We start from the raw sequence: 144,179 nt of genomic DNA, 5'->3' as shown, positions 1-144,179 counted from the left end.
GCGGCATCTGCAAACAACCTACGACTGCTACTAAAAAAAAATGGCTCTGAGCACTATGGGACTCAACTGCTGAGGTAATTAGTCCCCTAGAACTTAGAACTAGTTAAACCTAACTAACCTAAGGACATCACAAACATCCATGCCCGAGGCAGGATTCGAACCTGCGACCGTAGCGGTCTTGCGGTTCCAGACTGCAGCGCCTTTAACCGCACGGCCACTTCGGCCGGCGACTGCTACTCAGATTGTCTCCCAAATCGTTTGTATAGATAAGGAACAGAAAAGGCCTATAACAATACATAGGGGAACGTCAGAAATCACTTCCGTTTCACTCGTTCACTTTCCGTCAATCACTACGAACTGTGACCTCTCTGAGAGGAAATCACAAATACAGTGACATAACTGAGACGATGTTCCATAAGCATGAAATTTCACTACAAGCCGCTTGTGTGGTACAGTGTAAAAAGCCTTCCGGATTTCCAGAAATATGGAATAAATGTGTAATCCCTTGTCAATAGCACTCAACATTTCATGCGAGTGAAGAGCTATTTATATTTCACAAGAACGATATTTTTTAAATCCATGTTGACTGCGTGTCAATAGACCGTTTTCTTCTAGGTAATTCATAATGTTCGACACATTATGTGTTCCTAAACACTGCTGCATATCAACGTTAATGATACAGGCCTGTAATTTAGGGAATTATTCCTACAACCTTTCTTGAATATTGGTATGAGCTGTGCTACTTGTCAGTCTTTGGGGACGGATCTTTCGTCAAGCAAACGGTTGCATATGATTATTAAATATGGAACTATTGCATCAGCATACTCTGAAACGAATCTAGCTGGTGTACAGTCTGGGCCAGAAGACTGGCTTTTATTAACTGATTTAAGTTACAACGGACAAGTTGCCTACAAGCTTCCTCTGTAAAGCTACAAAAGCCTGGAGCCCTGCTGCGTCATCCTTGGGCTCTACGACCCTTGAAACAGCAAGGTGTCGACACATGTGAAAAAATGACAGAGTTCAGAATTTCGTGTGGGGAGTAAACTGGGTTAATGATGTTGGGACCAAATTTCACCACAACTCTTCCCAACGCCAGGGTGCACGTGTCACTCCATAGGAAGGTACTCACTCATGGGGCTGTACTTCACTCTGTGAAGCCCCCCTTACCTACATTTCACCCCTTATTTTGACACCTCTGTGATGGAGGTGAGAACCGCGACGCCGAGCATTGAAATCACACGGTTTTCTAACGGGTGACCGAGGAAAATATTTCAGACACCCCGCCATTCGGAGCTGAAACGTAAGGCCTCAAGGTGTATCATAAAGGGTGTTCATGAAACTTTTGTAAATCCTGGTCCTCAGTTTTGTAAAAGCCTCGTCGCTACTGCTGCGCAGGCCGAGTTTCCACTATTGTTAACTGTAGGCCGAGTTTGTGAGATCGTGAAACGGCTTCTTGTGCAGTACACCGCTAAGACAATTTCTCCCTGCCACTACTACCCAGCTAACGCCCCAGAGTCAGGTAACAGGATAGGAGAACGAAGTTTCCAGAACATTCCAACAAATTAGTCTTTGTGACTAGTTGAATAATGAAGTCTGCAACACTGCAGGTAATATAATACCAAAAAGGCCTAAATGGCTAGGTGAAAATAATCGTAGGTGAATTTCACAGTACATAGGAAATGCAATTTACAACAGTCTGTTCACTTCTAAGAGCTGACTAAACGACGTTCCCTGTGTAAGTCAGCCCTGGAGGATGATCTTTAACCAAGTGGGCGATGTGGTGTCACCGCCAGACACCACACTTGCTAGGTGGTAGCTTAAATCGGCCGCGGTCCATTTGGTACATGTCGGACCCGCGTGTCCTACTGTGTGATCGCAGACCTAGCGCCACCACAAGGCAGGTCTCGAGAGACGGACGATCACTCGCCCCAGTTGTACGGACGACATTGCTAGCGACAATACGGACGAAGCCTTCCTCTCATTTGCCGAGAGTCAGTTAGAATAGCCTTCTGCCAAGTCCATGGCTACGACCTAGCAAGGCGCCAATTGTAACAGTGCATGTATCTTACGAGTCTCATTTGTATAGTCAAGAGAGATGTATCACAAGGAGTGAATAAAGTTAAGTATATTCCAAAGCTACGTATTTTCTTGATAGCAGTCATAACGTATCTTGTTCCAGACTTGACGCCAGTCGGCGTGTGCGTACGCGTGCCTTTCTTTCGGCTCCCTTTCCAGTGTGGCGTAGCAAGCTTGTTACGCCACAACAGGCGAGAGTTGCTCTTCTATTTTCCGAGTAGGCTTCTGTGCGTTGTCGTCCGCTCGTTGGCGGATTGTACTCGGCCGGCAATTTTCCGAGGCGAAGTCGACATCTTTATCCTCCGCCCGCCCGTGGCTCTGGCAGAACTGGACCAAGTAGCGAGTCTATAAGTCACTGGCACCAGCTCGCATTTATGCACCTCTGACGCTTTTTCCCTGGCTGAGTCGTGTTCGGAAGACACAGCAGCAATCACGCTTTTTCTTGGGACGTTGATTCCCACACCTTCCGCTTTCGACCACGACAGTTCGTAGTGTGATGAGGAGCACGAAGACATCCTTGACAACTTATGACGTCACTGACACCTTCGGACCTGCAGCCCCTCTCTATGGACTTTGTGAGGTTGCAAAACAATTGAACATCATCTCACCCCTTCGCAGCGCAGCGTAATTTTTTCTCAAGTGTACACGGTGGAACCACTAGAGACCACTGAAACTGATTCGACAGAATTTGAACGTTCTCTGAAGCCGCACATGCCCACCAGTAGAGAGAACTTTAAAAACGTGCCTTTACAGAAAAAACCTGCGAAGTGCCTGTAGGGAGGCCTGGCCTCGATGGCGCATGAACTGGTTCCCTACCTGCAGGTACCTCACAGCTTTTCTCTTTGAAAGTACCCTCCTCAGTTGATGTGGATGGGTGCCACCGAGGGTTGTGCGTAACTGGGGGGTCTTAGGGGGTCCTTTTGCCGTTTTACTCTCGCAAATGTCAATGACGCACCCCTCCATGGTCACACCACAGTAAGACGTGGAACAGAGACAAGGAAAAATCATAAGGACCCTTAGCTGCTTCGGATCATGATGGAATAACGTGGAATAGTTTCGAACGGTCCCTAGAGGTTCCATCCTGCACACAACTGCGGTCGTACTGCACTCCAAACGGGTGAGACGACGTTAAATAAGGTTCACGACTGTTATCAATATGGTCGAGTTAAAACGTCCTGGGGAATTACCGACGTCAAACATTGTCAACTACGTCTTCCCGTTTCTCACCGCACAACGGACTGTCGTTTTCTATCGCGAAATGTGTGGGAATCAACGTCCCAAGGAATGGGGTGGTTTCTCTGACTCCCTTTATGGCACCCCCTAAGGCCTTTTCATTTCGATTGTGAGCGGCAGTGTGTCGAGAATATTTCATTCTGACTTTCATAAGAAAACCGAATGATATCAACGCAAGTCGTCTCGCCGGCCGGGGTGGCCGAGCGATTCTAGGCGCTACAGTCTGGAACCGCGCGACCGCTGCGGTCGCTAGTTCGAATCGTGCCTAGGGCATGGATGTGTATGATGTCCCTATGTTAGTTAGGTTTAAGTAGTTCTAAGTTCTAGGGGACTGATGACCTCAGATGTTAAGTCCCATAGTGCTCAGAGCCATTTGAGCTGGTCGTCTCGGTTCTGACCTCCCTCGCAGAGGCGTCAAAAGAAGGGGTGAAATATGGGTAAGAGCGGCTGAGACTATCTTCCTATCGTGTGACACGCGCATGGTGGCACTAGGATCAATTTTGGTGAAGTTTGGTGCGAATGTGACATCGTTAACACATTTCAGACATCACATGAACTTCTGAGCTCTGACCTTTCTTGCCCACGTGTCGACACCTTGCTGGGTGAAGCGTCATCGAGCCTGAGGGTGATGTCGCACACTTTTGAGCGAACGTTCGAACTTATCCCTCGGAAATGGAAACATTAACGGAGTTACGATGAAGCGGTTCATTAATCCTTATGTGCAGTGTTTGTTAAAGTTCAAAGTGATCTGTTACTATGGTATCCAGTGTGGATACGGAATGGGTGATCGATTTTCCCTATGTAACAAACATTGTTATAAATGTAAATCAAGAAAGGAACTATGAAGGAATAAGTAAGGGGATGGAGGTGTCTGCAGGTATCGAAATTTTCAATCATTCCATAAATGAAACGGGTGTTTGTTGCTCTAAGTTCTCAGATGATGGTGACTGAAAAGTATACGACAGTGTTGTGGCAACTTACCCTTACTGTAACAATATTATAACAAAAAACTGAGTGTGTACGTCATTTGCAGGAGGGCGTCGGCACCACCAGGATGTGGAAGTTGAAAGAAAGTTTGAGAAACAAAAAATCTTTCTGATGGTAAAGCAATAACGGGTAGACTGGCAGACAAAATTAATGATGAACTACGGTGCCATGGGATAGCCTTTAGAAATAAAGCTGATAATTTGTTCAGAATGAGACAAGCAGTATGGACTGCCTTCTTCCACAATCTGTCAACGTACCAGATCCACGAAGCAAGTAATGCAACACCCAATACTCAAACCACTCACACAGCCGAAGTATTCCATTCCACAAGCAGTCATGGAAGTCTTAGAGCCCTTTTACAGAGCTTTGGCAGACCATCACTGGTTGAAAAAGTGTCTTTTAACGTGCATGACAGATTGACATACTTATCGTGTGTAGTCTGGAACATGAAATGTCAACCAGTTTTCTCGCTTCGCTTGTAAACACCTTGCAGCCAATGTTAACTCTACACTTTGTGTTGTGGCAACAACGTGATTTTATCTAGAGTTATAGTTGTTCGTAAAGAGGATCTGTCAGTTTCGTCCAAACAAAATCCAATTTCGTCAGTGCATACACCAAGCCCCCGATGACAGATTGACATACTTATCGTGTGTAGTCTGGAACATGAAATGTCAACCAGTTTTCTCGCTTCGCTTGTAAACACCTTGCAGCCAAGGTTAACTCTACGCTTTGTGTTGTGGCAACAACGTGATTTTATCTAGAGTTATAGTTGTTCGTAAAGAGGATCTGTCAGTTTCGTCCGAACAAAATCCAATTTCGTCAATGCATACACCAAGCCCCCGATGACAGATTGACATACTTATCGTGTATAGTCTGGAACATGAAATGTCAACCAGTTTTCTCGCTTCGCTTGTAAACACCTTGCAGCCAAGGTTAACTCTACACTTTGTGTTGTGGCAACAACGTGATTTTATCTAGAGTTATAGTTGTTCGTAAAGAGGATCTGTCAGTTTCGTCCGAACAAAATGCAATTTCGTCAGTGCATACACCAAGCCGCAGAAGCCCCGCGAGCTTGCGATGTGCTGCATACAGAACTTTAGGCGTACTTGTGGACTACGAGATGTAATGATTAAATCGGTTGTAGCCAGCACATTTGTTTACAATAGCTCAACAAATTCCTCAGTTTTACCTAAAGGAGCAACAACATTTACAGATCTTACTTATACTTTCTCTCTGTTGTTATTAAATGGGTTTACCACGTATTCTTCTTCTCTACAGGCTCGGTCATCCACAGCTGTCCAGAACGTATTACATAAATATCTCTAATCTCGCTATACGAAACGTTTCCTTAAATAAGAATTTTAAAAATCTTCTCTATTTCTTTTTTTTATCCTCTCTTTTTCTTCACTTTCACTTATTCGTAACCCTTGTAGTATGGGCTTCCTTTCTTTTCCAGAGTTTCGAAGTTTCAGTTGCTTACAAGTACCTAAGTATGCTCAAGCAATATTTACCGGCATTCGCTTGAATGAGTAAGAAATGTGACGACTTGAGACCTTAACTTTTCCCGGCGAATCGAATGTTCCAATAACTTACGGGTTTACTGCCGGGTGACGTCGTCGAACACCACCGATATTTCGGCAGGAGCACACCCTGCCATTCTCAAGGCACAAATTAAAGGATGAAAAAATGTGCAAGCAAATTTAATATCTCGGTTCACAGAGGACAAACAAAGAAGACACCATACACAGAACAAGTGTCAACACAACCAAAAGTAACCAACATCAGAAATATCGACAGTTACTATTAATCAACAGGTGAGGTAGCACTAATTCTGTCCCTCTGTTATTTGATGAGAGACAGAGCCAGATTCCAAGCGGCATTTAAAAAAAATCCACCATCTCTGTTAATAAGGTTGCTTGATATCAACAGCTTCCTTAATAACACTATCCCAATAGCTGGACGTGCAAGCCAGAATCTCCGTGTTGTTGTATTCCATAGGATGACCGGTGTCAAGGCAATCTTCGGCAATAGCGGATCTGCACGGCTGTTGTAAGCGTATGTTCAATACACCGGTCTTCCACAGTCCTGATTGTGTGGCCGATATATGACATGCCACAACTGCAAGGAATACGATAGACACCAGCCTTACACAAACCAAGCTCATCTTTTACGGACGCCAATAGGGCCTTAATCTTAGAAGGTGGTCGAAAAACACATTTCACATCATATTTCCGCAAAATACAGCCAATCCTGTTGGAAATGCTTCCTATGTAAGGCAAGGAGGAAGTAGACTTAGGTGCCACTTCGTTGCTATCGTCACTCACCCGTTGCACAGAAGGCTGATGGCGCAACGCACGTTTGATCTGCCTCTCACTATAACCATTCTGACGAAAGGTGACTTCGAGATGTGCTAGCTCAGCTGCCAAACTTTCGGGGTCTGAGATAACGTGGACCCTGTGAACCAAGGTGCGAAGTACCCCTTCACGCTGAGCTGGATGGTGACAACTATCAGCTCGCTGATACAAGTCAGTGTGAGTGGGCTTCCTATAAACGGAATGTCCCAACGTACCATCAGTCTTCCTTTTGACCAACACATCAAGGAAGGGAAGGCATCCATTCTTTTCCACCTCCTTAGTGAACTCCTTGGTTCACAGGGCCCACGTTATCTCAGACCCTGAAAGTTTGGCAGCTGAGCTAGCACATCTCGAAGTCACCTTTCGTCAGAATGGTTATAGTGAGAGGCAGATCAAACGTGCGTTGCGCCATCAGCCTTCTGTGAAACGGGTGAGCGACGATAGCAACGAAGTGGCACCTAAGTCTACTTCCTCTATGCCTTACGTAGGAAGCATTTCCAACAGGATTGGCTGTATTTTGCGGAAATATGATGTGAAATGTGTTTTTCGACCACCTTCTAAGATTAAGGCCCTGTTGGCATCCGTAAAAGTTGAGCCTGGTTTGCGTAAGGCTGGGGTCTATCGTATTCCTTGCAGTTGTGGCATGTCATATATCGGTCAGACAATCAGGACTGTGGAAGACCGGTGTATTGAACATACCTTACAACAGCCGCGCAGATCCGCTATTGCAGAAGATTGCCTTGACACCGGTAATCCTATGGAATACAACAACACGGAGATTCTGGCTTGCACGTCCAGCTATTGGGATAGTGTTATTAAGGAAGCTGTTAACATCAAGCAACCTTATTAACAGAGATGGTAGATTTTGTTTAAATGCTGCTTGGAATCCGGCTCTGTCTCTCATCAAAAAACAGAGGGACAGAATTAGTGCTACCTCACCTGTTGATTAATAGTAACTATCGATATTTCTGATGTTGGTTGCCTTTGGTTGTGTTGACGCTTGTTCTGTGTATGGAGTCTTCCTTGTTTGTCCTCTGTGAACCGAGATATTAAATTTGCTTGCACATTTTTTCTTCCTTGCATTTGTGCCTTGAGAATGTCAGGGTGTGCTCCTGCCGAAATATCGGCGGTGTTCGACGACGTCACCCGGCAGTAAACCCGTAAGTTATTTTAATGTGACGAGTGAATAACAATGTTCTTACGTCACCTAAAATCTCGGCAGATATTTGTTCTACCTATACTATGTGCGAATAACTTGATGGAGAAGAAGTTTAATATTGTTAACATTGAGTAATAAGTGACTAGTATCAATGTACGCAGCTGTACCTGGCTCATCAGCGTCCACAGCACATGTAATGGCAACAACAAGCGTGGCTCCTCGGCTCCTGAAACAGAAAGCAACAAGTAGAAATTAGTCGATGTTCCTCGTTCCTTCTGAGATCCCTTATGAGAAATAGTGCAAAAAATTTCGGGAGTACGTTTGGCTAGGTAACATATTTACCTTTTTATGGACTTGCATTACAAAAACTTGTCTCCGTTGGAAGGATGAAACTAAAATGGGGGACAAGTGATGCCGTTATTGCTTTTGTTGTATGCAGCTTCATACACAGCGGAAAGGAGAGGTGCGCTACAGAGTGGCGCGGTAGCTGTCGTCATAGGCAAGCTGGACATGAGTAGAAATGATTAGCGAACAAGTTAACGCAAGAAACAGAAGTGCTACTTGTTGTTGTTGTTGTGGCCTTCAGTCGTGAGACTGGTTTGATGCAGCTTTCCATGCTACTCTATCCTGTGCAAGTTTCTTCATCTCCCAGTACCTACTGCAACCTACATCTTTCTAAATCTGCTTAGTGTATTCAGCTCTTGGTCTCCCTCTACGATTTTTACCCTCCACGCTGCCCTCTATTACTAAATTGGTGATCCCTTGATGCCTCAGAACATGTCCTACCAACCGATCCCTTCTTCTGGTCAAGTTGTGCCACAAGCTTCTCTTCTCTCCAATCCTATTCAATACTTCCTCATTAGTTATGTGATCTACCCATCTAATCTTCAGCATTCTTCTGTAGCACCACATTTAGAAAGCTTCTGTTCTCTTCTTGGCCAAACTATTTATCGTCCATGTTTCACTTCCATACATGGCTACACTCCATACAAATACTTTCAGAAATGACTTCCTGACACTTAAATCTATACTCGATGTTAACAAATTTCTCTTCCTCAGAAACGCTTTCCTTGCCATTGCCAGTCTACATTTTATATCCTCTCAACTTCGACCATCATCAATTATTTTGCTCCCCAAATAGCAAAACTCCTTTACTACTTTAAGTGTCTCATTTCCTAATCTAATTTCCTCAGCATCACCCGACTTAATTCGACTACATTCCATTATCCTCGTTTTGCTTTTGTTGATGTTCATCTTATATCGTCCTTTCAAGACACTGGCCATTCCATTCAACTGCTCTTCCAAGTCCTTTGCTGTCTATGACAGAATTACAATGTCATCGGCGAACCTCAAAGTTTTTATTTCTTCTCCATGGATTTTAATACCTACTCCGAATTTTTCTTTTGTTTCCTTTACTGCTTGCTCAATATACAGATTGAATAACATCGGGGAGAGGCTACAAACCTGTCTTACTCCCTTCTCAACCACTGCTTCCCTTTCGTGTCCCTCGACTCTTATAACAGCCATCTGCTACTTAACTTGCATATTTCCAAGCGAAAGAAGAATCTTACAAATAAGAAACAATAGAGTCCAGCCTATACAACTGCAACTACCATGAGGCTCGCTGTCCAAAGCACGGATGAAGGTGTCGTTTCGTAGTGGTTCCACGTGCAAATGGGCAGAGCGGCTGCTGCCGGCCGTCCTATTTCGCGGTGGCAGAGGGCGCTCGTAGCATATAGCTACTGGAGGTGTGGCTCAGCGGGCGCGCACACTGGGTCCGCCGGATTCCACGTGACATCTGTCGGCATTAGACGGAAAATTAACATCCGTGCAAAAATGGTTCAAATGGCTCTAAGCACTATTGGACTTAACATCTGAGGTTATTAGTCCCCTACACTTAGAACTACTTACACGTAACTAACCTAACGACATCATACACACCCATGCCCAAGGTAGGATTCAAACCTGCTACCGCAGCAGCAGCGCGGTTTCACATCTGTCACCAGGCTTGATATGCCATGGGGGTTGGGGGGAGAGAATCGATGTATGATACCACAGTTTGTATCGATGGAAACTATGTTAGGATGAAAGTGTTACAGCATATGGGGCCTACTCCAGGAGTAAAGTGCATCAGAGAACTTCAACGGATGCACAAGACTTACATCGATAGAGCGCGGTACGTAGTCGAATTGGCCAATAGATGAAGCACACTATATAGCAGACATGGTCACTAAAGAGTCTAGAAAAGAGATCGTGGAAAATGATCAAGAGCATGATGCACAATATGGTGCAGAGTGCTGTAAAATGAGTAAATTAAAAAACTGAAACATGTATTAAATAATTTTCAATCATTTAAAACTGTTTCTGAAAAATTAATTTTTCTGTTGCATTTCTCCCTAATCCTCTACAACTGTTTGGAGTAAAGAATTCAAATGTTCAGGAAGTTGCAAGATACACAGACTGAGTTTGCCGAACTAAAATAATTATGTTAACAATAATTAAAACTATTTACGAGAAAGTACAAAAAGTTTAAAAAGATGTAGACGTATAGTTAAGAAATTCTGTTGCGCAAACCATGAGGTCAAATGCAGTTAGCCGGCCGGAGTGGCTGAGCGATTCTAGGCGCTTCAGTCTGGAACCGCGCGACCACTACGTTCGCAGGTTCGAATCCTGCCTGGGACACGGATGTGTGTCTCGTCCTTAGCTTAGTTAGGTTTAAGTAGTTCTAAGTTCTAGGGGACTGATGTCCTCAGACGTTAAGTCCCATAGTGCTCAGAGCCAATTGCAGTTGCTTTAGTGCAGTACACTAAGATTACAGTGCGTAATGTCGAGCAGAAGTTTTATGTCAGCTGTTATCATGTTTCCTAAAACACAGCGAAGCCACGTAACAAAATATAATATTTTTTGCCATAGGGCGTTCCAGGTCCCCTTAAGTGGTATTCACTCTTCATGGGTTTACACCGTTTCTTTTGTGTGCATTTATAACCAAAAGTTAATTGTCTTCTTGTTGCGACCTTTCGCCCGAATTAATGCAATCCATATCCACTTGAACCCGGTTGCTGTAGTCGAATCTAAGTCCCCTCTAAGATTTACGTCTCACCATACCACCCTCCACTAAAAAGTTAACTATTCTTTTATGCCTCACGATGTGTCATATCAAACGACTTGACCTTATTTTAGTCATGTTCCTTCATAAATTCCCCTTTTATCCCCATTTTTGTGTCTCACCTCTTTACTAGTTACTCCATGTAATTATATGACCGTATTTCCGACGCACCATGTATCTAAAAGTTTCTATTCTCTTTTTGTCTGAATCGTTTATTGTTCATGTTGGAAGTCCATACATGCTACACTCGAAACGTATTTTCAGAGAAGTGTTGCTCACGCTCAAATAGCATTTCATATCCACAACTTCATTTTTTCGGAGTCACTTTCCTTTCTGAGTGCCACATCGCATTTTATATTCACACTATTTCGACAATCCTCAATTACATTACTTCCCAAACACAAAATGTCATCTACTACACTGCGCAAAAAATTAAAGGATCATGGTTTCGAAACCACGTTCTTGTCTCCCAATGCGATGCCCAAGTTTGAAATTTTGCTGAAAAGCACCTACAAACTTCCTGTTTGTTGGTGCAAGAGCATGGTGCCCTGCTGAGCCACCCCAGGGTTCGGCGACCCTTCACACAGCAAGTTGTTGATGCATGCGAAAAGAAAAGGCCCCAGCTCAGAAGCTCATGCGAGTTGTAAGATGCGTCAGTTATGACACATTGGCACTAAATTTCACGGCAATTCCGCCCAATGCCTTCGTGGACGTGGTACACAACAGGAAAGTCGTATCACCCCTCCCCCCCCCCCCTTACCCACATTGCAACCCTTCGTTTGATGCCTCTGCAGTGGAGGTCAAGAACGAGACACTCAGTGTCGAAATCACGCGGTTTACTGATGGATGGCCGAGGGAAATATTTCAGACACACCGCTGCTCAGAATAAGCACGAAGATCTCTTAGAATGTGGCATAAAGGGAGGCAATGAAATCACCCCTTCCCGTGGGGCATTGGTTCCCACATATTACGTGGCTGAAAACTCTAGTTCGCAATGTGATGAGTAACAGGACGAATTTTTGGACAATGTCCGACGTTGCTGACATACTTCGATGATTCAACCCGCGTGGTCACAACCTCACTGAATGCTGTCTCACCCCTTTCAAGTGTTGTCCCCCCGTAGTTTTTGCTTAGGTACACAGTGTAGAAAGACAAGATACCGTTCACAACAATTCGAGGAAATCTGAACGTGATACAAAGTAGCAAAGGGGATTTTTGCATTTATAGGAGTCCTGTTTTGCACCCTCCTTTGCTGTGAAGATTTGACCAAAGGAGGCTGCAACATCGACGCATGTGTGAATAAAGTGGCAAACGGTCGCTCTAAGGCCCCAAGATCGGCAACATCCACACCTTCGTTGGGCATGTCAAAAATGTACCTCTGAGATCCTTGGAGACCCATTTAAGGCCTGGCCAGACAGAATGCGGCCTGGCCGTCGAGCCTGTGGCCTTGAACCGCAGCCGGCAGGCCGCACTGTTGAATCGCTCGTTGTTGTATGGCGGCAGTCGCACACAGTGCGGCTTTGACGCACCGGCATACGACCTGCCGCACCGGCCGCCGCCGGGTTGTCACAGACTACAGATTCGCCGCAAGCCGGAGCGGCTGCTTGGCTCTGTTGGCGCACTCAACTGCTCTGTGGTCACACTGGAAGCAGCGGCGTGGGCGGTTTTTGTCTCGCAGCTCGTAGTGCGTGCATCATGGACACAGAAAGACTTATAGAGGAGGTGAGACAATACAACTTTTTGCATGATACACGCGAACCTGATTTGGAGGTAGAATACTTTTGGCCTCGATATACTCCTGATAGAAAGCTGAATTCTCAGAAATAGTGTTGTCACTGTGACGTCCATAACTTCCAATATCAGCTACTGAAAACTCGTAGTATGGATCAACGATCTCCAGGAGAGCCAGCGAAAAGAACTGTTTGTAACAGAAGAACTGGGATCCACTATCATTCGGGCATTTTAACCTGATATGCTTTTCGTCTATGCTTCCAAGGCAGTTCGGAAACCCCCAAAGTTCTAGAAATCCTTCTTCAGATTTCTTCCACACCTCTGTTATAGGAATAGGTAAATACTTGGGTTGTAGAACAGTCCATATTGCCTGGGACACTTGTTTCACAATTACTTAGACCGTTGAATGTCCTAACCGAAAAGAAAAAGCTACGGCCTGTAGTCAAGTATCTGGAAAAGATTAAAATATATTATGCCTATAGAACGAATAGATAAGTTAACAACCAAAGATATGTTTGTTTAAATTCAATGACAATGTTATGAATACAATTAAACAAAACAATCTATTAAGTAGAAAGTTCTCTCTAAAGGAACTAGATGTTACTATCGTTTGCTGTATTCGTAAACACTGCAGATAAGTTTATCACTGCACTCGTAACTACGTTGTGGGATAGCACTTTCTTCCGCCGAACCTTTCATATCATACAGCAAAACTGAAATGGAATAAATTATATGACTTCTGTTTGAAGCACAAAGAGGCCACAAATGGTAAAACTTACCTCAAACAAATGGCTAGTCTGTGCCTTGTATCAACTGGCTTTCTTCAGTTCGTCGTGCACTTCTCGGTGCCACCTTTTTATCGGGCGACGCAGTTCCTCGAAACATTCTCGCGATGTACGAAAATATTTGAAGAACCCATCTTCGTCAGACTCTAGATCAATACACAGACGATGGTATTCTCCTAAGCTTTCTCTCTTGCAATTAATGTCGTGCATCCAACATCTCCTCTCCTTCGTGCCATTTCGTATCGCTAGTGCGAGTTACTCATTTCCTCGCACAAAGATAACGTGTTCCGCGTGAATCTTCCAAATCGTCTAACGCCAGGACAATCGCGCTACGCATGCAAGCTTAATAATGGGGTTCGGCCCTTTCCACAGTGTAACAGCTGACGCATCAACAGTCGCTGCCTGTGTGGCGTCCCTGGCCGCTGACTGGCCCGGCCTCCCGCTGCGCCGTCCGTCTCAGCGGCAGGCCGGATTCTGTCTGGCCAGGCCTTTAGTCCAGTGGTGGCCCACAACTGCCCTACTGTTCAAAGGTGTGAATTCCGAAGGGACCAAACTGCATAGGTTATCGGTCCCTAGACTTACACACTACTTAAACTAACTTATGCTAAGAATAAAACACACACCCATACCCGAGGCCGGACTCGAACCTCCGGCGGGAGGGGCCTCACAGTCCGTGACATGATGCCTCAAACCCCACGGACACTCCGCGTGGCGCTCTAATGCCTGAGGACACCACACAGTAGAATGAGTCTCCAAGGCTTTAACAGGCGCATTGTTAACATGTTCAACAACGGTACGTGGGTGCTATCGGTAGCCTTAGGCAGTGTTGTTATGAAATTTTGTGCCAGTGGGACCTTACGTCTCACATGAACTTCTGAGCTGTGGAATTCCTTTCCGAATGTGACGACACCATGCTGTTTGAGACGTTACCGAGCCCGAGAGGCATGTCGCAGGATGCCAAGCGTTCGCAGCATTACAAATGCAGGTTGTCGGCACTTTTGAGCAAAACTTCAAGTCTCTGCGTCGCAATGGGAGACAATTTCAGGGCTTCGAAAAACTGATCTCTAAATTGTGTTGTACAGATTAGTTCCAGTTAAACTTCCCCTTAGAAAAACTAATGAATTACTGTGCCCATGAAGCCCTTACGTTATTTGATTTTCAAACAGCCGAGCAAAACTGAATAGATAAGTTAACAACTCTTTACTTATTCTGATCTTCACTAAACTGAAACACAATATTTTTAGCGCAACGCAATCTGACTTTCAATAATCCCTACAAAAGAATGGCCCTGACTAACAATAACCTATACCTTTCATGAATCACTTACATCACAAAAATCTTTGTTTCTCGAACTACTGCAATACAGCGAGCGCCAATACTGCCAGCTAAATAAAAGATTCTAACTACTGATAGGCATACTTAACAAATGAAAGATTTTGATAGAGTACAAATAATGTATTTACCTTAATAATATTCAAAACTCATATTTATATATAATGATATACAGTATTACAAATTTATTCTGATGGACACACGTCCAGATCATCCGCTCTCAAAACTCCGCCATCTCACTCCCCACATCCACCACTGCTGGCGGCTCACCTGCAACTGCGCAACGCTACGCGCTGTTCACATCCAGCTGCCTAACACTACAATGGCGAACATCCCAACAATGAGTCCAACCAGCCACAGACTGCACACAGCACAGCCAGTGATTTTCATACAGAGCGCTACGTGGCGTTACCAATATAAAAACCTAAACAGCCTACTTGCACAGTTTCTGATTTCCTGGCCTAATTTTATCATCATCACCTGACATAATGTGACTACACTCCACTATCTTTGTTTCTATTGTCGAAGTTCATCTCATAACCTCTTTTCAAAACACTATCCATTCCCTTGCACTGCTCGTTCAAGTTCTTGACCGCCTATGAGAGAATGGCTTCCCTATAACAGTTCTCACATATCCGTTCCATTTCATATTGCTTTGCAACGTTACGCCCAGATGTTTAAACGAATTGTCAGTGTCAGGCAGGACGCTGGTAATATTGGATCCCAATATTACAGTACTTGTCGATGACTGTTTACATAGTATGTTAAGTACTTGAAACTTTCCACACTGCATGAGATAAAAGGGGCCTCTGTTGCAGTTCTCATTTATACATGCACCTGCTAAGTTTAATATCTGAATAGTGAATTTCTTCGTTATTTGGCTGGAATACGCTGATTGACATTCTGAGTGTGGTTCTGATATCTCTTACTGTATAAGAAACTTAATAACATTGATTCACTTTGTTCAATAGGATTTTTTTATATTCCTTGATAGGAAACAGGAAACTATTGAGTTAGCTTTGTGACTTGAGTTGGTACTCATTACATTTTGATTTTGTTTTGTTTACGAATGAAAGTCCCTTGAAAATGATCCAGTCCTTCTCGATAAACCAGAACGGTTAGAAGACTGCGGAACATGCGGTTTCAAGAATCCGATGAACATCGTGAGACGACAGTTGCTGCAGCTTGAGGTCGTCAGGCTTTAACTTGCTCTTTGAAAACTTCCGAGAGTGAGGCACGCCGTATCTCTCATCGAGCTTATCTCACTCCTGAGAACCTCTCACTCAAAGAGAAAATTGCCGACATTGTCAGCGTGTCCGAACCGCTGCTTCACAGTTTCTCTCTTTTTAGTGAGGCAAACAAACTCTTTGTTGACGTCTCCAGTCATGCTAGTTCAAATTTTGTGTACAAAGAATCTTTACAAGTCAAAAATGAATTGCAGACATTCGGAGTCACAGGCACCGCTATAAATAAATCTACAGAAAATGCTGGGTTTCTCAACTAGTTTGAAATATGGCCATGATAGCGAATAGAAGATTTTACAAAATGTAAGATGGAAAAACCTGCAAAATGGCTCTGAGCACTATGCGACTCAACTTCGGAGGTCATCAGTCGCCTAGAACTTAGAACTAATTAAACCTAACTAACCTAAGGACGTCACACACATCCATGCCCGAGGCAGGATTCGAACCTGCGACCGTAACGGTCGCTCGGCTCCAGACTGTAGCGCCCAGAACCGCACGGCCACTCCGGCCGGCGGATGAAACAGCAAATTACCAAGCTCGCTGTGTGGTATAAGACTTCAGGGTGATTCTTCATATGGATATTAAACTTGGCACGAAAGTATCTTCAACTTTTATAATAGAATAGACTGTGCAACAGACACTGTGTTTCAAACGTGTATTAGAATTACTACAAAGTTGTAATAAACTATGTTGCAATTAAATGTTATAAACAAGCCATTCACAGATTAAATCGTTATTTTAGAGGTTAACATAGTTCATACAATACTAGAAGTGTGTTGTCAAAACCAGGTTAACAATGAGTTCATCAAGTTGACGAACAATGAATTTGCGCTCCAGTTTTACTGATGCTTCAGAGAAGGTCGAAGAGCTACCCGGGTGATACGATTCACAAATAATGACTAGAAAAAAAAACCACAAGCACTTATCGTGAAAGCAGTATACACACATATCGATATACCTTTTGCACGTTTACCATAACGTTACGAAATTCTGAAAATATTTGACCAATAGCCCTTAAGCCAATGTTTGTAAGTTGCAATTTTCAGTTTACAGAAAAGAAAACGCAGCAATTGCTACACACAAATCTTAGTGCCACTGAAATCCGAGACTAACAATAATTCAAAAGAACTGTAGGGTAGAATGAACAAACAAACTGAAAAGCTACGCGGTGAAACTCATATCCTCTTTTGCAGACGAAGTTGAAATGCAGGCCCAGCTTACTCCGCCACTGCGTGGTACAAAAGTGTTCAAGGGAACAGACGATCACAGCAACATAAATCTCTTAGGAGTTAAATAAGTGGAAAGTGCACGGCAGCCAGTGCCAAATGGCTGAATGAAAAATATGAATAAATCCAAAAGAAAATGAACGTCCTGATGACTGTCTCAACATAAAGAAAGGTCAAAACAACCTCCGCTGAAATTAAAAGTTGGGGTGGTAATGGTACGAACACAATATGAATTGCAGTGATAACATGACACAGCCAAAACATTCATAAATAGCTTTTCAGAATCCAGCTGCCATCTTGTAGGAGCCTGCAGCAATACAGATATTGATGTACACGTACATCTCTTTGAATGGAGCTCATCAGTATTTATAAATGTTTCATATAAGTTGACGTTTAGCATCCCGTACTGGTCTACATATAGATCCATCTTGAACATTCATATGAGAAATGAAATGACAATTTACTGCATGGCATCACAGAGTAAAATGGGTAAAAAAGCAACCGTTTAGAGGTGGTACCATAAAAGTGCTTTACGCAGTGATCCCTTAAAATCAGTATGACAGTATTCCAGAATCATCAGTCGCATGGCGAGTAGTACCAAAAACGATATAGTCATTCATTGTAAGCGAAAAATCTTGATAAAAATGGCACGCTGTCCATGAGAATAAGTCACTAACACCGAAATAAAAGAAATTGTAGGTATTATCCCTTAGACATCCGTAAACACACTTAAAGTTACATACTGCAAGATATTCACAGCTAGGTTAACAGATCAAGCTGGTTGTTTCAGGCTCAAAAAATAGAACAACCCGCTGTGGCGAAATCATGTGCGAAGTTGATCACAGTGTTTTCTTTTCTGACTGTGAAGATACACCTTGAGACATGTAGCAGAAATGAAATAATTTTATTTCGATTCAAAAGAATTGGCTACAAAATCTGATTATACTGATTATAAACACAGTAATTCAAAATGTTTCCGTTTGTTAGTCAGTTAGTTGGTTGTATGTTCCACTGATCAGTGCATGATACGGTAGCCATTATGATGTGGAACGTGTCAAGTGCACAAGAAATGCACAGCTAAGGATTAATATTTCTTTTATTTACCCCATTCCCTTAAATGGGACAAAATGCATACACTATATTTATAGATTTATTTATTCCTATTCAAGAATTCATCTATGGTATAGAAGGAGCTGTCAAGGAGATATGATCTGAATTTTTTTTGGAGCTGTTACTGCTGCCTGTCAGAAATTTTACTTTATCTGGTAATTTGTCGAAAATTTTTATATCAGCATATTGTACCTCTTTCTGTGCCATTGATAGATTGAGTAAAGGATAGTGTAAATCTTTCTTTTTTCTGGTATTATTATCATGAATGTCACTGTTGTTTTTAAACTGCTCCATCTAATTGAGAACAAATTTCATTTGTGAGTAAATGTACTGTGAGGCTGTTGTAAGAATTCCCAATCTTTTAAAAAGATGCTTACAAGATGTGCGACCATGAACCCCACACATTATTCTAACAACTTCTTTTGAGCAGTGAATACTTTTTGTCTAAATGTTGAGGTACCCCAAAATATTATTCTGTATGACATCAGAGAGTGAAAGTATGTAAAGTAAGTTAGCTTACTAATTTCTATATCCTCAAAATTGGCAATTATTCCGATTGCAAATGTTGCTGAACCTAGTTGCTTTAGAAGATCCAAAATATGAATTTTCCATTTAAGATTCTCACCCAAAAACTTAGTATGCTCTACCCTGTCTACTGACTTCTGTTGATGTGTTATATTTATTGAAGGAACTGTACTTTTGGAAGCAGAAAATTGGATGTACTGTGTTTTTTCAAGGTTTAGAGTAAGCCCATTTGCAGAAAACCAATTAATGACTTTTCCAAAGATGTTATTTGTATCATTTTCAATTGGAGTTTCTTTTACTGGATTAATAATGATGCTTGTATCATCAGCAAACAGTGTCAATGCAGCTTCCTGTTTCAGATAGGAAGGGAGGTCATTCACATTTTTCATAAACAGAAGGGGACCCATTATGGAACCCTGTGGAACACCTAATGTAATTTCACCCCAGTTAGATAAAGTGGCAAACTTATTTAAATCACTTGACCCATATAAAGAAACTTTTGCTTCATGTTCTGTAGGTATGACTTAAACCACTCATATGCTATTCCATTTATACCATAGAACTGTAATTTTTGTAACATAATTTCATGGTTCACACAATCAAATGGTTTGGACGAGTCACAGAAAATTTGTATTGGTGACATTTTACTGTTTAAAGACTCTATTATGTGGACAGTGAAATTGTATAAAGCTATCTCAGTGGAATAGCATTTTTAAAATCCGAACTGTAATTTACTATGTATCCCATTAGCGTTGAAATGGCTAACCACTCTAGAGTACATTAATTTCTCGAAGATTTTTGAAAATGCTGTAAGCAAGGATACTGGCCGACAGTTATTGACATCTGTGGTGTCCCCCTTTTTGTAGAGCAGCCTGACAATGGCATATTTTAACCTGTCGGAAAATACCTTGAGTTAGTGATGCATTACATATGTTGTAAGTAGGCTGTTTATGTTTTCTCTATGTAAGTAGGCTGTTTATGTTTTCTTATTGGCAACGTTACGTAGCGCTCAATATGAAAATCACTGGCTGTGCTGTGTGCAGTCTGTGGCTGCTTTGCATTGTTGTAATTCTCGCCATTGTAGTGTTAGGCAGCTGGATGTGAACAGCGCGTAGCGTTGCGCAGTTGGAGGTGAGCCGCCAGCAGTGGTGGATGTGGGGAGAGAGATGGCGGAGTTTTGTAATTTGTCATGAACTGCTATATTTATATATGATGATATCAAGGTAAATACATTGTTTGTTCTCTATTAATATCTTTCATTTGCTAACTATCCCTATCAGTAGTTAGTGCCTTCCATAGTTTGAATCTTTTATTTAGCTGGCAGTAGTGGCGCTCGCTGTATTGCAGTAGCTTGAGCAGCGAAGATTTTTGTGAGGTAAGTGATTTGTGAAACGTATAGGTTAATGTTAGTCAGGGCCATTCTTTTGTAGGGATTTTTGAAAGTCAGACTGCGTTGCGCTAACAAAATATTGTGTGTCAGGTTAAGCACAGCCATATATAATTTTCTTTTCAAGTACATGGTAATATTTCTTTTTACAATCAGTTGTTGTGGTGCACCACTTTAATTACTTAGACATTAAGATGTGATTATACATTTGCCTTATCTGCATTGTTATCTTTAGTGTACTATTTTTTCTGCTTGAGCTATGTCATGTTTAGATATAAGCTGCTGTTTGCCAGGCATAGTGCTACTGAACTTTAATTTGTGTTACTCTGCTAAGCCAGATTTATTTTTTGTTTGCTGCATTGCCTCATATTAGTTGTAATGTTGAATTGCTTGGTAATTTAGATTTACTGTAGCTTGCTTTGCGATTTTCCATTTTTTTTATTGCTGTTTATACTAATTGTTTTATGTGCTGCTGCATTGCCTCGTTCCTTAGTTTAGTATCTGACCTCAGTAGATTTAAGTTAGCTTAAGAGGGGGTAGACTATATAAGAACCTAACTATGGAGAATAGGGAAAGAATGCTTTGAAAGTTATATGAAAACGATTTGGGCCTAAATGAGTATTGCACAATGAGCCATATTTCTTTTGAAAGAAATATGGTTAGAATACAGAAAACAGGTTTAGGTAGGATTTTCTTGGAAATAAATGTTGAGGTGAGAAATGTGTGAACATATAAATACAGAAAGCATGCTTAGATAGAATTTTTTTGGTGGAAACAAAGGATGAAATAAGAGGAAAGATATATGAAGTTTTGGGTTGGACTGCAGTACCAAATGTGACACTGAAAACGAACCCTGTCCTTTCCTATTGGTGTTATCCCACTATGTGTTTGTGTACCCTTGTGTATTTGTTTTCTTCCTGTCTCTATGTAGTTTCATAGAATTTTTTCTTCTTTTAATATTAAGCTACATTCACTATGATGAGGAATACTGTTATCCTCGAATATAATTGGCATTAATAATACGTTATTTACTTTGTAAAGATGTTAGACATTATTAATTCTGTTCTGTTCAATGCTCATGTGTGAAGTTGATGTTTCAAAAGTTATTGTGATCCTTTATGTATGTACTCATGTCATAATTCCACTGATGTATATGTTTATTTCTATTTTTTTGTAAAGCCTGTGTTACTACAAATGTTATCTGTATTGTTATGTTCTTTAATGATGTATTTTGTACCTTTGTAATTGTATTTTCATGTTGTAAATTTATAATTGTACAGACACCAGTTCTTCCAATTAAGTTACATTTCACTGCACACGTTTCTGTTGGTCATAGTATATGGACAATATGTGAGAAGTAGGGACTGTTAGTGTTTGCACGTGTGTTAATAATTCAGCAAGGGACTGGATAACAGCATTGCTGGTTCTAAGGACAATTCCAAAAACTTTGTGAGTGCACAAGTGGTGGTTTATGGACTTGCTATATTCTCCGCAAGACTCTTTGATGGTGAGTGTGCACCTGCACAATCGCAACAGATGGCTGCTGGCCATCTCTACAAGGACTACAGTGGGTCTGCATCTTTGATGGCCCACCATTACCATTATCTCTACAAGGACTACAGTGGGTCTGCACCTCTGGTGGCCCACCAATACCGTAATCTCTACCAGGACTACAGTGGGTCTGCTCTGTGATGACCTACCTACCAATATTCTTCCAAACTTCGAATGACTCTGCTGTGGGTTTGCTCTGTTGTGGCCCATTACCTGTATGCATGTCAAGAGTCAGCACTGTCTTTCCGTTGGAAGGACAACACTACTTCTTCAAGACTGCATGGAAATCCACTACTTCTGTGTGCAATTTCTTTTACTAATGAGACTTTGTAAAAAAAACCTGTAATTACTGTTATGATGAATGATCAGGACTATCTTTATGGACTGTGAGAAAATTTTAGCTTTTGACCAACATTGTATCAATAAGTGTGTGCATTTGATTTCTTTGTTATTGTAATTATGAAAAATTTTATCAAATCATTATTGGCCACTGCCCAAAAAAAATTTGTAAAATTTTTTTTGGGGAGCATGGGGGCTATGTAAGTAGGCTGTTTATGTTTTCTCTATGTAAGTAGGCTGTTTATGTTTTCTTATTGGCAACGTTACGTAGCGCTCAATATGAAAATCACTGGCTGTGCTGTGTGCAGTCTGTGGCTGCTTTGCATTGTTGTAATTCTCGCCATTGTAGTGTTAGGCAGCTGGATGTGAACAGCGCATAGCGTTGCGCAGTTGGAGGTGAGCCGCCAGCAGTGGTGGATGTGGGGAGAGAGATGGCGGAGTTTTGTAATTTGTCATGAACTGCTATATTTATATATGATGATATCAAGGTAAATACATTGTTTGTTCTCTATTAATATCTTTCATTTGCTAACTATCCCTATCAGTAGTTAGTGCCTTCCATAGTTTGAATCTTTTATTTAGCTGGCAATAGTGGCGCTCGCTGTATTGCAGTAGCTTGAGCAGCGAAGATTTTTGTGAGGTAAGTGATTTGTGAAACGTATAGGTTAATGTTAGTCAGGGCCATTCTTTTGTAGGGATTTTTGAAAGTCAGATTGCGTTGCGCTAACAAAATATTGTGTGTCAGGTTAAGCACAGCCATATATAAATTGTTCAAAGGGGACGTTTCAATGTGTCTCAGAACATCAGCTGTAATTGCTCCACATTGTTTTAATATCTTATTACAGATGCCATCTACTCCAAAAGAACATTTATTTTTCAAAGATTTAATATTTTACTTATTTCATAAAAGGTTGTTAGGTGAAACTCAATATGTCTAATTTTTTTTTCAGAACAGAGTCTCAAATGACGGCTCCAATTCCTAATCCTGTTTAGAGTATGTAGACAGTAGCGCCAATGATATGCAACAAAATTGGCTCTGCAGTTACTGCAGAGCAGATGATTAGCGTCTTTATGGTCTGCCACCATTATTTTCCCACGTCTCTCATGTCAATAATTCGATCTTTCTCAAAGAACGGAGATGGCGATAAGACGGACGTGCACATCGTGTTGTCATGCTGTTTGCCATCTCCGACGGAAGACTTCCATTCGAAAAATGAAACTGAATGAACGCACCACGTTACGTCAAACATGCTATCTCCATTGTGCGCTATATTTCCTTGCCTTTCGCTACAAGCTTCTCCCATACACACACTGCAGTTCCGTCTTCACTTCAACTATTTACAAGACTGCTCACTAACTCACCTTAAATACTGTTAACTAAATTGTGAATAAGTTTTGCTTCTGAATATGTGTTAAAGCGCCGGGATTAGTGTAATTTTGGTGGGCAACGTGTAGACTGTAAATAGGCCACTTAACGGAGAACTTTAGTTGCCAAAATGTGTCAAACTGCGTTAAGACGATGAGTTGAAGATAGGTTTAGCATCCTGCGGCCTGTTGTGAAGTCACCAAGCGGAAGAGTATGTATTGGTGAGAATACTACAGAGTCCGTTCTCTGCCAAGAAATCCTATACATAAGACGAGGCCCTCTCGAGTCCAGAAATAAGGCTGTCTGTTTCTTTCTACTGCCGCATGACCGTGTTTGACGACAAGTATTGCTTGGGTTGTACAAGATTGCCTCCATCAGCAGTAGATTTTCGACACATTATTGTTGATGGAAAGACAATTGTGCTCGAAGGATTTTTAATTCTGCACCAGCGTGAAGGTGGATTTATAAATCCAAAGCTTTAGAGATTCACACACATGCAGGACAGAGAGCTTTACGCCTCACCTGGGCACGTCAACATCGACATTGGTTTGTTGGTGACTGGAAACAATTTGCCAGGTCGGACGTGTCTCGTTTCAAATCGTAACAAGCGAATGGACGTGTACAGGTATGGAGACAACCTCATGAATCCATGGACCTTGCATGTAAGCAGGGGACTGCTCAAGCTAGTGGAAGCTCGGTAATGGTGTGGGGCGTGTGCAGCTGGAGTGATATGGGACCACAGATACGTCTAGATACTCTGACGGGTGACATATACATAAGTGACATATACGTAAGCAACTTATCTGATCACCTGCATGCATTCATGTGCATTGTGGGTTCCGACGGACTTCGGAAATTTCTGAAGGACAATGCAACACTCCACACGTCCAGTATTGCTAGAGAGTGGTTCCAGGAACACTCTTCTGAGCTTAAACACTTCCGCTGGCCACCAAACTCTCCAGACGTGAACATTATGGAGCATATCTGGGAGGACTTGCAACGTCCTGTTCAGAAGGGATCTGCACCCCTTCCTACTCTTACGAATTTATGGACAGCCCTGCAGGATTTAGGATTCATGGAGTCAATTCCCTCCAGCACTACTTCAGACACTGGTCGAGTCCATGCCACGTCGTGCTGCGGCACTCCTGAATGCTCGCAGGGGCTCTACACGATATTAGGCAGGTGTATCAGTTTCTTTGGCTCTTCAGTGCATAAAACACTGTTCCAATAAGATGCTCAAGTTCGCTGACAGTCACTGGAGAGCTTTGGCTGGATTCTTCTGAAGGGTATCGCAGTTCGACTGTTGAGTAATATGTTCCAGAAAATGACTGTGAAAAAAATGCCTGAAATACTCAACAGGTACCTTGATTGTTACCCATGCCGTTCATTCCCTTCTTGAAAATAACAGTACATTTGGTTTCTAAGTATAGTATGAAACCCACCACAAGTATTTGAAAATATACTGCCACAGAGCGTCATGGTGTTCGAAAACTCATATGAAACCGATCACAATGATCTGAATTCGTATTGGCAGAGACTGTCTCAGCGACGTCTCTATAATCAATATTCTTTCCAAGTGTGCCATTTGAATGGAGTCGGGGAGTCGTCATTTTTTAAGTGTAAAGCTTTTTGTGAATATCGGTCTTAGTATGCCTATTTGAAAAAGTTACAACCTGAGAAACGACCAACCCTTCCACTACTGCTCCAACACATAGCACCACTTTCTTGCTGTAAAGTGACTTACCTGGTGCTGTATAAAATGTATGGAAATAATAGCGCTAATAATGAAAAAAATTCCTGCAGTGGGTATAAGGAGGTCATAGCTGACTTAGGGAAGTCGGAGACATGGCACTTCCAATTTTGTACTACCTCCTAACAGTCTTGAACACGCCTTTTCGAGTCCCTTGGCACTGAAAAGCGTCTATAGGCTGTGTCCTAGCCTGGGGGTAGTTGTCGTAACACAGTACTTAATAACATAGGTGATATGTACAGGGTTATTACAAATGATTGAAGCGATTTCACAGCTCTACAATAACTTTATTATTTGAGATATTTTCACAATGCTTTGCACACACATACAAAAACTCAAAAAGTTTTTTTAGGCATTCACAAATGTTCGATATGTGCCCCTTTAGTGATTCGGCAGACATCAAGCCAATAATCAAGTTCCTCCCACACTCGGCGCAGCATGTCCCCATCAATGAGTTCGAAAGCATCGTTGATGCGAGCTCGCAGTTCTGGCACGTTTCTTGGTAGAGGAGGTTTAAACACTGAATCTTTCACATAACCCCACAGAAAGAAATCGCATGGGGTTAAGTCGGGAGAGCGTGGAGGCCATGACATGAATTGCTGATCATCATCTCCACCACGACCGATCCATCGGTTTTCCAATCTCCTGTTTAAGAATTGCCGAACATTATGATGGAAGTGCGGTGGAGCACCATCCTGTTGAAAGATGAAGTCGTCGCTGTCGGTCTCCAATTGTGGCATGACCCAATTTTCCAGCATGTCCAGATACACGTGTCCTGTAACGTTTTTTTTCGCAGAAGAAAAAGGGGCCGTAAACTTTAAACCGTGAGATTGCACAAAACACTTTAACTTTTGGTGAATTGCGAATTTGCTGCACGAATGCGTGAGGATTTTCTACCGCCAAGATTCCGCACATTGTGTCTGTTCACTTCACCATTAAGAAAAAATGTTGCTTCATCACTGAAAACAAGTTTCGCACTGAACGCACCCTCTTCCATGAGCTGTTGCAACCGCGCCGAAAATTCAAAGCGTTTGACTTTGTCATCGGATGTCAGGGTTTGTAGCAATTGTAAACGGTAAGGCTTCTGCTTTAGCCTTTTCCGTAAGATTTTCCAAACCGTCGGCTGCAGTACGTTTAGCTCCCTGCTTGCTTTATTCGTCGACTTCCGCGGGCTACGCGTGAAACTTGCCCGCACGCGTTCAACCGTTTCTTCGCTCACTGCAGGCCGACCCGTTGATTTTCCCTTACAGAGGCATCCAGAAGCTTTAAACTGCGCATACCGTCGCCGAATGGAGTTAGCAGTTGGTGGATCTTTGTTGAACTTCGTCCTGAAGTGTCGTTGCACTGTTATGACTGACTGATGTGAGTGCATTTCAAGCACGACATACGCTGTCTCGGCTCCTGTCGCCATTTTGTCTCACTGCGCTCTCGAGCGCTCTGGCGGCAGAAACCTGAAGTGCGGCTTCAGCCGAACAAAACTTTATGAGTTTTTCTACGTATCTGTAGTGTGTCGTGACCATTTGTCAATGACTGGAGCTACAGTGAACTTATGAAATCGCTTCAATCATTTGTAATAGCCCTGTACTTAAAGGAAAAGAAAGAAAAACTGAAACACAGACAATGAAATTCATTCTGCTGCAGAAACAAAGGCACATTGGCAGGTATGAAATAATACCACACAATCACTTCTAATGCCATCACCATAACCAGTACAGAATGCAGACATGAATCACAATTGCTTAGTTAGTTGCATGGTCAATACATCTTCTGAAAAGTTCTTTTATAAAAATGATGTGGTAAATTTACAGAAATGTATGCATTAACTATTTCAATATTAGTTAACACTTTATTTTCTAGTCGTGCAACTACACTTAAAAACAAGTTTTTTATACTGCCTACCAGTTTTAAAGCAGAAATTGGCCAACCGAATAGAAGAAGTAGTCCCAGATAAATGGTTTTATGTTAGATTTAAAACATGTTTTTCTACCTGTCAGACATTTTATGTTGCTGGAAAAGCTTCCGTTGCTGCATATTGATCTCCTTTCTGAGACATTGACACAATTACTCATGGGTAAAGTACAGGAGGGCGGCAGGGACCAGGGACTGTGACATTCTCCGGAACTGCGAGCAGCTATGCGGCGCAAGATGCGACACATTGACGATCAGCGACTGGGAGGGTGCGGCTGAGTTCCAGCTGAGCGACCTTGCAGGTGGCAGCAGTGATGTTGGCATGACAGGAGCTCCTGAGCCGGCTGGACTCGCAGAACAGCACTGTGGGCGGCACGCCGACACTGTGCTGCTCTCATCACAGTACTCTGAAGGATGTGAATGAGGAAACGCTTCCAAATACCGCTGCATCACTGGATGTATAAATTTAGCAATCTCTATTGAGCAAACCTTCTGGAATCCAAACTGTGATACGCCAAGTAAATTGTTTCCACTTATGTGTGAGACTAATTAGAGTATATTACTTTCTCGAATATTTCGGAAAAAGAAGTCAGCAAAGAAACCGAATGATAATTATTGAAGGTTGTCTTATCACTGTATATTTTAACCAGTGTGGAATAATTCTCTGTGTCAGTTATGCATTGTGTATATCACAAAGCACATTGCTTATTAGATAGCAACAATTTTTCAGAATTCTGTCTGCAGTTCCATTGACACAATGTGAGCTATTGTTTCTGAGTATTTGTATAATTCTGCTAATCTCAGTGAAGAATGTTGATACTATTTGCTAGTTGCTTAATATTATGTGAAATGATATTTTTTATGCTTTCTCTTGCCTCTTCAACTGAACCACTAAATCCTAGTTTTGCTGCTATAGTTAGAAAGAGATTGTTAAATGTACTTGCAGCTTCTGAAGCATCAGTCACAAATTGTCATATAATTGAATGTTATGATATCTTGTACATTGACCAGCTAACCTATCTTCCAATTGAGAACATTGTTTTGATCTTCTTATAGACATTATTTGTTTGATTCAAGATGTGAAGATATTTGAAGAATATTTGCTACCGACAGCGCCCGACAACGTGTGTCAGCGCATTGTCAATGCATTGTCAATGCATGTGCGAACACTATGGAAGGTATAACGATATGTTTACGTAATTTGTATACATAAACATACAGTTATAAATGTCCCCGTTAGTAGTCGCTAATTATAACAATATGTTTAAATTTGTGCTGTATCTTACAGCTACAATCAGCAGTGGAAATATATTTGCGAACGCCGACCGTGTGCGGCTGTTTCTTGTTGGATCGATTGATCAGTCGGAAGTTGCATTGCAGAGGAGAGTAAATGCCTATTCAAAATATAATTATCTTCGGATAGCTCAACATGAATTTCCTAAGGGACCGTAGTTTATCATGCATTTACCAGTAGAATATGGCGCGGAGAAAATATTTCGCCGCATGCAACTTTCGTACGGTCTCGACGAAAGAATTCGTGACTGTGAACTCTCTATTTGGCAGAAACATAAAGAAAATTAAATAACTTCATAAAGGAGTGAGACATAGATTCTATAATAAACAAATAGTCGATGCACCATTTCCCTTTAACTCTGAATTTATGGCAATTAAAAGATGAACTTACACTGCAATGAAGGATTTAACATGGATGGCGTTTTGACTGGCACTTCTCGTAATGAAAATAATTCCTTTGACGTTTTCACATACACATCGCACAATAAATCTAATGCTATGCAGTATTGCACTTTTAGCATTGCACTTTTACTTTACACTAAAATAATGTTATTTTTAACAATAATAACAAGCGGCAAGACATGCGCGCCCTACACAGGTTACAAGAGACAAGAGAGAAAAATGAGTAACTGTTCATCGAGAATATCTCGTACATAAAAAAAAAAATGTGTAAAAGGGTTCTTCTTCTGTCCGTTTTTCTCACCGCGGGTTTCAAAGTCAATAACTCACTGCATCTCTGACGGCGCTTCGACAATAAACAAGTTACGTCACGGGTCGTTCACCTTTTACATTCTCGCAACATTATTAGCTAACTGTAGCTGTTGTCGAGCGACTGCTCGATTAGTGAACGATTTAAAATGATAAGGCAATCACATAATGTTACAAAGGCGAGCTACTCACTGTTGAGAGGAATGTCGTTATACGTATTGCCAAATGCATTGCGGTTGATGGACATCATTTTGAGCATTTATAGCATTAGTGTGGTATTTACAGGTAATCACGCTGTAACAGCATGCGTTCTCAGAAATGATAAGTCTACAAAGGTACATATATCACATTGTAACAACCGAAATAAAATGTTCAAACATACCTATGTTCTGTATTTTAATTTAAAAAACCTTCCTGTTACCAACAGTTGGTCTAAAATTGTGAGACACATGTTTGTGACTATTACAGCGCCATCTGTCACAAAGCGAAAAAAGTGGTCCAACTAAAACATTGATATTTCTTTATGTACTACACGAATATCTAATAAAAAATGGGGATTCCTATATAAAGAAACGCAGTTGATATCCGTTTGACCTGTGGCAGCGCCATCTAGCGGGCCAACCATAGCGCCATCTGATGTCCCCCTTCAAGCTAGACAAGGTTCGTTCATTGTAGGTTTTCTCGTTTGACGCTTATTTCGGGAGATATTTGGCCCGGTCACGATCAATACACCACCCTGTATTACTGGAGGAAGCATCGCAGAAAAGACTTTATATAGTGACTGAAATAGACACGGTGTCATCTGCTGAAAATTGACTATTGACTGACAAGAGACTTAGATAAATAGTGCGACATTAAAAAAAAAAAAGTTGGAAAATATTGTTTTATGCAACGAAACCAGTGGACATTGGAGCGTTGTTTTTAATGACACGTAAAGGTTGAGATACTAGCGCCACCATAACTGCTCTGCCAAATTTAACAGAAGACGTCGAGGTTGTCAGACACACCATTGAAACGTGAAACACACTACAAGCAATGTAAGGCCCGTAGAAGATTGAAATGTCCCTGGACAAGAATCATGAGCAAATTAAATGTATGGTGTAAATAAATTTAAATTTTTGTTAGTTTCAAGAGCCAATATACTATTGTTCCTGCCTTCAGTTATTTTATGACCCACAACAAAAAAATTTACCAATCACCTGTGCTTGCATCAGTGAAATATAAAATGCAAGAAAGAAAAAAAGTGCCGAGTAACACTGGGTAAGACTCTTTACCTTGCGGCAGCTTTGCTGTGGACGTTTTAGTAAAGGGTTGGTAGAGCGTATCTGGGCACTCCTTCTTTAGGCCACAAGTGGCCCATCGGGACCATCCGACCGCCGTATCATCCTCAGTTGAGGATGCGGATGGGAGGGGCGTGTGGTCAGCACACCGCTGTCCCGGTCGTTATGATGGCTTTCTTTGACCGTAGCCGGTACTGTTCGGTCGAGCAGCTCCTCAACTGGCATCACGAGACTGAGTGCACCCCGAAAATTGGCAACAGCGCATGGCGACCTGGATGGTCACCCATCCAAGTGCCAGCAACGCCCGACAGCGCTCAACTTCCGTGATCTCATAGGAACAGGCGTATCCACTGCGGGAAAGCCATTGCCGAAATCTTATCTGAGGTAACCGATTTTTTCCATTACGTATACTAGGCGTCCAGGTCTCAGAAGACTCCTCACACTTACACAGAAATACAACCCCCTCCCCTCCATCGCTTCCAAGATCCTGGTTTCGTTTGTCCACATCATGATGCGCTCTTCGAATATAGCTTTAGAAAACCAGGTGACAAGATAATATCCGTCTTTAATATCCAACCAAATTGATTTCACTGTAGGTGTTCCCATATATTGAAGTTTCGCTTGTACAGCCTCATGTGTAGAAGCGGTCAACGTACTGTTATTTTGAGGCATGTATTGCAAACAAGTCGTCGCTCATTCCGACTGTATTTCTAAAGCTAAACTACAGTGTGCTGTCCCATTAGTGTGACCACCTATCCAGTGTCTGATTAATCACCTCTTGCAGTGCGGACCACTGCGAAAAGTGGTGACGTGGAGGAATAGGGTCGGTGACGTTTTGGAAGGTACCCACAGGGATATGGAGCTGTGTCGACTCCAATGCGTCGACTCAACTGCGCCAGGCTTTTTCGGTTAAGGATCCATGAACAGGGCAGACCGATCATGATCGTCGCACTGATTCTCGACTAGGTTTTAAATCCGGGTAATTTAGTGGGTGAATGAGTTCGGTGAACTCATTCTGTTGCTCTTAGAACCAATCACGTAAACCGCGAGCTGTGTGAGACGCTACATTATCCTCCTGGTACATGCCATCGTGCCGAAAAGAAAAAAAAACTGGCTACAGGGGTGGACATGACCCTCAACGATAGACGCGTGCTTGTGTTGGCTCACTGTGCCGCCCAGAATGTATGATCACCCTTGTTATGCCACTGAAACATTTACCAGACCATACGGTTCCCTCCTGCGACTAGGACGCTTCCGACGATTCTTACAGGATGTTTGTTTCCAAACGCATCACGTCATTTGGAGAGACGTCTACAGACGTTAAAGTAACCTCTGGCGTGCCGCAGGGGAGTGTTACGGGACCATTGCTTTTCACAATATATATAAATGACCTAGTAGATAGTGTCGGAAGTTCCATGCGGCTTTTCGCGGATGATGCTGTAGTGTACAGAGAAGTTGCAGCATTAGAAAATTGTAGCGAAATGCAGGAAGATCTGCAGCGGATAGGCACTTGGTGCAGGGAGTGGCAACTGTCCCTTAACATAGACAAATGTAATGTATTGCGAATACATAGAAAGAAGGATCCTTTATTGTATGATTATATGATAGCGGAACAAACACTGGTAGCAGTTACTTCTGTAAAATATCTGGGAGTATGCGTGCGGAACGATTTGAAGTGGAATGATCATATAAAATTAATTGTTGGTAAGGCGGGTACCAGTTTGAGATTCAATAGGAGAGTGCTTTGAAAATGTAGTCCATCAACAAAGGAGGTGGCTTACAAAACACTCGTTCGACCTATACTTGAGTATTGCTCATCAGTGTGGGATCCGTACCAGATCGGTTTGACGGAGGCGATAGAGAAGATCCAAAGAAGAGCGGCGCGTTTCGTCACAGGGTTATTTGGTAACCGTGATAGCGTTACGGAGATGTTTAATAAACTCAAGTGGCAGACTCTGCAAGAGAGGCGCTCTGCATCGCGGTGTAGATTGCTCGCCAGGTTTCGAGAGGGTGCGTTTCTGGATGAGGTATCGAATATATTGCTTCCCCCCTACTTATACCTCCCGAGGAGATCACGAATGTAAAATTAGAGAGATCAGAGCGCGCACGGAGGCTTTCAGACAGTCGTTCTTCCTGCGAACCATACGCGACTGGAACAGGAAAGGGAGGTAATGACAGTGGCACGTAAAGTGCCCTCCGCCACACACCGTTGGGTGGCTTGCGGAGTATAAATGTAGATGTAGATGTAGATTTGTTCGTTGGAGTATAAAATGTGATTCACCTGAAAAGTCACCTGACGCCACTCAGTTGACGTCCAGATGCGGTACTGCCGCGCAAACCTGAGCCTTCGCCGCCGATGAACCGCGGGCAGCATGTGTGACGAACCAGGCGCCTGTTGTGGAGCCCCACGCGCAGCTATGTTCGCTGAACGCTCTTTGGTACGTCTGGGCGGTCAGTCGCTAAACTGCTGCACGCCTATTCGCCCATACACCACGCAGCAGTTGTCTTTAACCCCTATCGTCCATGGCCTACGGATCTATGGCGCGGTATGCTTCGACCACGACAGCACGTGAACGGTTTACAGACTTAACTGTTTCATAAATACTTCCCTATTTATCCAGAAAGTCAATGATTGTGCCACTTTGACGTCAGACAAATCGCTCCCTTTCCGCATGACGTAACGGCTACACTATTTTCCGCGTCCGTAGCCCCCTCCGCCCACCCCTCTGCCCGCCACCGAATACACTTTACATACCCACAAGTGCTAGTAAAGAGAATTTACATACCCTCAAGTGCTAGTAAAGAGTATTTACATACCCTCAAGTGCTAGTAAAGAGTAAATACATACCCTCAAGTGCTAGTAAAGAGTATTTACATACCCTCAAATGCTAGTAAAGAGTATTTACATACCCTCAAGTGCTAGTAAAGAGTATTTACATATGCTCAATAGCTAGTAAGGAGTATTTACATACCCTCAAGTGCTAGTTAAGAGTATTTACATACCCTCAAGTGCTAGTAAAGAGTATTTACATACCCTCAAGTGCTAGTTTCTGAAGAAGAGAAATTTGTTAACATCGCGTGTAGATTTAAGTGTCCTGAAGTCGTTTCTGAAACTATTTGTATGGAGTGTAGCCATCTATGGAAGTGGAACATGGACGATTAATAGTTTGGACAAGAAGAGAATAGAAGCTTTCGTAATGAGGTGCTACAGAAGAATGTTGAAGATTAGTGAACGCATTATTGTGGCCAAGATAGACACGATTCCCATGCCTACTACAGTAGTACAAGTTTATATGCCAACTAGCTCTGCAGATGATGAAGAAATTGATGAAATGTATGATGAGATAAAATAAATTATTCAGGTAGTGAAGGGAGAGGAAAATTTAATAGTCATGGGTGATTGGAATTCGAGAGTAGGATAAGGGAGAGAAGGAAACGTAGTGGATGAATATGGACTGGGGGAGAGAAATGAAAAAGGAATCCGTCTGGTTGAATTTTGCACAGAGCATAACTTAATCATAACTAACACCTGGTTTAAGAATCATAAAAGAAGGTTGTATACATGGAAGAATCCTGGAGATACTAGAAGGTATCAGATAGATTATATAATGGCAAGACAGAGATTTAGGAACCAGGTTTCAAATTGTAAGACATTTACAGGGACAGATGTGAGCTTTGATCACAATCTATTGGCTATGAACTGTGGATTAAAACTGAAGAAACTGCAAAAAGATAGGAATTTAACGAGATGGGACCTGGATAAACTGACTAAACCAGAGGTTGTACAGAGATTCAGGGAGAACATAAGGGAACAATTGACAGGAATGGGGGAAAGGAATACAGTAGAAGAAGAATGGGAAGCTCTGTGGGATGAAGTAGTGAAGGCAGCACAGGATCAAGTAGGTAAAAAGACGAGGGCTAGTTGAATTCCTTGGGTAACAGAAGTAATATTGAATTTAATTGATGAAAGGAGAAAATATAAAAATGCAGTAAATGAAGCAGGCAGAAAGGAATACAAACGTCTCAAAAATGAGATCTACAGGAAGTGTAAAATGGCTAAGCAGGGATGGCTAGAGGACAAATGTAAGGATGTAGAGGCTTATCTCTCTAGGGGTAAGATAGATGCTGCCTACAGGAAAATTAAAGAGACCTTTGGAGAAGAGAGAACCACTTGTATGAATATCAAGAGCTCAGATGGAAACCCATTTCTAAGTAAAGAAGGGAAAGCAGAAAGGTGGAATGAGTATATAGAGGGTCTATACAAGGGTGATGTACTTAACGACAACATTATGGAAATGGAAGAGGATGTAGATAAAGTAGAATGGGAGATACGATACTGCGTGAAGAATTTGACAGAGCACTGAAAGACCTGAGTCGAAACAAGGCCCCGGGAGTAGACAACATTCCATTGGAACTACTGACGGCCTTGGGAGAACTATCAGTTTAATAAGTCACAGCTACAAAATACTAACGCGAATTCTTTACAGACGAATGGAAAAACTGGTAGAAGCCGACCTCGGCGAAGATTACTTTGGATTCCGCAGAAATGTTGGAGCACGTGAGGCAATACTGACCCTACGACTTATCTTAGAAAATAGATAAAGGAAAGGAAAACCTACATTTCTAGCATTTGTAGACTCAGAGAAAGCTTTTGACAATGTTGACTGGAATACTCTAAAGGTGGCAGGGGTAAAATACATGGAGCGAAAGGCTATTTACAATTTGTACAGAAACCAGGTGGTAGTTATAAGAGTCGAGGGGCATGAAAAGGAAGCAGCGGTTGGGAAGGGAGTGAGACCTGGTTGTAGCCTCTCCCCGATGTTATTCAATCTGTATATTGAGCTAGCAGTAAAGGAAAGAAAAGAAAAATTCGGAGAAGGTATTATAGTCGTTGGAGAAAAAATAAAAATGTTGAGGTTCGCCGATGACATTGTAATTCTATCAGAGACAGCAAAGAACTTGGAAGAGCATTTGAACGGAATGGACAGTGTCTTGAAAGGAGGATATAAGATGAACATCAACAAAAGCAGAACGAGGATTATGGAATGTAGTCGAATTAAGTCGGGTGATGCTGAGGGAATTAGATTAGGAAATGAGACACTTAAAGTAGTAAAGGAGTTTTGCTATTTGGGGAGAAAAATAACTGATGATGGTCGAAGTAGAGAAGATATAAAATGTAGACTGGCAATGGCAAGGAAAGCGTTTGTGAAGAAGAGAAATTAGTTAACATCGAGCATAGATTTAAGTGTCAGGAAGTCGTTTCTGAAAGTATTTGTATGGAGTGTAGCCATGTATGGAAGGACGATAAATACTTTGGACAAGAAGGGAGTAGAAGCTTTCGAAATGTGGTGCTGCAGAAGAATGCTGAAGATTAGATGGGTAGATCGTATAACTAATGAGGAGGTATTGAATAGAATTGGGGAGAAGAGAAGTTTGTGGCACAACTTGACAAGAAGAAGGGACCGTTTGGTAGGACATGTTCTGAGGCATCAAGGGATCACAAAGTTAGCATTGGAGGGCAGCGTGGAGGGAAAAAATCGTAGAGGGAGACCAAGAGATGAATACCCTAAGCAGATTCAGAAGGATATAGGTTGCAGTGAGTACTGGGAGATGAAGAAGCTTGCACAGGATAGAGTAGCATGGAGAGCTGCATCATACAGTCTCAGGACTGAAGACAACAACAACAACAACAACAACCGCTTCCAGGTTCAGCATGAAACTTTTTCCGACAGGTTTATCAACATGAATTTGTCCATTCTGCAGGTATGCTGCACATCCTAAAGAAACAGTTACAGATGGGAGATTTTATTAAAATATGGCTGGCGGCTGTGACTGAGCGGTTCTAGGCCCTTCAGTCCGGAACCGCGCTGCTGCTGCGGTCGCAGGTTCGATTCCTGCCTCTGGCGTGGATGCATGTGATGTCCTTAGGTTGGTTAGATTTAAGTAGTTCTATGTCTAGGGGACTGATGTCCTCAGATGTTAAGTCCCATAGTGATTAGAGCCGTTTGAACCATTTGATTAAAATATGCCACAAAATTAGACAGCAAGCAGTACACAGTTTATTTATTTCAAAATATTATAACAGTGTATTTTTGCAGTAAAGGTAGAATACAGAACGATGAATGATACACTGATTGGGACAGACACGGTGTCTTGTGCTTTTGTAGTTGGAGCCAGCACATCAAACGCCGACAGCTGTCCAGAGCAGCCATATGTAGGGTGCACTGTATGCCCGAGATGGCTTGGAGCCGTGACGGGTTGTCAGTCAGCCTATGCTGGGGCTGCCTCCTTGCGTCGCGTCACCCTGAGGTAGATGCCGCCCACGGGCGCCATGACGAATGACAGGGGTGCCAACTTTGGCGGCACAGCCGTCTCGGCGCACGTCTCGAAGCGGAACTTCTGCAGCATCGATGCCAGCCCCACTTTGGTCTGCAGTTGCCCGAATCGCATACCTGCCACAGAACAAAATCCGAAATGTTCAATAATACCTTAAAATATCCCTAGAGAGCGGAAATATCAAAGTCCGCAACCATCACTCAACAGTCGTACCGCTGCTGAGTTAGCTAGTAATGCAAGTAAGTAGACTTAAATCTGTACATCGACGTAAGGACCCAGGTCCTGACGGAGTGCCACAACAAACGGTGACATTTCGATTATATGACTCATCAAATGAAATTTGTGACTGGAATTAGGATTTCTTGATTTTCAGTATTTATCATGTTATATTATATGGAGAGTCACTGGAAGATGCAGAAGTAACTTCAGGCCTGTTTCTAACAGAATTAGCACCCTACTTATTCTTATACATTCCTGGTACCAATATCCCTCTTTTCTTTTACGATGTACTTTTTCTTATTTTATTTTATGTTAGTACTGAAAACACATTAGCAGCGAGCCTCTTGGTCAATGAGTAGCGTATTTGATCAGTAATCAAAACGGTCTCGGTGCTGGGTTATACCCCCTTCACCGCTTCAATTTTGAATAAAAATTTTCAGAAACAGCGGCCGAAGACTTGCGGTACAAGAAATCGTCCTCATTCAGGCTACGGCCTTGTCAAAGAGGCCGGAGGAGCGGATAGACGTTCAGGACACTCTCTTGCCCTTGGGGTGTAAAACTGGCCATAAAGGGGGAAGAATCAACAATGACCAACAGCATGAAGAAGCTGAAGGCAATAGAAACCACTGAAGTAAAGAAACATAATCCGTATCCACAGGACATGATGCCTATAATTGAAAAGGTGTCATGACGGACTCTCCATTGACAAATGATTCCCGAGTAGTCACCCATTCGGATACCCAGGAGGGCACTGCCAATGGGGGGAAGACCATGCGAAAGAGATTGAATAACCAACGAAAGAATAACTCTATACTAGTCGAGGCGTGTAATTTAGTTTCAGCGTGGTAGGGAAGCTTGAAAATCTGAAAAGGGAAATGCAAAGGCTCAGTCTAGATACAATGGGGGTCAGTGAAGTGAAATGGAAGAAAGGCAAGGATTTCTGGTCAAACGAGTGTAGTGTAATATCAACAGTAACAGAAAATGGTATAACGAGAGTAGGATTTGTTATGAACAGGGAGGTAGAGGACAGACTGATTTTCTGTGAACAGCTCAGGCATAGGGTCGTTCTCAACAGGTTCGACAGCAAATGGCTGGGAGACAAGGGAAGATTTAAGTTAGATTACGTCATGGTCAGTCAGAGAATCCGGAATCATATATTGGATTGGAAGGCATACCCAGGAGCATGTGTAGACCCAGATCACAATGTAGTAATGATGAAAGTAGATTGAAGTTTAATAGACTAGTCAGGAAGAATCAGTGCGCAAATAATTGGAAGTACTAAGAGAATGAACAAATACGACTGAAGTTCTCTGGTGCTCTAGACACTACCATATTGAGTTCTTCAGTTGGCAGTATAGCTGAGGAGGAATGGACATCTCTAAGGAGGGCAGTTGCAGAAATTGGAAAGGAAACCATAGGTACAAGGAAGGGCACTGCAATGAAACCATGGATAACAGATAAAATATTTCAGCTGATAGACGAAAGAAGGAAGTACTAAAATGTTCAGAGAAATTAAGGAATATAGAGATACAAGTCAATTAGGAACGACATAAGTAGGAAATTCAGGGAAGCTAAGACGAAATGCCTGCTTCAAAAAAGTCAAGAAATCGAAAAAGAAATGATTAACGGAAGGACGGATTCAGCATACAGGAAAGTCAAAACAACCTTCGGTGAAATTAAAAGCAAGGGCGGTAACATTAAGACGTCAATGGGAATTACACTGTTAAAAGTAGAGGAGAGAGCGGTTGGATGGAAAGAGTACACTGAAGGCCTCTGTGAGAGGAAGACTGCTCTGATGACGTGGTAGAAGAAACAGGAGACGACAGGGATGAGATAGGGGATCCAGAATCAGAATCAGAATTTAACAGAACTTTGGAAGAATTAAGGTCAAATAACGCAGAAGGTAACGCTCCATCGGAATTTCTATAATCATTGGGGCAGTGGCAAGCCGGCCCATGTGGCCGAGCGGTTCTAGGCGCTTCAGTCTGGAACCGCGCGACCACTTCGGTCGCAGGATCGAATCCTGCCTCGGGCATGGATGTGTGTGATGTCCTTAGGTTAGTTAGGTTTAAGTAGTTCTAAGTTCTAGGGGACTGATGACCTTAGATGTTAAGTCCCATAGTGGTCAGAGCCATTTGAACCATTTTTTTTTTTGGGCAGTGGCAACAGAACGATTGTTCGCATTGGTGTAGAACGTAGGAGACTGGCAATACGCTGTACCATCAGACTTTCGGGAAAACATCAACCACGCTATTCAGACGATAGCAAGAGCCGAGAAGAGCGAGAATTATCGAACAATCAACTTAAAAGTTCAATCATCTAAGTTGCTGACAAGAATAATATACACAAGAATGGAAAATAAAATTAAGGATCCATTAGATTATGATCAGTTTGGCTTTAGGAAAGGTAAAGGCACCACAGACAGTTCTGAAATAGCTTTTGATAATGGGTGCAAAAGTGAAGAAATATCGAGACGCGTTCGTATGATTTGTGGGTCTGGAGGAAGCGTTCGATCATGTAAAACGGTGTAAGATATTCGAAATTCTGAGAAAAATCGGGATAAGCTATAGGGAAAGGCGAGTAACGTACAATATATACAAGAACCAGATGGAGCAATAAGACTCGAAGACTAAGAACGAAATGCTCGGATTAAAAAGACTGTAGGAAAGGGATGTAGTCTTTCGACCCTGCTGTTCAGTCTACACATCGAAGAAACAATGACACAAAAATAATTCATAAGTTGGATTGAAATTAAGGATGAAGGAAGGTCAATGATAAGGTGAAAGTGAAGAAGAATTGCGGGATCTGTTCAATGGAACGAACAGTCTAATGAGTGCAGAATATTGACTGAGGGTAAATCGAAGAAAGAGCGAAGTAATGAGAAATAGCAGAAATGAGAACAGCGACGATCTTAACGTTACAATTGGTGATCACGAAGCAGACGAAGTTAAGAAATTCTGCCACCTAGGCGGCAAAATAACCCATGACGGACGGAGAAAGGAGGACATCAAAGATAGACCACTACTCGCGAAAAAGGCATGCCTGCGTAAGAGAAATCTGCTAGTATCTAATATAAGTCTTAACTTGAGAAAGAAATTTCTGAGAATGTACGTTTGGTGAACAACATTGTATGATAGTGAGACGTGGAATGTGGGAAAACCAGAACAGAAGAGTATCAAGGCCTTAGAGATGTGGGGCTACTAAAGAAAGTTGAAATATAGGTAGGGAACGAGGATGTTTTCCGCAGAGTCGGTAAGGAAAGGAATATCTGGGAAACTCTGACAGAAAGAAGTGGCTGAATGATAAGACATCTCTTAAGGGATCAGGCGATAACTTAAATGGTGCTGGAGCGAGCTGTAGAGGGTAAAAACTATAGAGAAAGACGTAGATTGGAATATATCGAGCAAATAATTGAGGATGCAGGGGGCAGCTGCTACTCTGAGAAGACTGATAACTCAGAAGAAAAATCATTAGCGACTAGTTTCTCATGAAAGTGCTATCTGACTAAATTTCAATATTCACAGTATAGTGTCCCGATTGGTGCTGGCAATACTCTCTTCGTTTTGAAAGATTTCATGTAAAGAAATACTCTTAATGTAATATATCTGTGAACCAAGTGCATGTCAAAGTTTCACCCGGCTAAAAATTGTTTGTGTCTGGATCGATGTAACTTATTTGAATGTTTACGTCTCCTCTTTCTCTTTCGAGCAACTGTTTTAATTATTCTGGAAGCATTGCGTTCTTCAAGGTATCGCTTTTAAAATTTTCGTTTTCATAATATTCCTACATTAAAAAGTTAGTCTTACTAAAATTCAGTGCTATAGTTAAGTAACCACGAACGTTCCGTTTGCAAAAATTTGCGTTATTTAAATAAATTGTTCATTTATCAGTTATTCCAATGACAATGATATATTTTCTAGAAATTTCCTGGCGAGCTTTGGGTATCCCCATGAGTATTAAAACTATTCTCCTACAAAAGACTATGTTGACATTTTATAATTACTCAGCTTATAGTTGAACAAATCTACTTCACTGTCTATTGTATCCTTGTATCGTTCATTCATACTATCTTTTATTTTAACTGGCAGCGAAACAGAAGCAAGAAAGTAAATTGTTTATTATTTCAAAAGAAATCGCCATAACTGTTATTCAAGTGTGAGTCAAGTGTGGTCAATGCTTTCATGAAAGAATGTTCAAAGTTGCCTATGGGACCATGATTGTACACAGGCCTGCTCCTCTTCGTCCGATGCAAATCGACGTGCATCAGTGCCTTTCTTCAGGGATCCATAGTTGTGGAAATCGCATGGAGAGAGGGGAGAAAGGTCTGGAGATCGTTTTCACTACGCTGCAGAAGTTTCGCTGGGAAGTCTCGATTTCTCCACATGCCGGTTTTCCTAATTTTCGGAGACCTGAAGTAAGACATTAGTGGCCGTCGATTGGCTTTGGGTGAAGAGGTGCACGCTTGGTTAGAATCTTGTTCCGTAGGCAATCGCAAACATTTTTTCACGAAGTCATTGACCATCTTGCCTCACAGTGGGATAAATGCATTAACAGTCACGACACTTAATTAAAAGTTCACCAAGTTTTTTTTTCCATCAGTGTCGTTTTTACTTGACTGTGTCTTACAATGGACATATATTTCACCGCTTTCTAAAGGCTCTGTTACGCGCAAAGCTCAGGCAATTGTGGATAAACAGTTGAAGTGCATAGTTAAAAAAAAATGGTTCTGAGCACTATGGGACTTAACATCTGTGGTCATCAGTCCCCTAGAACTTAGAACTACTTAAACCTAACTAACCTAAGGACATCACACACACCCATGCCCGAGGCAGGATTCGAACCTGCGACCGTAGCAGTCGCGCGGTTCCGGACTGAGCGCCTAGAACCGCTAGACCACCGCGGCCGGCGAAGTGCATAGTTACTGAGCGCCCGTTAACCGAAATACATAAATCTGTTTAAGTTCTGAACATTACGTGGTCTTCATGGAGCGCTCAGCCAGTGTTCAGTTCATTAGTTTTCAGTCCCGGTGAAGATACGTAGTGTTCAGTTCATTAGTTTTCAGCCCCGGTGAAGATACGTAGTGATCATTTCCACTTGTGAACTTTTCGAATTTCCTGCTAATCTGGGGAGCTTACCGGTCTGTGTAACGTTACTGACGCGCATACATTCTAAACGATGATCGCCTTGCTCACTAAGTTACACGATCCAGGGAAGTGTGTTGATACCCTTGCTGTTCTTGTGCATCAATATTGATGGAGAGGATATTAATGGATAGGCTTAAGTGTACATAGATTTAACTGGAATGAACTACTATCTGAAAATACTTGCGCAAATATTTAGTCAGATGCTGATAAGATTCGAAGGTAGTGTCATACGTTGGCATGTTTTTTCACAACGTTGTGTCATGCACTGGAATGAACACGGAGAGGCCGGATAACGTACGTCCCGGATCCTTGAAGATAGACCTCGATTATACAACGAAAGGCTATTCAAAAAAGTTCAAGGACCAGTATTTTAAACTCAAAACCATCTTAGAATAGCTAGAAATGACAACGACCGAATGAGACTGGGATACCAAAACCGCCCCGCCAATCGTCGTCCAACAGCCCTGTGATTCGCGGAGCACAGGTACAAATGCCGAGACCGCATTTCGCATTTATCTCGCTCTCTCTCTCTCTCGCTAACCAACTCTCTCTCTCCCTCTCTCTCTCTCTCTCTCTCTCTTTGTATATCTCTCCGCACACACACACACACACACACACACACACACACACACACACACACACTTACACACACACACTGGAATACCAGTAGTTAAAATCCGATTCATAATTTTTCCACTACAGTTCCACTCTAATTATTGCTACACAGTCCGTGCGAAATTTTGTACGCGGGACATTGTAACGAATTACGAACTACCAATCTGGACTGTCGTCATCTAGGTGTGACGGAATTTAATTGAAACTGTAATCGGATTTTTGCTGTACTGGCATGAGATATTCGATTCGTTTTGCAGTTGACGCCATCGATATGTAGCTGAGAAAAACTGCCTGACACGGGAAAGGTAGCGATGCTTAAGTCTTAACTGAAACATGGGTAATTTTAAAATGGTCTCAGTTCTAGTAGGTATGCTACGTATTTACGTATGACCGTCAGTTAACTGTGACGTCAGTTTCCTCAAAGTCTTTGCTTCTCCTGGACTTGGTGGTTCCACTGTCATTTATCGTAGAGAGTGGCAGCTACTTAAGCCCCTGATTTTGTTCAATTGTTAAAGTACTCAGTATGGAATATATCATACCGCAGAAGGGCATTGGGATAAATCCTATATAAACGTACGAAAAATATTATAACACTCAGATATAGATGGACCAGAAAGGTAGATAAAGTGTATCTATATCTATATCATCATCTACATGATTACTCTGCGATTCACAATTAAGTGCCTGACAGTGCGTGAATTTCTACACCGTTTCACGCTCTGATCTCTGGTGTACAGATTAGATGCGTGTAATTTCACTTCTAGAAGTAAGAAACTAGTCATTTACTATACAGGGCGTTACAAAAAGGTACGGCCAAACTTTCAGGAAACATTCCTCACACACAAAAAAAGAAAATATGTTATGTGGACATGAGTCCGGAAACGCTTACTTTCCATGTTAGAGCTCATTTTAGTACTTCTCTTCAAATCACATTAATCATGGAATGGAAACACACAGCAACAGAACGTACCAGCGTGACTCCAAACACTTTGTTACAGGAAATCTTCAAAATGTCCTCCGTTAGCGAGGATACATACATCCACCCTCCGTCGCATGGAATCCCTGATGCGCTGATGCTGCCCTGGAGAATGGCGTATTGTATCACAGCCGTCCACAATACGAGCACCAAGAGTCTCTACATTTGGTACCGGGGTTGCGTAGACAAGAACTTTCTAATGCCCCCATAAATGAAATTCAAGAGGGTTGAGGTCAGGAGAGCGTGGAGGCCATGGAATTGGTCAGCCTCTACCAATCCATCGGTCACCGAATCTGTTGTTGAGAAGCGTACGAACACTTCGACTGAAATGTGGAGGAGCTCCATCGTGCATGAACCACATGTTGTGTCGTACTTGTAAAGGCACATGTTCTAGCAGCACAGGTAGAGTATCCCGTATGAAATCATAATAACGTGCTCCGTTGAGTGTAGGTGGAAGAACAAGGGGCCCAATCAAGACATCACCAACAATGCCTGCCCAAACGGTCGCAGAAAATCTGTGTTGGTGACGTGAATGCACAATTGCGTGAGGATTCTTGTCAGCCCACACATGTTGATTGTGAAAATTTACAATTTGATCGTGTTGGAATGAAGCCTTATCCGTAAAGAGAACATTTGCACTGAAACGAGGATTCACACATTGTTGGATGCATCATTCGCAAAAGTGTACCCGTGGAGGCCAGTCAGCTGCTGATAGAGCCTGCACGCGCTGTACATGGTACGGAAACAACTGGTTCTCCCGTAGCACTCTCCATACAGTGACGTGGTCAACGGTACCTATTGCCCCGTGCTAATCCATACATCAAATGGTCATCTGCCAACTCCGCATTTGTAAACATTGCACTGACTGCAAAACCACGTTCGTGATGAACACTAACCTGTTGATGCTACGTACTGATGTGCTTGATGCTAGTACTGTAGAGCAATGAGTCGCATGTCAACACAAGCACCGAAGTCAACGTTACTTTCCTTTAATTGGGCCAACTGGCTGTGAACCGAGGAAGTACAGTACATAATGACGAAAGTAAAATGAGCTCTAACATGGAAATTAAGCGTTTCCGGACACATGTCCGCATAACATCTTTTCTTTATTTGTGTCTGAGGAATGTTTCCTGACAGTTTGGCCGTACCTTTTTGTAACACCCTGTATAACATAGGAATCAGCTTAATTTTTCGAGTAACTCCTGGACAGAATAAAAGGAGTGCGCATCAGGAAACTCTTCAGTCTGGATTTGAAAGCGCGAGGACAACTGCTAAGATTTTTGAATTTTTGTGGTAATTTATTGAAAATGGATGCAGCAGTATACCGCACATCTTTCTGCACAAGAGACAAGGAAGTGAGACGGAATGAAGACTGGATTTCTGCCTAGTACTAACTGAGTGAAAGCTGCTAATTCTTGAGAATAAGCTTATATTGTTAACAAGAAACGACAGTACAGAATATATATATATATATATATATATATATATGTATATTAAGGGGCCAATATCAGAATACCGAGACTAATGAACAGAGGTTGACTAGAGCTTCGCGTAGTTTCACCACTTATTGCCGGAACTGCCCGTTTCTGAGCCAAAAATGCCCTTTGTGAATGGGAAGAGTTACCAAAAACATAATACTATGGACATAAGCTCTAGTCAACTTCAGATACCGTTCGAATAGTAAAAATGGCAGCATTAAGTCTTTGAAGTGTTTCATCACTCACCACACAGTCGGGACATGTCTCCCTCTGTGTTTCATCTCTGCTCACACGAAACGCTGGCTATGAAGGCAACATCTTTACATAGAGAGTGAGCTACAGAGTAGCGTATAGAATTGATGTAATGCACGATTGGAACGTTGGTACAACGCTACGACAAATGTCATAGTAAGAGCGACGAGTATGTGGAGAGCTAGTTGCATCGTCAACTGTTGCAAGTACATTTTTGAGTTTCACCTTGGCTTCCACTTCACAACCCACCGGATCTTCATAAAGAAAGAGCCCTGCTAGATTTTCTTGTTTTTATATTTTCTTCGGTGTTTTCAGCTCTCATTCGTTGCACTCGCAATTTTGTGAAAGCATTTATCGTGATTATTAAGATATCATATTTTCATTTCTCTTGCACAGGGATACTATTGAATGAATTGGGTCAGGAACATGTTCACTATGACGAATAACAGTTCATAGCGCAGCCACAGGTGTCTGAACGTGGTGTCCTTTAAAATTCCAAAACTGTCAAAAGTGGAAACAACGCAGGACGAGCTTTGAGAGCAGGGTATCAAAGTGTAGCACAGTTGCAGTCACAGTCTTACCAATGCAGTTCCTCGGTCCCTCCCCAAAGGGAAGGTAGGCGTTCCGGTTGATGTTGGCCCTGTTCCGCTCGTTGAACCTCTCCGGGTCGAACTTGTCGGGTTGTGGGAAGTACCGGGGGTCGCTGTGGAGGCCGCTCACCGGAATGAAGACCCTGGTGCCGGGTTCGATGACCGCTCCGGACCCCGGCAGCTTGTACGGCACCTCGCACACGCGGTCCAGGAACGGCACCGGCGGGTAGATGCGCAGCGTCTCTGCAACGACGTCGAGGCTTACTGAGAGCTACACAGTAGCTTTACAAGCAGGTAGACATGAACTTACTGATGCAATCACATCGGGACTTTCCATTCCGCTCCTTCGTCACATTTTGTTCACCAGACTGTCACCACCCGTATGTCTAATGGTAAGAGAGAGGTGCAGGAGTGCTCAGCTCTCACCCAACCGTCTTTGTCTCCAGCCGAAAGGAAATTCCTGAGAGGATATAAGGGAATCGCCTGTGAAGAAATACCCAGATTTCCTTGAACCCCTGTTGTTAAGTCACACACGAATACTCAGCCTTTTTTTCCCTTTATTGTATTTCGATTCCCCCCCCCCCCCCCAAAGGGCAAAGGGGACGGGCTGGCAGCAGCTTATTACACTGCTCTGCAGCCTACAGGCTTTTTAAAATGTAAGGAGAAGTTAAGAAACAATAAAAGCAGGCGATAAAACGGGGACTTAAATTGTAAAACGGTGGAAAATTGGGGAAAGTTAAAACATAAATCAAAGGGTTGGCAACGCGAATAAAAATACACAGGATGCAGACAGTTAACATACTAGACAGGCAATTAAAAACATGGCGACAGTCTGGTTTCTGTTCGCAACAGATATAAAATCACACCCAGCGACAGTATGATTTCACAGCACTTCATAAAAGACACACAACACTTAACACTCACTGTAAACACTGAACTAAAATGTCGGCACAAAGAGGACACACCGTAGCCTAGGGCATATGGGGGGGAGTGGACCTGGACAGATGAGGAGGAAAACAAGGAGGGAGGAGAGGAGAAAGGAAAGGGGGGGAACCAAAGGAGGGAGAGGACTCATAAGAGGGGGGTGGGGCAGGGCAGACACGAGAGGGAGTGGAAAAAGGCAGAGGACATAAATGCAAAAGGACTCGTGAGAGAGAAGGGGGGCAGAGAGAGGGTAGGTGGGGAAGAGAAAAAGAAAAAGCGGATGGAAGGGTGGGAGAGGGAGCCCAGGAAAAGGACAAAGGAAAGGAGGGGGAGTGAGGATCAGAGTTGATATGAGGGATAAATGGAGGGAGAGAGGGCATCATCCGGGAGGGGGAGTTGATGGAAGCCACCTTCGGAAAGGAGATGTAGGGTGTAGAGATGGAGGGTAGGGGGGACACAACAGTGAAGACGTGGCAGGGGGCGGGGATGGAAGAGGAGAGGAGCAACCAGGGGGTGAGTGGGATAAAGGCGGCGGGAGGTGTAGAGTATGTAGATATGTTCGAGGAACAGGAGCAGATCGGGGAAAGGAACGACGTCATAGAGGATCCGCGTGGGGGACGGGAGGCATATACGGAAGGTGAGGCGAGGTGCATGACGCTCAAGGATCTGGAGGGACATATAGAATTAGGAGGGGGGGCAGATATCCAGGTGGGACTGGCACAACAGAGGATGGGACGGATTAAGGATTTGTAGGTGTGGAGGATGGTAGAGGGGTGCAACCCACATGTCCGACCAGAGAGGAGTTTGAGGAGTCGGAGGCGGTTGTGGGCTTTGGATTGGATGGAGCGGATATGAGGGATCCAGGTGAGGTGACGGTCAATGGTGAGGCCAAGGTAGGTGAGGGTGGTGGTGGTGTACTAAGCATAAGCTAATGCTAGTACCTGGTCGGCTGAGAAATAAGAGAACTGGCCGTTACTACTGGTATTCTTCCACAGCGAGGCTGCTTTTGAAAGGCTCCCTCACAAGTTAATTTGGAAATATACATGGTGGTCCATTGATCGTGACTGGGCCAAAGGTCTCACGAAATAAGCGTCAAACGAAAAAACTACAAAGAACGAAACTTGTCTAGCTTGAAGGGGCAAACCAGATGGCGCTATTGTTGGCCCACTAGATGGCGCTGCCGTAGGTAAAACGGATATCAACTGCGTTTTTTAAAACACGAACCCCCATTTTTATTACATATTCGTGTAGTACGTAAAGAAATATCAATATTTTAGTTGGACCACTTTTTTCGCTTTGTGATAGATGACGCTGTAATAGTCACAAACATATGGCTCACAATTTTAGACTAACAGTTGGTAGCAGGTATGATTTTTAAATTAAAATACAGAACGTAGGTACGTTTGAACTGTATAACTGTAACGTCTCCTTCTCTACAGATAACAGTTAAAAGAGAAATGTTGTACATTCAGTAGAGATCGCCGGCGATTGGCTTTCCAATTCAGGGGTTTACAAACTAACGTGTAACAACTGTCCTTCATATTATATTGGTCAAACAGGCAGAACTGTGAAAACAAGATATACAGAACACCTATTAGGTAAGAAAGGAGCGAATATACACAATTCTACTTTTGCTGAACTTCTCCTGATAGCCAGTCATACGCCCAAACATTTAGAAGACATTGTTATCCTACACAGAGAAGACAAAGGGCGTAGATTAGATCTGTGGCAAGAGTTACAAATTTTCAAACATCTTGAGCTTAAGGACGGTAATATACTGAACGACCAGTTGAACCTTGCTTGTAGACAATTTTTCAAAGGCGTTAAACCTGTACTGTTTACGGTATAACATTAATGCTGGTAATCTTAGTGGTTTATTTCCTCAGAAAGCTATGATGCACCTTCAGTGCGTTAAGCTTACTAACCTTTATATAATGCTGGCTTTGTCACGATGTATGTTTGCTACTACGTCGGCCGTTATGTGATTTTACCTGGCTCTAAAATTTTTGTTTTTCCTGTGAATGTGTATTTTCAGGATCGTGTACCAGTGTTCGTAATTCTTTCTTGACAAGAGCCATTATTGTCAATTTAATGTTCTGACATGTATACCGTTTGTGGGCTCCACTAATATAATAATGTAATTTTTTTATGTTTTTGGCTGTATATGCCACTGGGTGTAAGTTTCTCGGCGTAAGCGCCACCTGCTTTTTCTTATGTATAACTACATTATTTTGTACCAATGCTCCCATATTGTTATAACGGGAGTGTTAAACGCCTTCCATTTTTTATTGTTACTCTACCTAAGGACGTTATTAATATTGATAATTTACATGTTGCCTTTGTACGCCAATTGGCACATGTTTCTCGGCACGAACGCCACCTGCCCTGTTTCCAGAGTAACTACGCTCGCCGATTACACTCAGTTGGTTGTGAGCTCTGCAAGATCCATGAGCTATTTTATATTAACGTGACAAACCCTAATTCTAGGGCTATATTTTATTTTTGACACATGAATCTATGCCGACAACTGTAAAAACGGCGATGGTACATTAGTCCTTACTAATGTAAAACTGTAAGTACCAGTCGTCCTTCTCATACTTCTGTAACGCAAGAGTTCTCTAATCTGTCTTAAAATTTATTCTTGGCTTATAAGTTTCACACTTTTCTAATGTAAGCTATGATGTTCATTGGCCTTAGGTTACCTTCTGAAGAAGACAAATTTATATTTGTCGAAACCTAAGTAAAGGATTTCTTTATCCATTGCAACTGGTCGGCTGTTTATAATAATATTAAAAAAATTGTGAAAGTGGTAGAAGCCGATCTCCAAGAAGATCAGGTTCTATTCCGGAGAAATGTTGGCACACGCGAGGCAAGACTAACCCTATCATTTATCTAAGAAGCTAGTTAAACGATAGGCAAACGTACGTTTATAGTATTGGTATACTTGAGAAAGATTCTGACAATGTTGAGTGGAGACACTCCTTGATATTCTGAAGGCAGCAGTGGTAAAATATAGGAAGTGAAAGGCTGTTTATAGCATATACGGAAAAAAGACGGCAATTATAAGAGCCGAGGCAAGCAGTGTTTGAGACAGCAGTGAGAGAGTGTTGTAGCTTTTTCCGGATGTTATTCAATCCGTACATGTAACCAGAGGAAACCCAAAATAATTTGGGTCAAGAAATTAAAGCTCAGAGAAAAGACATAAAAATTTAAAGTTTGCCGATGACACTGTATTTCTGCCGCCAACACCAAAGGATTTGGAAGACGAGTTGAATGGAATGGATAGTGTCCTTAAAGGAGGATATAAAACCTCAACAAAAATAAAAGGAAAGAAATGGAATGTTGTGAAATTACATGAGGCGATATTGAGGAAATATGATAAGGGGACGAGACACTGAAAGTAGTAGCTGAGTTTTGGTATTTGGTCAGTAAAATAACTGATGATTGAAGTAGGGAAGATATATAATGCAGATTGTCAGCCGCAAGAAAAGATTTTCCGAAGAAGAGAAATTTATTAACATCGGATATAGACTTACGTGTTGGGACGTCTTTTCTGAAGGTATTTGTGCGAGAGTGTAGCGTTGTATGGAGTGGAACTTGGACGATAAAGAGTTCAGACAAGAAGGGAATAGAAGTGTGGTGCTATAGAAGAATAGTGGAAATTAGATCAAGTAACAAATGTGGAGATAATGAACAGAATTTTCCAGAAAAGTGTGACATAACTTCAGTATAAGAAGGGAATGTTTGATAGTGTACAATCTCGTATATCAAGGGGGTTAGCAACTTAGCGTTGAAGGGGAGTGTGGTGGGTAAAAACTGTAGAGAGAGACCAAGAGATGAACGCAGTAAGCAGGTAAAAAAGGATGTAGGTTGTAATAGTAATAGGGAGATGAAGAGGCTTGCATGTAATACAGCGCTTGTGTGTGTGTGTTCAAAATGGTTCAAATGGCTCTGAGCACTATGGGACTTAACATCTATGGTCATCAGTCCCCTAGAACTTAGAACTAATTAAACCTAACTAACCTAAGGACAGCACACAACACCCAGCCATCACGAGGCAGAGAAAATCCCTGACCCCGCCGGGAATCGAACCCGGGCGTGGGAAGCGAGAACGCTACCGCACGACCACGAGATGCGGGCAGATTGTGTGTGTGTATTTGTGTGTGTATAGAGGATATAAGTCAGGTCTCACTGATTATTCAATGACGTAACTGTTATAGGAAAAAATAAACAGAATAAGTTATTAAAACTTCCTGGCAGATTAAAACTGTGTGCCGGGCCGAGACTCGAACTCGGGACCTTTGCCTTTCGCTGGCAAGTGCTCTACCAACTTTTTTTTTTTTTTTTTAATCTCATTTTGTTCGCTTTTGTTCGTTGCATCTGCTCAGGGCGGACGTCGTAAGACATCCTTTTAACTTCGTTGTTGATCGATTAACTCAGTTTTTTTTATTACAGAGGGCACCTAACCCTGTGATTGAACACGCTGAGCTACCGTGCCGGCACCAACTGAGATACCGAAGCACGACTCACGCCCCGTCCTCACAGCTTTCATATCAGCGCGCACTCCGCTGCAGAGTGAAAATCTCATTCTGGAAACATCCCCCAGGTTGTGGTTAAGCCATGTCTCAGCAAAATCCTTTCTTTCAGGAGTGCTAGTTCCGCAAGGTTTGCAGAAGAGCTGCTGTAAAGTTTGGAAGGTAGGAGACGAGATACTGACAGAAGTAAAGCTGTGAGAACGGGACGTGAGTCGTGCTTGGATAGCTCAGTTGGTAGAGCACTTGCCCGCGAAAGGCAAAGGTCCCGAGCTCGAGTCTCGGCACACAGTTTTAATCCGCCAGGATGTTTCATATCAGCGCACACTCCGCTGCAGAGTGAAAATCTCATTCTAGAATAAGTTATTATTGTTAATTTTCTTTCATTATTGCTTTCTGTAGCTAGACTGAATAGTAATGGGAACAATACTGTAGCGAACACCCAACAGCTACATTACAGCAACACTGTTCAGAGAGATCGTTTCATCTCGAATACTGAGATAGGTTTCCTCAAGTTACACACAACTTTAAGAATGGTCTGGGTCCTTTGTTTGGCTACGAGATGTGAGTTTTGAAGGTCTCTGCAATAGAACCGCCAAGTTCTGTTAAGATCATTTCCTTAGATGTGATGTTATGCGCCATATAAAAAGAGGAGAAACTTGATAGCGTCTGCGTATTGCGTGAGTGGAGACGCACCCGCCACGACCTGGTCGAGGTAGGTCATGTCCTGGATGGCGTCGTAGGTGATGGCGCCGCCGTGCTTGCGCACGACCGCGTCCACCTCTGCCCGGACCCGCTCCTGGACGTCCTGGTGCACCGCCAGCTCGTGCAGGCAGAAACTCATCGTCGTCGACGACGTCTCGAAGCCCGCCGCGAAGAACACGAAGCACTGCGCCGTCATCAGCTCGTGCGTGATTTCTGCAAACAGGAAAACGCCGTCTATGTCTCGCCAGGACAACTTCAGCAGAGTGGATTCGCGAACTACAGATCGAGAGGTGCCAAAGAATACACGTTTGGCTGTCACACGAATTATGCGTGAAGCTCTAGCTGACTGCCTAGAAAAATATTACTGACAGATGTCTCGCAAAAACCAAAGCAATTGTGGTGACGCGTAAAGACTACGTAAGGTAGTTTGCAGACTCATAGGTACCAAAGGAACTGAAATTGGTGACACCAGTACAGAAGCGGAAATGCTAAACATTGTTTTCAAGTATCATTTACGAAGATCAATCCAAAATACTGCCACGATTTAATTTTTACACTACTGTCATTATAAACGGCGTACTATAGATGTCAGTACACTGGATTCTAAACTACAGGCCAATAAAATTGCTACACCAAGAAGAAATGCAGATCATAAACGGGTATTCATTGGAAAAATATACGAGTATTATACTAGAACTGACATGTGATTACATTTTCACGCAATTTGGGTGCATAGATCCTAAGAAATCAGTACCCAGAACAACCAGTGATGTAACTTGCCTCTGCTATTAAGCTGACGGCACTGAACTTGACGTTTGACCGGCTACGAAAACAACCTGCCTAGACCACCGGCCATCCGGTGCCAGACAGTCGCACCCAGCAGGGCACAGTCCACAAGTATCCTCAGAATCATGAGGACAATTCAGTCAGTCGTGTTGTGACTTGGCAAGACAGCCAAGTCACTATGAGAGGAAGCCGAAAGGCACGCGTTAAGCTCACGCAGGATGGCGTGAGGTCTGGAACAGTTAAAGGAGTGGAATCTAGTAAAAAAAGTACGTAGCTTCGGGAATACTTAACTTTAATCCATAATTGCTGAACATCGGTCTGACGGTACATGCATCACAAGATAAATAGCAAATGATAATGGCGCCTTGCTAGGTCGTAGCAAATAACGTAGCTGAAGGCTATGCTAACTATCGTCTCGGCAAATGAGAGCGTAATTTGTCAGTGAACCATCGCTAGCAAAGTCGGCTGTACAACTGGGGCGAGTGCTAGGACGTCTCTCTAGACCTGCCGCGTGGCGGCGCTCGGTCTGCAATCACTGACAGTGGCGACACGCGGGTCTGACGTATACTAACGGACCGCGGCCGATTTAAAAGCTACCACCTAGCAAGTGTGGTGTCTGGCGGTGACACCACAAGTCGGTGCCAGGAATCTTCGTTCTGGACGCGCCGGAACGGTAAACACATAAACTGCGGCGACACTCAGACGTCTCGCTGGTCGTTTCGCCCTGCATACAGTAGACGAAACTCGATCGACGTCAGTCGTTCCACCAGGCGCTTAAGCCTATTGTACCAACCCTTCAGAATTCGGGGAAGTGCAGCTCTCAACCGGAAACGCAGAGTGCCGCGTCCTACGATGCTCGCCTCGCCCAGGCCACACACAGAAGTAAAATAACATGTTTAGGAATCGAGTGAAAAGTATTTTTTGAGCTCTCAGTACAAATACTCTCATTACAATAACTTTATTCGGTCTGTTATTACAGTGCAATGACATAGAACATTAATAAAACTGATGAAAATGAGAGGAGACATGGGCATGGAACCTCTCATGGAAACAGGTTGGTTTAAAAGTTATCCTTCACTCTCAGATAGGAGAAACACTACAACTTACACTAAACTAACAGTTTTAGAACAATAGAATATTTTGCATTACTTTAACTCATGTTAGATCTGACTGTGCAGTGACAGCACATTTATACAGAATGTAGTGGGTAAAAGTGCAGATACTTTATATGTGGTACTTCTGTATGTACACACGTTAGTGTGTTAGTTGTTGAACTTCTGTGTTGAACAGTCTTCAAATTCACGTCCAAACTTTACAGCTTGATGTTTTTTTGCACAGTCGTACTGGAACACTACGTAGACCTCATCTGTCGGTACAGGCTGACCGTTTTGGGTCCATACTTCTTCACCCAACCAGTTGCCAATGGCAAAAGAAACATTAATGCCCATCTCTTGCAACATGTACTTTGAGGTGCTAATCAATGTAAAAGTATATGACTCTTAATAACTATAATTACTCTTACTCTAATGACATAAATGCTAATGCAATAGGTTTGGTACTCCTTCTTCAGACACCAACAGAAACATCTGTTACACACTGTGTATTCCATTGCAGTATGAAAGTTTGCTTAGCCCCAAATATTTCTCTAACACAAGTCAGATCGCCTTCTTGTTCGTTCTTGTCAAAATGCTCTAAAAGAAAGGAGATTTTTCAGGTCATTAGTACCAGAGTCTAATTAGTTACGCATTTAGGTTAAAGTGAAACAGATAATAACGTCTTTCACATGTGACAACCAGCGCTTCAAGTTTTGGGCACAAGATGTTCTTATCCAGTTATACAAACAAGTATTTTCTCCATATGTATAAAATATATTCAACTATTTACCACCTGGACGAACTACAATATAAGTAACTTAGATTGTTTATGGTTGCATCTAAGAGTGTAATCATTTGATTTAAAAACGTGTGAATGTGTGTGTACGCGCGCGCGCGCGCGCGCGCGCTTGTCTGTGTTTGTGCGTGTGTGTGTGTGTGTGTGTGTGTGTGTGTGTGTGCGCGCGCGCGCGCGCCTGTGTGTGTCACTACATACGAATCTATTTATTAATATAAGTGCTACACATTATGAGTTGTAGAATATAATTGGAGGCCATCACATCAGGGAGCTTCCACATCATCATCTTTATCGTCACCGTCGTCATTAGTCAGTTTACTCATTGCTGAGTGTCATGGCCTAACTTCTTCATTCATTTCTAAAGTTACTACACATTCGACTAGACGTCTCCACCTACAGTGAGTTTCAGCCTTTCTTAATGCGGAGACTTAAGGCAGGAAGCTTCTTAGTTTGATCCAATCGTCTACTTCCTGCTCTTTCTCACTGTCATCTGTCTTCGATTTTGTCTTTGCAAGTTACTCCCTTCTCTTCTGAAAAATTGCCCAATTGGAAGCATCTGTGGCTGACATGGGAAGATGAACTTGTTGTGATGCTTTCTTTAATGGAAACATTGATTCTTCTTTCTATCCAAGGTATGAGTAAAACATTCCGCCAAAGCCACATCTTGACGGGATTGTTGTGACCACGTGAAACTATTGTCGTGTGGCCACACCTATGGGTTCTTTGATTGGTCTGGGAGAATTCTCATCACACTAGATCCCAGGAAGTATTAGTGCAATTTATTACATAAATGATTGGCTTTGACAGAGTATTTTGCTGCATGTGTACCGGATAATTTGCAACTGTCGTGAACTAGCAAAGCATGATTTGACGTGCAGATTGACAAACTGTTCTCTTGCAGCAAAATATTTTAAATCTATGAGGCACATTTCACATGAACCGTTTAAATGTCACTGTCGTACCCAATTATGTTCAGTGTTCTAGCCGGTCGGAGTGGCCGAGCGGTTCTAGGCGCTACAGTTTGAAACCGCGCGACCGCTGCGGTCGCAGGTTCGAATCCTGCCTCGGGCATGGGTGTTTGTGATGTCTTTAGGTTGGTTAGGTTTAAGTAGTTCTAGGAGACTGATGACCACAGCAGGTAAGTCCCATAGTGCTCAGAGCCTTTTGAACCATCACTGTTGTAGCAGAGGTCTCGAATTGGCCGCAGCCCTTGCTAGCTCGACGCTATGTTGACCCCAGTTTGAGGGTCCTGCTGTGCTGAAAGGGAAGGTGTGGTCGTAAAAACCCCCCAGCCCCCCCCCCCCACCATGATGTTGCGGGCTTCAGAGAGCTCTCGCTAATGTCTTTGGTATCGATTTGTGTTGCCTACTGTGATATGGCACCGCGATCTCTGGGCGACACCGGAGGTATCATTTCTGCTCTTGGTAGCAGCATCCACGGGCGAGCTCTCGCAGTCATGCTAGAGCATAAGGAACACCAATGGTTCCATCAGGTTCATCTTCAGTGTTCTGGATATTGCTCTATTCTGCCATATCTTAGTACGTTTAATCATTGTGGATTTGCCAAGGACGATTCATTATTTTATTTCTTCTTCAATCTTTCCTGTGTACCTACACGTATCATAAATATATAAATAACAAGCGTTAGCCGGCCGATGTGGCCGTGCGGTTCTAGGTGCTGCAGTCCGGAACCGTGGGACTGCTACGGTCGCAGGTTCGAGTCCTGCCTCGGGCATGGATGTGTGTGATGTCCTTAGGTTGGTTAGGTTTAGGTAGTTCTAAGTTCTAGGGGACTGATGACCTAAGATGTTAAGTCCCATAGTGCTCAGAGCCATTTGAACGATTTTTGACAAGCGTTAGGGGACCCGCCAGAATGGTGAATTGAACAATTGGCACTTCTACAACTTTTCACATTATTAATAGCTCTCTACAGATAAACTTATTGAGAAGTTTCACAGTGCTTACCAATCGATTCCTCTGTCTGCACCAGAGCGTGGGAGTCACCCTCCAGGTGTCCCTTCTGCTTCAGCTGGATGAGCAGGTCGAGAAAGTCGTTCCTCTTGATGTTCTTCTCCAGCCGCTCGTCCACCGTCTGCCGGACCAGCTCGAGGAAGAAGTCGGAGACGGAGTTGTCTGTGAAGTTGTCCTTGAAGCGCTGCAGGAACGGCACCCCGTCGTAGAGGAAGCGCTGGACCATGCCACCTGTGGATGACGTCACGTAAATATTTCGCAAGTTATGCATGGTGAAGAAGTATTCCCGAGCATGGGCTTCCAAGCGCTGTTCCTTGAATATGGTCTATCTGCGGCAAAAAATTTCCCCGTGCATACTTTCTGTTTAACATTGTCAACAAAGAACTTTACATGCAATCACCTTATCTAAATGTACCACTACACATGTCTTTACTACTGATCGATAACAACCACGTACTTGCACTGAGTAACACATCGTTGGCTACCTAGAGCGTTAGAGACGGGGCACTGTCACGCCAACGGTTTAGGGGTAGCCTATTAGACCGCTCGCTTGAGAGACGATGGAGAATCACTTCAGTGGGTTATGAGTGGCCGAAGGTGATGGTCGGGATGTGGCTCAGAGGCAGGAAAGTTTAATATCGTTAAGAAAATATTAGTTCTATTGAAACAATGAGAAGAATCATGTGTAGAGGATATGATTTTGCAGACACAGATGACATTTTGTGAATTTATAAGGTAAGTGAAGCATCGAAAGCTGTAAGCAGTAAAAGAGAGTTATACGTGAGCACCTATTGGTGACATGAAAATTTGAATACAGGGTGTTACAAAAAGGTACAGCCAAACTTTCAGGAAACATTCCTCGCACACAAAGAAAGAAAATATGTTATGTGGACATGTGTCCGGAAACGCATACTTTCCATGTTAGAGCTCATTTTATTACTTCTCTTCAAATCACATTAATCATGGAATGGAAACACACAACAACAGAACGTACCAGCGGGACTTACGGGAAATGTTCAAAATGTCCTCCGTTAGCGAGGATACATGCATCCACCCTCCGTCGCATGGAATCCCTGATGCGCTGATGCAGCCCTGGAGAATGGCGTATTGTATCACAGCCGTCCACAATACGAGCACGAATAGTCTCTACATTTGGTACCGGGGTTGCGTAGACAAGAGCTTTCAAATGCCCCCATAAATGAAAGTCAAGAGGGTTGAGGTCAGGAGAGTGTGGAGGCCATGGGATTGGTCCGCCTCTACCAATCCATCGGTCACCGAATCTGTTATTGAGAAGCGTACAAATACCTAATCTGATATGTGCAGGAGCTTCATCGTGCATGAACCACATGTTGTGTCGTACTTGTAAAGGTGCATGTTCTAGCAGCACAGGTAGAGTATCCCGTATGAAATCATGATAACGTGCTCCATTGAGCGTAGGTGGAAGAAACTAAAATGAGCTCTAACATGAAAATTAAGCGTTTCCGGACACATGTCCACATAACATCTTTTCTTTATTTGTGTGTGAGGAATGTTTCCTGAAAGTTTGGCCGTACCTTTTTGTAACACTCTGTATAGTAAAGATGACCATCGACATACACAAATACCGGAAGAGTCATGAAACTTACCGACGAGCTTAAAGAGTCAATTAAATCCTTCTGAACGTAATTTGCATGGTGATATTTCGTTTTTACTGTACAGAATGAGTTGTGTAAGACTGTGTGAGATTGAGTAGAGACCATATACTTTTTCAAAGATAAATAAACTGTGTTGACATGTTGCGACTTTCGTTAATTAGTACCGCCGTTAAGCATAGTTCCTTATATGCACAACAAGCAGTACATAGGCTTTATAGTAGGTAACTTCTTATCTGGTACAGACGCTGCTCTTTTCACTCTTCTGGTCGGGTCCATATAACTGAGTGCGTCGCCATTAATAAAATAAGTATAAGAATAAATAAGATAGCTTCCCAACTGGACAAAAAATTAAACATACCCAGAATAACACTGTGCAAAACCAGTCTTATATATTAAGGTCGCCTCAGTTGAGCAAAGGAGAGAGTCCACAAGGGTACCATATCAAGCTGAAGAAAATACGGCTCACATCTCTTTGACTGACCGGTATACTACATTTCACCCACTGTTCCGAATAGTTTTCAGACATTTTCGGCGACATTAACACTGGCAACTTAGCTTGGTCAGTTGAGCGTGGTAGAGTACCTGAGTGTTCGCCAACTAGCGATATGGAAAACTTTGCACCATGACAGGTTCCTCTTGCTCTGGGTGGCTTTTTATTTTTTTAAATTTTACATTCCATTGGGATTCTGAAGGTACCAGAAGTATTTTTCTGCTTTAAGCCTGGCCGCAGAGAATAATTGCACCGACCGAGAAACTAGTTCTCATGTAGGCCTTGGTGACGAATAGTACATATGGCGCCGTAGTGAGCCACTGGAGGGGGCAGAGGTACGCAAGCCATGAGAAAATATCTTCTTTGACGATCCATACGTAGAGGAAGGCAAAAGCTTCCTTATTGTACTTCAAGATGCATCTTGGTCGTAAAATGGGTCTAACTGTTAGCAGTTAAATACTGTTGTTGTTGTTGAGGTCTTCAGTCCTGAGACTGGTTTGATGCAGCTCTCCATGCTACCCTATCCTGTGCAAGCTCCTTCATCTCCCGGTATTTACTGCAACCTACATCCTTCTGAATCTCCTTAGTGTATTCATCTCTTGGCCTCCCTCTACGATTTTTACCCTCCACGATGCCCTCCCTTCTTTCTGTCAAGTTGTGCCACAAACTCCTCTTCTCCCCAGTTCTATTCAATACTTCATCATTAATTATGTGATCTACCTATCTAATTTTCAGCATTCTTCTGTAGCACCACATTTCGCAAGATTCTATTCTCTTCTTGTCCAAACTGGTTATCGTCCATGTTTCACTTCCATACATGGCTAAACTCTATACAAATACTTTCAGAAACGACTTCCTGACACTTGAATCTATACTCGATGTTAACAAATTTCTCTTCTTCAGAAACACTTTCCTTGCCATTGCCAGTCTACATTTTATATCTTCCCTATTTCGACCATCATCAGATATTTTGCTCCCCAAATAGCAAAACTCCTTTACTACTTTAAGTGTCTCATTTCCTAATCTAGCTCCCTCAGCATCACCCGATTTAATTCGACTACATTCCATTATCCTCGATTTGCTTTTGTTGATGTTCATCTTATATCCTTCTTTAAAGACACTGTCCATTCCGTTCAACTGCCCTTCCAAGTCCTTTGCTGTCTCTGATAGAATTACAATGTCATCGGCGAACCTCAAAGTTTTTATTTCTTCTCCATGGATTGTAATACCTACACCGAATTTTTCTTTTCTTTCCTTTACTGCTTGCTCAATGTACAGATTGAATAACATCGGGGAGAGGCTACAACCCTGTCTTACTCCCTTCCCAACCACTGCGTCCCTTTCATGCTCCTCGATTCTAATAACTGCCATCTGGTTTGTGTACAAATTGTAAATAGCCTTTCGCTCCCTGGGTTTCCATCTGAGCTCTTGATATTCATACAAGTGGTTAAATACTAGGGTAGATTATTGGAATAACAATTTTTCAGTAGTGAAGGCGGCCACCTGCGATTTCCCTCAATATCGCACAGTGCCCTGCAGCTGCAGACTTTGCAAAATTCTCTCCTCATAGCCAGCAGATTGTGTGAAGAGATGGATATAAATCAGAGAGAGATAAGTCCGGACTATTTGGTGGGTGATCAAACACTTCCTGTCTAAAACATTGATGGAGCGTCCTCGTTACCCTACTGTTGGGGTCAAGAGCTGTCATGAAGAAGGTAACACATAACAGCTACGTTATGTTGGCTGCATTAAATCAAGCGAAATCCCACAGTAGGGTCTACTCTCGGCGGGAGACACTATTTTCTAGGCATTTTAATGTGCTCACATGGCACGTGGTAGACAGGCGCATTCGATACACTACCTTAAATACCTGCACAAAGCTTCAGAGGCTTTTCACTGCGATTTTAGTCTTAGGACAGATCGGAGGCGGAAAAAAAAGATACCCCTTGTAGATACAGGTCTAGTGAGGTGAAGGATAGATACTATTAATGATAAAATTGATGAACTAGAAGTAGATGTCAGGAATGGTAACAGTCTCATAGAAAGACGTTTCATGAAAACTTATATGAATACAATTGAAATATTTGCCTTGTATGAAATACTATCTATGAAGATGGGAAGAAAGTAATAAATGTCAAGATGAACAGGAAAAAGGGTCTCAAAGGGAAAAAAAATACAAAAGTAGAATAAACATGAAAAATCTACATCTGCATCTACATTTATACTGCTCAAGCCACCCAACGGTGTGTGGCGGAGGGCACATTACGTGCCACTGTCATCACCTCCATTTCCTGTTCCACTTGCGTATGGTTCGCGGGAAGAACGACTGCCGGAAAGCCTCCGTGCTCGCTCGAATCTCCTCGGGAGATATAAGTAGGGGGAAGCAATATATTCGATACCTCATCAAGAAACGCACCCTCTCGAAACCTGGACAGCAAGCTACACCACGATGCAGAGCGCCTGTCTTGAAGAGTCTGCCACTTGAGTTTGCTAAACATCTCCGTAACGCTATCACGCTTACCAATAACCCTGTGACGAAACGCGCCGCTCTTCTTTGGATCTTTTCTATCTCCTCTGTCAACCCGACCTGGTACGGATCCCACACTGATGAGCAATACTCAAGTATAGACCGAACGAGTGTTTTGTAAGCCAACTCCTTTGTTGATGGACTACATTTTCTAAGGACTCTCCCAATGAATCTCAACCTGGCACCCGCCTTACCGACAATTAATTTTATATGATAATTCAAATCGTTCCGTACGCATACTCCCAGATATTTTACAGGCGTAAGAGCTACCAGTGTTTTTTCCGCTATCATATAATCATACAATAAAGGATCCTTCTTTCTATGTATTCGGAATACATTACATTTGTCTATGTTAAGGGTCAGTTGCCACTTCCTACACCAATTGCCAATCCGCTGCAGATCTTCCTGCATTTCGCTGCAATTTTCTAATGCTGAAACTTCTCTGTATACTACAGCATCAACCGCGAAAAGCCGCATGGAACTTCCGACACTATCTACTAGGTCATTTATATATATATTGCGAAAAGCGATGGTCCCATAACACTCCCCTGTGGTACGCCAGAGGTTACTTTAACGTCTGTAGACGTCTCTCCATTGAGAACAACATGCTGTGTTCTGTTTGCTAAAAACTCTTCAATCCAGCCACACGGCAGGTCTGATATTGCGTAGGCTCTTACTTTGTTTGTCAGGCGACAGTGCGGAACTGTATCGAACGCCTTCCGAAGTCAAGGAAACTGGCATCTACCTGGGAACCTGTATCTAATATTTTCTGGGTCTCATGAACAAATAAAGCGGGTTGGGTTTCACACGATCGCTGTTTCCGGAATCTATGTTGATTCCTACAGAGTAGATTCTGGGTTTCCAAAAACGACATGATACTCGAGCAAAAAACAATTCTACAACAGATCGATGTCAGAGATATATGCCTATAGTTTTGCGCATCTGCTCGACGACCCTTCTTGAAAACTGGGACAACCTGTGCTCTTTTCCAATCATTTGGAACCTTCCGTTCCTCTAGAGACTTGCGGTACACGGCTGTTAGAAGGGCGACAAGTTCTTTCGCGTACTCTGTGTAGCATCGAATTGGTATCCTGTCAGATCCAGTGAACTTTCCTCTCTTGAGTGATTCAAGTTGCTTTTCTATTCCTTGGACACTTATTTCGATGTCAGCCATCTTTTCGCTCGTGTGAGGATTGAGAGAAGGAACTGCAGTGCGGTCTTCCTGTGTGAAACAGCTTTGGAAAAAGGTGTTTAGTATTTCAGCTTTACGCGTGTCATCCTCTGTTTCAATGCCATCATCATCCCAGATTGTCTGGATATGCTGTTTCGATCCACTTACTGATTTAACGTAAGACCAGAACTTCCTAGGATTTTCTGTCAAGTCGGTACATAGAATTTTAGTTTCGAATTCACTGAACGCTTCACGCATAGCCCTCCCTACGCTAACTTTGACATCGTTTAGCTTCTGTTTGTCTGAGAGGTTTTGGCTGCGTTTAAACTTGCAGTGAAGCTCTCTTTGCTTTCGTAGTAACTAACAAATTGTTGGTTCCAATAAATAAGAGGGCATGAGCACGTTATAAGATTACTAACAACAAAACAGAACCATTTTACAGGGATGCTAAGGGAAAGTTTGATGAACTAATGAAAGTTACGCCGGAAGGTGTTAAAGAGATTATGGCAATAGCAGGTCGGCAAATAGAGAGAATATGAGTGAAACTTTTGAGGTGAAATCTAGTGCCAAATCAATGAAAATGTGACAATGGCATTCATACTTTGCACGCTACTGCCAGTGATGGTAGTGAAGAATCTAAAAGGACATTGTTTGGTGTAAATAATAACTTAGTCACAGATAAGCAGATAAGATCTATACTAGCTCTTAAAGGAGATTATGTTAAACAATTTGATGTTAGTAATCCAAAGGAGGTTGTTTTAAAAGCAGCCTGGTTTCAGTATAGGATCAGTGCTTTTAATAAGTTAGACATTGAACTTTCTGCCGAAAATGTAAAGATAGAGATAAATTCTAAATCGAATAGTAGGGATAAAGGAAAAAATAATAGTGGAAATGTTAAAAAAGTAGACCACTTGTGAGTTAACGAGTATTGCGCTCTCATTTAAATATATGCCGGAAAGAGTCAGCCTACAGAAATTGTGAAACGAACCCTGTCGTCCAGGACCACGTGCCACAAAGATCGCAGATTCACCACGAGATGGGGAAACTCACAGGAGTCTATTGTCTATTGAAGCCTAAGCGGTGTAATGTGCGAGGCAGACAGATGAGAACCTACGTCATACGGATACCCAGTAGAAGGCTTTTGTGACCAAGAAGACGTAGCAGTGGTAAATATGGCGGACCTAAGGTCGGCCATAAAGGGAAACATTTATGAAAACTATGTATTTCTGCAGTAATGCAGGGAATGAAGCCACACTAATTTTGATCTGCCATCCTCCATAAAGTTTCATGGCAATGTCAATAAAACTTGAATATTGATAATATCTATAATAGTTTACGATTTACTGTTAAAGAGGAATTAACAAGTTTTGTAACAAAGACTTGAATGCTAAAATCTGAACGCCTTGGCCGATCTTAACGATCGACATTTCATATTGAAGCGCATCATCAAAATGACAAACGTTGTAAATATCAACTCTGTAACTTTATTTGTTTAAAAGATAAAGTAGATTTCAATTATCAGTATTTTCAGTTAAGCATCAGATCACGATTTCCTCCACACAAAACTCATTAAACGATGACAGCATGACACCTTCTTGAATCATTAGGTAACAGAATATTTATTGTAAAGTTTAGTGCGTAGACGTTACTTTTGTTCTGTATTTATTTACCAGAAAGCACATTGGCTGTGACAGTCAAAGTTAAGAAGGAAATTGAATTGGTTTAATGTAAAAGAATTTTACGTTTGTTACGTAATGGATATTATTGTTACTTTATTTAGAACGAGAAAGTGGTCAAGCTTTGATTATTTAGATATGTTAAAATGTAAAGTACTGTAGAATAAGCTGTAGCCAATCCGATGGACGGAGTCAGGAAAGGGAACTGCGCTAGTCAGTTCAGCGAAGGCGTTCGCCGCGCGGGATACGCTAGTCGGAGACGGGCAGAGGATAGTTCTGGTCTAGACACCAAAGAGTACAGTTCGTCTGGAGACACCAAAGGGTTCATTTCGGATTGAGACGCGAAAGTGGACAGTCGGTCTTTGGGTACCTGTGAAGTGAAACGACTTAGAAAGTTTCGTGTTTTGTGGTATTACGGGACTCTCTGAGCGGTCAGCAGCCACGCGCCTGGTACGAACTCCAACTTTTCGTGTAAATAACGAGGTGGAGTATCGGACTTGTAATTCGCGATGAGATTGTGAATGATCGAACTATTTCAAATGGAGATGCGCTCGAGTGTAACAGCAACTCTAAATACGACCACTTTCGCTATTCGTTTGCTTTATGAATAAACATTATTCTAACCAAATCGCAACTGCGTGGCCCACATGATTGATGGGTCGTTAATTTAGTTCCCGATATTGTTATTACTGTTATTATATGTTATGTTAAATTTGCATTTCGCAAACTTGCCATCAGCCAGACAAGGTAACCAAAGGGTCACAAGTGTCTAATTTAGGGCGTGTACTGCGACACGTGCTGTTCAGTTCTTAGATGAGTGGAACCGCATGTGAGGCCGAACATCTTTGGGATGTTAACTCGCACACTCTGTGAAAATAAGTACTTTCGACAACTTTTGTTGCTAATAGAGGAGTACGCGATATATGAAAGCACAGAAAGGAAAATGGAAATGCTTTACCAGAAAAGTAAGGAAAGGTAAAGGTTGGAAAGGCATGAAATAGAAGACAGAGGATAATGGGAACGAAAACAGTAACAAGGTAAGCAATGTTCCAACAAATTGAAACGAAAGACGTACTAATGGGTTCCGCAGAAAAGGAATACAAAGGAAACACTAATGAGAATTTACTTTTGCATGGTAAGAGACAATACAACGATTATTACAAAGAGGATCGTAATGGGTGTTCGGATTTTCACTTTAGTAGACGATAGAGTCAAATAAAACGTACATAGATGCAAAGACCTGAGGGATGAGATTATACGGGAGTACTGGATTATTGAGAGTGTTAAAGTAAATGGTATTCAAACAAAAGTGATCTTCAGAATCAGTATCAAATAAGACGTCACAAAAGGAAAATCTTACGAGCAAGAAATATGCGAAGAGAGCATACCAGTTTCCCCAGCGCAGATACTTGATGTCGTAGATGACATTGGAATTAAGAAATAAATATTAGTTAAAATCAGGTCTAATGAAAAATTTATGAGAACTATCTATCTATCTCTTTATCATGGGAAAGGATCTGTTGGTACACTATGCTGTATTATGAGTTTAGACAAGAACAGTATGAACATTAAGGTAGATGGTATGAAGAATAAGATAAAATTAGCAAAGATTACAAGTACTTGCAAAGGAACGCTAAATTGGTGCTATGTGACAATCATGGGCGAATCTTTTCAGTAGGAATGCAATGAAGACGAAACTACCTTACAGAGATAAAAGAAAATTTATTACATAAACACAAAATATGAAGACAGATGCCTTTATTAGCGACTGATTACTGTTCACGATATTCAGTCACACTACACAAAGGACATTTCCCCTTTTAAGGCGCCCTAGGACTTGTTTCAAGTAAATTAGCTACCCGCAAGGACACATAACCACAGGTCGGTTGATCGCATCTTCTTAAGATTCCAGAGCATTACAAGAACTATTTCGAGGGAAACATCAACGAGAGATCCACAGAAAACAAATAGGAGGAAATCCTACATGCCATTTCCATTCAGGAAAGCATTAACTTAAGCAGTAAAGTTTCGGGGTTGGAGCCACGACTAGTGATATTGTACATCAGCTACACGACTTTCTATGGACACGTGACTAAATTTAGAAACTTTTACAGAATTTTGGGATAATTCAAGCAAGGCACTGGAATAGAGAATTGATGTGGCTGGGAGTTGTGCGGGTGCAGTTATATTTCCAATGTAACACAACTTTACTACAGAAGAAAATTGAAGTATAGCTAGAATCTGTTTATGCACAGAAGTATGCCTGGTTTTAAGAATTAACAATAAGAATATAAGAATAAAATAGGCACAAACACTAAAATCCAGACAATGAAATAATCTTAAAAATAAATGGGCCAATGTGTTCTGTAACTAATTTCAACAACAATCTGGTTCACTGGCAGTAAAAAACACAGTAAGTGAACTAACGCACAAACCCATTCCACATCAAAAACTATGAGATCGTACATTCATTCTCTTCTCCATAAACTATTGAGAAAATTTAGGGAACTAGCATTTGAAGTCGTCTACAGAACTAATCTACTGTCAGCAATGTACATCTGGTGTAAAGTCCACAAAGATAAGAGTAATTTGTGGTATCATATAACACATGCCTCCATGGGCATTATGGCAATGGTTTTCCAAGTTTTTGTCTGACGCTGACAGCGATCACGCACGATCTGGCGGACCCTGTGCTGCGCGCCCGCTGAGCCACACCGCCAGGAGCTCTGCCACAGCGGCATAGGATGGCTGGCGGCAGCCTCTCTGCCCACTTGCGCTTGGAGCCTCTTGGCTCACAGACGCTACGATCACGCTGCCCAGTAGCCTGTCCTGACACTGACTTCACTTGCGAGAAGTTTAGACTGGGGAGCCTGCGGTGAAGTTCTTACTGTACCGACAGAGTGACTTCAAACGTCTCAGCCTTCGTTTTTGGTTTATCAGTCTTGAAGTCAAGAAATTCTTGAGTAACAGAAGAGATACTGAATTTAATTGATGAAAGGAGAAAATATAAAAATGCAGTAAGTGAAGCAGGCAAAAAGGAAAACAAACGTCTCAAAAATGATATCGACAGGAAGTGCAAAATGGCCAAACAGGAATGGCTAGAGGACAAATGTAAGGATGTAGAGGCTTATCTCACGAGGGGTGAGATATATACTGCCTACAGGAAAATTAAAGAGACCTTTGGAGAAAAGAGAACCACTTGCATGAATATCAAGAGCTCGGATGGAAACCCAGTTCTAAGCGAAGAAGGGAAAGCAGAAAGGTGGAAGGAGTATATAGAGGGTCTATACAGGGGCGATGTTCTTGAGGACAATATCATGGAAATGGAAATGGAAGAGGATGTAGATGAAGATGAAATGGGAGATATGGTACTGCGTGAAGAGTTTGACAGAGCACTGAAAAACCTAAGTCGAAAGAAGGCCCCGGGAGTAGACAACATTCCATTAGAGCTAATGACAACCTTTGGAGAGCCAGTCCTCACAAAACTCTACCATCTGGTGAGCAAGATGTATGAGACAGGCGAAAGTCCCTCAGACTTCAAAAGAATATAATAATTCCAATCCCAAAGAAAGGTGTTGACAGATGTTAAAATTACTGAACTATCAGTTTAATAAGCCATATCTGCAAAATACGAACGCGAATTCTTTACAGACGAATGTAAAAACTGGTAGAAGCCAACCTCGGGGAAGATCAGTTAGGATTCCGTAGAAATGTTGGAACTTGTGAGGCAATGCTGACCCTACGACTAATCTTAGAAGAAAGATTAAGGAAAGGCAAACCTACGTTTCTAGCATTTGTAGACTTAGAGAAAGCTTTTGACAATGTTAACTGGAATACTCTCTTTCAAATTCTGGAGACGGCAGGGCTAAATTGCAGGGAGCGAAAGGCTATTTACAATTTGTACAGAAACCAGATCGCAGTTATAAGAGTCGAGGGACATGAAAGGGAAGCATTGGTTGTAGCCTATCCCCGATGCTATTCAATCTGTATATTGAGCAAGCAGTAAAGGAAACAAAAGAAAAGTTCGGAGTAGGTATTAAAATCCATGGAGAAGAAATAAAAACTTTGTGGTTCGCCGATGACACTGTAATTCTATCAGAAACTGCAAAGGACTTGGAAGAGCAGTTGAACGGAATGGACAGTGTCTTGAAAGGAGGGTATAAGATGAACATCAACAAAAGCAAAAGAAGGATAATGGAATGTAGTTGAACTACTCGTAAGTCGGGTGATGCTGAGGGAATTAGGTTAGGAAATGAGACACTTGAAGTAGTAAAGGAGTTTTGCTATGAAAATAACTGATGATGGTCGGAGTAGAGAGGATATGAAATGTAGACTGGGAATGGCAAGGAAAGCGTTTCTGAAGAAGAGAAATTTGTTAACATCGAGTATAGATTTAAGTGTCAGGAAGTCGTTTCTGAAAGTATTTGTATGGAGTGTAGCCATGTATGGAAGTGAAACATGGACGATATATAGTTTGGACAAGATGAGAATAGAATCTTGCGAAACGTGGTGCTACAGAAGAATGCTGAAGATTAGATGGGTAGATCACATAACTAATGAGGAGGTATTCAATAGAATTGGAGAGGAGTTTGTGGCACAACTTGACTAGAAGAAGGGGTCGGTTGGTAGGACATGTTCTGAAGCATCAAGGGATCACCAGTTTAGCACTGGAGGGCAGCGTGGAGGGTAAAAATCGTAGAGGGAGACCAAGAGATGAGTACACTAAGCAGATTCAGAAGGATGTAGGCTGCAGTAGGTACTGGGAGATGAAGAAGCTTGCACAGGATAGAGTAGCATGGAGAGCTGCATCAATCCAGTCTCACGACTGAAGACCACAACAACAACAACAACAACCACAACAGTCTTGATGTTTCGTATTATTGTGCACTCTGTCGCACAAGTAAACCAAATTGGTCCTTGGTACAACCAGCAAATCAGGGTGTCACACACTGAAATCTGCTGTGATTTCAGGGCTCTGGTAGAGAGTAAATTGCGATCCGTCTGCCTGATTGCTAGACCGTGAGATGTTTACAGTTATTTCGTGGCCACGATCGATTCACAGGTACCGCCTCCACGTCTCACCTCCGCCACACATATCCCGCAAGCTGCAAGTTACATCGCTGCGCAAAGCAAAGATTGTAATGTACTGCTGACCCGGCATTGTCAGGGCCTGCAGATCTCAATCGCCACTTGGTCTCAGGTGCACCTATGTACAGAAAGTTCAGTTGAATTGATGTCAAGGTCTGCTCAGCGACAGATCAATTCTGATTGCGTTATCCACATTTTTAAGGACAGAGTACGGGACTCACTTCTGCCAACCAGGATCCTAGTCCATTGCAGTCTTAAACCACCTGTTAGTTGTTTACGGTATTCAATCAATAACATTTTTATCATAATTTATGTCTGTTTTTTCTTTTGAAAAATAAATGTTGCTAAAACACTAAAGTTACGCGAACACAATCAATCATTTAAACAGTGCCCACTAGGGTTACCCATTCAGTCTTACAGTTCCATAAGGGAAATAACTATAGGTCTAATTGCAAATGATATTATGTGGCTGAAATAATAGGAAAGGTGCAAGAAACATCAGTGAAAAAAGCAGCAAAATGTTGAGCAGCAGATAATAGGTTGGTGCATTCAGTAGTATATCATCCAGAACTTTTGTACGTTCTATAAGAAACCTTCTCGTTTTGCTAGGATAAATCATCGAAATACAATTCACCTTTAGCATCAAAACAAAATAGTATACTGTGATACTGTGCAAAGGAATATTTTTAAAAAAGTGGGATTAAATACTATGGAGGAAACTCGTGGCGATCAGAGCAGTAGCAGCGGTGAAAACAGTGACAATTATTAATACATCTGTTTTGATGTTGTCTGAGTCACAAACGGTCACCACAGCGATAGTGAACTCTAAAATGGTTGTGTTTAATATTAAATTGCCAAGCCTAGGTTTCGTGTCCAAGAGCCAGCCTTAAGCCTAAATAGGGACTGTTAACGGTATAGAACGTCAAACTTCCGCCGACTGAGTTTGTTTGCGTGCGCTGTTGGTTAGAGAGGCTCTGGAAGTAATCTGCACCTGGACGACAAATTTTCAACAGTTTCTCTGCTGTCTGGTTTCGGCAGGCGTTTTGAATGGGTGTGTGCAGTTGGGAATATCAGTGGCGTTGAGCTTTTTAATGTTCAGGATGCTGAAATGCTATCCGTAACTGATTATCACTTATTCTAATTTCGCGTCGACTGAGATACACGCATATTCGAGCAGTAAGGCCTCTGCGTCCAGTGCGGTTAGCGGTTCTTCACACAACAGAGATTGCCTCAACGTTGTTCGTTATTCAGCCTTGTTTGACGACAGTGAAATGGTCTGCGGCACCTAATCGCTATGTCCTGACCTGCTCTCTACCAAAACTATGGTTTGGTAATTTTGGCACAGTACATAAATTATGTATTGCATGGTAGGATTATCGATAGTATTCGCAGAATTGTCAGGGAAAGAAACTTAAATGAATGTGCAAGAGAGAATCTGGAACTGAGGACTTCTCGTTTTCTTATTAGTTTGTTTGATACATAATTAGAACAACACATCATTCAGTGTTAGTTCATTATGTAGTTCATATACTTAAAAAATTTGAACTGCGTTTTATAAGCAACAAAAATTTGTCGCACGTGTAACTCTTCATTTATCTAAAGACGTAATATGTTGACATGCAACAGGTAAGTTTTTCTAATCTTATCTTCTCCCTGTACAAGGATACTCTCAGTTGCCGGAATTTATCTTTGTCATGGTCAATTTCAATATTACGAAATATCATCTTAAGAAATCCTTCAGTTTCCTCTCCTTCATAATCCTAATTTGAATTTCTGCACTTTTTTTCACCAAAGCAGTATTACTTTTGACACAGTACAGCTTACATGCACAAGCATAAAAAATCTTAATACTTATTGCTGTTATTTGGTTCTCAACAGAACCTTATTCATCATGATCAAAGGGAAGAGTTTCCTGTACTATTGATAGAGGCGAAGGCTGTTTGTGAAAAACAGAAAGATATTTTATTCAAGTTCAACAAACTATTGAAGCGATGTTTGATATATTACTGTTTTGTATTTTTATTTTACCTTTAAACGTCTATGAAACGTACCCTTAGAAACATTATACATGACTGTGCTTAAACTGACACACAATATTTTTAGCGCAACGCAATCTGACTTTCAAAAATCCCTACAAAAAAAATGGCCTTGAGTAACATCAACCTATACGTTTCACAAATCGCTTACCTCACAAAAATCTTGGTTACTCGAACTACTGCAATACAGCGAGCGCCGCTACTGCCAGCTATATAAAAGATTCAAACTACAGAAGGCACTAACTACTGATAGGGATAGTTAGCAAATGAAAGATTTTAATAGAGAACAAACAATGTATTTACCTTAATATCATCAAAAGTCAAATATATATAGCAGTTCATGACATCCAGTCTTACAAATTTCAAAACTCCACCATTTCTTTCCCCACATCCACCACTGCTGGCGATTCACCTCCAACTGCGCAACGCTACGCGCTGTTAACATCCAGCTGCCGCTGCCCAACACTACAATGGCAGACAACAATGCAAACTAGCCACGGACTGCACGTAGCACAGCCAGTCATTTTTCATACAGAGCGCTACGTGGCGTTGCCAATAAGAAAACATAAACACCCTACTTACAACCTTTTTCGGAGGGAAATTACTTTTTTCTACCTCTTTGTAATAAATCTGCATTACTTTTATTTAAATGTTTACCCCAACATCCCTATGTGTCACGTTATGAATCAACAGTTTTGTAATAAAACCAGAATTAAACATTATCAATTCCCGTTTTTCTATAAATACCGTTTAAGTAACGTAGGCGAAGTGCGTAGGAGAAAAATGTTTCGTAGGTTATACGACCATTTATACAGGGCGTTTCACAGTTCATGTTATACAGTTGTAGAGGTTTTTAAGGAGACTTGATACCTTACGTTCTGCATAGCAGTACATCTCTGGCAACGTCATCTAACGTTGCGACAGTGTGTCAGAGTTATATCGGCTCCGGCTGCTGTAAATGTATGTATATATCCTGGATGAGTCTGTGCTGAAGTTACAAACTTTCAAGGATGATGGAGGAGGATAAATGTACCAATTTGATGTCATGGTCCCTTAACCGCAAACGAACGAGCAGAAAATTACCAGAGAAAACCGTTCTGATACCCCTGACAGTGGAATACATATACCAGTACTGTTGTTGCTACAGTTGTAGGGTATGAAACTTTCAGAGGTGGTAGTAAGGAGCAAAAGAAGAAAAAATGTCTAGTAAATATGGACTGTAAAACGCATACCTTAAGAGCTGTAAGCGCTTGTTCAGTAGAGGATATGTGTTTCACACTCAGGTATGCATTTTAGAGCTCATGTTTAGCAGACTTTTCTCTTGTCTTGGTCCATACTACCACATCTGAAAGCTGCATACCCTACATTTTTAGCAACAACAACACCACTGTCAGAGGTATCAGAATGATTGCCGCTTGTAACTTGCGAGTCCTTCGTTTCCACTCCAGTGACCATTACCTCAAACTTATACATTTACCCGTCTCTATCATTGTTGAAAGTTTGTAACGTCATCACGGAATTCCCCTGCATATGCATACGTTTACAGGCGCCGGCGCCCATAATTTCGACATTCTTCAACGTCGTTGGATGACGTTTCCATACATGGGGTTCCTGTCCACCTTCTACATCCCCTCGAAGTTTGTGGGTGTAATTCTGAAACACCCTGCGTATCCTCACCCAGTTTCTAGATGATGCAGCACTTTCCATTGCTAGGAGAATGGAGTAAGAAACAGGTCACACACGAACACAAAGCAATGGATAAACGGTAATACTTGACAGGTGTCGGCCGGAGTGGCCGATCGGTTCTAGGCGCTAGAGTCTGGAACCGCGCGACCGCTACGGACGCTGGTTCGAATCCTGCCTCGGGCATGGATGTGTGTGACGTCTTTAGGTTAGTTAGGTTTAAGTAGCTCTAAGTTCTAGGGGACTGATGACCTCAGAAGTTAAGTCCCATAGTGCTCAGAGCCATTTGAACCAATTCAACCTGGCAGGTATGCAACACACATAACAGAAAGTCAATGCAGGTATAACCTATACTGACCAAAGCTACTAGGATAACTACCGTAGTTTACATTTACTTATTATGGTGGCGTATGGTAGCTTTATAACCGTAACTGTGACATAAACGTCGGGATTGTTGCCATGGACTTTCTTCGATCTAGGATGGATTGTTGTAGCATCTTTTTCCTTCAGAGGGAGCAAATGTAGTATCACACAATACTCCACTTCATCACTGCGTACCCACATTTAGTCTGGGCTCGTCTGTGGTACTGTTGCTTGGGGATTTCAGTGTGTACCGAAACAGCAAACAAAGAAAAAAAAAGTTTGGAACATAACCTTTTTTCAGACGCTAATCAATATCTATGACTAACCCTCGTGGTTACTCTGATGAGTCTTTTATATCTAGGAAAGATTTTAGAAGGTGGTCAGAAATAATAATGCACTTACTTATTCTAGGTGTGAACATCATCCTGCCGATCTGCCGGAACTTGGAGTCAGGCTCCTGGAGCGCGTTGCACTGCAGGCCGAAGGCGCAGGTGCCGATGACGTCAGTGGAGAACTTGGCGAGCGCGTCGCGCATCTCGAGGACGGCGCCGGCGCCGTGGGCGTCGGCCAGGGCGGCGTCGGTGCTGGCCTGTAGCTGGGCGGCGCACTCGGCCAGCAGCGGGAACATGGCCTTGATGCGGCCCGACGTGAATGTGGGCGACAGTTTGGTGCGCAGCGGCCGCCACGTGCGGCTGCCCACGTGGAACAGGTTCAGCGCCATCGGCGTCGTCTGCTCATCTGACACCTGCGATGAAACCGGGAATCACCGTTTGCGGGGACGTCTCTGTGGGTTATTCAGGTCCGTAATCTGAATGGAGTTCCTCTCCCTCCGCACGTAATGGCCTGTTTCTCTGTGATGTATGAGACTATTGTCTTTAGTGTACCTATGCAGTGTAGCCACCTGTGAAAGGTATTTTACATTACAAGTCCATTTCATGAAATCTTGGAAAGGCAGAGCAAAGCAAAGCCTTGCCACATCGGTCACAGATGGGCCAGTTGCGACTGCCATCTCACCTTCGGCCAAAGTCACATACTGCTGAGTCGAAGTCGCACAAGGCTATCATCGCGCCTACATCTACATACATACTTTACAAGCCACCGCACGATGCATGGCGGAGAGCACCTTCTACCATCATCATCATCATCTTGGACAGTTTCCAGCCACTGGCTGGGTCTGTCGGGAACACAAGCCTCTCCATCGTGTTCTGTCTTTCCACCTTTCCCCCTCTTCCACCTTCGTCCAGTTCTCTCCTCTTCTCGTCACACATTCCTTCACTCCCTTCACCCATCTATCTCTTGGTCTTCCCCTGGGCCTCTTCCCCTCCAGTTGCAGATCAAACATCCTCTTTGGAATTCTTCCCTCATCCATTCTCTTCATGTGTCCATACCACTGCAGTCTTGATTTTTCTATCCTGTCCTGTACTGGTTCCTCCTTTAGTCTTTCCCTCACATACACATTTCGCAATCTGTCTCCTCTTGTTACACTCATCCTGCTCCTCTGGAACTTCATTTCACTAGCTTGTATTCTACTTTTGTCGCTTTTGTGCATTACCCATGTCTCACTTCCGTATGCCAATATGGGGACAAAGTAGGTTCGGTATATAATTCCCTTGGATTTCTGTGGCACCTCCTTGCTCCAAATAAGCCCCCTAATGCATAAGTCCTACCCCTCGTCCAAGTCGTGGGAGATGGGCAACGGCACAAAGTAGGGGACTGCCTATAGGGGCGATGTACAACGGGGACTTCGTGTGCCCCAGGACCGCTACGGTAGCTGGGAAGGCCCTACGGGAACCCTGAAACGTGACGGCTAACGGGGCTCTGGTGAAGCTGCGATAGGCCTAGCAAGCCAGTAGTGGATAAATCATCTGCTTTCAAAAAGGGAACATGCCTCAGAGCACCTTCTACCACTACTTGTTATTTTCTTTCCTGTTCAAATTTCAGATAGAGCGATGAGAAAACGACTGTCTATATTTCTCTGTACGACCACTAAATATTTTGTGTACACTATTTTGTACAGGACTGTAAGGAGAAGAGGGCTGTAGATAGGTGTGGTATGTTTCATCGTAGGAAAGCTGGTCAGGAGCAAAAATGATTAGCGAACAGAACTTGTATTTCTACAAGTGAATGTAGACACATTACAATGTATGCAGCAAGAAATAGAGTCCAGCTATCAGTGTCAACATTCATAAGGCTTCTAGGCAGCATCAGCGTAGCGTCTGTGAGCCAAGAGGCTCCAAGCGCAAGTGGGCAGAGAGGCTGCCGCCGGCCATCCTATATCGCTGTGGCCGAGCTCCTGGTAGTGTGGCTCAGCGGGCGCGCAGCATTGGGTCCGTCAGATCGTGCGTGGTCGCTGTCAGAGTCAGACAAAAACTTGGAAAACCATTCATGGAGACGTATGTTATATAATACCACAAATTACTGTTATCTTTGTGGACTTTACACCAAATGTACATTGCCGACAGTAGAATCGTTCTGCAGACAACTTGAAATGCTTGTTCCTTAAATTTTCTCAATAGTGTTTGGCGAAGAGAATGTCGTCTACCCTCTAGAAATTCCCGTTCGACGCACTCGAGCTGTATTCAAGACTGCGTTGCACTAGCATCCAATATGCAGTCTCTGTTTATGATTTTTCACAGTTTCCAAAAATCTCCCTGTAAACCGAAATTGACCTTTCGCCTTCCCTACTGCTCTCTTTAAGTGCGTATACTATTTCACATCTGTTTGCGAAGTTAAATCCAGATATCGACGTGACTGTGTCAAGCAACACACTACTAAAGCTGTTTTCAACACTGCAGGAAGATTTTTGCTACTCATATGCATTAACGTAAATTTTTCTTCATTTAGAGCAAGTTGCCCGTCACCACACCAACTACAAATTTTGTCTCATTCATGACATATCCTCATATAGTCACTCAACGACAACACCTTTTAGTACGCGATACCGTCATCAGTCATAGTGTGTTCTACTCCCATATCTACTCCCTACGCTCACAACTTCGTTAACAGTCTACAGTCAGGCACCGTGTCGAAAGCTTTCTTAAAATCGATGTTTAGGGAATCTGTCTGTTGCCTTTCATTCACTGTTTGCGGGGTATAACACGAGAAAAGGGCAAGCTGAGTCTCTCACGAGGTTCCTGTGAATGTTTTATTTTAGATTATTAGCCCATTTGAAGAAACCCTTGGAAAGCAAAGAAAAGTTCTGCCAATCTGGTTACACACGGACCAATTGGCATCAGCTGTCTGCTGTGTCATCCGAAGCCCATGGCGTCGTATGGATGGGGTATATAGGGGCGTGGTGTCAGATTATAGCTCTTCCAGCCATAATCGTCTTTTGCAGGCCTTGGGATCGCTACAGTTCATGCAGTATCTCTTCTGTTCTCAACACGAGGCTGAGTTGATCCTGGTCCAATTCTCCCTCCAACGAAACATCCCTGGCAATACCACGAACTTTACTCGCATGGACACAAAAACCTGTTAGGAATCTCTCAAACGAAAGGTGGCTATCAATAAATTTGGTGAATATGCGCGAATACATACATGTGCCATGAGCTACAAAATGAAAGAGTGGTTCACCAAAATCCAATATCATATACAACAAAACTAGGCGTAGAATACCTGTAACGTAGCGCTGGGCGGTAAGGGTGCTGCGGGTAATAACCATAGTAGTCCTGCTATGAAAATAAATGGTAGCCTAGACCATCACTCGTGGCTGTCAGGCCGTATGGCGGGTGACAGTCAGATTACTATTCTACCGCTGTCTGGGCCGTTTCCTGACACGTCGTCCATGCCCATCAGGGACTAGTTCCATGCGGGACGCATCACTGAAGACCATTCTACTTCAGTCAGTGAAATTTCACCCTGAACGCCGTGTCTACCTTGGTCAGCAAGATTGCCCGATCTCTCCTTAGTTGAGAACATTCGAAAGTTTGGATTCTTATAGGGAGGGCCCTCCATCCATTCCGGGATTCTGACGACCTAAATCTTCATATTGGTCACAATTTGGCATGACATACCTCAGGAGAACATCCAACATCTCTGCCGGTCAATACCAAGCCAATTAATTGCTTCCAAAAATGCCAGAGGTGGACCAACACAATAATGGCTTCCTCGTTAGTCACGCTCCTTATCTAGAATATATCATCCGATTCTTCTGAAATTGTAATCATGCGTTTGTGTGTAGGTGTAAGTCACGTCCACAGATTTCCATCCCATTCGTATAATTACTTCATGGTGAATCTTTATTTTTTTGTCTTAGAGTGTATTTTCCGGCCCCCATACATAAGCGAAAGGACCAACACCCAAGGTAATATTTGTTCTGTGCCTCTCCGATGGAGAAGTAGAATATCGAGTATTATACACTCCTGGAAATTGAAATAAGAACACCGTGAATTCATTGTCCCAGGAAGGGGAAACTTTATTGACACATTCCTGGGGTCAGATAAATCACATGATCACACTGACAGAACCACAGGCACATAGACACAGGCAACAGAGCATGCACAATGTCGGCACTAGTACAGTGTATATCCACCTTTCACAGCAATGCAGGCTGCTATTCTCCCATGGAGACGATCGTAGAGATGCTGGATGTAGTCCTGTGGAACGGCTTGCCATGCCATTTCCACCTGGCGCCTCAGTTGGACCAGCGTTCGTGCTGGACGTGCAGACCGCGTGAGACGACGCTTCATCCAGTCCCAAACATGCTCAATGGGGGACAGATCCGGAGATCTTGCTGGCCAGGGTAGTTGACTTACACCTTCTAGAGCACGTTGGGTGGCACGGGATACATGCGGACGTGCGTTGTCCTGTTGGAACAGCAAGTTCCCTTGCCGGTCTAGGAATGGTAGAACGATGGGTTCGATGACGATTTGGATGTACCGTGCACTATTCAGTGTCCCCTCGACGATCACCAGTGGTGTACGGCCAGTGTAGGAGATCGCTCCCCACACCATGATGCCGGGTGTTGGCCCTGTGTGCCTCGGTCGTATGCAGTCCTGATTGTGGCGCTCACCTGCACGGCGCCAAACACGCATACGACAATCATTGGCACCAAGGCAGAAGCGACTCTCATCGCTGAAGACGACACGTCTCCATTCGTCCCTCCATTCACGCCTGTCGCGACACCACTGGAGGCGGGCTGCACGATGTTGGGGCGTGAGCGGAAGACGGCCTAACGGTGTGCGGGACAGTAGCCCAGCTTCATGCAGACGGTTGCGAATGGTCCTCGCCGATACCCCAGGAGCAACAGTGTCCCTAATTTGCTGGGAAGTGGCGGTGCGGTCCCCTACGGCACTGCGTAGGATCCTACGGTCTTGGCGTGCATCCGTGCGTCGCTGCGGTCCGGTCCCAGGTCGACGGGCACGTGCACCTTCCGCCGACCACTGGCGACAACATCGATGTACTGTGGAGACCTCACGCCCCACGTGTTGAGCAATTCGGCGGTACGTCCACCCGGCCTCCCGCATGCCCACTATACGCCCTCGCTCAAAGTCCGTCAACTGCACATACGGTTCACGTCCACGCTGTCGCGGCATGCTACCAGTGTTAAAGACTGCGATGGAGCTCCGTATGCCACGGCAAACTGGCTGACACTGACGGCGGCGGTGCACAAATGCTGCGCACCTAGCGCCATTCGACGGCCAACACCGCGGTTCCTGGTGTGTCCGCTGTGCCGTGCGTGTGATCAGTGCTTGTACAGCCCTCTCGCAGTGTCCGGAGCAAGTATGGTGGGTCTGACACACCGGTGTCAATGTGTTCTTTTTTCCATTTCCAGGTGTGTAGAATAGCATAACTTTTGTGCACAGTTATCATGGAAAATGCAGGGCTTGCAACATACTTAAAAATTGGACACTAAAGAAAAATATTGTAAGAAATAATTTTTCCATTACATGATGGAGAAATGCATGAATGGCAGACGCAGGCGACCATTCAGATTTGCTATGGCTCTGAAAAGTAGCAAGGTCTTGAAATGTACTGAAACTGAAATGTAACGTTCACTGTTCAAAGTGCCGTCAATGCGAACAAGAGGTGTCCGAGACGTGTCACCAATGGCACCCCATACCATCACGCCGGATGATACGCCAATATGGCGATGTGGAATACACGCTTCCAACGTGCGTTCACCGCTAGGTCGCCAAACACGGACGCGACCATCATGATGCTGTAAACAGAACCTGGATTCCTCCGAAAAAATTACGTTTTGGCATTCGTGCACCCAGGTTCGTCGTTGAGTATACCATCGAAGGCACTCCTGTCTGTGATGCAGCGTCAAGGGTAGCCGCAGCCATGGTTTCCGAGCTGATAGTCCATGCTGCTGCAAACGTCGTCGAACTGTTCGTGCAGATGGTTGTTGTCTTGCAAACGTCCCCATCTGTTGATTCAGGGATCGAGACGTGGCTGCACGATCTGTTACAGCCATGCGGATAAGATGCCTGTCATCCCGACTGCTAGGCCGCTGGGATCCAGCACGGCGTTCCGTATTACCCTCCTGAACCCACCGATACCCTGTTCTGCTAACAGTCATTGGATCTCGACCAACGCGAGCAGCAGTGTAGCAATACAATAAACCGCAATCGCGATATGCTACAATCCGACCTTTATCAAAGTCGGAAACGTGATGGTACGCATTTTTCCTCATTATACGAGGCATCACAACAACGTTTCACCAGGCAACGCCGGTCAACTGATGCTTGTGTATGAGAATTCGGTTGGAAACTTTCCTCATGTCAGCACGTTGTAGGTGTCGCCACCGGCGCCAACCTTGTGTGAATGCTCTGAAGAGCTAATCATTTGCGTATCACAGCATCTTCTTCCTGTCGGTTAAATTTCGCGTGTGTAGCACGTCATCTTCGTGGTGTAGCAATTTTAATAGCCAGTAGTGTATATTTCAAAGTTGTGCCATATGGTGTTTTTGTGGATCAGAACGTAGAACCATGCGGTTGTGAGTTGTTACTGCAGAATACTTCTGTCGTAACTGTAACAGCCAATAGGTCCCCTCCATGAAATGCATTATTGAGTTACCTGTCAGACAAGAAGCAACAGTTTGTAGTTGTGGAGATTTCATTGTAGATTTCTTAAAAGATTCGGATGGGGTAAATGAACTGGAACCATTATTTACTTGCTTCTGTCGGATGCATACCGATTTATTTAAATTTCGGTTTAGTATCCTCATTCGTTATCCGATTTTCCCATCTAATCGCCTGCATTTTCTTTAGCAGCACATTTGAAAAGCGTCTGTTCTCTTATTGTCTCAGATAATTATGGCCAGCATTTCACTCCTGTAAAATGCTACAATCGATACACATACCTTTAGAAGAGAGTTCCAAACACGTGAACTCGTGTTAGAAGTCAACTAATATCTCTCTTTTTAGGAGCAGATTTCTTGGTATTGCCTGTCTACATTTTATATCCCACTATTTCGGCCACCGTCATCTATTTTTCTTCACAAATAGCAAACCTTATCTGCTACCTTTTGTGAGCCATTTGTTCACCTAGTTATATCAGTATCTCCTTATTTATTGTGACTACTTTCCATTATATTTTGTTTTACTTTGTTGCCGCGCGGGATTAGCCGAGCGGTCTAGGGCGCTGCAGTCATGGGCTGTGCGGCAAGTACCGGCAGAGGTTCGAGCCCTCTCTCGGGCATGGGTGTGTGTGTTTGTCCTTAGGATAATTTAGGTTAAGTGGTGTGTAAGATTAGGGACTGATGACCTTAGCAGTTAAGTCCCATAATATTTCACACACATTTGAACATTTTTGTTTACTTTTGTTGATGTTCATAACACCTGTTCAAGACTTTTTCTTATGCGGAGTATTTACAAATTAATTTGATAATTAGTAATAGACCGATTTACTACTTTATATTGGCAAAGCTTGCAGCATAAACAGCAGCAACTGTTGGAGTTTCTGATGCATTACCCACACCCTGATGGTTACCCAGATCACACGACACGCATCTACCCAGTAGTCTAATTCTTCTCACACTGGGTGTAGCATGTCCTCGGTATTGCATGCTTTATCCGCTCACACACATCCTAGAGGGTTGCGGGCATTGGCAGAATGAAATGGCAAGGCGTTAAATCCGGAAAACGAGGTAGCTAGGGGAGAAGGCTGATCTATGCTGTTACAGCAAGTGCAGTCATGCTTTGGCGGAGAAAATGCTTAAGAAGCTCTCGTACATTCGCGTGAAAATGTGGCGGAACACTGTCCAGTATCCAAATGTAATCCTAATAACTGGTGTTCAGCTGGGGTAAGAACTAGGTTTCCCACACTTCCTGAAACGAGTTACCCGTGACAGTTTGAAGAAAAATGGGCAGTACACATTCTCGCGTGACACCGCACAGAAGATGTTTACTTTTGGAGAGTGACGCCAATGCTCTATCAGCCCATAGGGTTTCTCGCATTCCCAGACACGGACAGCGTTGTTTTCACCTTACCACCTACGTGGAAAATGGCTTCATCACAGAAGATGTCTTTTTTTTTTTTTTTACAAAACCAGCGTCATCCACATATAACTGGAGTTTCAGTTTGTCTGCCTGTATACAGGTCTGCACTAATCCCACTTTGTACAGATTAAAACTTAGCCCTTACGCAACACCTTAAAAGCCGTAGTCTTTGACGCGAACAATTCTCTGCTTGCTTTACTAAGTCACTTGTGTGTACTTTGGCGAAACACCAGGCACACTCTTTCGACGATTGCCTCAGACACACGAGATCGACCAGGACTCTTCCACTTACATAAGCATTCGGTTTCTACTCGCTTTCGACACCACCTACCTGCAGTATTCTTGTGTGGTTGGTCTTTCTTAAAGCATGCACGGAACTCACGCTGCACAGCAACCACAGATTTGGCCATAGCAAAATGAAACTCACAGAAAGCCTTTCCCTTCTGCGACACCATCTTGAAAAAAAAAAAAAAAAAAGAAACGCTACGCCTGTACAGCAACCATGACAAGTGAGTAGCGCAGTAGCTACTGCTTGTGCTGTAAAGTTTGGCCATATAAAGTAATAAAACGGTATCTTATTAATTTTTAAAACCGTATCATTCATATATAAACACCCTGTATGTCTAACTCCACTCACAAATTTGGGTAATCTTTTTACCGTGAAACTTTTACGTGCACTTATTTGTGAGATGTCCAGAAGCTAATGTTCCTTACCATATCTTTATTTTGTCATGAGGGCTACCCGGAGTATCTCTGGCGGGTGAAATAATGTGTCAGACCTCACTATCAAGTAGACAAGGGTGTAAGACAAGGATTTCGTCCTTTGCCCCTACTGTACAATATGTAGAGCGAAGAATCAATGATGGAAATAAAAGAAAGGTACTGGAGCTGAATTAAAATTCATGGTGAGAAGATATCAATGATAAGATTCGCTCATATCTACACTGAGTAAAAGTGAAGAAAAATTACATGATCTGCTGAATGGAATGAACAGTCTACTGAGTGCAGAATTCAGACTAAGAGTAAATTGAAGGAAGACAAAAGTAATGAGAAGTTGCAGAAATGAGAATTGCGAGAAACTTAACTTTAGGTTTGATTGTCACGAAATAGATGAAGTTAATGAATTCTGCTACATAGGCAGCAAAATAACCAATGGCAGGCGGAGCAAGGAGGACATCAAAAGCAGACGAGCACTGGCAAATATCATTCCTGCCCAAGACAAGCCTATTAGTATGAAACGTAGGTCTTTGTTTGAGAAAGAAATTTATGAGAATGTATGTTTGGAGTACAGCATTGTATGGCAATGAAACATGGACTGTGCATTTGAAATATGGTGCTGTAGACGAAGGTTGGAAATTAGGAGGACCGACAGGGTAAGAAATGAGGATGTTTTGCCCAGAGTTGGAGATGAAAGGAATATTTAGAAAACACTGACAAGGAGAAAGGACATATTGATAGGAGATGTGGTAGTGCATGAGGGAATGTCTTCCATGTTACTAGAGGGAACTGTAGAGGGCAAAAGCTGCAGAGGAAGACAGAGATTGGAATGTTGTCGTTGTTGTTGTGGTCTTCAGTCCTGAGACTTGTTTGTTGCACCTCTCCATGCTACTCTATCCTGTGCAAGCTTCTTCATCTCCCAGTACCTACTGCAGCCTACATCCTTCTGAATCTGCTTGGTGTATTCATCTCTTGGTCTCCCTCTACGATTTGTACCCTCCACGGTGCCCTCCAATACTAAACTGGTAATCCCGCGATGTCTCAGAACATGTCCAAACAACCGACCCCTTCTTCTAGTCAAGTTGTGCCACAAGCTCCTCTTCTCCCCAATTCTATTCAATACCTCCTTATTAGTTATGTGATCTACCCATTTAATCTTCAGCATTCTTCTGTAGCACCACATTTCGAAAGCTTCTAGTCTCTTCTTGTCTAAACTATTTATCGTCCACGTTTCACTTCCATACATGGCTACACTCCATAAAAATACTTTCAGGAATGACTACCTGACACCTAAATCTATACTCGATGTTAACAAATTTTTCTTCTTCAGAAATGCTTTCCTTGCCATTGCCAGTCTACATTTTATATCCTCTCTACTTCGACCATCATCAGTTATTTTGCTCCCCAAATAGCAAAACTCCTTTACTACTTTAAGTGTCTCATTTCCTAATCTAATTCCCGCAGCATCACTCGACTTAATTCGACTACATTCCATTATCCTCGTTTTGCTTTTGTTGATGTTCATCTTATACCCTCCTATCAAGACACTGTCCATTCCGTTCAACTGCTCTTCCACGTCCTTTGGTCTCTGACAGAATTACAATGTCATCGGCAAACCACAAAGTTTTTATTTCTTCTCCATGGATTTTAATACCTAGTCCGAATTTTTCTTTTGTTTCCTTTATTGCTCGTTCAATATACAGAATGAATAACATCTAGGATAGGCTACAACCCTGTCTCACTCCTTTCCCAACCACTGCTTCCCTTCCATACCCCTCGACTCTTGTAACTGCCATCTGGTTTCTGTACAAATTGTAAATAGCCTTTCGCTCCCTGTATTTTACCACTGCCACCTTCAGAATTTGAAAGAGAGTACTCCAATCAACATTGTCAAAAGCTTTCTGTAAGTCTACAAATGCTAGAAACGTAGGTTGTCTTTCCTTAATCTATCTTCTAAGATAAGTCGTAGTGCTAGTGTTGCCTCACGTATTCCAACATTTCTACGGAATCCAAACTGATCCTCCCCGAGGTGGGCTTCTATCATGTTTTTCATTCGTCTGTGAAGAATTCGTGTTAGTATTTTGCAGCTGTGACTTATTAAATTGATAGTTCGGTAATTCTCACATCTGTCAACATCTGCTTCCTTTGGGAAAGATTGGAATACATCCAGCAAATAGTTGATTACGTAGGTTGCAAGTGCTGCTGTGAGATGAAGCGGCTGGCACAGGAGACGGATTTGTGGCAGGCCCCATCAAACTAGTCAGAAGACCGATGACTCAAAGAAAAAACTAAAGTACAAGTATTTGAGGGTCGCGTCATGTAATCGCAAAAATGTTTTGTTCAACGAACCTGATAGCGGCTGGGGAAGTGCGCGAAGTCCTTGATGAGGACCAGTTTAACCATCTCGGGGTCTCTGACGAGCAGAGCCGGCTTCGCCTGGAAGAAGAAGCCGACGACGGGGTGCGGATCGCTGTCGTTGTAGAGGCGGCCGAACACTTCGGCGTAGGACTTGCGCATGAGCACGAAGTCGCGCATGTTGCCGAAGAAGGGCTCCGGCTTCAGGTAGGGGACTCCCCGGCGCGCCCAGTAGTCGAACTGCGCTGTCACGTGGCGGTAGACGACCAGTAGCAGCAGAGCCAGGCCCAGCAGGACCTCCGTGCTGCCGTCCTCCAGGAGCAGGCCCATGGTGGCTGGAGAACCCTGGAAAAAGGTCCGTTATGAAGTCAGTAGACGAGAGCGTGCCAAATCTACATACGCTAGCCTCATTACTCTGTTATCTACCAGAAATGCTGGGAAACTAAGTGAAATACATGTTAATGTCAGTACCGCTGAGGAACAGCTCGGATAGCTAAAACAGCACCGAGGTCCCGTGTCAGATGTATTCCTTCAGACGGCATATGTGACGTAGGGCACAATTAGCCAATCGCAAGGTCGTAATATACCGTAGATGCCTTGAACAAAACACTGTGCCTCCCAGCTGGAAAAAAAGCGCAGTTCACATCCATTGCGAAGGATGGTCGGCATAGTTATCCACAAAACTACTGTCCAATACCTTATCATTCTCTTTTGCTCTCAAACGTAGCGAAGCGAATCTAACATTATGATCTCTTCCATGCCAACGAGAACACACCAGCCATGCGAAACATAACATGCGATTTTCTCATACGAGCTCTCCAACAGTCGTGGGAGATGCCCAATGTGAGCCGACGGCTACAGTTTAGTCACATTACGGAAGATTAGCATGCAAACAGTGAACAGTGTAGACAGAGATTGCTGAGATAAGACCTTGCTCTTCTCCAGACCACAGAAGTACTACCAAATCGCGTACTTTACCTTGTGTTGTTCCCGATAATCATTGCGGGCATATTTCCCGAAATTGCTGCGGTATAGGCAAGCTGAAACATTTTTTACTGTCAACAACAATCTTGATCACAATTTATTCATTACGGTGACCGGTTTCGACCACTTCTGTGGTCATCCTCAGACCAATGAGTAAGAACCTCCTTTTGGTGGTAAATCACTACTCATTGGTCTGAAGATGACCACAGTAATCGTCGGAACCGGTCACCGTTATAAATAAATCGTGATCAAGACTGTTTTGGGTAGTAAATATTGTAACACATTGATCACTGTTCCCTCCCACAATGTATTCAAAAGTAATTAAGGTGATAAATGTTTAATAATGTTTCGTCGCACTTAAATGAGTGTTGTTAAGCTTAGGAAAAGTATTCTCAAAACTGAATAGCTTCGTGTAACGATCGTTTCGGGTGCATTACCGTTGATTCTGCAAACTGAAACGTCGTGTTGGTGGAGGATGATATTGTGCCTGAAGAACAAATGAACATGTAAACCAATAAAACAAACTCTTCGTGGAGTGTTAACTAAATAGATCTCGTCTTTAAGAACTAATAAAGGTCACCATGTGGGCGAAAAATCATAACACCCCGCAACACATCAGGAATGAAAACACTTCTTCAGAGAAAAACTCTAATAGCATCCCTTTTCGAGAAATTAGAAATACACTTATAACACTTTGAACAAAAAACACAAATCACGAAGTCTTTACATCAAAAATGTGTTACATCACCTCGGTTCCGAGAGCTCCGGAACCGGTACAGAAAATTGGAATGGGGATCAACATAAACATCATTTCAGCTATTTTTATTGCTCATGAACATTGCATGTTGTACCACCATACAGAGAGACCTTCATATGTGGTAGTCCAGATTCATGTTCACAGCGGTACCTCTAATGCCCAGTAGCACGTCCTCTTGCATTGATTCATTACTGTATTCGTCATGGCATACTATCCACAAGTTCAGCAAGGCACTGTTGATCCAGATTGTCCCACTTCTCAACTGTGATTCGGCATAGATCCTTCAGAGTCGTGGGTGGATCAAGTCGTCCATAAACAGCCCTTTTCAGTCTATCTCAGGCGTAATGAGATTTTCGCTCTGCACCGGAGTGTGCGCTGATATCAAACTTCCTGACAGATTAAAACTGTGTGCCGGACGGAGACTCTAACTCGGGACCTTTGGCTTTCACGGGAAAGTGGTAGAGCACTTACCCGCGAAAGACAAAGGTCCCGAGTTCGAGTCTCGTTCCGGCACACAATTTTAAACTGTCATTACGTTTCATATCCCAGGCATGTTCGATAGTGTTTGTCTCTAGAGAACATGCTGGTCACTCTAGTCGAGTGATGTCGTTATCCTGAAGGAACTCATTCACAAGATATGCACGATGGGGGCGCGAATTGTCGTCCATGAAGATGAATGCCTCGCCAATATGCTGCCGATACGGTTGCACAATCGGCCGGAGGATGGTATTCACTTATCATACAGCCGTTACGGCGCATTCCATGACCACCAGCGGCGTACGTCGGCCCCACATAATGCCATTCCGAAACAGCAGGGAACCTGTACCTTGCTGCACTCGCTGTATAGTGTGTCTAAGGCGTTCAGCCAGACCGGGTTGAGACTAAGCACGACTTTGACGTTTGTCGGTGAAGAGGACGTGATGCCAATGTTGAGTGGTCCATTCGTCATGTTGTTGGACAACCTGTGCAGTGTTGCTTGGTGTCGTGATTGCAAAGATGGACCTCGCCATGGACGTTGGTAGTGAAGTTGCGTATCATGCAGCCTATTGCGCACAGTCTGAGTCGTAACACGACGTCATGTGGCTGCACGAAAAGCATTATTCAACATGGTGGCGTTGCTTTCAGCGTTCCTCCGATCCATTGTCCATAGGTAGCGGTCATCCACTTCAGCAGAAGCCCTCCGGGGGGCTGAGCGATGCCTGTCACAGTTCCTGTCTCTCTGTATCTCCTCCATGTCCGAACGACATCGCTTTGGTTCATTCCGAGACACCTGGACACTTCCCTTGTTGAGAGCTCTTCCTGGCACAAAGCATTGACAGTCTAGGCGTGTTTGAACTACAGACAACACGAGTTGTCTACCTCATTCCTCGTGGAATAACTGAAACTGATCGGCTGTCGGACTCCCTCCGTCTAATAGGCACTGCTCATGCATGGTTGTTTACATTTTTGGGCGGGTTTCGTGACATCTCTGAACAGTCAAAGGGACTGTGTCTGTGACACAATGTACACAGTCAAGGTCTATCTTCAGGACTTCCGGGAACCGACGTGATGCAACACATTTTTGATGTGTCTAGTACCCTTTTCGAAGAACAGAAAACTTCTTGTACGGGAACCTCATTCTGCTTTACTGGTAGAGGAAGCTAGATAATTTCAGAAAACTTGTTTATATTTATGCAGCAACTTGGTTTTAATAAACATTGTTGCTGATTTAAATACTAGCGTTGCCACTGGAGTTTAATCCGTAAGAATGGAAATACAGCGTGAACCACATACCACACATAGCTATTTTGTTTTGTAGCTCGATAGAAGTGCCGATCCGGTCGTAACAAATTTTTTCGTGTTATTTGTGAAGGTGCAGTGGGCATTATGTGTGGACAACCTCTCCTGGACCCATGAGCACTTTTGTTTCTATTAGCGTACATTAAACGGCGTTGTTGGGCATTTTGTCGTCCTCACATTACCTAACATGTATCTGGTGGCATTCCGATTCGAAATAGTTTCTCTCGTGTCATCATTTTGTCATTGACAGTGTTATACAATTGCGACCTAACGTTGATACTAAGAATGGTTTGACTCGCATTAAACCACACACGTGGCCTGATCGTTCTATGATGGACGATAAGCCTTACATGCACGGGAGGCAATTCGAAGAATATTCTGTACAAGTTTGCCATGGACAGGCGCACATTGTCTTCGACATATTACTAGCATCTATTTAGTATTGCCTGTGATATAGAAAGGGGGATCCGGAGCATTCCATGTGTGGGGGTGATGTATCTGGATGTCTACAGTGAAGCATGAAAGATCTTGTGACGGACATTGTTCTTACTTTCAGGATGCGATTGTTGACCTTTATGCATATGATGCTAAAATAATGTACGGATTTCGTAAACCAGTTACTCCGACTGTGGTCGGTGTTGTGTTAGTCTGGAAGTGTACTTCCAGAACATTTTCTTACCGTATGGTTCACCACCAGCTGATGCAGTCTGCTTTAGTATTTCGGGTGCATAGACAAACTCTATCTGTTACAGCTGTGGTAGAAGTGGTGGCATCCCGCACTTAGCTCGTAAGGTGGCGGATTTGTCCCTGTTAAAAACCGCTCCTCTTACTTGTTCAAAGCTTCTACTTTACATCTCAGCATTAATGGATCATCTGCATCTGCTGAAAGTGTTCTAATGTCATCAGCGTATGCATTTACTGAAATTCGGCAGCGTTACAGAACTGCAGCCTTTGGTGTTCTACTCTCACGGAGAAAAAATCGCAAAACGAAGAAGAAGTTGTAGGGCCTAAACAAAAGCTGGTAGGAGTGTTTCTATATCTGAAAGACGATGTCCGTCAAAATTTCACGCCTGCCGCGGAAGAGTGGCGCTAGAACCGCTTCTATGAAAATGCAAATTTGGTTTGCTTTAAATAGATGCTGTAATGTTCGTGACCGTTAGGTACCTTTCAGAACGGACGTGTTGACTTGAGTTGATGTTAGTCAAGTAAGTCTGTAAGGCAACAAAGACGCCGTTATCAACACCTTACTGTGTTTGAGCCGGCCGCGGTGGCCGTGCGGTTCTGGCGCTGCAGTCCGGAACCGCGGGACTGCTACGGTCGCAGGTTCGAATCCTGCCTCGGGCATGGGTGTGTGTGATGTCCTTAGGTTAGTTAGGTTTAAGTAGTTCTAAGTTCTAGGGGACTTATGACCTAAGATGTTGAGTCCCATAGCGCTCAGAGCCATTTGAACCATTTGAACTGCGTTTGAGCGAAGTCGAGTGATAGGTCTACCAGGAGCTCGACGTTCCTTCGACGATACTGCAGAGAGACTTGGTAGGAATGTAGCCATTGTACATGTTGTACACGAATGCTGGCAGCGGTGTTCACGAGAATGTACGGTCACAAGAAGACTGCGCTCCGGAAGGCCACGTGGCTCTACCGAGAGGAAAGACCATCGTGTTCGGCGTACGGCTCTGGCGCATGTTACTGCATCTGCAGCAGAAATGCCACAGTGAAACACCGAACTGTTACAGATCAGTTACTTCAAGAAGAGCTGCGAGCCAGACGCCCTGGTAGCGTGAATTTCACTGGCCCCCGACCACCGCCATTTGCGACTTCAGTGGTGTCAAGCGAGAGCTTATTGGAGGGCAAGGTGGAGGTCTGTTGCGTTTTCCCATGGATGGTACTTCTGACTCGTTGCCAGTGATGGCCGTGTGTCTGTTAGAAGAGGAAGGTTGACGGACTGCAACCAACCTGTCTGCATGCTAGACATAGTGGACTAACACCTGGTGCTACACACCCTGGACTTAGACCTGAGGTTATGGACCTGGGTGCGATTTCGTAGGACAGCTTCATGGCTTTCGCGGTTATCAGATTGCATCCTAACTGAACATTTGTACCTCACTCTGTCGATTCAATCCGTTGTGATGTCAACGGTGAAACAGCATTACAGGCAGTGTTTTCCAACAGGATAACGCTCACCTGCATACCGCTATTGTAGCCCATCATGCTCTTCAGAGTGTCGAGATACTGGCTTCCCCCTCGATCATCGGGTCTGTCTCCAATCGAGCACATGTTGGACATAATCGGACGACAACTCCAGTGTCCTTCCAGATTACGCTGATACAATAGCTGCCTACTTAGCAATCATATACAACCGCTCGCTCACCGATAGATCTGTACCTACAGATTGGGAAATTGCGCAGGTCGCACCAGTGTTTAAGAAGGAGTAATCCATCGAACTACAGACCTATATCGTTGACGTCGGTTTGCAGTAGGGTTTTGGAGCATATGCTGTATTCAAACATTATGAATCACCTCGAAGGGAACGACCGATTGATACGTAAACAGCATGGTTTCAGAAAACATCGTTCTTTTGCAACGCAGCTACTTCTTTATTCGCACGAAGTAATGGCCGCTATCGACAGGGGATCTCAAGTTGATTCCGTATTTCTAGATTTCCGGAAAGCTTTTGACACCGTTCCTCACAAGCGACTTCTAATCAAGCTGCGGGCCTATGGGGTATCGTCTCAGTTGTGCGACTGGTTTCGTGATTTCCTGTCGGGAAGGTCACAGTTCGTAGTAATAGACGGAAAATCATCGAGTAAAACTGAAGCGATATCAGGTGTTCCCAAGAGAAGCGTCCTGGGACCTCTGCTGTTCCTGATCTATATAAATGACCTGGCTGACAATCTGAGCAGTTCTCTTAGGTTGTTCGCAGATGATGCTGCAATTTACCGTCTAGTAAGGTCATCCGAAGACCGGTATCAGTTGCAAAGCGATTTAGAAATGATTGCTGTATGGTGCGGCAGGTGGCAGTTGACGCTAAATAACGAAAAGTGTGAGGTGATCCACATGAGTTCCAAAAGAAATCCGTTGGAATTCGATTACTCGATAAATAGTACAATTCTCAAGGCTGTTAATTCAACTAAGTACCTGGGTGTTAAAATTACGAACAACTTCAGTTGGAAAGACCACCTAGATAATATTGTGGGGAAGGCGAACCAAAGGTTGCGTTTTATTGGCAGGACACTTAGAAGATGCAACAAGTCCACTAAAGAGACACACTCCACTCGTTCGTCCTCTGTTAGAATATTGCAGCGCGGTGTGGGATCCTTACCAGGTGGGACTGACGGAGGACATCGAAAGGGTGTAAAAAAGGGTAGCTCGTTTTGTATTACCACGTAATAGGGGAGAGAGTGTGGAAGATATGATACGCGAGTTGGGATGGAAGTCATTAAAGCAAAGACGATTTTCGTTGAGGCGAGATCTATTTGCGAAATTTCAGTCACCAACTTTCTCTTCCGAATGCGAAAATATTTTGTTGAGCCCAACCTACATGGGTAGGAATGATCATCAAAATAAAATAAGAGAAATCAGAGCTCGAACAGAAAAGCTTAGGTGTTCATTTTTCCCGCGCGCTGTTCGGGAGTGAAATGGTAAATAGTATGATTGTAGTTCGATGAACCCTCTGCGAAGCACTTAAATGTGAATTGCAGAATAATCATGTAAATGTAGATGCAGATGTCATCCCTGTAATGACCAATCAAGCGCAACAGTCGTGGATCTCTAGTGCACAAACTGAAACTCGGCACATATGGAGCTCAATGCATGCATATTTGCATGCTTGCATTCAACATTGTGGCGTTTACACTGGTTATTAATATACCAGCCTTTCACATTTGCAGTAGGTTATCTCGCTCTTTCACTCACCTGTGATCTTGCATTGTTAATCAGACATGTTACTTCGGCATGGTATTCCCGAAATTTCATTCCTATACATTATTTTTCGGTGTTGCTGTTTTTTTCCCCCATCAGTGTATATACTTTAAATGTCGTAGCAACGACACCAATGCTAGAGCAAACATTCCAGGCAATAGTGGGCATTCTCCCCTGAGTCCTCGTCGTAACAATACTGATGAAGCGAGGGAGTGGTTAACTTTAATTTTTAGTGGTAACATTAGCAACACGTTATATGATTATCTCAGGAAAAGTGTGGTTGGTACTACTTCGGCAGATATCACTTTGGTGCAAAGTAATGAGCCTCTCGACTTTATGGCTTCTTAAAGTCTAGAGAAAGCAGGTTTGCCTATCGGGTCGTCGCCAGCACACTACAACGTTATTTCTATGATCATAACTGGAGATATTAGCGATATTCAAACTTGTTAAAATTAAAAGGCAATATTAATCGCACATACGTATTTATTTGTAATGGTGACTGCTTTAAATCTGATTTACATCATCATGATACCATGCTCCAAAGGTGTTCGGCGGAGATGTGCGAGACTTGGATGTCGACTGCTCGTCAGTGGCACGATCGCCGCAAGCAGTGATTGAAAACATCGGTGAAATGGCTATGTAAACACGCCGGGCCCAACTTGTTCAACCCCGGTCATCATAGGGTGGAAGATATTTTGGTGAGCAAGTTTTTGAACATTTGCTTCCGACATTTGTGCATGGAGGTATGCCTGTGAAAGCTTGGCTTGCGAAGTTAGTTTGATCTGTTGTTTCAGCAAATGTAGGTGATGGTCGTTGTGGACACTGTTTTAGGTGTCTGGTGTTCCTGTCCTTGTGTCACAGTGCAAATCTGAAACCTTAAGGCCTATTTTGTTGCTTAGCTTCACAAGTTAATTCATTTGTCCTGCGTGTGTTCCAGGTTTAAAATTTCTTTTAATTTATTTGATTGTATATTGTGAAGAAACTGGTAGAAACCGACCTTGAGGAAGATCGGTTTGTGAGACGCCCGGCTAAGCCCGTAGGACAAGACAAGTACCAGGAATTGTGGAAGGGGGCCAGAATGAGCGGCTGTCAGTTACACTCCAAACACGGCACTTCATTTAGTGGTCCAAACATTACAGCGCAAATTCTAAGCTTGACTATCGACAGAAAATTTCTTTAATTTTAAAGCGGCTGGAGACCCATGAATTAAATACAACTGCTGTAAATATTTGTTTTGAGACAGAAGGCTGTAGGCTTTAACCTTAAATAGTATTTAAGGCTAAGCGATGTAAGACTTGACTAGTTAGATAGATTAAGTCTTTTGCAAGGCGCCACCAATCTTGGCGTGCACTTACTCTAAATCGTTTTATACCCCTGGCCTTGGGCTCGAAAACTCTTGATAAGAACAACGTTACCCACATTTAACCTGGCAGCACGCCTCACCTTTCTCCATTGTCCAAAATCAATACAGCTCCTAGCTCGTGTAATTCTTCTGGATTGGGTAACTTGCTACAGTAGGAGGTCGTTTACACACCACATGTCGGACAGAGAGGAACTAAGAGTGTACGCAAACTTCAAACCTTCTGGGGTTGTTTTATCGATCGCTATTGAAGACCACATTTAGCTGTGGTATAGATCTATTCCATTTCATTTTCATCTGAGAATGAAAACAATGAGAGAGTGGTATGAGACTGCGGTACACCCGTTCAGCGAAAAGTTGGCTGTGGCTAACAAGGAACGGCGGTCATGTGAGATGTCGCATTCCCGAAACAGAGTTTTGAGCGGACAAAGGGTGGTGCATTATCACTAAGGAAATCTTAAGGAAAGTCACAGCTGCAAAATACTAACACGATGGCAGTTATAAGAGTCGAGGGACGTGAAAGGGAAGCAGTGGTTATAGCCTCTCCCCGATGTTGTTCAATCTGTTGAAACACATATGTAACGTAGCAGCGATGGTGAGGCATGATAAAATCTTTGACCAGAGAGCCATTTATCGTAGTTAGTCTGCGCTTGACCGCGCGAGTGTTGCGAGCAGCACTCTGTCAGTAGTAGTCGTGCAGTACAGTTGCGAGCAGTCTGTCAGTGGGCAGTCTGTGAGCAGTGCAGTCTGTCGGTAGTAGCAGCCCAGTGCAGTTGTGTATGAGGAGTCGGCGGGCGTCGACATGGCATTCTGGTCAAGATTTAGGACGAGGTATATTATTTTTTAAACAAGGTAATGAATCAGCAATGCTCAGCTAATAATGTAAATCAACTGTAACTAATTTGTGCAATAATCGCCCCAATAATAATTTTGATTTCAAAGCAATTTTTACAAAAGAACCTTTTAAATGAACCAACGATTTCCTTCCATTTCCTTTAAAGTAAAGTTTCAGTTAAATTTAAAAAAAAAAAAAAAAAAAAATATTATTTGCGATGCAGTTCCTCCAAGCCGTGGCCAACAATAAGAGCAGAAATTTGACATGCAGTTATACTGAGGTAAGAAATTAATTCAGATTTTTTACACAGGGCCTAAGACCGATATTTCGGTTTAATTGAATTTTCATTGTCACTGAAGTTTCATTAGCATTGAATTGTCTTTTATTATTTCTTTTGTGGGAGCTTACACCAGAGTCAGATTGCGAATTTCACAGATTTTATTGTCTTTGTCAGTACGTTTCAATGCAGGGAGGTTACGTTTGGCTCCATTTCTATTAAATATTGTCCTTTTTAAAATTTCTCTGGGGAGCTTACACTTAGCTCAATGACCATTAGCATTCATAAATAATATTGCCTTTTGAATTTTTGTGGGGAGGTTACACTTGGCGACACCCAGTCCAGGATCGTATTTCATTGAGAGTCTTTTGAAAAACAGTCAGATATCTGCTCTTATTTGCTTAGATATAATTAGGATTTGGCGCAACGCTTTCACTAATATTGTGACTTTCTTTCTACAGGTCAACGGCAATTCGTTGCTCTGTTGTATTTGTTTGTTGCCTTTTTGCATTTGTGCTTATTTGTTTTGTGAATATTTGTGACTATTGTAAAAATGCCGCGAAAGACTGTGAATAGTGTATCGCGAGGTATTTTGAATGAAATTACCGACTTAAACAGCGTGACCGATAGTAATTGTGACACGCAGTGTAATGATGACAATCCTGCGTTCACTGACAATCAATGCGTTCCAACCACTAATGATGATTTTTGTCTTAATGATGAACAAACGAACTCGGTTATGTCCTCTGTTGATCTGACGACAACTGATGACGCGGGGCGCACTATTGTAATGAGCGCTGCCCAGCTTAACACAACCGGTTTACTAAATTCACGTGACGAACAGACAAATTTGTCTAATGAAAATGGACAGTGTTCTGAAAGTACGACGGATCTATTTAATTCTGAAACAATGACTGATAGTGTACATTTGACTGGCAAACCTTTTTGTAAATTACAGAATGACCAAATGGTCACACAAAACGAGACAATTCCAGATCGACCATTGAATAGCACAGAGAATAGAAATGCTAATTTTGAATCGGATCCAATTATGGCATTTTTGCTGCAAAATTTCAAACAGTTTAATGAAAAATTTGATAAAAATTCAAAACAACAGAGTGAAAATCTCAAACAACTTAGTGAACAGATCAAACAAGATAACGAAAAACTTAAACAACACTTAAATGAAAAATTAGACGACTTTCACAAACAACTTAGCGAAACAATTGATAAAAGTTTCGAACTCACAAACGAAAAACAAGACGACCTTAAAGAACAGAACAAACAAGTTAGTGAGCAGATTACAGCTGTTACCGTGCAATGTCAGGACAGTGAAGAACAATTACGTGAGGATACTAAGGCTTGTGCTAATAACAGTAATGAAGAAGTTGGCACTATTGCACAAGAATTAAGTAGCACACGTGTAGGCACAACAGAATCACATAAAGACGAGATTAATGCAGTCACTGAACAATGTTCAGCAAACGAAACACAGAAACACGAAATTAATGCAGTCACTGAACAATGCCCTAAAAACGCAGTACAGATACGCGACGGGTTTAATTTAAAGTCACTGGAAGTTTCACACACTGTGAATACGGAAGTTGTTAATAAAAGTGAACGACACAACAACCAAATTGACGAAAGTATTAAAGTAACAGAATTAACAATTATTTCAGTCACAGATCCCGCCACGTTGCGAGCATTTGTCAGAGTCATGCAGCGTGTATAATGTGAGCAATTTACAGCAACTACGCGACATAAAATCCGAAAAGCCACGCGACTTAAAATCTGAAAAGCAACGCAACTTGAAATCCGAAATGACACAGACGAACAGATTCACACACAAACCTGAACGTGTTCTCAAACTGAGTGACGAGAACGTAGATTTCGAGCAATTTGCATTTGTAAGAAAATCTAAGGAATTTAATAATGGCAGCGTACAGGTACACCCTTTGCACTGTATACGACAATTTATTTTTGTACTTTCACCGCTATTGCCTGTAATGCGGAAGCTGGCTTTGACCCCGATAAGACAATTTGCTATTGTACTTTCAACAGCATTACCTGTAATGCAGAAATTGGAGTTAACAAGAATACAACAATTTGCTTTTGGATTTTTACCGCTATTGCGTGCAACGCAAAAGCTGAAATGTATTTGCAGCGCGTAATTGACCTCAGGGGATTCATTACGCTTTAATGAATATGTGCCGTAGCGAGCATAGGGCCCCGAGCTGTAGTAGTGCTGTTTCATCTTTAGTTTTCTGCACTGCTGCCTTTTCTTCTACTATCCTTTATATCTATCAAAACAGCTCTTTAACTATTGCTCTATGTAGAATTAAGAAACGTTGTAATAAAAACCCGATAAGACAAATTTTTATGGAATGTGACAATTTTCATTAGGCACTCCAGAAATGACAACTACGAGAACTTTAATAACAGATAAAATCGTAATCATCCGTATGTACAAAATTTTCGGCAGTCGCAACCACATTTTTGTAACAATAGATGTTTTTCACCACAATAGCATGAAAGTCAGCCGCTTAGCATACCTAACCAACAATGCAGTCTACAAGGTCAACCGAACTTTAATGTTTCGCCGCGTGCACGTACAGTCCCAGCTCCAACAAATAGTAACGCATGGCAGCAAAGAAATAACTACGTACAGACAACACACTATTTCAACTCGTATCGCAATGCACCGTATAGGAATGACTATCACGACAGACGTAAAATTAATGAGCTCAATTTTCAGCGTAATTTTAATAACAGTCGATCTTATGAGCAGCAACAACATCAGCAACAACATATTATCATGAATGAAACAGACAATAGGTGTCATCGATAGCGTAATACGTCAGTAAGAAATAACAGAGCAGTTCATATAGTGGATATGCCACAACATTCTCCCGTAAATAACAGCACGTACGATAGAATTTGACCATATACAGTACAGGTTTCATATTCCAGTAACGTAAGCAATAATTTTGACACGCAGAATCTTCTTCACGAAAATATTATTAATTTTGACGCCATCCGACACACGTTTGCATTAAGGACAGAATTACGACGTATGTAGACGACATTCTTATCGCAGAAGCTAACTGGTCTGAACACAATGTGATTTTAGAACAACTGTTGCAAACTTTTCGTGCACAATGACTCACAGTTAACCTCAGTAAATCGCACTTTGGCAAAACTTCTATAAAATTTCTTGGACACGTAATTTCAGCAGAAGGCATTGCGCCTGATCCGGAAAAACTTCAAGCTCTACGTGACATTACTGTTCCTACGACAAAGAAGCAATTACGCAGTTTTTTGGGTTTAATTAACTTTTTTCGTAAATTTATTCATCACTCCGCTTTAGACACACCCAGGTTATGCCAATTAACAGGTAAAAACAGTATTTGGTCATGGGATAAGCAAGCACACTCTGAATTCGTGAACCTGAAACATGCTTTGTTGAATGCTCCACTTTTATCGCACCCAGATCTTACTAGAAATTTTTCCATTGCCACCGACAGTTCTAACACCGCTTTAGGCGTACACATTTTCCAGGAAATTGAAGAAGATGGTCCTACAGTAATTAAAAACATCGCATTTGCAAGTCGCATTTTGTCACCTGCTGAACGAAATTACTCCGTTACAGAATTGGAAACATTATGTGTTGTATGGGCTTTTACGAGATTTCGGCATTTTCTTTATGGCAGACATACCACCGTCTACACAGACCACAGAGCGATACAATTTTTACTTTCGGCTAAATTTACTCACGACAGATTAAGTAGATGGAAACTTTACTTGCAGGAATTTAATTTTACAATTGTTCACATTCCCGGTACACAAAATATTGTAGCAGACGCACTATCCCGTTGTCTCAGCAACAATCAGCAAGGCGTAGCAACCAAATTCTGCAAAGCAAATTTCAGTGTCATGTATATTCAGCAAGTTGGATTTGAAAACTTTATTTCATCGTCATTACAGGACATAGCACAAGAACAAAATAAAGACAACGTGTGGAAAGAAATTAAACACCTTTGGCAAGATAGGAATAATGTTATGATTAGAAACCATTACACTGTACGCAATGACATTCTGTTTCGATGCTCTCATCCTGACAGCAACAATTGGTTATTATGCATTCCTGACGAACTGGTTAACAAATATGCTATCTCCGTCTGTTATACTGAAAAACGTTGAACCACCAAACAAAATTAAAGAATTAGTAAACTTCCCTAGCTGTCGTCGACTAAGACACCACGAAATAATTGACATTGCGCTGAACAACATCAAATGTGCCGCAGAGCACCGGAGAAGACAGCAAAAACAGGTTTGTACACGCCGCGACTTTCACATTGGACAGAAGATATTAGTACGTACACACTATTTATCCAGCAAAATAAAAGGTAAATGCAGTAAATTTGAACTTCTATACGCAGGTCCATATCGGATTCGCAGTATCCCTCACCCCAATGTTGTACACGTCGAAACTTTGAGAACCAGAAAATCGAAAGGCAACCACCATTGGTCAAATATTAAACCCTTTATTGAATGAAGACCCTGTATGATTCAACACACTATGATTCCACTTACTAATGCAATTATATTCACATGACTAATTATTGATGATTATCGTATTTTTCTTGGCAAGTGCCCGGCAAGGTAAGGTTAGCAGGTCGCTTTTCTTGTCGTTACACATCAGACCGTGCATATTTTTTCAGATGAACTTATGTATTTTATGAATAATTATGCAATTTTATGTAGTGACGTATTAATTTTATCAAATTCTCTCTCCATTAAAGTCTTTAATTCTCGCCTCTATTAACTACAGTACATACAAGCTGAACACAACGAACATCACATTTTTTGTTTCTTATATATATATATACGATTTTTTCATGTTTTGTCCGTATGCATTGGGAAATAGCTAAGATATAACACACACCAGTTGACTTTGACATTTTTGTTGCCCTATGACATCTCAAGATCGTGACTGTTTTACTTTTTTTTTTTTTTTGTTTTTTTTTTTTTTTTGCTGCTGCATTGTATTATTCTGTGTACATTTTTGCATCTGAACACTGTCAATGTCTTTGACATATTACGTTTTCTGTCATGTTATGCTGTATGGTTAATTATGTCACCATAAACCAATCATTATTTAGTGGGTATAGGATTTAAATGCAAGACATTAATCTCTGTTCATCAATTTCAAAAAGAAATGATGAGTGTAAGAAATAAATTCAACAGAAATGGAATTTCACCTACGGAATAAACGAAAGACGATGCAATAACTTTATGAGGAAGAGTAAATGGATCAGGATTCACAAGCATTAACAAGAATATACTATACTCATCGTAGAATAGCAGTCTTAACTAATTTTTTCTTTCAGAATACAAGGTGATTGATGCAGGCTGTCAGACAGAACTACACATCTTAGTTTTAGTGATGAAATATGCTAGAGATAAGGAATAGTTGTGTAATGAGTAATGAAGTGATTTTTTTTGCAGATGATAATGAATGCTGATGAATAATGATGAAGGATATGCTACTATGAATAATGAAGTTTTTCTTTACAGGTGATGATAATAATGAAGTTATGATAATATGGATAATGAAGTGATTGATAATGAAGTTTTTTCTATACAGATGAGGATAATGTTGAAGTTATGTATTTATGCTATGTAGTTATTTAAGTATTTGTTGCAGTTTGCTTTGACAGCAGGTGTTATATTGCATAGTAGGATGACGGAAAGTTTTGGAAAGGACAGCTATGGAACACATATTTATACACATTTCACTACCTGTTAATTTGAAGTTCACTAGTTTTCACCATAGTATGCGTTTCTTCTTTCAGCTCAATAATCCATTTTATATTTTTTTTTCCAGGAGAAGCTTTTCATGATACTTACTAAACCTGTTACTTATTATACCTGTTCTAGTACTTGCATTTTTATTTTTTTTACCCATTTGTGTCTATCATTTATAAATGTGATCACATATACTGCCTTGTTACATAACCTTGCGACAGCTGACTCATGACGAATGACGTTACCTATCCTCATTAGCAGCAATAGGTCAAAAGCAAATATTATTATGCCTCAGCAATTAATTACCGATCCCAACGCAATGCATTGCTAACAAAAAAAATGTATTACCAGTCCCAAATAATGATACCAGTTTAAGAGAGTTGTGAGTAATGCTGATCAGCTCTGAATAGTATGTCACTTCAGTAATGACTTCTTAATGATACAAAAAAAATATATATATATAAAATAATGCTTTGTAACTGGCTAATAACTGCCACTGTTTATTGTAATGAGACTACTTATAATGCCCATGATTATTAATGCTATGACTGTAATTAACTGATTTTTAATAATGACTTCTTAATGACCTGAATAACACTGAATGATGAACAATGTTTTATACTATTCAATACTTGCTGGCCACTGAGTGCCAATAATTAATATAACTAAATGAATTATGACTTTTCATATTTTGCTAACTGGCCACTGAGTGCCAATAATTAAGTCACTAAATGAATTATGTTATTAATTATGCCATTAATTAGCTCCTGTTTTCAATTATGACTTTTCATGTTCTATAACTGGCCACTGAGTGCCAATAATTAATGTCACTAAATGAATTATGTTAATAATTATGCCATTAATTAGTCCTGTTTTCAATGATGATTTTTCATGTTCTATAACTGGCCACTGAGTGCCAATAATTAATGTCACTAAATGAATTATGTTATTAATTATGCCGTTAATCATCTCTTGTTTTCAATGTTGACTTTTCATGTTTTGGTAAATGGCCAATGAGTGCCAATAATTTGTATCACTCAATGTATTATGTTAATGCTAGGCCAATAATTGACTCTCCTTTTCAATTAAGACTTCTGATGAATATTATTCTGTCATACTAAATATGCTTTGTAACTGGCCAAGGACTGCCACTGTTTATTGTAATACGATTACCCATGATGCCAATAATTTAATTTTATGAACATTATTCTGTAATCCCCCCCCATGAACCATGGACCTTGCCGTTGGTGGGGAGGCTTGCGTGCCTCAGCGATACAGATAGCCGTACCGTAGGTGCAACCACAACGGAGGGGTATCTGTTGAGAGGCCAGACAAACGTGTGGTTCCTGAAGAGGGGCAGCAGCCTTTTCAGTAGTTGCAAGGGCAACAGTCTGGATGATTGACTGATCTGGCCTTGTAACAATAACCAAAACGGCCTTGCTGTGCTGGTACTGCGAACGGCTGAAAGCAAGGGGAAACTACAGCCGTAATTTTTCCCGAGGGCATGCAGCTTTACTGTATGATTACATGATGATGGCGTCCTCTTGGGTAAAATATTCCGGAGGTAAAATAGTCCCCCATTCGGATCTCCGGGCGGGGACTACACAAGAGGATGTCGTTATCAGGAGAAAGAAAACTGGCGTTCTACGGATCGGAGCGTGGAATGTCAGATCCCTTAATCGGGCAGGTAGGTTAGAAAATTTAAAAAGGGAAATGGATAGGTTGAAGTTAGATATAGTGGGAATTAGTGAAGTTCGGTGGCAGGAGGAACAAGACTTCTGGTCAGGTGACTACAGGGTTATAAACACAAAATCAAATAGGGGTAATGCAGGAGTAGGTTTAATAATGAATAGGAAAATAGGAATGCGGGTAAGCTACTACAAACAGCATAGTGAACGCATTATTGTGGCCAAGATAGATACGAAGCCCACACCTACTACAGTAGTACAAGTTTATATGCCAACTAGCTCTGCAGATGACGAAGAAATTGAAGAAATGTATGATGAAATAAAAGAAATTATTCAGATTGTGAAGGGGGACGAAAATTTAATAGTCATGGGTGACTGGAATTCGAGTGTAGGAAGAGGGAGAGAAGGAAACATACTAGGTGAATATGGATTGGGGGACAGAAATGAAAGAGGAAGCCGCCTGGTAGAATTTTGCACAGAGCACAACATAATCATAACTAACACTTGGTTTAAGAATCATGAAAGAAGGTTGTATACATGGAAGAACCCTGGAGATACTAAAAGGTATCAGATAGATTATATAATGGTAAGACAGAGATTTAGGAACCAGGTTTTAAATTGTAAGACATTTCCAGGGGCAGATGTGGACTCTGACCACAATCTATTGGTTATGACCTGTAGATTAAAACTGAAGAAACTGCAAAAAGGTGGGAATTTAAGGAGATGGGACCTGGATAAACTGAAAGAACGAGAGGTTGTAGAGAGATTCAGGGAGAGCATAAGGGAGCAATTGACAGGAATGGGGGAAATAAATACAGTAGAAGAAGAATGGGTAGCTTTGAGGGATGAAGTAGTGAAGGCAGCAGAGGATCAAGTAGGTAAAAAGACGAGGGCTACTAGAAATCCTTGGATAACAGAAGAAATATTGAATTTAATTGATGAAAGGAGAAGATATAAAAATGCAGTAAGTGAAACAGGCAAAAAGGAATACAAACGTCTCAAAAACGAGATCGACAGGAAGTGCAAAATGGCTAAGCAGGGATGGCTAGAGGACAAATGTAAGGATGTAGAGGCCTATCTCACTAGGGGTAAGATAGATACCGCCTACAGGAAAATTAAAGAGACCTTTGGAGATAAGAGAACGACTTGTATGAATATCAAGAGCTCAGATGGAAACCCAGTTCTAAGCAAAGAAGGGAAAGCAGAAAGGTGGAAGGAGTATATAGAGGGTCTATACAAGGGCGATGTACTTGAGGACAATATTATGGAAATGGAAGAGGATGTAGATGAAGATGAAATGGGAGATACGATACTGCGTGAAGAGTTTGACAGAGCACTGAAAGACCTGAGTCGAAACAAGGCCCCCGGAGTAGACAATATTCCATTGGAACTACTGACGGCCGTGGGAGAGCCAGTCCTGACAAAACTCTACCATCTGGTGAGCAAGATGTATGAAACAGGCGAAATACCCTCAGACTTCAAGAAGAACATAATAATTCCAATCCCAAAGAAAGCAGGTGTTGACAGATGTGAAAATTACCGAACTATCAGCTTAATAAGTCACAGCTGCAAAATATTAACACGAATTCTTTACAGACGAATGGAAAAACTAATAGAAGCCAACCTCGGGGAAGATCAGTTTGGATTCCGTAGAAACACTGGAACACGTGAGGCAATACTGACCTTACGACTTATCTTAGAAGAAAGATTAAGGAAAGGCAAACCTACGTTTCTAGCATTTGTAGACTTAGAGAAAGCTTTTGACAATGTTGACTGGAATACTCTCTTTCAAATTCTAAAGGTGGCAGGGGTAAAATACAGGGAGCGAAAGGCTATTTACAATTTGTACAGAAACCAGATGGCAGTTATAAGAGTCGAGGGACATGAAAGGGAAGCAGTGGTTGGAAAGGGGGTAAGACAGGGTTGTAGCCTCTCCCCGATGTTGTTCAATCTGTATATTGAGCAAGCAGTAAAGGAAACAAAAGAAAAATTCGGAGTAGGTATTAAAATTCATGGAGAAGAAATAAAAACTTTGAGGTTCGCCGATGACATTGTAATTCTGTCAGAGACAGCAAAGGACTTGGAAGAGCAGTTGAATGGAATGGACAGTGTCTTGAAAGGAGGATATAAGATGAACATCAACAAAAGCAAAACAAGGATAATGGAATGTAGTCTAATTAAGTCGGGTGATGCTGAGGGAATTAGATTAGGAAATGAGGCACTTAAAGTAGTAAAGGAGTTTTGCTATTTGGGGAGCAAAATAACTGATGATGGTCGAAGTAGAGAGGATATAAAATGTAGGCTGGCAATGGCAAGGAAAGCGTTTCTGAAGAAGAGAAATTTGTTAACATCCAGTATTGATTTAAGTGTCAGGAAGTCATTTCTGAAAGTATTCGTATGGAGTGTAGCCATGTATGGAAGTGAAACATGGACGATAAATAGTTTGGACAAGAAGAGAATAGAAGCTTTCGAAATGTGGTGCTACAGAAGAATGCTGAAGATTAGATGGGTAGATCACATAACTAATGAGGAAGTATTGAATAGGATTGGGGAGAAGAGAAGTTTGTGGCACAACTTGACCAGAAGAAGGGATCGGTTGGTAGGACATGTTCTGAGGCATCAGGGGATCACCAATTTAGTATTGGAGGGCGGCGTGGAGGGTAAAAATCGTAGAGGGAGACCAAGAGATGAATACACTAAGCAGATTCAGAAGGATGTAGGTTGCAGTAGGTACTGGGAGATGAAAAAGCTTGCACAGGATAGAGTAGCATGGAGAGCTGCATCAAACCAGTCTCAGGACTGAAGACCACAACAACAACAACAACATTCTGTAATACTACATACTTGGTACAGAAATGTTCAATAACTGCGCTATGAATGCCGCAAACTACTACTGTAATTCTCAATATTATGTGACTTAATGTCCTTTACCTTATGAGCTAACTACCCTGAATTACTGCAATATCCATTTGTCCTGTCCATCCTCATGATCATGGAGCACTATATTTGGTTTTTGCACTAATTCTACGTTGGTGTGCCTTGTAAGAGCGTGGTGTTGACACGACATGCTGTCCACCACCGTGAGCGATGAAGACGTTATTATGGTCGCACTGTTTGGTGTACCTAGTGAACTGCCAAAATGAGAACATGGAACATTACTACGACAGTTGTGTCTTGGCTACGCTGATAAATTCTGATGGGAAAAGAACTTCAAATTGTGTCACTTGGTGTTGTCCTTCTGTGGAAAGATATGGACTTTCAGAACAGCTGTGTGCAATCTGAAGTGCTACAACCATGATGCAATCCTTCCCTTTCCTATTCTAATAGTGAAAATCATTTTTTTGCTAACATCATTTATGTTCATGGGCTATACATTTTTTTTTTCGATTTGCTGAACTCCAGTGCGAGTACACTTATGTCACTTGTCGACATGATTTTGCCATTATGTTTATTTGTTGTGAAAATGCTAAAGACGTTTTTTCGATTTGTTCTGAAGTACAGTATATGTGCACTCTTGTCCTTTATATTGTATATACATTTTTATTTTGATGATATGTTCTGAACTACAGTTCATGTGCACTTATGTTATGTGTTAATATGCTTTCTACTGAACTTCAGTGCCTGTACGCTTTTCTCATTTTTCAATATTATTTGTACTCATTCTGTATACCTTTTATGATTTCCTGATATGTTCATTACTTCAGTGTGTATGCACTTATGTCATTGTTACTCATTGTATATACATTTCGTCATTTGCTGATATGTCCTCAACTGCAGTGCATGTGCACTCATGTCACTTGTCAACATGATTTTTTGCCATTCTGTTTATTTGTTCTGAAAATGCTACAGAATTTTTTTCAGTGCGTGTGCACTTTGTTATCTGTCAAATAATTTGTATATACAGTTTTCTGATTTGCTACTATGTTTTGTACTCACATTTTGTCTTTGTCTGATATATTTGTACTCGGTGCGTGTGCACCACATTTAATTTATGTACTACATTTGAATATTCTGTAAATTGTAAAAATTGATTAATTTAAAAAAAAAATTTCTTGCGATGGCAAGTCCAAATGACTCACCATCGCTGCCAAATTTTTGCCCCCCCAGTGGAGGGTTATGAAACACGTATGTAACGTAGCAGCGATGGTGAGGCATGATAAAATCTTTGACCAGAGAGCTATTTATCGTAGTTAGTCTGCGCTTGACCGCGCGAGTGTTGCGAGCAGCACTCTGTCAGTAGTAGTCGTGCAGTACAGTTGCGAGCAGTCTGTCAGTGGGCAGTCTGTGAGCAGTGCAGTATGTCGGTAGTAGCAGCCAAGTGCAGTTGTGTGTGAGGAGTCGGCGGGCGTCGACATGGCATTCTGGTCAAGATTCAGGACGAGGTATATTATTTTTTAAACAAGGTAATGAATCAGCAATGCTCAGCTAATAATGTAAATCAACTGTAACTAATTTGTGCAATAATCGCCCCAATAATAATTTTGATTTCAAAGCAATTTTTACAAAAGAACCTTTTAATTGAACCAACGATTTCCTTCCATTTCCTCTAAAGTAAAGTTTCAGTTAAATTTCAAAAAAAAAAAAAAATATTATTTGCGATGCAGTTCCTCCAAGCTGTGGCCAACAATAAGAGCAGAAATTTGACATCCAGTTGTACTGAGGTAAGAAATTAATTCTGATTTTTTACACAGGGCCAAAGACCGATATTTCGGTTTATTTGAATTTTCATTGTCACTGAAGTTTCATTAGCATTGAATTGTCTTTTATTATTTTTTTTGTGGGAGCTTACACCAGAGTCAGATTGCGAATTTCACAGATTTTATTGTCTTTGTCAGTACATTTCATTGCTGGGAGGTTACACTTGGCTACCATTCATTTATTATTTCAGACTTTCAAAATTTCTGTGGGGAGGGTACTCTGTATATTGAGCAAGCAGTAAAGGAAACAAAAGAAAAATACGGAGTAGGTATTAAAATTCATGGAGAAGAAATAAAAACTTTGAGGTTCGCCGATGACATTGTAATTCTGTCAGAGACAGCAAAGGACTTGGAAGAGCAGTAGAATGGAATGGACAGTGTCTTGAAAGGAGGATATGAGATGAACATCAACAAAAGCAAAACAAGGATAACGGAATGTAGTGTAATTAAGTCGGGTGATGCTGAGGAAATTAGATTAGGAAATGAGACACTTAAAGTAGTAAAGGAGTTTTGCTATTTGGGGAGCAAAATATCTGATAGGGAAGATTAAAATGTAGACTGGCAATGGCAAGGAAAGTGTTTCTGAAGAAGAGAAATTTGTTAACATCGAGTATAGATTCAAGTGTCAGGAAGTCATTTCTGAAAGTATTCGTATGGAGTGTAGCCATGTATGGAAGTGAAACATGGACGATAAATAGTTTGGACAAGAAGAGAATAGAAGCTTTCGAAATGTGTTGCTACAGAAGAATGCTGAAGATTAGATGGGTAGATCACATAACTAATGACGAAGTATTGAATAGGATTGGGGAGAAGAGAAGTTTGTGGCACAACTTGACCAGAAGAAGGGATCGGTTGGTAGGACATGTTCTGAGGCATCAAGGGATCACCAATTTAGTATTGGAGGGCAGCGTGGAGGGTAAAAATCGAAGAGGGAGACCAAGAGATGAATACACTAAGCAGATTCAGAAGGATGTAGGTTGCAGTAGGTACTGGGAGATGAAAAAGCTTGCACAGGATAGAGTAGCATGGAGAGCTGTATCAAACCAGTCTCAGGACTGAAGACCACCACAACAACAACAAGGACGGCCTAAAAATTAAAAAAAAAAATAATACGTTAGTGGGATTGTGAATGGTTAGTATGGTGGTCATGCCGACACCAGACGCCGTGTACAGAAAATGAGAAAATGTGTCAATAATTACAGGCATCTACCAGTTCCCCTAATGAGTACGAGGAGGAGGCACCAAATAAGAGACAAAAACGTTCTGCATGGGTATTTCCTCAGGAGTTAAGGGAAGGATATCGGACGACTATTTGGAGTTAGCTTCGCCACTTCACACGCCTCGCACTCACTAATCAGCCCTCAGTCTGCTTTCCAAATGTGGGCGTACTCTTTGATTTTCAGAGTAGTTTTCTAGATTCTCAAATGTTCCCCAGGTTAGGATTCATGGAAGTTTTCAAAAAAAGGAAGGCACTATTTTCTCAGAGAGAGAGATCGTCAATTTATTATCACAATGAGTGACATACCAAAGGAGGCCTTTGTTGACTTAGTAATCGCATACTAGATCGACAACGACAAGTCACTGATGACACTATGAACCATCGGCTCCTACTCCTGTGTTTCTTTCTTCTACTCCTGTGTTTCTTTCTTCCACTCCTGTGTTTTTTTTCTTTTTTTTTTACTGAATGACAAAAGTATCTCAGTCGATACAACGGGGACACAAACTATACCCTCGGTATGTTCCAAATCTCCGGGACGACTGAATGCAATCTTCCTCAAACATATGGCGAAAGGCATCAGCAACTTACTTATCCAATCCTCATATGTTTCATGAATATCGGAAAGCGGAAATGCGGCTTTCCCAATGTGCAATGTGCCCAGTTTTTTTCACAATTGGGTAAGCACCCATCTCTGGTTACTGGTTTCTAGAAAGAACAAGAAGTTTTTTTAAGGCGAACAAGACCACCAGCTCCTCCAACTCATAAACAGAGTGCTTCAGCTTAGCAGCCGACAGAGTCCTGTAAGCATATACTACCAGTAGCCTGTCAGCGTCTTGCTCCCTAAGAGGACCGCACTGATACTAGAACTCGATGCATCTGTTTGAACTATAAAAGGTCGCTCGAAGTCGAGAGTTGCCAAGAACTTCAGCAACTTAATGATAACCATTAAGGAGTTTAAGTTCATCTTGGAATACGTTAGGAGGCTGGCAACGATCCACAAAACTCAGGAAGTTGGAAAAACACAAAGGAATTTAGTTACAATAATCCACAATGTTACTGTTGTGATCTTCAGTCTGGAGACTGGTTTGATGCAGCTCTCCATGCTACTCTATCCTGTGCAAGCTTCTTCATCTCCCAGCACCTACTGCAACCTATATCCTTCTGAATGTGCTTAGTGTATCCATATCTTGGTCTCCCTCTACGACTTTAACACTCCACGGTTCCCTCCAGTACTAAATTGGTGATCCCTTGATGCTTCAGAACGTGTCCTACCAATGAATTCCTTCTTCAAATCAAGTTGTGCCACAAATTTCTCTTCTCCGCAATTCTATTCAGTACCTCCTCATTACTTACGTGATCTATCAATCTAATCTTCAGCATTTTTCTGTAGCACCACGTTCGGAAAACTTCTATCACCTTATTATCTAAACTCTTTATCGTCCATGTTTCACTTCCATACATGGCTACACTAAATACAAATACATTCAGAAAAGATTTTCTGGCACTTAGATCCATGCTCGATGTTAACAAATTTCTCTTCTTCAGAAATGCTTTCCTTGCCATCACCAGTCTACATTTTACATACTCTCTACTTTCACCATCATCAGTCATTTTGCTTCCCAAATAGCAAAACTCATCTACTACTTTAAATGTCTAATTTCGTAACCTAATTCGCTCTGGATCACTTGATTTAAGTCGACTCCTCCTTTTACTTTTATTGATGTTCATCTTATACAGGGTGTTACAAAAAGGTACGGCAAAACTTTCAGGAAACGTTCCTCACACAGAAAGAAAGAAAATATGTTATGTGTACATGTGTCCGGAAACACTTTCCATGTTAGAGCTCATTTTATTACTTCTCTTCAAATCACATTAATCATGGAATGGAAACACACAGTAACAGAACGTACCAGCGTGGTTTCAAACACTTTGTTACAGTAAATGTTCAAAATGTCCTCCGTTAGCGAGGATACATGCATCCACCCTCCGTCGCATGGAATCCCTGATGCGCTGATGCAGCCCTGGAGAATGGCGTATTGTATCACAGCCGTCCACAATACGAGCACGAAGAGTCTCTACATTTGGTACCGGGGTCGCGTAGACAAGAGCTTTCAAATGTCCCCATAAATGAAATTCAAGAGGGCTGAGGTCAGGAGAGCGTGGAGGTCATGGGATTGGTCCGTCTCTACCAATCCGTCGGTCACCGAATCTGTTGTTGAGAAGCGTACGAACACTTCAACTGAAATGTGCAGGAGCTCCGTCGTGCATGAACCACATGTTGTGTCGTACTTGTAAAGGCACATGTTCTAGTAGCACAGGTAGAGTATCCCGAATGAAATCATTGCGGTGAATCGAGGAAGTACAGTACATACTGACGAAACTAAAATCAGCTCTAACATGGAAAGTAAGCGTTTCCGGACACATGTCCACATAACACATTTTCTTTATTTGTGTGTGAGGAATGTTTCCTGAAAGTTTGGTCGTACCTTTTTGTAACACCCTGTATACTCCTTTCAAGACACTGTCTATTCCATTCAACTGCTCTTCCAAGTTCTTTGCTGTCTCTGACAGAATTACAATGTCATCGGCGAACCTCAAAGTTTTTATTTCTTCTCCATGAATTTTAATACCTACTCCGTATTTTTCTTTTGTTTCCTTTACTGCTTGCTCAATACACAGATTGAATATCATCAGGCCGGCCGGTGTGGCCGTGCGGATCTAGGCGCTTCAGTCTGGAACCGCGTGACCGCTACGGTCGCAGGTTCGAATCCTGCCACGGGCATGGATGTGTGTAATGTCCTTAGGTTAGTTAGGTTTAAGTAGTTCTAAGTTCTAGGGGACTGATGACCTCAGAAGTTAAGTCCGATAGTGCTCAGAGCCATTTTTTTAATATCATCAGGGATAGGCTACAGCCATGTCTCAGTCCCTTCTCAACCTTCCAACTTCAGAATTTGAAAGAGGGTGTTCCAATCAGTATTCTCAAAAGCTTTCTCTAAGTCTAAAAATAATAGAAACGTAGGTTTGCCTTTCTTTAATCCATCTTCTGTGGTAAGTCATAGGGTCATTATTGCCTCACGTTTTCCAACATTTTATGGACTCCAAACTGAGCTGTGCATGGCTGGCGCACGTGCTACCTATAATTTTACAACCAGTTTTTTCGTGTGGCCACCTCGTTATGGTACTTAAAATTTTGTGTTGTCTGCCCGTCAGTGCAGCGGCAGCACCCATCGATGTAGTCCTCACATGTTGTAAGTAGGCTGTTTATGTTTTCTCTATGTAAGTAGGCTGTTTATGTTTTCTTATTGGCAACGTTACGTAGCGCTCAATATGAAAATCACTGGCTGTGCTGTGTGCAGTCTGTGGCTGCTTTGCATTGTTGTAATACTCGCCATTGTAGTGTTAGGCAGCTGGCTGTGAACAGCGCGTAGCGTTGCGCAGTTGGAGGTGAGCCGCCAGCAGTGGTGGATGTGGGGAGAGAGATGGCGGAGATTTGTAATTTGTCATGAACCGCTATATTTATATATGATGATATCAAGGTAAATACATTGTTTGTTCTCTATTAATATCTTTCATTTTGCTAACTATCCCTATCAGTAGTTAGTGCCTTCAGTAGTTTGCATCTTTTATTTAGCTGGCAGTAGTGGCGCTCGCTGTATTGCAGTAGCTTGAGCAGCGAAGATTTTTGTGAGGTAAGTGATTTGTGAAAGGTATAGTTTAATGTTAGTCAGGGCCATTCTTTTGTAGGGAATTTTGAAAGTCAGATTGCGTTGCGCTAACAAAATATTGTGTGTCATTTTAAGCACAGTCATGTAGAATTGTTAAAAGGCGACGTTTCATATGTCGACCCTTAGCCGAGGATACCTCACTGGAATCTTCAGATTTTTTCTTGTAGTTTGTGTAATTAGTGTAGCTTTTGTTTATTGCTAGCGCGTAATTGTAGAGAAAATCTCCTTTGTAGTTGCAGTCTTTCATTGTTGTACAGTAAAACAGTTGTGGCATGCATGTAGATTTGCACCAAGTATTTCGCAGCTGCAATTAACTAGATATTATTTTCAGTGTTATGTTAATGTGTTCTCTTATTTTTGCTCTTCAAATTGTGCTTTTCTGTGTTATCGTGAAATATTGTGACAATAATGGCGTGTGAAAAACGTAATACTAGGCTCCAATGTAAATTGAGAAATGACAGTGAAGACGAAAGCAGTGTGTAGACAGTGAAACAATTAGAGAACAGGGAAGCATTATCGATCGATCGGTCGGCAACAGCTCGCCTCAGGAATCCGAAATGACAGGAAACAATCTCGCAAATACTGTAGATTCAGGTTTTGGATCCTCACCGTTTTCTCAAATAAGTCAAGACACATTTTCTGCTTGTCAAAATGTGAATGTTTCCGGTGCAAATTCACTGCCGAAAAGCACTGAGGAACATGTTCCAGACACCAGTGCATTGTTATTACAATTAATACAGCAAATGGGACAAACACAGCAAAAGCTTCAAAAGTTAGACACAATGGAACAAAATCTTCGAAAGTTAGATACAGTGGAACAAAATCTGCAGAAGTTAGACACAATGGAACAAAATCTTCAAAAGTTAGACACCACACTTGAACAAACACGTGAAGATTTAACTACTGAGTTACATAACATGGAATCGAAATGTCAAAAAGTCTGTAATGACGTAAAAACACAAATTTGTGAGCATTTTCAACCTATTTTTTCGCGGCATGAAAATGCATTACAGAATCACGAAGCAGTCATAAAAGAACTGCAAGCCATTGTTCATGAAAATCATGAGACCTTGTGGGCTAAAATTGACTCAGTTGCATCTACCGATTCGGTTAAGCAACTTGCAAAAACTCAGGAAAACTTAAAGGACACAGTAGATTCGATTTCAACACAAATGGACACTCTGAAACTTGGTTCAGAAAAACACACTGAGGAAATGTGTTCACTATCGGAGAAAGTAGCCGAACTTTCGGATCAGGTCACTAACTTATCTACAAAGGTAGATGATGATCTGAATGACACAAGACCTGTAGCCTTCACTGACACAGAAGAGTATGAACAAATTAGAAAATTCAAACAGAATCAAAATCAAATCAATACACAGTACAAAAGAGAAATCCGGGAAGTACAAGATCAGCTGACACAGGTAATTCAAGAATTACGTATTTCAGAGGATACTCGCACCCCAATGCGGGAAGAGGAACATAGAAATACGGAACAGCCACAAAATAATAACACAGGGCATTTCGGAAGTTATGAAAGAAATTGGCAATGTGCACCGAATTTTGATATGGAACGGCCGACACGACCTAACAATGACCGATATGCGACTCGCCGACATGATGATTTTGACTATAAGCTGTTCATTACTACACGTAAATTCAAAACATTTAAAAATTCTGGCAACGACATTCATCCACAAGCGTGGCTCCATCAATTCTCTCATTGTTTCCCTCCCAACTGGTCATTGGAGCACAGGTTAGAATTTATGTGTGGCTACTTAGAGAATGAACCAGGTGTAAGAATGCGATCGGTCATTCACGATTGTCACAGTGAAGGAGATTTTTATCATGCCTTCCTCTCAGCGTATTGGTCTCAAGCTACACAAGACCGTCTAAAACATACCATCATAATGATGAAACACTTCGAACAATCTGAATTTTCCAGTCTTGTGAAATATTTTGAAGACATGTTGCACAAGAATCAATACCTGTCAAACCCATACAGCCCCTCAGAACTCATCCGCATTTGCTTAATCAAACTGCCTAAAAATTTACGACATATTATTTTAGCAGGACGTTGCAATGACGACATTGAAGCTTTTCAGGGACTGTTACAAGAATTAGAAATTGACACAGACAGTCGCGGGAGGCGAAAACAGGAAAACAATCACTACAGGTCACATCCGTCACAATTCCGTGACGACAGAAACGATAACTGGACGCGACAAGGCTATTCTCACCACACAAATCGTGACCAAAATAGACACCACCCGTATGACAACCGTTGGCAGAGTAGTAATAATTACAGGGAAAGATCACCTCTCCGTGGTAGTGACTATCACAGAGACAATCAAAGAAACAGACAATATGGGAACCAAAATAATTATTATCAAGGGAGACAGAATAATTTCAGACGCAACGGTCCAGCGCGCAGTTATGATTCAGGGAGAAATTCTTCACCACGTGACCGACAAGAAAGATACTATCGAATCTACCGACATGACGACAGACGATATGATCGTAACGACAGACCTGAATTGCATCAGAACTGGCGAGATTTAAACAGAGCAGAGCACTCTCGTCACGATGAATTTGTAGAAGTTAGGTCTCCAAATCCCAATAACGGCGCGCGCCAACAAAGAGGTAGCAGACAATGACTCGCACCGCAGGCACCCGCGTGCGCCGGCTGGCTCAGGGAAAAATAACATAGACGCTAACCTTGAGCAAAATTCCAGTATTCTTTACCGACGAATACCGCATGATAATTGCGTTGAAGTTGAAACTCTGCGTACTAGGAAGAGTAAAGGTTTACACCACATTTCACATGTAAAACCGTTTATTGAAAGATAATCTGCTTTTTAACTTAGTCTTTGTCATAAAATTTTTCGCTTCACATTTCTAGTATGCTTTGTCAGATTTAGAATCTGTTAACATGTAACAATGTTTGAAGTTAAATATCCAGTCAAGAACCAAGAGAAATTATTTAAACAGAAATTACGAATGCATTGTTATTGCGAACAGACGACACAGTGTAATTGTGTGTGTACATTCTTGCTTGTTAGTTGCACGATTAGAACATTTACCAGTACTTCTAATGAGATTTTAATGCAACATTTTGGTTTACTTGAAAATACATTCCGGATTTAAAGTACTTTCTGTGAGATACCAGATGAGACAATAGTTAGTTTATGTGACAGCTACACGATTTTATCACGACGCTACTAATGAGTGACAATTTACAATGTTGATTTTGCGGTGTTTCTGTTTTATATCTGCACAGTTTTTCTGTATTATTCTGGAAAGTAAAACATGTTTTAGTAGTAACTTTTATGGTATAGCTACAAGGAGACAGCCTTTTCTGTAGCACAACAATACGTTACAGCACAGTACTTTCTTCATCACGGCAATAAGCGTAATAAGTATGATATCTATACGCAAAGCATTTCACTTTTGTTTATCATGAGGTAAGTACATTGACTTCTGCAGAACTTAGCTTTCGGAGGACGATAACTACGACACTTCCACAGAGATTATCTTACAGCAAGACGCATGTTTAGCGCTACAGGACACGTATTTGAGTGATCAATTTTGTACTAAAAACATTTATTTTCAAAGATATTTGAAATACAATGATACAAAGTTTTTCCGTGATACATTTCATTCCATTGCAATAATCTGTAGCACCTGAGGGTATAATTACATTAATCCTCAGGGGGGTACACGCCTACTTTGTGTACCATGTGTTTGGCAAGCACAAGGAACCCTAGCTAATATGGTATTTGCTTATACAACTTTGCACATCGGTACCTTATTTCTCTAACACACAAATTACACAGCTATCTGATCATGTAACTGAGAGATAAACATTTTTTTTACTACGTCAGTGACAGATGTTTACGTAACTACACCGTTGGATAACTTCATGTTTACGCAATTTCACAGTTGGATACATTCACACTTATGAAATTGTATTTTGTCTGTACTTTGTGAAATGTTCATATTTTTTGGAACCATTGTGATACTATGAGAGCTTTGAATGATGTATTTGGTATGAGATCATGATTTTTAAAGTACGTTTGAGGCAGATGACACTTTTGACATGAGCACAGAATTTTCTTTAGGTTTGGAATTATTGCAGAAAGCTACGACGATTTTGAGATTTGACTGAGGTGTTAATGATGTTATTTTTACGACGACGATGTGTATTATGCTGCTGAGGTATGTTTATGATTAATAGGCTGAGGCTATATGAGTTATTTGATTATGCTTCATATTTATAATGACGAAATATTGACGAGTGTTGATGGATACGTATATGTGTAATAAGGTAAGGAGTAATGAATAGTGGGTAGGGACTCTTGACTTGTGAAAAAGGATGTTGGAAACCAAGAATCGTACTTCAAGAGTTATGACATGTGTGAATCATGTGTGAAAGTATCACAATGCCACTGAAAATTTTTTTGGACACTGTTATATTCATAGGATTTTGTTTCTACAGATTTGCAACGCTAATTCTTGACCTGTGAAATATTTTTATGTGAGACTGTCACTGTAGCGGAAACTACTGTCATAAATATTTCCGTACGAAAGTTAAGTGACCACCTGCACATAATGCGTCATGGGCACCCAGGTGTGTCAGACGCCTGGAGAACAAGCCATTAGTGTGAGTGCCTCGTCAGAAGCACAGGTAGAAAAAAAAAGAAAGGGAAGGCCATTGTCCACGCTACTGACATCTCCTTGTTGAAAGCATACTGTGGAGCTCGTAATTTATGATATTTACTGAAATGCCTAATGAAACGATGAGAAACATTTCACAGCTATTGTTTTGCTAGTTAAGAAAAATGCCATATGGCTTGCTTTATGTATTTATTTACACATTTTGTTTAATATCAAGTTTCTAGCTGCACTGCAGCATTGGTTAAAATAAAATTTAATATATGTACTAATATAAATATTTTATGCCTACAGATCCAGTAAATAATTTTATGATCTATCCAAAACAAATGAGGGAGCACAAAAAGACATTTCCCTTCACAGGAATTGCATAAATAATTTTTTTACGATTTGGTAACTTATCTACTAGCGTAAGTTTTTGTGATGCATCACTCTAATGTTAAGATGTGACATAGGTATTAGACATGACCATTTTAGTGTAATATTTTTTGTGCTTGCGCTATGTCATGTTTAGGTATAAGTTGCTGCTGTTTGCCAGGCATAGTGTTATTGAATTTGACTTTTGCTCATTTATGCTGCTAGCTTTGCCAATTTGCATTTTTTGCATTGCTGTTTGTGTTGATTTGTTATGTGATGCTGCATTTCCTCGTCCCTTAGTTTAGCATCTGAGCTCAGTAGATTTAAGTTAGCTTAAGAGGGGGTAGCCTCTAAGAGAATGAGTTGCGATGAATTGGAAGAAATGCATTGAGAAAACAGGTTTAGGTAGGATTTTCTTGGAAATAAATGTTGAGGTAAGAAATGTGTGAACATATAAATACAGAAATCATGCTTAGATAGAATTTTTTTGGTGAAACAAAGGATGAAATAAGAGGAAAGATATATGAAGTTTTGGGTTGGACTGCAGTACCAAATGTTACACTGAAAACGAACCCTGTCCTTTCCTATTGGTGTTATCCCACTATGCGTTTGTGTACCCTTGAGTATTTGTTTTCTTCCTGTCTCTGCGTAATTTCATAGAATTTTTTCTTCTTTTAATATTAAGCTACATTCACTATGATGAGGAATACTGTCATCCTCGAATATAATTGGCATTAATAATATGTTATTTACTTTGTAAAGATGTTCAGACATAATTTATTCTGTTTTGTGTTAATGCTCATGTGTGAAGTTGGTGTTTCGAAAGTTATTCTGATCTTTTATGTATGTACTCATGTCATAATTCCTGGAACACTGACGTATACGTTATTTCGATTCTTTTGTAAAGCCTGTACTACAAATGTTATCTGTATTATTATGTTCTTTAATGATGTATTTTGTACCTTTGTTATTGTATTTTTATGTTACCAAATTGTAATTGTTACCAGTTCTTCAAATTAAGTTACATTTCACTGCACACGTTTCTGTTGGTCATAGTATATGGACAATATGTGAGAAGTAGGGACTGATAGTGTTTGCACGTGTGTTAATGATTCAGCAAGGGACTGGATAACAGCATTGCTGGTTCTAAGGACAATTCCAAAAACTTTGTGTGCGCACAAGTGGTGGTTATGGACTTGCTATATTATCCGCAAGGCTCTTCAATGGTGATTGTGCACCTGCACAGTCACAACAGATGGCTGTTGGTTATCTCTACAAGGACTACAGTGGGTCTACATCTTTGTTGATCCATCAATATCATTATTTCTACAAGGACTGCAGTGGGTCTGCACCTCTGGTGGCCCACCAAACCTGTAATCTCTACCAGGACTACAGTGGGTCTGCTCTGTGATGACCTACCTACCAATATTCTTCAAAACTTCGAATGACTCAGCTGTGGGTTTGCTCTGTTGTGACCCATTACTTGTCTGCATGTCGAGAGTCAGCACTGTCTTTCCGTTGGAAGGACAACACTACTTCTTCAAGACTGCATGGAAATCCATTGCATTGCGTGTGCATTTTCTTCTACTGCTCAGACTTTGAGAAAAACAGTACTATTTTACCGTAATGAACGATCAGGACTCAGGACTGTCTTTATGGACTGTGAGAAAATTTGAGCTTTTGACCAACATAATATCAATAAGTGTGTGCATTTGATTTCTTTGTTATTGTAATTATGAAAAATTTTATCAAATCATTATTGGCCACTGCCCAAAAAAAATTTGTTAAATTTTTTGTGGGGAGCATGGGGGCTATGTAAGTAGGCTGTTTATGTTTTCTCTATGTAAGTAGGCTGTTTATGTTTTCTTATTGGCAACGTTACGTAGCGCTCAATATGAAAATCACTGGCTGTGCTGTGTGCAGTCTGTGGCTGCTTTGCATTGTTGTAATACTCGCCATTGTAGTGTTAGGCAGCTGGCTGTGAACAGCGCGTAGCGTTGCGCAGTTGGAGGTGAGCCGCCAGCAGTGGTGGATGTGGGGAGAGAGATGGCGGAGATTTGTAATTTGTCATGAACCGCTATATTTATATATGATGATATCAAGGTAAATACATTGTTTGTTCTCTATTAATATCTTTCATTTTGCTAACTATCCCTATCAGTAGTTAGTGCCTTCAGTAGTTTGCATCTTTTATTTAGCTGGCAGTAGTGGCGCTCGCTGTATTGCAGTAGCTTGAGCAGCGAAGATTTTTGTGAGGTAAGTGATTTGTGAAAGGTATAGTTTAATGTTAGTCAGGGCCATTCTTTTGTAGGGAATTTTGAAAGTCAGATTGCGGTGGGCTAACAAAATATTGTGTGTCAGTTTAAGCACAGTCATGTATAATTGTTCAAAGGGGACGTTTCAATGTTATCTTTGCTGCACTGCTATTACTTCCCAGTTGTCGTCTGCCGTGGAGTGAGTTGGAACGTGCCAGGAGGGCAGTTCGGACCTGCCAGTCGTGCAGTTGGAAAGCGTCTCTAGTTCAGTCTGGTCGGAGCAGCAGTGAGGCCTGGATGTCCATGGCTCACCCGACCATTGCCGCCACGCATCAGTTGCGCCGGGGACGGTCTTCGTGGATCGTCGGTTGGTCGTCCTACTGGACGACGTGAATTGGCTCGCCGATCGCTTGTGTGTTGGCTGTGTGTATGAATGTATCGACTCCCGATTTGTCATCGTGATTGCACAGCCACTGCTGAGAATTGTTCAAGTCTTCGTGCAAGTGCGTGTCAAACTGCGTGTTTAGTTGGTGTCATTTCCGCAGACAACTTGTTTTAAATGTCGTTGGCATACTGGCAGCCAGTCGGTCGGTTGGAGCGGATCAGCAAGCAAGTGTCCGCGTGGCGAAGTCGGCCGGGCCCGCTGGCGGTCTCTATGCAGTGTTGGAGCATGTGGGGGCTGTTCGAGTGCTACGAGGATCATGGCTCACTGACCCAGGACATGATAAATTGAGTGATGATTTAATTACTAAAGCCACGTCTCTTCACATTGTCCCTTGGTTGGCGGTATTCCTGGGAGCAACAGCGAGTGTTGGAGTTGGTGAAGATTTAGCCACCGTGTGGTGGAATTAACTATATATGTCGGTTTGAAATTCAAGTGCACCAGCGGAATTTTCTGCCTTGTGGCCGCTGGTGTTCCGGTTACCTGCCCTGGTCGCTGACGTAAATTCAGGCAGTGTCCTTTTCTCACCTGTTGTCGCTGTCCAACATGGTGTGTAGTTTTTGGGCAGCTTAATGTATTTTTGGTTGTGGGCGGCTGTGTCTGTAGAGTTTTGGCTTTGGAATCCTCGTATACAGGTCAGTGGTTAGCAAGTCGTCTTGTCGATAGGTCCCTGACTGCCTCTTGGTTGTGTTGCCAGCGGATCGAGTATAGTTGGGTGGACTTATTGTATCAGCTAAGCGAATGTTAAGATTTGCAGGGCAGACCGAGCCACTTGGAAACTTCTGAGAGCCGTTGCTTCTACTGCCTTTTCTTTGCGTGTATTTTTAATGGCTCAAAGCCGATGGTTGGAATTTGAATACATGTAATTTAAAATCAAAGGCTTTCAGCCGTTTTAAAAGGAAGTGTTTCTAAATTGGGCAGGTCTTACATTGTCTGAGATAAATCTTGGGCCTTCTGCCTGTTGAAAATTTATTGTATTGTTTTATACCATCGGCCTTCAGCCGCTTTAAGTTTTAAGTATCTTACTTATCAAGTATTTCCTTTTAGAAGATAAAGCTGTGGGCTTTCTGCCAGTTGAAAATTTATTGTAGTTGTATTGTTTTTTAAAATGATAGGCCTTCAGCTGCTTTAAAATTGTGGATTCCTAGTTATCAAATTTTACATCACTTGGGCTTAAATAGTATTTAAGGTTAAAAGCTTTGGGCCATCTGCCTTGGAAAATTGATTGCAATTTTTTTAAACAAAGGCGTTCAGCCATTTTGCATTAAGATTTCTTATTGGTCATAAAGCTTGGGCCTTTGACTATTGACCTTCGTCTGTGCGAATACGCACAGGTTGTCCGGACTCTTACGGGAATCGTCACCTTAATGTGCGCGAGTAATGAGTACGTGGGCAAATATCAATTAGGTATATTACGTATGTAGATTGTGGACAGTTGGGAGTGTAGGTCTCACGGGAAGCGTGCAAGGGATAATTCCCTGCAGTCGTTCTATTCATATGTGTGGCTAAGATGGATAGAGCGTCTGCCATGTAAGCAGGAGATCCCGGGTTTGAGTCCCGGTCGGGGCACACATTTTCAGCTGTCCCCATCTAGGTATATCAACAACACCTGTCGGTAGCTGAGGGTTTCAATTAATTATCATTTATTCTAGGGAAGCTGCAGGGTCATCAATGGTATCAGTTCTTTCGAGAACAGTTACTATCTTCATATATATTGTGTAATTGTTTGTAGTATTGCAATGGCTTTCTCTCCTAGCTGGGCTCTGTTGTTTGCCGTTACTACAACTAATAGGTCATCTGTTAGGCGACAATTCCGTCTTACCTGTCATCCCTTTCTAGAAATTTTAGGAGACGGAGCAGGAGGACATCATCAAAAGCAGACCACCACTGGCAAAAAGGGCATTTCTGACCAATAGAAGTCTACTAGTATCAAATATAGGCCTTAATTTGAGGAAAAGGTCTGTGAGATTGTACGTTTGTGTCATAGCATCGTATGGTAACGAAACAGTGACCGAGGGAAAACCGGAACAAAAGAAAGTAGAACCATTTGAAACGTGATGCTACAAAGGAACGTTGAAAATTAGGTGGACTAATAAGGTAAGGAAAGAGGAGGTTCTGTGTAGAGTCGGAGAGGAAATGAATATATGGGAGCACTGGCAAGAAGAAGGGACAAGATGACAAAACATCTATTAAGACATCAGAGAATAACTTCCATGGTAGTGGATGGAGCTATTCTAGTAAAAAAGTGTAGAGGAAGGCAGAGGTTGGAATACTACATTGAGGACGTAGGTTGCAAATGCTCCTCTGAGATGAAGACGTGGGCACAGGAGCGGAATTTGTGGCTGGACACAATAATCAGTAGACTGATGACTTGGAAAAAAAGACATATTGTTGTTAAGTCCCAGAGGATGTTGGCTCATGACCCTGAGAACTATGTGGGTATGCAAACGTTTACATAGTAGCTTCTCCTGTATCATTGCACATTAGATCGTGAAAACCCCAAGCTGATTGGAGGACCCTGCTCATAACACTGGAAACGTTCTCAGTTGGGGAGTAATCTGGCCAACTTGCTGGCCAAGGTAGGGTTTGGGAAGAACAAAGACAAGTAGTAGAAACTCTCTCTCTCTCTCTCTCTCTCTCTCTCTCTCTCTCTCTCCCTCTCTCTCTCTCTCTATCTCTGCGGACGGACAGTATGTTGCTGAACTGTAAACGCAGGATGGCTTGCCATGAAGGACAACAAAAGGGGGCTGAGAATATCTTCGAACCGCTTTGCTGTGTGGTTGCCGCGGATGGCAACTGATCGGGTCCTGCTATGAAGAACAATAGCATCCCAGACCACCAGTCCTGGTTGTCGGGCCGCATGGTGGGCGACGGTCTTTGAAACGCCCGCTAAACCCGCTGGGCAGAACAGGTGATTAAGATTGTGCAAAGGGCCAAATAAGATGTCGGTCAGTTTCACTTCAAAACTGTAATTTATTGTAATTTAATAACACTTTTAAACCAAAACGCCACATAGCCGAACCTTTACAACTACGAGTTTCTAAATCCAATTCTTTCACGGCTGAAGTCCTCCAAACAAGAAATCTTAAAAAGCAACAAGATAAATTTCAAGTGACTGAAGACATGCAGCTAAAATTACAAATATATCACAGCCAGACGGAAAGCCTCAAGGCAAGAGTGGACAGAACGAACATATACAAGGTGCCATACAAACGGCTGAAGGCCACAATTAAATTTCAAAATTTCAAAACATGTTACCATAATTTCTTAAGGTAGAAGGCCGCAATGTTTCTGCTTAATGAGAAATTACGAGAATAAGGCTTTAAGCGGCTGAAGGCCCACAGTTGATTTTCCAAAATTTGAAAAATACCTTAACCTTTAAGTTTTCAATGGAGGAACGCACACTAAATGGAAAAGCAACGCAACGACAATAACTGAACTTAAGAATAAAGTTTTAGGTGGCTGAAGGCCCACAATTGATTTACATAAATTGATTTACATAAAAGGTAATAATTGCTTTTCTTTTAAAGCATTGGCTATAGTAGATTACCAACAGACCATTAAACACCCATGAAAAGGACAGGATGGACAACCGCACGCGGACGCCTCCTGGGGGGGGGGGGGGGGGGCTGCCTTCGAAACATTAACCTTCACTTAGGTGAGACAGACCATTAAACACCCATGAAAAGGACAGGATGGACAACCGCACGCGGACGCCTCCTGGGGGGGGGGGGCTGCCTTCGAAACATTAACCTTCACTTAGGTGAGACAGGTGGTGGGCCCAACTACACTTGATCCGTCGGTAACCCAACCAAGACACAGTCGTGGACCGACCGACTAAACGACCAGCTAGCCACCAATCGGTACAAAATACTCAAAGACCAAACTGTTACCGACATGATTATCCACAATGAAATATGTATGAAGCTGTCAAAACTACACATCATATTGGACAGTGACAAGAGGTGAGGAAAGGACGCCGCCTGAAATTACCTTAGTGTCCAGGGCAGGTAACTGGAACACTAACAGCCACAAAGCAGAAAATTCCGCTAGTGCACTTGAATTGTAGTGAACCAATGCAGTTAATTCCGCCACAAGGCGGCTCAATTTCACAGCTACAAACACTCGGTGTTGCTCACAGGAAAAGCTCCCCGACAGCGAACAACCGAAACGAATGATGCAATATGAATGGACGTGGTTTGGGTACTTAATACACCACTCAAATTTGGCGTCCTGGGTCGGTGGGCCACGAAGTTCGCAGTGACCGGAGAAGCTCCATACACGCTCCGACACTGCGCAGTGACCGCCAGTGGACCCAGCCGACTGCACTGCACGGAGATATCTTCTCTGTGCCGCACCATCCGACTGACAGCACGCAGACACCCTACCCGGAAACTACATGCACAAGACCGAAGATGGTACAGGGTGTAATATCGACATACATCTCTGCTGCCACAGGAAGAAGGAGGAAGGTTCACGGCATAACCGCAACAACGGCGGGAAACCGAACACAGATAGACAGCCCAGGAAATGCCTAGTTCGGAGTGAGCACGGCTAAGTTTTGTTGATATGTCACAGCTGTCCGGAACGTCTTCAGACATGGCTTCAGCCTGGAGTCTCATTGACTGTTGTAGAACCGTCTTCGGTGACGACTCACGTTCCGAACTCAGTCCCAATGAACAGCGCAGGCGTGTGTGGAGACGCCCCAGAGGGCAGTGGGATGCCAGCCTGGCTGTGGCCTGCCATGTGGTCCAACAACTGGTAGTGACGGTCTGTTGCGCTATTTCATTTCACAGCCTGACCTTGTTGGATGTCATCCGCAGCATCCTTACAGCACAGCAGTACGTCAGCGCTATTCTATGCCCCGTCATGTTGCGCTTTATGGCAAGACATCGTGGGCTTACGTTGTAACAAGATAATACCGCCTACACATTGCGAGTTTGCACCACTTATCTTCGTGCTTGCGAAACCCTACCTAGACCAGCAAGTTTTCCCAGTCTCTCGCGAATTCAGAACATTTGGGACATTACTGGGAGGCCCCTTGGGATTTTGACAACTAAAGCGACAGTTGGACTGAATTTGGCTCCGTATCCTTGAGGGGGACGTCCAACTACTTTGTCAGTCAATGCCAAGCAGAATAATTGCTTGCATAAGTGCCAGAGAGAGACCAATACGTCATTGATTAGCTCAGTTTTTGCAGCAGTTTCTCTTGAATAAATCATCCAATTTTTTGTGAAATTGTAATCGTTTGATTGTCTGTACATGCACAACGTATTTACCGATTTCCGTCTCATTCGGATAATTCCTTCATGGCGTGTCTTTTTTTTTTGTCTTGGAATTTATATGATCATCGTCAAAATCCAAAATTTTTGCATTAAGGGAGGAGACTGAAACGTGCCACTTCGTATTGAGAATACAATACAACTTACTTTTACTTTTTCGTGTCCGGTAACTACAATTTGTTTGCCCAGTCTTGGGCAACGTAAAATGCTTCTTCTTTAGCCAGCCATAGATCGTCGAGGGTGCATCTGTGGGGGCTGCCAGGGCATTGTAGGAGATGTTCCACGTCCTGCCGAGTGCCGCAGTCGCATTTGTCGTCATTTTCGTCCAAACAAACCCCATTTGATCAGATTACATTTCACAGGAGCCACCCCAGTTCTGATGCGGTTAAGCATTCTCCAGGTTTTCCAGTCACCAGAAACGCCGCTTGGTGGGTCCTCTCTTAGTGGATAGAAGATGGGGGGCTCATCTAAGGCGCAACTTAGGAAACGGCGTCTGGATATGAGTCTGCTGGGGCCACACTTGGGCCAAATATTGAGTGACCGGCATCAAAGGTTTGTTTTAGCTTCTCGGTATGTTCATGGGCTTTCCTACGCGAGTCAGGGTTTGTGAAACCTGCGGTCCTGTGAAGATTTTCTATGGGGGTTTCTTTCATGCAGCCTGTCACTATCCTGCATGTTTCATTCGAGCTCGGGAAGACGACGGTTCAATTCCGCGTCCGGCCATCCTGATTTAGGTTTCCCGTGATTTCCCTAAATCGCTCCAGGCAAATGCTGGGATGGTTCCTTTGACAGGGCACGGCCGACTTCCTTCCCCATTCTGTCCAAGTCCGATGAGACCGATTACCTCGCTGTTTGGTCTCTTCCCCCAAACAATCCAATCCAATCATTCAAGCTAATATCTACCTTTTTTGCGTGGGCTGATCTGCACCATACCGGCCAGGCATATTCGGCAGTTGAGAAGCACAAAGCTTGGGCTGGAGTTCTGACCACGGTAGGTTTGGCACCCCATTTGCTACTGCACAGCTTTCTTATTAGAGAATTTCGTGCTTCAACATTTTTGCTTTTTTTTGTGATGATATTTATATGTCAGTGTTCTGTCCAACACGACGCCAAGGTAGGTGGGTGTATCTGTGTGTTCTAGTAATGTCCCATCCCAGGTAACATTGAGCCTGTGTTTTGCCTCCCTCGAGTTCAGATGGAATGCTCCCCGGAAACGTTGCCCAATCGGACAACGGCCAAACCTTCCACCACCGGAAACCAAACAATACAACACTATACAATACATTAACAACATACTTATAGAAGAAGTACTCATGTGTTAGCAGGGTCCAGAACATGAAAATATCTTTCAGCATATTTTTAGGTACACAGTGAATTTTCGATAACATATACTAACAAGCTGTAGGTACTTTACTACCACCACAAAAAGTTTAAAACATAAATTTCGTTAATTATTGTTGACGTTTGCTCGAAATATACCTTCTAAAGAGATACGCATGCGCAAGCAAGGCCCTGAATCTGAAAATATTGAATCTGACATTCACTGTGGGAGTGACACCTACTACACAGTCTAAAATTTTTGGGTTTAAGTTTAACTGAAATATTTAAAACGTTTTTGGAATCTGAGAGAAGAATTTATTAAAAACAGTAAATAGTTTTTAAAACATTTCAAAGTGTAAAGTAATGACTAGATTACAATATTTTCGAAAGGTAAGAGTAAAATACCTCCCCATCCCCGTTCGTACAGCGAGAGTTAATAAGTTTCCTTTCTGAACGTTATAGTACGGCGAGTCGCTGCGTAATCTTAGATGGAGAGTGGCATACTATTGGTTACCGGAGCAGACTTCTCGTTGGCTGCATTACACTGTAAAGGCTTTTGCTGTTCTTCCCTGAAAATTTTCTGTAACTGTACGCCTTTTTGTAGCTATTTGTGGTTTAATTCAATTAATCCAGTTTTGGCCTGAGTGAATTAAATGTAGTTTTTTTATTCGAATGATGTTCATTTCGTGCCTGAAACTTCCACTACGAGATCCTCGCCCACTACCTCTTACTGCAGTTTGATGCAGAAACAGCCAAAATAGCGAAATTCAGTTTCTATTTAATTCATGACCGTTTTCGAGTATCGCAACCGATTCTCAAATCACCCAAACAAATAAATTAGTGTATTCTGTCATAACAAGAAAACCATGTTAATGTTGTACGTATTTGTAAGTAAGTCAAGTTTTTTCCATGATCCTTTGCTGGATAAACTTACTTCTGCAGACTTTTCCGATTGAACTTTAGCTGTGACCATGCCTTTGGTAATTTAAACTTTGTGTCCACAAAGGGGTATGCATCCCTTAACACCTGGTGTCGGGTGTGGTACCTATTGTTGTATTTGAAGCATTCTGGATTAATAACAGGACAGCAACAGGGTGAGTTTGATGTAAAAAGAGACAAAATAGCGAAATTAAGTTTTTTATTCAACTGGTGACAGGTTTTTGGGTATCAGAACTTATTTTCAAACCGCTCGAACAGAAAAACTGGTGTTTCCTTGGTAGCACGCAAGCCATGTGACCTTTGACGATTTTGTGGTGTGATGTTGTTGCGATGTTTTTCATTTATACGAGGGTAATCCCGAAAGTAAGGTCTCTTATTGTTTTTAAGTACATAACTGTGTGTGGCAGTTGGTCACACTGTTATGAAGAGTGCTTCACTGCCGGCCGGAGTGGCCGATCGGTTCTAGGCGCTACAGTCTGGAACGGCACGACCGCTACGGTCGCAGGTTTGAATCCTGCCTCGGGCATGGATGTGTGTGATGTCCTTGGGCTAGTTAGGTTTAAGTAGTTCTAAGTTCTAGGGGACTGATGATCTCAGTAGTTAAGTCCCATAGTGCTCGGAGCCATTTAGTGCTTCACGCGCTGTGTGTAAACACGCGCACGCCGCACCGAAGCGCTCAATCTCGGCTTGGCAGCCGTTGAGAATGGAGGTCTCGTTGGATGTTACCGTCAAGTGCGAAGTGCGCACAGTTATTCGGTTTCTGAACGTAAAGGGCACTGCGCCGATTGAAATCCATCGCCAATTGACGGAAGTGTATGGTGAGTCGTGCATGGATGTCAGAAATGTTCGTAACTGGCGTAGAGAGTTAGCAGCTGGTCGGACCGAAATTCACGACGAACAAAGGAGCGGGAGACAATCAGTTTCTGAGGAGACAGTGTCGATGGTTGAGCAAAGCATGCGTGAGGATCTGCGGATCACCCTGGATGACATCTACACGTTGGTTCCTGAGGTTTTCCGAAGCACCGCTCACAGAATTTTAACGGAAATATTGAACTAACGGAAGGTGTGCGCAAGATGGGTGCTACGCATTCTGACTGAGGACGGCATGCGGCAACGAGTTGATGCTTCCTGCGCCTTTCTTCACCGCCTTGCAGCTGAAGAGGACTACTTTCGGGACTCAATTGTCACGGGTGACGAAACCTGGGCGCACCACTACACCTGAGACCAAGCAACAATGACGCCAGTGGCGACATCCTTCTTCGGCAAATCCGCGGAGCTGGCGCCGAGCTGGTATGACATGGGCATACAAAAATTGCCACAGCGTCTACAAAAATGCATCGACAGAAATGGTGATTACGTCGAAAAACAGCTAAATGTTCAAGCTGTAAACTGATGTAAACCATTGCAGAAATAAACAGGTCTATGTATCTATAAAAATTAGGAGACCTTCTTTTGGGAGTACCCTCTTAATATGGAATGCTGTGAACATTTTCTGAAACTCGGTTAGGTGATCCCTTGACGTATCCCTGTGTAGCGACGTGCATTGGTTTTACGATTTTAGCTCTCTAACATTTCAAACCCCCCCCCCCCCCCCCCCATGAACCATGGACCTTGCCGTTGGTGGGGAGGCTTGCGTGCCTCAGCGATACAGATAGCCGTACCGTAGGTGCAACCACAACGGAGGGGTATCTGTTGAGAGGCCAGACAAACGTGTGGTTCCTGAAGAGGGGCAGCAGCCTTTTCAGTAGTTGCAAGGGCAACAGTCTGGATGATTGACTGATCTGGCCTTGTAACATTAACCAAAACGGCCTTGCTGTGCTGGTACTGCGAACGGCTGAAAGCAAGGGGAAACTACAGCCGTAATTTTTCCCGAGGGCATGCAGCTTTACTGTATGATTACATGATGATGGCGTCCTCTTGGGTAAAATATTCCGGAGGTAAAATAGTCCCCCATTCGGATCTCCGGGCGGGGACTACTCAAGAGGATGTCGTTATCAGGAGAAAGAAAACTGGCGTTCTACGGATCGGAGCGTGGAATGTCAGATCCCTTAATCGGGCAGGTAGGTTAGAAAATTTAAAAAGGGAAATGGATAGGTTGAAGTTAGATATAGTGGGAATTAGTGAAGTTCGGTGGCAGGAGGAACATGACTTCTGGTCAGGTGACTACAGGGTTATAAACACCAAATCAAATAGGGGTAATGCAGGAGTAGGTTTAATAATGAATAGGAAAATAGGAATGCGGGTAAGCTACTACAAACAGCATAGTGAACGCATTATTGTGGCCAAGATAGATACGAAGCCCACACCTACTACAGTAGTACAAGTTTATATGCCAACTAGCTCTGCAGATGACGAAGAAATTGAAGAAATGTATGATGAAATAAAAGAAATTATTCAGATTGTGAAGGGAGACGAAAATTTAATAGTCATGGGTGACTGGAATTCGAGTGTAGGAAAAGGGAGAGAAGGAAACATAGTAGGTGAATATGGATTGGGGGACAGAAATGAAAGAGGAAGCCGCCTGGTAGAATTTTGCACAGAGCACAACATAATCATAACTAACACTTGGTTTAAGAATCATGAAAGAAGGTTGTATACATGGAAGAACCCTGGAGATACTAAAAGGTATCAGATAGATTATATAATGGTAAGACAGAGATTTAGGAACCAGGTTTTAAATTGTAAGACATTTCCAGGGGCAGATGTGGACTCTGACCACAATCTATTGGTTATGACCTGTAGATTAAAACTGAAGAAACTGCAAAAAGGTGGGAATTTAAGGAGATGGGACCTGGATAAACTAAAAAAACCAGAGGTTGTACAGAGATTCAGGGAGAGCATAAGGGAGCAATTGACAGGAATGGGGGAAATAAATACAGTAGAAGAAGAATGGGTAACTTTGAGGGATGAAGTAGTGAAGGCAGCAGTGGATCAAGTAGGTAAAAAGACGAGGGCTACTAGAAATCCTTGGGTAACAGAAGAAATATTGAATTTAATTGATGAAAGGAGAAAATATAAAAATGCAGTAAGTGAAACAGGCAAAAAGGAATACAAATGTCTCAAAAATGAGATCGACAGGAAGTGCAAAATGGCTAAGCAGGGATGGCTAGAGGACAAATGTAAGGATGTAGAGGCCTATCTCACTAGGGGTAAGATAGATACCGCCTACAGGAAAATTAAAGAGACCTTTGGAGATAAGAGAACGACTTGTATGAATATCAAGAGCTCAGATGGAAATCCAGTTCTAAGCAAAGAAGGGAAAGCAGAAAGGTGGAAGGAGTATATAGAGGGTCTATACAAGGGCGATGTACTTGAGGACAATATTATGGAAATGGAAGAGGATGTAGATGAAGATGAAATGGGAGATATGATACTGCGTGAAGAGTTTGACAGAGCACTGAAAGACCTGAGTCGAAACAAGGCCCCCGGAGTAGACAATATTCCATTGGAACTACTGACGGCCGTGGGAGAGCCAGTCCTGACAAACCTCTACCATCTGGTGAGCAAGATGTATGAAACAGGCGAAATACCCACAGACTTCAAGAAGAATATAATAATTCCAATCCCAAAGAAAGCAGGTGTTGACAGATGTGAAAATTACCGAACTATCAGCTTAATAAGTCACAGCTGCAAAATACTAACACGAATTCTTTACAGACGAATGGAAAAACTAGTAGAAGCCAACCTCGGGGAAGATCAGTTTGGATTCCGTAGATCCACGGGAACACGTGAGGCAATACTGACCTTACGACTTATCTTAGAAGAAAGATTAAGGAAAGGCAAACCTACGTTTCTAGCATTTGTAGACTTAGAGAAAGCTTTTGACAATGTTGACTGGAATACTCTCTTTCAAATTCTAAAGGTGGCAGGGGTAAAATACAGGGAGCAAAAGGCTATTTACAATTTGTACAGAAACCAGATGGCAGTTATAAGAGTCGAGGGACATGAAAGGGAAGCAGTGGTTGGGAAGGAAGTAAGACAGGGTTGTAGCCTCTCCCCGATGTTGTTCAATCTGTATATTGAACAAGCAGTAAAGGAAACAAAAGAAAAATTCGGAGTAGGTATTAAAATTCATGGAGTAGAAATAAAAACTTTGAGGTTCGCCGATGACATTGTAATTCTGTCAGAGACAGCAAAGGACTTGGAAGAGCAGTTGAATGGAATGGACAGTGTCTTGAAAGGAGGATATAAGATGAACATCAACAAAAGCAAAACAAGGATAATGGAATGTAGTCTAATTAAGTCAGGTGATGCTGAGGGAATTAGATTAGGAAATGAGGCACTTAAAGTAGTAAAGGAGTTCTGCTATTTGGGGAGCAAAATAACTGATGATGGTCGAAGTAGAGAGGATATAAAATGTAGGCTGGCAATGGCAAGGAAAGCGTTTCTGAAGAAGAGAAATTTGTTAACATCCAGTATTGATTTAAGTGTCAGGAAGTCATTTCTGAAAGTATTCGTATGGAGTGTAGCCATGTATGGAAGTGAAACATGGACGATAAATAGTTTGGACAAGAAGAGAATAGAAGCTTTCGAAATGTGGTGCTACAGAAGAATGCTGAAGATTAGATGGGTAGATCACATAACTAATGAGGAGGTATTGAATAGGATTGGGGAGAAGAGAAGTTTGTGGCACAACTTGACCAGAAGAAGGGATCGGTTGGTAGGACATGTTCTGAGGCATCAAGGGATCACCAATTTAGTATTGGAGGGGAGCGTGGAGGGTAAAAATCGTAGAGGGAGACCAAGAGATGAATACACTAAGCAGATTCAGAAGGATGTAGGTTGCAGTAGGTACTGGGAGATGAAAAAGCTTGCACAGGATAGAGTAGCATGGAGAGCTGCATCAAACCAGTCTCAGGACTGAAGACCACAACAACAACAACAACATTTCAAAATGGTTCAAATGGCTCTGAGCACTATGGGGCTTAACTTCTGACGTCATCTCTCCCCTAGAACTGAGAACTACTTAAACCTAACTAACCTAAGGACATCACACACATCCATACCCGCGGTCGCGCGGTTCCAGACTGTAGCGCCTAGAACCGCTCGGCCACAACGGCCGGCCTGTAACATTTCATTTGCACTCTGTTTTGTTGTGCACTTTCTGTAGTGTCATAAAGCTGTTTGAGCGCTAAGTAATAATAATTTCGGGAAAAAAACAGAGAGAAAGCCTAAATATTTGTTTCGGTCTTCCGAAGTTGTGTCCTCGTGGAAAATAGTATCACGATCCTGTCTTTCAATCGTCGTACGAGCACCGACATGGCATCAGGGCCTGATGAGATATCGGTAAGATTCTACAAAAAATATGCCAAATAAATTGCGCCCCTTCCAGTAGCAGTTTATCGTAGATCGCTGGAGCAAGGAAAGGTACCTCACAACTGGAAAAAGCGAACGCCATTCCCGTTTCCAAGATGGGCCGTTGGAGAGATGCACAAAATCATAGGCCGACATCGTTGACGTCAGTATGTTGTATAATTGTGGAACATGTTTCATGCTCAAGAACTGCGACGTTTTTGTGGAATGAAAATCGTGTCTGTAAAAATGAACATGGTTTCCGCAAACTGAGATCTTGCGAACTCAGCTTGCCCTGTCTCTCCGTGAGATGTGTAGCACTGCAGACAACGGCGCTCAGAGTGATGCCATGTTCCTTGACTTCAAGAAGGCATTTGACTCCGTACCGCAGCTGCCGTTTCGCGACAAAGTATTCGAACTGACAGAGTATCGGATCAGATTTGCGGCTGGACTGAAGGCTTTCTGGCAGATAACTCACCACGTCGCTTTAACCAGATGAAAATCGACAGATGTGAAGGTAATATCCGTATTACCCCAAGGATGTGTGATACGACCTTCATTGTTATCAGTGTATATAAATCATATAGTACGAAGCGCCGGAAACTCTATGTACACAACATTCATGGAAAACATATGCAAATTTAAAAGATGCACCAAATTCACAATTTTGAATATAAAAAACATACGCAATTTAAAAGAGGATCCAAATCCATGGATAGGGCAATGAAACCTTGTATCATGGTTCACCTGAAATTGACACATTTACTGTCAAGTTCCTTGGATTATATACATGTAACGATTATATGGAATTTAAAAACTTTCTTTAAAAGAAAATTTATATGCACCTTTTTCTCAGAAACTATTCAAGACATTTCTACAAAATTTTCTCTGCTTGATCGCTTTGTATACATTAATCTTTTCGCCCGAGGTTTTTTGAATATATCGAATAGGAGAATTTTAATAATTTTGGTTATAATTCGGTATGTCTAATGTAAAATTCATGCAGGATTCCATTAACTTTGTCCCACATTTTGGCTTACACTCACTCTTTCAAAATTTACCCTTGAGACAACATCTGTTGGCTTTGTAGAATTAAGTGTACGAAAATGTCATTAATCTAGCCTTCATAGGAACATAAACCTTAAGAAACATAATTTTCAAGAAAGGCAGTTTAATGTTCGACCTAACGTGTTTCCTTATGTCATCTGTCCAGAAGGCCCCCAAATTTTTACCCAGGGTCCTGTTTCCCATCAAGGCTTCTCTTCTAGTTTTTTGTTTCCTGCCTTCTTTCATTTACCAGGGCTTCAACTGACTTTTGAGCTGCAGAGCAGCACTATAAATTTATTTTTCGCAAGATATCTTCTGTGAAATTTACGATCTTAAGGCCCATTCTAATACCTTCATCTTCACTACTTTCCTAGCACAAGAACGGCGTCGTAAGTTGCAATTATGACGACTTTAGCAGCTAGAAAAGTGTATTTTGGGCATGGTTTCCAAATGAGTGAATTTAAAGACTCATTTGGATTCTGAGTCTTGCCATGAGCATAATTTATTGGGAGTTCAGGATCAATCAGAAACCTGTAAGTAGGCTCGACAGCATCGAGGATACAATTTGAAAGCCTCTCCTTGTGAATGTAAGGGCTTTTATTCCTCTGAGCCTGTAGGTATTTACACCAGCCAGTGTGGCACAGATGATAAATGGCATGTTCATCTGTTGAGACCATGTAGAAATATGTAGCCTACAATGCACTTTTCAAGTCACTTACACTGGGTAGGTTCTATCTTACAGCCTTGGAGAGTATCATATTCTTCGTATGATTGTTGTGACCACCAACAACCTTCCCATCTCCCAAATTTGTTATGGTTCTGAGTGTGCATCACTGTCTTCCACATGCGTCCCGTACCAGTTGGCTTGAAAGTACGAGACACGCAATCGTTGTTACCGAGCTGGTATTGGAGTGTTGCTTCAAAAAGTCTTCCTGTCATAAAGGTCGCGTCAGACATTTGATTATTTTTCAGGCTCTTCGGATATGATTTCATCATTGAATATTTGGGAACTTACTGTCTAAGAGTTCTATAATAAACATTGTTCCCATGCACCATTTGCGAATGGAAAGGTGAAGGCAGGATCAATTAGTGGTACCAAATGTACCCTTCGCCATACACCTTTAAATGGGTTGTGGAGTATGATGTAGATGAATCAATAGCTTTTTGAAACTCTGGGTAAGAAGCGACATGCAATCCCAAAATTTTTCGAATTCGAATCCTATGTTATTCTTCCAGTGATTGATATTTAATTACAAGCGATCTCTGTTTAGCATAATTTTTGTTTAGTTTGTCTCCGTTCAGTAAGGTGTTGAACACTTTCATTGACAGCAACTGCTTATCCAACGAAAGCACACACTCATGCGGAAACATGCTTTTTTATTGATCAAATTGACCAGTTCATTTTGGGGGAATATTTTCTTTTTATTGTCAACTCACCAAGATTAAATATGCGACGTTAATCACAAACAACATTCAGACGCAAAGAAAAATTTCCTTTCTATTTGACTACGTGCTGTTCTCAATAGTAGCCTTAAATTGTTACTCTGCTATGATCCACTCGTTACCTACTTAGGCTGCCGAGCTTTTACTTAATAAATTAGTGTGTTGGTAATTTATGAGGATTTTCAAGTTGCTTATAGAAAATTTTTTACTGTTGTAAGACTTTCCCCACACTGTGAGCCAATTTTTAATTTTTAATTTTTTTAATGGTTTTATTTAAATTTACAGTATGGAAATACAACATCAGTGACCAGAATGGCGTTGCACTCACAGACTGGGTGGAAGAAAACAGCTTAAGTCTCATATTCGATGCAAAGGATAAGGGAACTTTCAGATCAGCAGCATGGGGTAGGGACTCAAATCCAGAGCTATGTTTCTCCACCCGGAATCACAGTGGCCAACGAATTAGCACAACCAGAACTGTCCTACCAGATTTCCCACGCAGTCAACGTCGACCAGTCATATATGAAATAGGCATACAAATCCCGGTGATCCCAGCTATACCAATACCTAGATGAAATTTCCAAAAGGCAAACTGGAAACTGTTCTCCCAAGAACTTGACAAGGTCGTAAGTTGGATCCCAGCAACACCTAAAAATTACAACAGATTTGTAGGTGCAGTGATTGCAACAGCAAAAAAGTGTATCCCACGTGGGTACTGCAAGGAATACATTCCGGGCTGGAACAAAGATTGTGAGAAACTTTTTGAAACATATGTAAAACATGGTGATACAGACGTAGCAAATGAACTGCTACAGACACTGGATGAGGCTCGAAGAAATAGATGGATTAAGACAACTGCTGAAATGGATTTTAAGAAGTCAAGCAGAAAAGCTTGGAGCTTACTAAAGAAGTTGGGGGGAAGTAAACCACCAATCAAAGTAGCTCGTTCAGTGCTACCAGACCAAATAGCAAGTCCAACTGTATCACTGTCTAGAGCACCATGAGACAAACACCACACACAGAAAGTAAAAAGGGAATACAGAAACATACAGCGAACAACACCTCAAGAAACTGAGTATTCTCGGAGCTTCACAATTGAAGAACTGGAAGCTGCTCTCAGTAATATTAAAACGGGTAAGGCGCCTGGTTATGATGCAATGCATCCTGAATTCCTGACTCGATGTGGGAAGGAAACGAAGAAATGGCTGACCAAGTTTTACTCATGCATACTAACATCGGGCTACCTGCCAAAAGCTTTTAAAATTACTAAAATAATTGCTGTGCTGAAACCAAACAAACCATCAGATAAAGCCGAAAGTTACCGCCCAGTCGCTCTTCTCAGCTGCTGCTACAAACTTCTGGAATGGCTACTCCTCAACAGGCTGGGCCCACGAATCCTAGAAGTCATCCCACCAGAGCAGGCAGGTTTCAGACCCAATTAGAGCTGCACAGACCAGGTTCTAAGTCTAACGACATATATTGAAGCAGGTTTTCAAAAACAAAAAGAGACTGCGGTAGCTTTCATAGACCTAACAGCTGCTATGACACTGTATGGAAGGAAGGACTTCTACAAAAACTGATAAAAGTAATCTCCTGCCGTATGACACTGAGACTTATCAGCAACATGCTTTTGGATAGATACTTCCAGGTGATACAGGGTAATGACATAAGCAAACAGAGGAAACTGAACAATGGACTGCCTCAAGGATCAGTTTTAGCACTGATGCTCTTTAATTTTTTCTACTTCTCTGGTCTGCCTGAAACCGTCTCAAGGAAGTTCAGCCATGCTGATGATATGGCCCTAGCTATCCAAAGCAAGCAGTTTCAAGACACTGAAAACATCCTCACAACTGACCTAAACAAAATGCATGAGTATTTCACCAAATGGAGGCTAATACCAAATCCCACCAAGCTCACGGAACAGCCTCATTCAGAGGCTCTGCAGCACTAACTGGGGAGCATCAGCGGACACACTACGAACCTCTACACTCGCCTTAGTGTACTCTGCAGCCGAATACTGAAGTCAGCTGTTTTCAGTTGAACAACAGAATGGCGGGATATGAGCTGAAGGTTCATATGAATAACAGCCAACTGCGATATCAGCCACATTCAAAGTACCTGGGGCTCACTCTAGATAGGACATATCCTTGAGAAGAGACCTGGAAAATGTATCCAATAAAATAAGCTCACGGAACAGCCTCATTCAGAGGCTCTGCAGCACTAACTGGGGAGCAGCAGCAGACACACTACGAACCTCTACACTCGCCTTAGTGTACTCTGCAGCCGAATACTGTGCGCCAGCGTGGTTAACCAGCAAGCATATAAACAAGGTGGACACCCAGCTGAACGCTGCTATGAGAACCATAACTGGATAAATAAAGACTACCCAACCATATTGGCTTCCAACACTTAGTCATATAGCTCCATCCTCCCTGCGAAGACAGGAAGCTCTGATGAAGGAATACACAAAAATAATGTATAACCCCCTACTTCCTATCCATGTAGATGTCCCAACTTTGGAAAGAATACGACTCCGCTCGAGAAATCCAACAACTGTCAGCTGCCAACTTCAGCATGGATACTAAATGACACGAGAGCTGGCGTGATTGTGCCTCCCCTGACAACCGTGAACGTATCTGTCCATCAGAGAAACCTAATGGCTTTGAACTTCCACGACAGCTATGGAAAAGCCTAAACAGAATCCGAACAGGACATGGACTATGTGCACACAATCTACACAAGTGGGGAAAGCTCCACAGCCCTAGCTGTGACTGTGGGGCACCTAATCAAACAATACAGCACATCGCCCAGGACTGTGAATTAAGAGCCTACCGGGGCAGTCGGGCTGACTTCTTCAACGCCACACCGCCCTGCCTCGAATGGATCGCCAATTTGGACGTCAGAATTTGAAGACTTGTGTAACGCAAAATATCTGCTCTGATGTTACTTTTTTATGTGTTTAAATAATATATTTTATCTGAATATGTATCCTTCACTTGTGTATTTTATAGTGAATTTTATCATATAATTTCATAATGTAATAAGTGTAAACCATGTGTGTAGCACCATACTCTAAATAAATAAATAAATTTAAATTTATATTTTAAAATAACTCATGCAGGCCATGCCGCCACTAACCTCCAAGAGGCGCCTAGCCCAGTTTTTAACTGTTTACAGGCTTGACGACGACACCTGTGTCGGTCAGTTTCTCTACACTGCGTCTGAATGAAGCCACATGCCTACAGTTCTGAAAATGTGGTTCTGTCTCTGCACCGCCGTGCCTGCCGCTGTGTGTATATCGAAGGTATAGTTTCCACTTTTCATTTTGAGTCCGCTGCAGTACTTCTACTTCGTTTTTAAAGCTCTTCTTATTACTCTTATTTATTTCATATGTACACTCCCGTTTATACGAAAGTTTACTTCACAACTTAACAGGAAATGTAAGTTTTTCACTCTAATGATTTATACACTCCTGGAAATGGAAAAAAGAACACATTGACACCGGTGTGTCAGACCCACCATACTTGCTCCGGACACTGCGAGAGGGCTGTACAAGCAATGATCACACGCACGGCACAGCGGACACACCAGGAACCGCGGTGTTGGCCGTCGAATGGCGCTAGCTGCGCAGCATTTGTGCACCGCCGCCGTCAGTGTCAGCCAGTTTGCCGAGGCATACGGAGCTCCATTGCAGTCTTTAACACTGGTAGCATGCCGCGACAGCGTGGACGTGAACCGTATGTGCAGTTGACGGACTTTGAACGAGGGCGTATAGTGGGCATGCGGGAGGCCGGGTGGACGTACCGCCGAATTGCTCAACACGTGGGGCGTGAGGTCTCCACAGTACATCGATGTTGTCGCCAGTGGTCGGCGGAAGGTGCACGTGCCCGTCGACCTGGGACCGGACCGCAGCGACGCACGGATGCACGCCAAGACCGTAGGATCCTACGCAGTGCCGTAGGGGACAGCACCGCCACTTCCCAGCAAATTAGGGACACTGTTGCTCCTGGGGTATCGGCGAGGACCATTCACAACCGTCTCCATGAAGCTGGGCTACGGTCCCGCACACCGTTAGGCCGTCTTCCGCTCACGTCCCAACATCGTGCAGCCCGCCTCCAGTGGTGTCGCGACAGGCGTGAATGGAGGGACGAATGGAGACGTGTCGTCTTCAGCGATGAGAGTCGCTTCTGCCTTGGTGCCAATGATGGTCGTATGCGTGTTTGGCGCCGTGCAAGTGAGCGCCACAATCAGGACTGCATACGACCGAGGCACACAGGGCCAACACCCGGCATCATGGTGTGGGGAGCGATCTCCTACACTGGCCGTACACCACTGGTGATCGTCGAGGGGACACTGAATAGTGCACGGTACATCCAAACCGTCATCGAACCCATCGTTCTACCATTCCTAGATCGGCAAGGGAACTTGCTGTTCCAACAGGACAATGCACGTCCGCATGTATCCCGTGCCACCCAACGTGCTCTAGAAGGTGTAAGTCAACTACCCTGGCCAGCAAGATCTCCGGATCTGTCCCCCATTGAGCATGTTTGGGACTGGATGAAGCGTCGTCTCAGGCGGTCTGCACGTCCAGCACGAGCGCTGGTCCAACTGAGGCGCCAGGTGGAAATGGCATGGCAAGCCGTTCCACAGGACTACATCCAGCATCTCTACGATCGTCTCCATGGGAGAATAGCAGCCTGCATTGCTGCGAAAGGTGGACATACACTGTACTAGTGCCGACATTGTGCATGCTCTGTTGCCTGTGTCTATGTGCCTGTGGTTCTGTCAGTGTGATCATGTGATGTATCTGACCCCAGGAATGTGTCAATAAAGTTTCCCCTTCCTGGGACAATGAATTCACGGTGTTCTTATTTCAATTGCCAGGAGTGTAGATGCTTCTTTGATATTTGTATGTCGAACTGTGTGTAATACCCATGGCTTTTTTGTATTTCCCTCTCTACTTGGTTATAAAAGGTCTAATGACACCCTACAACGTAAAACAAATGATTACATCTACATGGATACTCTGCAAATCACATTTAAGTGCCTGGCAGAGGGTTCATCGAACCACTTTCACAATTTTTTGTTATTCGAATCTCGTGCAGCGTGCGGAAAGAACGAACATCTTTATCTTCCCGTTCGAGATTTGATTTCCCTTATTTTCTCTTGGTGATCGTTTATCCCTATGTAGGTTGGCGTCAGCAAAATATTTTCTCATTCGGAGGAGAAAGTTGGTGATTGGAATTTCGCGAGAAGATTCCTCCGCAACGAAAAACGCCTGTGTTTTAATGAAGTCCATCCCAAATCCTGTATCATTTCATTGACACCCTCTCCCCTATTTCGCGATAATACAAAATGTACTGCCCTTCTTTGAACTTTTTCGCTGTACGCCGTCATTCCTATCTGGCAAGAATCCCACACTGAGCAGCAGTTTTCTAAAAGAGGACGAACAAGCGTAGTGTCCGCAGTCTCCTCAGTAGGTCTGTTACATTTTCTAAGTGCCCTGCCTATAAAACGCAGTCTTTGGTTAGCCTTCCCCACAACATTTTTATGTGTTCTTTCCAATTTAACTTGTTCATAATTGTAATTTCTAGGTATTCAGTTGAATTTCCGGCCTTTAGATTTGACGGATTTATCGTTTCACCGAAGTTCAACGGATTCCTTTTAGTACTCATGTGGATGTCCTCACACTTTTCGTTATTTAGCGTCAATTGCCAATTTCCGCAACATACAGATATATTTTCTCAATCGTTTTGCAATTGGTTTTTAACGTCTGATGACTTTACTAGTCGATAAACGACAGCGTCATCTGCAAACAACCTGAGACGTCTGCTCAGATGTCTCCGAAATCGTTTATATAGTTAAGAAAGAGCAAAGGGCCTACAACACTGCCTTGGGGAACATCAGAAATCACTTCTGTTTTGCTCCATGACTTTTCGTAAATTACTACGAACTGTGATCTCTGTGACAGGAAACCAGTAGTTCAGTCACATACCTGAGACGATATTCCATAGCCGCGCAGGATTAGCCGAGCGGTCTAAGGCGCTACAGTCATGGACTGTGCGGCTGGTCGCGACGGAGGTTCGAGTCCTCCCTCGGGCATCGGTGTTTGTGTTTGTCCTTAGGATAATTTAGGTTAAGTAGTGTGTAAGCTTAGGGACTGATGACTTTAGAAGTTAAGTCCCATAACATTTCACACACATTTGAACATTTTTTGATTTGATATTCCATAAGCATGCAGTTTCACCACAAGCCGTTTGTGTGGTTCCGGAAATCCTGAAATATCGAATAAGTTAGAAATCTCTTGTCGGTAGCTCTCAACACTTCATGCGAGTAAGGAGCTAGTTGTGTTCCACAAGGATGATGTTTTCTAAATACGTGTTTTCTAAATGTTCCAAAATTCTGCTACGTGTCGACTTTAATGATATGGGCCTGTAATTTAGTGGATTACTCGTACTACCTTTCTTGAATATTGGTATGACCTGTGCAACTTTCGAGTCTTTGGCTATGGATCTTTCGTCGAGCGAACGGTTGTATATATTCTTAAGTATGGAGCCATTGCATCGGCATACTCAGAAAGGAACCTGACTGGTATACAGTCTGGACCAGAAGAGTTACTTTTATTCTGTCATTTAAGTTGCTTCACTACTCGGTGGATATCTACTTCTACGTAAGCTATTCATGTTGGCAGATGATCTTGATTCGAATTCTGGGATATGTAATTCGTCTTCTTTTGTGAAGGCATTTCGGAAGGCTGTGTTTAGTAATTCTGCTTTGGCATCACTGTCTTCGATATTATCTCCATTTTTATCTCCCAGAGAAGGCATTGATTCTATCTTGCCGCTATCGTACTTCACATACAAGGTGAATCTCTTTAGATTTTCTGCCGGGTTTCGAGTCAAAGCTTCGTCGTGGAAACTATTATAAGCATCTCACAATGAATTCCTGGCTAAATTTCGAGCTTCGGTAAAAGGTCGCCAATATTGGGGATTTTAGGTCTGTTAAAATTTGGTACGCCGTTTTCGTTCTTTTTGCAACACTGTTCTGACCAGTTTTGTGTGCCAAGAAGGATCAGCTCCGTCGTTTGTTAATGTATTTGGAATAAATCTCTCAATTACTGCCGGTACTATTTCTTTCAATTCAAGCCGTATCTGGTCTACACACTCGTTGTTAATTTGAAAGGAATTGGATTGTCTCTCAGAAAGGCGTCAAGTGAATTTTTGTCTGCTTTTGTGAACCGATGTATTTTTCGTTGTTTTTTGTAGGATTTGGGGGTTTCAGTATTTAGCCTCGCTACGACAACCCTGTGTTCACTAATCCCTGTATCCGTTTTGATGGTTGTTATTAAATCAGATTTTTTGCTAAGAGGTCAAGTGTGTTTCCTCAACCGTTTACTATTCGCGTGGGCTCATGAGCTAACTTCTCGAAATAATTTTCACAGAATGTGTACAGCCCAATTTCAGATGATGTTTTATGTGTACCTCCGGAATTAAAAATGTATTTTCGTGAACATATCAAGCGTACATTAAAGTCACGACCAACTATAATTGTATGAGTCGGGTACGCATTTGAAATCAAACTCGAGTTTTCTTCGAACATTCCAGCAATTGTTTATCTGAATTGGGAGGTCGGTAATAGGATCCAGTTATTATTTTATTCTGGTTTCCTGCAGTGACCTCTGCCCATAATAATTCAGAGGAACCATCTACTTCTGTTTCGCGACAAGATACACTACTTCCAACAGCATACACGCTACCGCTGAACTTTGTTTAGACTGTCCTTTCGAACACCGCTAGGTTCTTCGCAGAGATTTCGGTTGAACGTATCTACGGCTTAAACACTAATTTTCACAACCAAGTCTCTTTCTCTTTAAATGTTATTCTTTTACTTTTATGGACGAGTTCCATCGATTTCATATAATCGGCTCAGGTGAAGTCCTATGAGTGTGGCGTTTATAATCGGTAAGTCAGATTGATTATACATTCCATGACCAACTGATAAGTCTATCGCAAGGTTTTCTGATGAAAATGAGAGAGAATACGTTCCGTTAACTGTCTTCTAGCGTATTACTTATTTCCACTTATATCCGAGAAATGACAACGACTAGAATATCTGAGTTCCATCTTATCCAGACTACATATATGAAATGATATTTTTCTCAAAGTTTTTAAGTAGGTTTCCTGAAACTGAATAGCTTTAAATTTTGAAGAAAGCGCATTTGATTCAGGTTTGTACTGCAAAATATACCCGTTCTATTACGAATGTATTGCACCCCTTCCCTAAGCCACCGAAAAAAAAATCCACAGATAAAGATAGGTTACAAGCTCTTGTGTGTGCTCATTGACGAAAACTTAAATTGTAGGAAGATGGATGTATAGTACATTTGCTGAAACGTTCAGGTTTAGCCGACTACTGCATTATGAAAAACTGCCAATATACTTTCATTCACTAATATCCTATGGAACAATATCCAAACTTAACTAATCAACAGGCAAAAACAAGTCATTTCACAAGAGAAAGCAGTTATATACGTGGAGTTTATAAACATTCATCTTGCAGTAATGGGTTTAAAATATTGGGCTCAATGTAGATGAAAGCCGGAAGAAGAACACAAAAGTGAATTCAAGTGAGCGAACCTTACCTCGGCTGATTCCGGTGCTGCTTTGATGAAGTGCAGCTGCCTCCGCCGTACGCTATAGCAATTCCTCTATCACGGCTCTTTAAGAACCATAAACAGCGTCTCTCGCGAATGTACTCTGGACTTGTTGATAAGGTGATATGCAGGCTTTGTACAGAGCTCTTATTGCAGATAAATGGCATTTGACTGTAGTGAGCACATAGTGGGCGTGACTATGCAGCTATCGCGATGTGTCACTGCTAAATAAAGAAATTCTCGCCAAGGCTGACGTCTGCTTCCCAGATGAAGTGTGATTCGAAGGACTCACGTTCCAGATTCTAACAAACATATAAGCAGTGGATTAATTCCCTGAAATCACAAACTGTAACACAACTTTTTGTAAGAACCACCTC

General features: G+C 42.3%; 1 protein-coding gene across 1 annotated transcript; it reads right to left on the bottom strand.

The window, feature by feature from the left end:
* Positions 1 to 36,526: 36,526 nt before the first annotated feature.
* LOC126412722 (cytochrome P450 6a2-like) lies at positions 36,527 to 143,904 on the bottom strand. Its single transcript, XM_050082446.1, has 7 exons — positions 143,791 to 143,904; positions 85,046 to 85,396; positions 73,938 to 74,280; positions 56,862 to 57,098; positions 52,213 to 52,434; positions 46,052 to 46,303; positions 36,527 to 36,902 (listed from the first exon to the last, which is right to left on the bottom strand). The coding sequence occupies exons 2-7, from the start codon at positions 85,379 to 85,381 to the stop codon at positions 36,721 to 36,723; spliced, it is 1,572 nt and encodes a 523-aa protein (XP_049938403.1). The 5' UTR covers positions 85,382 to 85,396; positions 143,791 to 143,904; the 3' UTR covers positions 36,527 to 36,720.
* Between the last annotated feature and the right edge of the window lie 275 nt (positions 143,905 to 144,179).

The sequence above is a fragment of the Schistocerca serialis genome, chromosome 7 (genome assembly GCF_023864345.2).
Source record: "Schistocerca serialis cubense isolate TAMUIC-IGC-003099 chromosome 7, iqSchSeri2.2, whole genome shotgun sequence".
NCBI classification, from domain to species: Eukaryota; Metazoa; Arthropoda; class Insecta; order Orthoptera; family Acrididae; genus Schistocerca; species Schistocerca serialis.
The sequence above is the reverse complement of the archived record's forward strand: the minus strand, read 5'-3'. Positions and strand labels throughout refer to the sequence as shown.

What these genes read in the sequence shown, in the direction of transcription:
- LOC126412722 (XM_050082446.1), bottom strand. Translation starts at nt 85,381, where the DNA reads ATGGGCCTGCTCCTGGAGGACGGCAGCACGGAGGTCCTGCTGGGCCTG. An exon ending in GCAGACAGAGGAATCGATTG is followed by an intron (nt 52,435 to 56,861) that starts GTAAGCACTGTG and finishes TCCTGTTTGCAG; the next exon opens with AAATCACGCACGAGCTGATG. An exon ending in CCTCGACCAGGTCGTGGCGG is followed by an intron (nt 46,304 to 52,212) that starts GTGCGTCTCCAC and finishes ACGTCGTTGCAG; the next exon opens with AGACGCTGCGCATCTACCCG.